A 144,179-nucleotide genomic window follows, 5' to 3' on the forward strand; every position below is an offset into this window, starting at 1 on the left:
TACGTGTAACCTCAATCTGTGTAATGTGAGGCGGTTTCTGGTTCCTCTTGAATGTAAATTGACACGCTTTACCTTCCAAAGTGAAATCGTGGTGTCGGTGATCATTAGCTACGAGAAGCTCCCTTGGGCGAAACTTCCTTGAGGTTCCTTCACATTGTTTACAGCTAAAACTCTTAAGAAGACATCAATTACCCTGAGGACCTGAGGCAAAGCTGTGATGGACACGCTAGTGAAGATATTTTGACAACCTCCTCCGCCTTCAAACCATTCAAAGAGAGGGCAGCTGCCAAAAAAAAATTCTGTTTGAATTCAATTCTTCACTTTGAATATGGCGTGATGGTGTAAAAAACAATAAATCCATTCCTTTTTCTCTGAACGTGAGACAAGAAAATTGAAGTTTTGACATGTTTGTAATTTGTCATCTTTTCTATTATTTTGCTTGTTTGTTTTTCTGTCCACAATTGTTGGTTTATGTGACTTTACAAGAAACTTGTTTTAAGCTTCTAAACTAAGGATGAGCTGATAGTTTGTCTGGTGCCAAGAAGGCCAAATGGATAAGAATATATGTATTCTACATATTCTTGAATGTCACAGAAATCGTTAAAGGGATAGTTCACCAAAAAATTAAGAAGCTGTCAAACCCATAAGACTTTTGTTCATCTTCTGAACACAAATGAAGATCTTTTTGATGAAATCTGAGAGCTTTCTGACATTGACAGTCCACGCAACTACCACTTTGAAGCTTCAAAAAGCGATCGTACAACTAATCTAAATTAATTGAGCGGTTTAGTCAAAATTTTCTGAGACAAAATCGCTTTATATGATGAACAGATTGAATTTTGGCTTTTATTCACATATAAACATTCATCAACTCGCGCATCAGTCAATAGTCAGGGCACTGATCAGGACATAAGTCAATGGGCTGACTCTCTGATCAGTGCCCTGACTACTGAGCTAGGGAGCTGATTGAGACGCAGCCATTCTCAACAGAGCAACGAATCGATGATTCACCATGGAAACAGACGCTACTTCCTCTTCTTCTTTTGTTTAATGGTGCTTTACATAACCTGCTTAGTGCACATCGCCACCTATTTGGTGGTTATGCAATCATCTTTTCGTTTAATCTTTAAAAAATTATATTGTTTGTTGGATGCTAATTAATTGAATGCAGATAAATGTTTGAGATGACAATAAAATAATAAATATATTTTAATAGAATTAACATTTAAACTTATTTTCTAAATAATTTTTATTCTAATTCTTTAGAATTAATATATAACATTGTATATTATATAATTGAAACAAATTTGGTTATATTAATAACTATATTAATTATATTTAAAAAACATCTGAATACCTCTTAAGCAAACTAACCCTGGAACATAACCTGCTCCGGAGGTTATGCAGCACGTTTGAGCTTCAGCAAGAACCAATGAGGTTCATTCTCGTGTGTTACGCAGCAGGTTTGAGCTTCAGCAAGAATCAATGAGGTTAATTCTTGTGTGTTACGCACCACGTTTGAGCTTCAGCAAGAACCAATGAGGTTCATTCTTGTGTGTTACGCAGCACGTTTGAGCTTCAGCAAGAACCAATGAGGTTAATTTTTGTGTGTTACGCAGCACGTTTGAGCTTCAGCAAGAACCAATGAGGTTAATTTTTGTGTGTTACGCAGCAGGTTTGAGCTTCAGCAAGAATCAATGAGGTTCATTCTTGTGTGTTACGCACCACGTTTGAGCTTCAGCAAGAACCAATGAGGTTCATTCTCATGTGTTACGCAGCAGGTTTGAGCTTCAGCAAGAATCAATGAGGTTCATTCTTGTGTGTTACGCACCACGTTTGAGCTTCAGCAAGAACCAATGAGGTTCATTCTCATGTGTTACGCAGCAGGTTTGAGCTTCAGCAAGAATCAATGAGGTTCATTCTTGTGTGTTACGCACCACGTTTGAGCTTCAGCAAGAACCAATGAGGATCATTCTTGTGTGTTACGCAGCACGTTTGAGCTTCAGCAAGAACCAATGAGGTTAATTTTTGTGTGTTACGCAGCACGTTTGAGCTTCAGCAAGAACCAATGAGGTTAATTTTTGTGTGTTACGCAGCACGTTTGTGATGAGGTTCGTTGAGTGTGTGGGTGAGGAAAGGAAGAAGGCGGGGTCGGCGTGACTGGGACTCGCGATTTTATTCTCAAACACTTTAAATACAAACAAAATGGGCGCTCGTGGGTGCATCAACACAGTAATCAGTCTCAGCAGAACATCAGTTAAATCACTCTGTTTCACACATGTTTGCACAGGCAGGCAAACACGCGAAGTCCCAGTCCAAAGCTCTCTCTCCCAACTCTCTCCCCGCTGCAGCTTATATGCAGTCTCTCCATGCCAATTACTGCAATCAGACACAGGTGTTACTCATCTGCACTTGACCTACTTACTCACCACTCGGCTTGGCTCTCTCTCTCCCGCTACAGACCTTGCAAAACCACGCCCCCTCCGCCACATACCCCCACCGCCCAACTCAGGCCGGGGAGCCATCCGGCCTGCAGTAAAAGCCTGCTGGCACCTCTCCGTCCACTGAACCGTATCTGGTACCTCCTTTTTAGTTAGATCAGGTTAGTTAGATCAGTCAGCAGGCTAGCGAGGTCCGAATAGTTAGGCACAAACCTCCTGTAATATCCCGCTAGCCCCAGGAACTGTCTAACCTCCTTTTTGGTCTTGGGTCTCGGACAGGTCGCAACAGCTGCGGTCTTGTTAATTTGGGGACGCACCTGACCATGACCCAAGTGGAAGCCCAGATACTTTACTACCACCTGCCCAATTGCACACTTCTTCTGGTTGGCGGTGAGCCCCGCCCTTCTCAGCGACTTGCAAATGCTGCATATGACGCTGCCAGTCTGCACTGTAGATTATATCATCTAGATAGGAAGCGGCATATGCAGCATGCGGCCGGAGAATTCTGTCCATCAGACGCTGGAAGGTCGCAGGAGCCCCGAACAAGCCGAAAGGAAGGGTGACAAATTGGTGTAATCCAAACGCAGTGGTGAAAGCGGTCTTTTCTTTGGACATAGGAGATAAGGGGATCTGCCAATATCCCTTTGTTAGGTCCAGTGTCGAATAAAAACGAGCGGTCCCTAGCCGATCAAGCAACTCGTCAACCCTCGGCATTGGGTAAGCATCAAACTTCGACACCGCGTTTACTTTACGATAATCCACACAGAACCGGACCGAGCCATCAGGTTTAGGAACTAAAACTATCGGGCTCGCCCAGTCACTGTTGGACTCTTCTATTACCCCCATGTCTAACATAGCCTCTAATTCTGTCTGAACCACCTTTTTCTTGTGTTCAGGCAAGCAATAAGGCCGGCTGCGAACCACAACCCCTGGCTCCGTCTCAACGTGGTACTGAATGAGGTCGGTCCGGCCAGGTAGGGGTGAGAACACGTCAGCAAACTCTGCTTGTAACTGTTGTACGTCAGTGAGCTGCGAGGGTGAGAGGTGGTCTCCCCCAGAGGCCAGAGCGAGAGATTGAGGTTTTTGGACCGCCTCTGACCGATCCTCCTCTCCACTCACTACCGTCGCTAGCATCACTGACTCGGCCTCAAACCATTTCTTTAACAGGTTGAGGTGGTAAATTTGACGTGCCCCATCCCTATCTGACCGTATCACCTCATAGTTGAGATCTCCAACTCGCCGTGTGACCTCAAAGGGCCCTTGCCACTTTGCGAGTAATTTAGAGCTAGACGTAGGGAGTAATACAAGCACACTATCTCCCGGTGAAAATTGACGGAGTCTAGCGCCTCTGTTGTACTGCTGTCTCTGTTTGTCCTGAGCCTGTAACAAATTCTCCATAGACAGCCGCCCCAAAGTGTGGAGTTTTGTTCTCAGGTCCAGGACATACTGAATTTCGTTCTTACTCGCGGAAGGTCCGCCCTCCCAAACCTCTCTAAGGACATCCAGCACCCCCCGAGGCTGACGTCCATAGAGCAGTTCAAAGGGGGAAAACCCTGTGGAGGCTTGGGGGACCTCGCGGACAGTGAACAACAGAGGCTCTAGCCATTTATCCCAATTTTTGGAGTCCTCGTGAACGAACTTACGAATCATGGCTTTTAATGTGCGATTAAAACGCTCGACCAGACCATCCGTTTTTGGGTGATAGACGCTGGTGCGAATCGATTTAATGCCCAACAATTCGTAAAGTTTGCGGATTGTCCGTGACATAAATGCCGTGCCCTGATTGGTGAGAATCTCTTTTGGGATTCCCACCCGGGAGATTAAAGAGAACAGGGCGCTCGCGACACTTTTCGCCGAAATAGTGCGGAGCGGAACTGCCTCAGGATATCGCCTTGCGTAGTCGACGAGGACTAACGCAAAGCGATGCCCTCATGCTGACCATTCTAATGGCCCGATGAGGTCCATACCAATTCGTTCGAAGAGGACCTGCATCAACGGAAGGGGCCACAAAAAGAACCAATGAGGTTCATTCTTGTGTGTTACGCAGCACGTTTGAGCTTCAGCAAGAACCAATGAGGTTAATTTTCGTGTGTTACGCAGCACGTTTGAGCTTCAGCAATAACCAATGAGGTTCATTCTTGTGTGTTACGCAGCACGTTTGAGCTTCTGCAAGAACCAATGAGGTTCATTCTTGTGTTACAAAGCACGTTTGAGCTTCTGCAAGAACCAATGAGGTTTATTCTTGTGTGTTACGCAGCACATTTGAACTTCAGCAAGAACCAATGAGGTTCATACTTGTGTTACACAGCACGTTTGAGCTTCTGCAAGAACCAATGAGGTTTATTCTTGTGTTATGCAGCACGTTTGAGCTTCTGCAAGAACCAATGAGGTTCATACTTGTGTGTTACGCAGCATGTTTGAGCTTCTGCAAGAACCAATGAGGTTCATTTTTGTGTTACGCAGCACATTTGAACTTCAGCAAGAACCAATGAGGTTCATACTTGTGTTACGCAGCACGTTTGAGCTTCTGCAAGAACCAATGAGGTTTATTATTGTGTTATGCAGCACGTTTGAGCTTCAGCAAGAACCAATGAGGTTCATACTTGTGTTACGCAGCACGTTTGAGCTTCTGCAAGAACCAATGAGGTTTAGTCTTGTGTAATGCAGCACGTTTGAGCTTCAGCAAGAACCAATGAGGTTCATTCTTGTGTTACTCAGCACTTTTGAACTTCAGCAAGAACCAATGAGGTTCATACTTGTGTTACGCAGCACGTTTGAGCTTCAGCAAGAACCAATGAGGTTCATTCTCGTGTTATGCAGCACGTTTGGGCTTCAGCAAGAACCAATGAGGTTCATTATCGTGTGTTACGCAGCACGTTTGAGTTTCTGCAAGAACCAATGAGGTTCATTCTCATGTTACACAGCACGTTTGAGGGTTCATTCTCTGAGTTAAATGTGCATAAAGCCTCATATAAAGCGATTGACTCTCTTCAGAACATTTTGGGTGAACCACTCAAATCATATGGATTAGTTTTACAATCTCTTCATTAACTTTTTGAAGGGTCAAAGTGGTAGGTGCATAGCTGTCTATGGAGGGACAGAAAGCTCTCAGATTTCATCAAAAAGGTCTTCATTTGTGTTCCGAAGATAGTCCTATTCCAAAGTCCTACAGGTTTGGAATGACATGAAGGTGAGTAATTAATGACAGAATTTTCATTTTTGGGTGAAATATCCCTTTAAGGTATGTTTACATGCAGCAGTTTTTGTCAGTTCATCGAATTCAGTGTTCAGTTGTTGCCATTAGATTTAGAAACAGAGAAAGTCACAGTTAAATTTTTTCACTGGAGCTACTTTTAGTATAATTGTAATTTTTGCCTTGATGACATTGACATGTATACAAACAATCTGACATACTGTAGCCTACATGTTAGAAGAGCCTTTTTAGCAATCGATTAGTAAATATTCTGTCTTCTCCACCGACCAGTTTGTAAGAGGCTAATAGATTTAGGAATGTTAGTAAGATATAAAACATATGTAAGCATATGCATCACGTCACAGCACAGGTGTGCAAGGTTTTTTTTAATTAAAATTAGAGGATGTTACTGTAGTCTAAAGCAGTGGTTTTCAAACTGGGGTCCTGGGACCCTTACATGAAAATGACCATATTTGGGGGTCCATAACATCTGAAGGATTGAATACTCCTGGTCTAAAGTAATTTTTGGAAACAACTGTCTACTCATTGCCTGACTTTCAAATTTACACAGTTGCTGAAATCTCCAAATATTGTTCCTTTTCCCACCATCCCAGTGACTGAAAGTGAATGCAAACCCTTCATCCCACAACATTAGCACACCAAGTCACAAACATGCAAACATTTCTGCTTTCAGTTCCCCCAAACCCTAACCCATGATGCTTTCAAAGCTAACAACCGAGTCCTGGGTGAGGGACTGCTCACTTCATGTAAATATTGTTATTGTGTCCAGACATCTTTCCAAGGCCATCCAACAGCATGCATGACTCTATCATTTGCTAAAAGTCATGTTTCCAGACACATCGCATCAGTCCGGGGCATAATTGGCCAGTTCTCCAGCTGACTTATCTTGGTTAAAACCAACCATAACATTACAGAAAACAAAAGCCGGAGCATTCCAGACATTGCTTACATAAGCTTCCAGTCAGTTGCTGTCCATTTGAGTAAAACCTTTTTTATTGCACCATCTGGAGACTTTCGCCACTGTCTCATTGTATTAGTGTATGAGGGACAGCATATCGTGTGCACTGAGAACATTCCCAATGTGCTATGATGAGTGATGCGGATATTGTTGTAGAGTTTGGAGCCAGAACTTCTCATCCTACTGGGACAGTGTGGAAATGACCAGGGAGAAGTGATGAGTCAGGGGGTTGAAGCATGGTGGGAAAGTAGCAGGAAAAACAGTCCTGTGACATCACTGTGTTTATTTCCTCTAAATATTATCATCATGTGCATTGGTGTGTCATTGGTGTGTGATTAAAAGATCATTGTCTGCATTATATTATCCCATGTATAATGACGTGGGGACTTAGGCAAACAATTACAGTTTACCGGAATACTTGTCATTAGCAACTAACCCACATGTGGTGTAAAGCTCACAAACTGAGGTTGAATTTAGACTAGGTTTGATGTCACTGATGTCAAACACCATTGTGATTCGTAAACGACATTTGAGAGCTGCAGTGGAGGGGAAGATTTTCATCCTGAGTTTGTTTTCGCTTTACATGTTTTTCTCTCACGGTACTAGTGTGTGGCTCTTAGTTACCATAACAAGCTATTGTGTTCACCTGTCCCTAGTAAATTCACTCATTTATGCTGCCTTCACGTGCTCTCTGAATTATGGGATTAATGGGATGAGCTCGTAATCACGACTTCAGAAGTGGGAATTATCAAATTTCCAATAGCATGTGAAGGCAGCATAAGTCTGTGTATAATAAGCTCCCTGTTTAGTTCAGTTCCGTGTCTGTTTTCATGTCTATTTAAGTTGGTTGTTCCTGTGTCTTGAACTCTCTCCTGAGTGTTTTTTGAGTTATTGTTTATTAAAGTTTTACTGCTCCAACTAGATCCTTCTCAAACTCATCTTTGGTGCAACCTCCATGAGAGAAGAACAGACCAAAAATATGATTCTGGCAGCAGTCCCTTCATCCATCACAACTAAAAACCATATCCTCTCCCTTGCACAAGATGGCTGAGAAGAAGACTATGTGGAGGAGTTCCTCAAACTCAGCCGCCTGGTGTGCTGGAACAACGGCAACTTGAAGACCTTTTTCTGAAGTGGGCTGGATGACCAACCACTGCCAGCGGGAGCAACCACTTACACTCTGGCACAATACATGGACTATGCTATTTGGCTGAGTGGCTCACCTTTCACAGTTAGCTAGATGGAAGAGGAGGACGTTGCTACTCAGCCACATCCTACCCAGCCCACTTCCATCATCCTGTCACCACCCATCCTCGCTCCAGTGACCTCTCCCACCTCAGAACTCATCCCTAGACCTTGCTCACTCCTCCACACGCCCACCCTGAATGCAGAGCCAGTACCAAAGCCTGCCAAGAACCTGAAGCCTGAGCCCACCGCAGACACAGAGCTAGAGCCTGCCTCAAAGCAAGCACCACAACCAAAGCCTGAGCCAAACTTCACCCCGGAGTCCAAGCTTAACAGTGAAGTCTGGCTAGGTGCATGAGCCGGCAACAACGTGAGCCAGGAACAACGAGGAGAGCATTTTAGTGGAGTACAAGGGCATGGAAGGAAACTCCTGCCACTGAGGGTGAGCTTCATCTGGCCTCTGGGAGGATTTGGAAGAGGATTTTCCCCTAAGTCTCCTGCATCTCTGCTACGCCTCCGCTGGCTCCCTTAGGTCCCCTGTCCTCTCCTCTGTTAGCTTCAACCAGCAACTCGGATCTGCCTAGGGTCTTTTAGTCTTCAGCTTGAGCAAGAGGATCCCCTGGCTCCACTTCGGTGCTGCCAAGCCCTTCACTCCACCTCGACCTACTGCCCACTTGGCTCCACCATGGCTCCTCCCTCCCTTCCTTGCGGTTCCATCGGCCTCAGTCGTCGCTCTGCCTATACGCCACAGACTTCTGGGCCTTTGGCTGTGCCTCTTCACTCGACCCCTCCGGCTCTGCCTTGATCCTCGGTCTCACCAGCTCCCCTTCAGTCCTCCCGCACCCTGGCTTCACCTCCGCCACTCGTCACTGTGGCTCCACCTTGGAATCTAGGACCTATGGTGTCGCCCAATCTTCAGATCTCCTCAGCTCCTCCTGGGTCTCCAACTCTCCAGGCTCCACCTCTGGTGATCATGTGACTCCATACTGGCTCCTCACATCCTCGGTTCTTTCATGGGCCTTTATCCTGGCTTTGCTCTGGGTCACTCCCACTCCCACTCTCTTCCCTCCATCATCTTCTCCATGGTCCTTCCGTCTGCTGACTTCCCCATGGTCTCTTCTTTAAATGGACCTTTTTACTGTTGTTTTCCCCCCTCCCACCACTAAGGTGTAGTTTCTGTTTACAGCATGAGGACGCTCCTTTCGGGAGGGGGTAATGTCAGGTTTATGTTCTATTTTGGTTTAGTTTTGTGTGTTCCCAGTTCCTGGCTTTATATTGTCTTTCTTTGTTGACCTAGTTTCCTAGTGTTTCCATAACAACCTATTTTGTCCACGTGTAATTCAGTCTTTGCATATATACTCCCTGTTTAGCTAAGTTCCTTGTCCGTTCTTATGTCTATTAATATGTCTTTATACTTTATAACTTTAGTGGTTGTTTTTCTCCTGCATACTATATTGATCTCCTGCGTGTTTATTTTGATTTATTGTTTATTAAAGTTGAATACTGAATTTCTGAATTGATATCCTACAGTATAGGAAATGAACGAGAACTATAGTATAGTATATAGTCAGACATGACCTCATCATGAACTGTTTCATATTCTCATTGTTTAGTTGCAGGATCTGTTAGAGTGGTTATATTTTTTCATATTCCCCATTTTTCAACATTATGGATACATTTTCATATAACGAGATACTTTAGTGTTGTCACAGATGAAGGTAGACGAAGGCGGATTCATAAATAGAAACAAGGTTTTTAATGAAAAGCAGGCAGAGACGTACCAACATGTAACACACCAACGAACAATCTGTACACGAACAATAACCAGGAAACGGGCAGGAACTTAAATACACAGAATGAGGACAATAACTGGAAACAGCTGAAAAGTCTTAACTAATAATAATGGTTACTATGGTGACAAACAAGATCTAATGCAGACAAGACAGAACTGAATAACATGTGACTAAAGTGTGGCTGTGAATGAAATTACCTGTGGTGATTGTTGAAAAAAAAATCATGTTGTGATAAAGTGTTTTTCCTGTTTTTGATCTGCAGGTTTGCTGCTCTGACGCATTAAAACCCAATCCTGTGAGGTTCATATGACCCTGATAATACTGAGCGTGATGGGCTCAGGTCTCCTGAGATCAGGGTCAATGCCCAGAATCCAGCTGTCTGCTCTTTCATTTAGACACATGTACAGCCCTGCAGACACAAAACTCCATTTCACAACCAACAGCTGAAAAGTGAACAGACTTTGGTGTTTTACCAACTATGTGTTTTGAAAGGCTTACAGAGAATGTCTGGAATCACATCTATTTGAGGAAATTGCTTTTCATGCTTCTGAAATTTATTACAAAGTTCAGAGGGTACAGCTGCTGAATACACATTGTGTATTTTTGATGGCGTGCCAAATAACATGCCAATTTTATCAATGTACCATGAAAAAACTAAATATATTTGATAGGCTTTCAATCACACCATATGATTCTGTTCATTAAATCATTTTAACATAAACTACTAACAGGTTTTAGGCTGTTAAATTGCTGTGCTTAAACTGCTTATTTAAAGGCCCCCAAATTCCAGAAATAATCTTCATTGCCAACACGATCTGGTGCATATGGTGATGGAGATACAGTTTGTAGGTGAAGCCACGCTGAACGAGTGAGACCTGTCCTTAGACCACCAGTCTGTTTTTTTTCCCCATAATGAAAGTTATGCAAAAAATGGGTGCACCTTATCTCCCTTGAAAATATAAAATGCAGACGGAGCCGGAGCAATCAGTACCCAGTGCATTTCCCATGCATCCACACTTCTTCTGAGGAGGTCCCACAGTGCATTTCTACATCCAACGAGCACATTATTACTATCTAGGAAATGTGCTTCATCCTCTAGGGTATGATAAATCCATTCCACCCTAGACTCCATATGCTTTTTACTGATTAGGTGAGAATATGAGGAATGCCAAGCCAGCGACTCTCTTTCTGTCTCTCATTCCATTCAGGAATATTCTGATGTTTGTGAGCTCAAAATGTCTTCAAAGTCAAAAGCCATATTATGGCTGAATTTTCCCACAGAAATCTGATTAATGAAAAACGGCAAGTTTAGAAATATCATGGTCAATTTGAAACACGCATGACAAAGCTAAATGCTGAAACCTCTGGGTTTGTTGTCCTGTTTACTTCTTCATATGTAAACTCAACAAAATGTATATTTAAAATGTATAATTTGCTCAAGGATTTTGTAACCACACTGGCATACATTCAGACAAGAGTCAACACTATATGTTAAAGATATATTTTAACAGAAAGTTTCAAAAGTATTTTTTTTCCATTAATGTCAGATCAGAGAAATATAAAAAATGTTGACAATAGATTAATTACATATTTTGTTGTAAAAAAAAACAATTGTTATATATTTTTGTATGTGGTGCTTGTCAAAAGTTCCATCTTTTTTCCTGGATTCATCTGATTGAATGAGTTTTAATCTAAAGGCTCCTGCATAAATTATTTAAATGAATTTTGTAAACAAGTATAAATTGTTCTTACATATGAATTTCTTTACCAAAAAATTTCCAGAATACATATGAACTCCTTTAAAATGGTTTAAAAGCATCTTAGCATGCACCTAATGAGGGGGGTTGAGAGATGGAATAATAGACAATAGATTATTTATAACGTTTTTTATTTGTTTAATATTTGTAAACATAAACATATTTTCCTTTTTTTTTCACAGTTTTGATGATTTCATGAATGTCCAAGTCCCAGAAAAGAAGCACCATTCTGAATCATCTGCAGCTCATCCAAGGAAAAGGCTCGTGACGTCGCCGTCAGCCAGAGGGAGCCGGATATCCGCCATGACCGGGAATATCCCATATTTGGGCATTCTTAGCAGGAGCAATGGCAGCTTACATTGTATGTGAACGGCTAGCTTGACGCTGAATATTGAGAGTTAATGATCAGTTTTACACATTTTCATCCCATGATCGAAACGGATAAGTGGTGGATTGAAACGTATATATTTTTTAAAATGTCAAAAAGCAAGTGCTAGTGACTGATCCGTCAAACCACTACCAAACCGAAACCTCTTAGCACGGGCTTTAGCATCCTCGAGACCGTTCGTGTATTTTTTCCGCTATTCGTAACCCCCCCCGACGCATACCCGGTCTCAGCCGCTCTCCATGCCCGAGCAAGGCCCGAGAATGAACAGCTTCTCCATCGGTGAGTTGTGCTGGCTCTTCTGCTGCCCACCCTGTCCGAGTCGCATCGCGGCCAAACTGGCTTTCCTGCCGCCCGAGCCCACGTACTCCGTCCACACGGACGCGAGCGGCGCGACCAGCCTGCATCTCACCGAGCGCGCCGACTGGCAGTACTCGCAGCGCGAGCTCGACGCTGTCGAGGTGCTTGTGACCCGAACCAGCCGCGGAAACCGGGTCGGCTGCATGTTCGTCCGGTGCGCCCCCACTAGCCGCTACACGCTGCTATTCTCTCACGGGAACGCCGTGGATCTGGGCCAGATGTGCAGCTTCTACATCGGCCTTGGGTCCAGGATCAACTGCAATGTGTTCTCCTATGATTACTCGGGTTATGGGGTCAGTACCGGGAAACCGTCCGAGAAGAACTTGTATGCTGATATCGAAGCGGCCTGGCAGGTTCTAAGGAACAAGTGAGTGTTTCTGAACAGGTGCTTCTGTGTTTGAGCGCCAACCCCGATTGTTCTGTGATTGTGTGATGTAAACCCTGTCTAATGCTTTGCTGTTTTCCTTATGCATTGATGCAATTTATGAAACGAGTGAATGTAATTTATTGGCCAATGCTGATTTTCTTTTTTTTTTGGTGTGTCTTGTAAAAATCCCCATTGTTGTTGAGCTAGTACTTCACGAAACGCCATTATATTGGGATAAAGACTGGTATATCGATATATTGTACAAACTCGATATACCGCCCAGCCCTAACTTATTTGGAATATAACATTTTTAACCAGATAGTTAATAAAGATAAAATTACTTTAGTCATATTATGTTTTTATGTTGACTAGTTAAGAAAAGAGAAACTGGTGATTGGTTTGTGTGAATATCGGTTAAGAAATGTCATTCTTTGCTGTGGTGCTGTAGTGTATTAAATGTAATAAAGTGCAGAACTGCCTATCGTCTTTGCAACTAAATCAATTAAGCGTTATTATTAATAATAGTCATTTTGTAGTAGTAGTCAAGTTAAAATCTGTGGTTAAGTGCAACATGTGCAGCGCAAGTCTGTCATATAGGCTACACATATAATTGTGCTTGTGACATGGATTTAATGGTGAGAATTTTGTATTTGTAATCAGGCTCTAAAATTATATACAAATTTGGATTCAGATTTATCGGCCAATATATTGGTTATTGGCTTTCAAATAAAGAGTTATCGGCATCGGCCAAAATTGTCATATCGGTGCATCCCTAGCTGCAGTTATTGTTATAATCTTAGCTGTGGTGTGAACTCTTAAATACTTTGAAACATCTTTGAACCAGCCCACTTGAGCTGAGCGATGATGACATAATTAAGTTATTGCATAACTACTCTAAAGCATGTCACATCACTTTCTGTGAGTCTTTAAGTTTTGATAACAACAACAATATTTGAAAGTTAGATGCCAATATAATACTGTATTTAATACTAACAATCAATTGGTTGTAAACTCTCTTGTTAAAGTGAACCGCCATTTACAAAACATTTAGTCAAAATCCACAAACGAACAAACTAAATACTAATTATTTATTGCTTTGTCGAAGCTGTCAATAATTTGGGGAAAGTGGAGAGAAACTGCTTCTGTTGCTTTGGTCGATATAACACCGGAAGTTATAACGGGGAAAAAAATTGTAGCAGTCAATTCACATGTGATATCTGTAAATAAAATAATTTTTTGTTTTAGACGGTCAGCTGTTGTGCAGCATGACCCATTAATGGGATATCTGTCAGTTGAATGATGGCAGTCTGGCTCTTGGTAGAAACGTCTGCTGACTTTATTGATTTTTCGTTGCTGAACATTAATTTAATTTGATCAAATGTTTTAAGTGGCGCTGAAAGCATTGCAGTTTTATTGTTAACTCTAAGTATTATGATATTAGCTAAAGGAACTGGTCAGATTCTCTGTTTTTGCTTAAATCGCTTTTCACAGAATTCTGTGGGCGCAAATTTCATGTGAACTTGTGTATGATCACTATACTCATTAGGTCATAGTTATCTGCTGATTCAGCCCTTTGGTCATGAGAAGTTGAGGACTACAGTTTGGCACACTAACTGCTTCTTTAGTATTATCTCACTACATTGATTGTACCATTGGCTAAACATTTAATCTTGACTATCATTTAATCAGTCTGAACAACAGCTGACCTCATGTTTTAGGCCATGGATGGTATTTTAACCATTGGATTTTCTCCTAACCACACAGAATAGTTAGTTTTCTTCCAGAGGCAAAACAAGACAATGCCTTTAGAGACTAATGATTTATAATCCTCTAACAAACTCATTAGAAAGTTGTGTTTTTGGCAGATTGAAGACCATTTCATAAGGTGCCTTGTCTTTAATAATATATAACTGGGCATGTTTACACTGGAGAGTTTAAACGTCTGTAATTATTTTTGAAGTAGGAACATTATCATTTGTTTGCACATCTGGCAGGGGAGGTTAGTTGAATACAAATTTTCAATGGCTTGGTTTGTTGCTCTGTAGGCGGCATTTTAAGGCATCATATGGATGCTTGTTTTTTGTTTTTTTTAAGCTACATTCTATAAGGTATCATCACATTTATTTTCATGTAGAAAGCAATTCTAGAATGCATTATGCTCGGTGGAAAAATAAAGCCAAGATTTGGGCATTGCCAAAAAACAAAATCCTAAATATTGTTAATGCAGTGCTGAAGTTTAACATGTTTAAAGGGTTAGTTCACCCAAAAATGAAAATTCTGTCATTAATTACTTATCCTCATGTCGTTCGACACCCGTAAGACCTCCGTTCATCTTCAGAACACAAATGAAGATATTTTAGTTGAAATCTGATGGCTCTGAAAGGCCTCCATTGGCACAATGCACGGTTCACTCTCAAGACCCTTAAAAGGTACTAAAGACGTCGTTACAAAGTCCATCTCACTACAGTGGTTCTTAAATAACTTTATGAATCGGCGATATTAGTTTTTGTGCACAAAAAAACCCTAAATAACGACTTGCATAGTGATGACTATTTAAAAACAAGGCATCATGAAGCTTCGAAGCGTTATGAATCAGCGAGTCGAATCAGCGGTTTGAATCGCCAAATTTCAGCAGTTTGGCGGTTTGACACGCAATCCGAATCATGAATCGGCTCACTGATTCATAGCGCTTCGAAGCTTCATGATGCCTTGTTTTGAAATCGTCATCACTATGTAAGTTGTTATTTAGGGTTTTTTTGCGCACAAAAAATATTCTCGCCGATTCATAAAGTTATTGTAGAACCACTGTAGTGAGATGGACTTTGTAACGATGTCTTTAGTACCTTTTAAGGGTCTTGAGAGGGAACCGTGCATTGTGCCAATGGAGGCCTTTCAGAGCCATCAGATTTCAACTAAAATATCTTCATTTGTGTTCTGAAGATGAACGGAGGTCTTACGGGTGTCGAACGACATGAGGGTAAGTAATTAATGACACAATTTTCATTTTTGGGTGAACTAACCCTTTAAAAATGGATTTTACTCCGATATTTTTTGGTGCTATGCTTTATTCGGGGGCATTGTTTTTCCAAGTCTGTTAAGTTGTAAGTCCAGTCTCTCCTGAGAATTGCTATTCGTGTGACACTGTCTCTTAGTTCCCTACTATTTAGAGCTAAGCTATAAAAAAATATTTTTACAGCAACTGTAGATGCTCATTTTTTTCCCCTTCAGTTTTTAATGGCTATCCTGGGCTGAGGTGCTAGTTTGTCAATCAAATTTTCCAGGAAACCATTAGGAAGTTAAGTATTGTCATTATGGCCATAAGGAAGCTAAAATGCTGCTTCATAGCAAAAATCAATTATTTACAGAGTCTGATTCTTAGTATCTTCATCTTACTGTAAATGCCTATGATGAAACCGCATTTGACAGAGAACAGAAGTAGCATTATATTTTTAGGATTCGCTTTGTTGTCCTTCAGGGATGATCATTCTTGTTCCTGTAGTTTCTTTACGTTTCAACCCCTAATCAGCAGCTTGAATATCACTGTCCCAAGTATTATCATGTTGGGCATTTGTTGAGTTTAACCATAGTTGAGTGTTCTTTTTTTTCTGTTAGTATAATCTACTACGCAAATGCATTATGAATTGCAGTATGAAATGTTTGAACAGCTTAAAATGTATATGTGCTTGTTCTTCTTCCCATTTGCCTCCCTTTAATGGCTGCACTTGCTGAACTTCATAATTACTGTACTGTGTGCAGCCCTTCAGTTTGACTCACTTTAACCTTCCACTACGCTGACAGCCCTACCCTGAAATTGATCTGGTGATGTACTGCGTGTTGAAAGCGTCTGATAAAGGCTGGGTGATTCAGAACGGTTGTTTTTAACTAGTCAACATAAAAACGTAATTACAATATAATTCAAGTAATATTCTCTTTATTAACCATCTGGTTAAACATTTTCTCTTCCAAGTGCACCACACCTGAAGTGATCAAATGGAGAAAATGTAAAGCAAAAGCAAGGTAATTCAAAAACGTTTGTTAGAAAAAGTTCAACTCAACCTTGCCTTTTCCCATTCCACTGCCCATGCCATTTTTTTTCAACGCAATAATGCATTCTGTATGAATTGCCGCTTAAAGGGTAACTAAACCCTAAACCAACTTTTTTTAGTTAATGATCTGTAATACTGGGGCTTTATTAATGCTGTTCATTGATTCGAGTAAATGTTTTGACATTTGAGTATAAAGTGTTTTAATTCTATAAAATATGGTGTAAAACCGCCAAAGTGCTGCCCTCTTAAGGTTGAACGGTGGCTACTGCAGTTGATTTTTCCTATTGGACGTTGTGGTACATCGTGGCGTAGGATGACACTTCCAACGCCTCACTATCCGCGCCCCTGGCACGAGCTCACCACGCCCTCAGAAATGTTTTCCCCAATCACACGATGAGAACGGCTTTACTCCAGTATGAACTCTCATATTACACGAAGTAGAAACATTATGAATGAAACTCACTTGACACTTGCTTTAACATTGTATTGAAGAAAATACGGTTAAATAATGCAGTTGCCCGTACACGCCAGGCTTTTTTTGCGATATTATTGCCGCCCGTCATGTGTACAGATAATTTTCATACATGAGACACGCTTTCAAACCCGGAGTCAGAGTCAGACAGCTGTCAATCAATCCGTCACTGCGGGTCTCAGGTGCACCCCCTCCGTTCAGTCCCGCCCTCGGTTCGTCCCATCTGTCTCCGCTGGGCTCTGCCCACTTTTCCAGCATTTTTCAAAAATTGCCAGTGGGTGGAGTTAAGCTCTGAGCTGGGGTTTAGTTACCCTTTAAGACTAGCGTTGTGTAGGGTTGTCGCGATACCATAACAAAAATAGGCCTACTTTTAGATGGGGAAACTAAAGCTGCTAGTAGGTGGCAGCAAGTGTTAATGATTGAGTCACTGGCTGCATCCGAAAACTTCAAAATAATGCCTTTTAGAGAATGCATTCCAAGGTAGGAAGGCATCAAGGCACGACCGAATATGTTAGCTTAATTTCCTGTCTCCTGAGATGCCTTTATCAGATCGAGTTTTGCAGGCAGCATAGATGTATCCTTCGCTGCCTTTGATATCCCACAATCCTGTTCATTCCATTCGGTGACAGTTGAGCTAGAAAAGGAAAGATGGTGTTTGAAACAAGTTGCCGTTGCTGATCAATTTGTGTAAATGTGTGTTTTTGACCAACGTTTTCCACTTCTGATGTCTCTTCTTGGCGAGAAATTACTGCTATAACTGGAAATAATATTTTTGTTCTCACCAAAGCTTGCTCTATTTTGCCGTAGATCATTAAACTTTTAGGCTGCTTCAGAAGTCTGTCTGAAATCAGTTTCGTGAGTTGCCTTCATGCACGAACACTGCCTGCAGAGTCATTGTCTATAAGTAGGGGTGTAATGGTACACGTATTCGTACCGAACCGTTTCGGTACAGGGCTCTCGGTTCGGTGCGCGTGTGTACCGAACGGTTCTGAATGCAATCTTTAATAGTTAACAGTCGGCTTTTTTTAAGCGCGGAACACACTTCAATCCTAGTTCCCATTCGAACATATTAAGTATTCAGTTCATTTTATCAAGAAATTCAAACGATAAATGCAGCTTTGACGCTCTTTAATGTGACGACTGATCACTGTATTGGCGCGTCAATTCAGGCGGCCACGGCGATCGTCTCTTCCAGAAGAATAAACATTAATTAATATCTTAAGGTATGTTGAGGATAACACTTACTGAAACGTATCATATGTCGTGTAATCGCTCAATCAGTGTTTCAATCGTGGAAAGACGTCAAACAGGTTGTAAACAATGTCACGCAGCATCATTTACCTCAGTCAGAAGTCATTCAGTGTCCACAGCTGTTAATTCACTAGAGAAATCAACTCTTTCACTAAATATATGCACTATATTGGCCTATATATATATTAATTCTACTTAACCTGTTAGTGATGTCTTGATTATTTAATGCTATGTTTAGATAAATATGTCATGAAAATGACAGTCACTAAGATTATATTTCAACAACTAATTGGAGAAAAAATAAATAATTTTATAATTGGATTTAGGAGTTAATGCAAAAACTGCCTTTTTTTTGTAAAAAAATGTACATGTTTGCACAGTGTTATTTGAGTGTTGATTATTATATCTAAACATGAATATAGGCTAATAGTTTGGGCTCTGTTGTTAACCTTTAATATTATAGTAATAATGTGCAGGGAAGGGCTCATATATAGTTTAAAGCATTATCTTTAAGAAACGTTTAGTTATAATTTAATTCATTTAAGGACAGACACAATTTTTTCAGTGAACCACTGTTTAATAAAAATAAATAAAAAGCCAATTTTTAAAACTGCTCTACCAAACCCGTACCAAACCGTTACTTCAAAACCGAGGTACGTACCGAACCGTCAGTTTTGTGTACCGTTACACCCCTATCTACAAGGTAGTGAGGCAACAAGTGCGCTGCCTAAGTTTTCGGGCGCAGCCACTGAATCTTTCAACCGATTCTTGAAAACTGCTGATTCATTCAGGAATGAAGCAATTGTTTTTTAAATGGCTTGGTGAATCAGTGATTCACCTTTTATGTTCAAAAATGAATTAATTCAGAAATGATACAAAAACAGTCCTCTTGCTCGTGTCACATTGTCCAACTATCAGAAGTATTTTTGCCCGGATATCTTGAAATTCCCACCCCTGACTGGAAAGCAGTTAATTAATTTATAATGTTAAAATCACATTATTATGATTTATAAGAACCAAGTGCAAAGCCACTATGTTGATGAATGAAATTCCGTTCGTCTGAATCATCTTTGGAAAGATGTTTCTAGAAACAAACTATTACAGTTCCAGAAGTGATCAAATGAGCAACGGAAAAACTGTGAGAATACATTCTTATTAGGGATGTCTATTTACACAAATTTCTATGATCGATCGTCGTTTAAATTAACGATCAATTACTCGATTAATCGTTATATTTAACACTGCATATGTGTCTACAGCAGTGGCTTATAGCCGACCGCAAGACAGGGTGTGCAAACGCTGGCAAAACGCCATGTTCCTCACCAAATCAATGAGAAGGGTTTTTAGTCTAAATAAAGGGCTATAGGATTGTAAAACGAATCGATGTGATTGATAATTTAATTAAATTTCTTATTTAATAATCAAATATGAGTAATACGTGTCACCAACTCCACCTCAGATGTGTGGACGCGCTCTTCCTGAAACAACGCACTGAAAACGACAACTAGACCCAGTAAATTCACACGAATCATTGTCATTATAAGTTGTGCATTGCTGTTGGAGCAGTTGAGCAGCACACATGCGCATGACCCTGATTAATCGATGATCGTTAGGTTTTATCGATTCAATGTATTATAGACAATTAATCGATCATCGATAATCATTAATATCCCTAATTCTTATATAAAAATTATGATTGTGATGCTTGATCTGCTATTTTTTAAAAATAATTTCAGACCCTTTCTCCTGATAAACTGCAGCGCAAACAATGATGAGCAACTTTCTCATTGCAAAATGAGCTGAAGCATCGGGAAACACTCAAGGTGCTATATCTACACATGACACAGCAGAAAGGCAACGGTACTCAAAAAAACTCTCTTGTAATGTTTTTGCATGCATGTTCAAAGTAACGTTTTAAAGGTCCCGTTTTTCGTGTTTTTTTGAAGCTTTGATTGGGTTTACAGTGTGCAATATAACATGTGTTCATGTTTCATGTGTAAAAAAACAGTATTTTTCACACAATTTACTTATCTGTTTACTGCTGTTTTCACTGCCCTCAAAACGGCCTGAGAATTTCCTCGTTCTATGAAGTCCCTCCTTCAGAAATACGTAACGAGTTCTGATTGTGCCAGCGGTTCCCGTGTTGTGATTCGACAGCAGCTTAGCTCACGTTGCCCGGAAAGGTCACGCCTCTTACCATAACGTGGAGATGAACTCGCTCAAACTACAGCCCCTGAAGGCAAAACAAAGGTGATTTGACTCCGGGATGAAAATAACAGCGTCTGAACGACATGGCGACAAACGCAACCGAACCGAACGCAACGGTTCCTCTTCTCCACGAGGGAGCAACAAGACCACGGCCCCTTTTTCGTGTATTCTTGTGGGCGGAGGTTAGTCGACAAACTGTTCTACTGACGTCATTAAAGCAGGATGTACAGAGATGTAGTCCAAACCGGCCGTTCGCTGTAGGCTTTGAAAGGGAACTTCTGTCAAATAAAATATCTCGCTTGGCATTGAACTTTGAGCTTTATAATTTTACAGGTATTATTTATGCTCTAACAGCAACATTACACACTAACTAAAGTTTGAAAAATGGGATCACGAAGAACAGGACCTTTAAATTGTGTACCTGCGGCACATATAACATTCCTTACTAGGGCTGGGTAAAAAATATTGATTTCTCTATTTTAATTGATTCTCATTTTAACGAACCGATATTGATTCTTAAATCCCAAGAATCGATTAGTCATCCTATTTTCAGTTGATGAGTGAACGGGAAATTGTAGCGCGCCTCCAATCCAATAAATCGCAATAATCTTTGTGCTTTGTTACTTTTGATATGAAAAAAAGTCTCAGATTTCAAGTTAGGTCCATTTTATTATGAAATTCAAAAACATAAAAACCGCTTGTAAACAATGTCATGTAACGTCACATTTACCTCAGAAAAACTATATCCAGTTACCATAAACTCGTTAGGCAGCTAGAAAAATTAACTCCAGAAAGGAGCATTTTGATAAATATATGCACCTATTAGGTTACATACTCATTATTTTTAATGTTAAAGTATTAAATGCATATTTGAATAAATCTGGCAAGTTTTTATGACCGCCACCATTTAAATGTTTCATAACTTTATTATAAAAAAAATAAGTGTTTGTATACTAGGGATGAAACAATACAGTTAGTCCACGGTTCAATATATACCTCGGTTTTTAACCACGGTTTTCGGTTTGGTTCGGTTCTGATGGCTTGTCACATCAGTTTTTTGCTATTCTATTCTAACACCAAGAGGTTAAGGAGAAAAAATACTTTTTTTATTGCAATACTCTTTATTTTACTTAAAAGAATTGCATAACCTTACTTAAACTTAAAAATGTACTTAAAAAAAACCCTTGTACACATTCCTAGTGTATTGTATAATATAAAATTTTATAGATTGTATAGAGCTGTACAGCAGCATTTAAGTAGGAAATTGAATGAATGCATGTAAAAATAAAACACTACATAGACTTCACTATAAAATATACATTGATTCTTATTAAAGCTTATTCTTATTAAACTGTATTCAAGTTTTTCAGTCAAGAGCAGTGAGTGATTTTCTGTCTTTTTTTGTTGTATTAACATTAAAGGGATAGTAAATTCTGCCATCGAGAAAAAAATACAGGTTTGGAACGATATTAGAGTGAGTAAATAATGACATAAATTTAGAGGTGAACTGTCCCTTTAAGGACAGCGTGTTCACTAGGCTGCGCTGCTGTCAATTTAAGACCTGCGTGCGTCTAATATACAGACACGCGCTGATTTTACTTTCACTTTAGACATAACTGACTGTGTTTATGTTAACCTTGTGTGTATTTGACAGTATTAGCGCAGTAAGACTACTTAGCCCAGTAATCATGTGTTTGACAGGCTTTTAGTGTGCGCGCTCGGAAAAGCACATGTGCAGAAGCACGCAAATGAAATGTTTAACCGGCAAGGCTGTAAAACGCATGCAAATAATGAACTTTCGTGATTGTGAATAACTAGTGTTCCGTGAGTATAACTCTACCACTAACATGTGATGTGAATGTATGTCGCGTTGTTCAGTATATTGGGATGGAGGCAAATGATAGAATTTGTAGAAAAATAATTAATTAAATGCAAACTAAAAAAAAACGCAATTCACAAGCGCGTATTGAACTAGGGCTGCTCGATTATGGAAAAAATCATAATCACGATTATTTTAGTCTATATTGAAATCACGATTATTTCACATGACTTTGGGAATGTGTTGTATTTATTAAAAATACACCTTTCAACAATTCAATTGAAATTGTAACATTTGTTGTACTTTTTGAACTATTAAAATAAATAATATAACATATATTCAAATCAAAGTATAAAAGTATTCACGTAAAAATGATAACCACAAATAAATAAGATCAACAATATGGTTCGGCTAGATATGCTTTTCAGGTACGTCTAACATTAGTTTTCAGGTACAGAAATGTATCAAATGTAAAATAACATTGCATATTTGAGTACATAAATTAAAGATTAATCCTATTAAACTTACAAAAGCTATTCAATCAAGAGCGGTGAGTGATGTCCTTGTCTTTTGTTGTTTGACATTAACAGACAGCAGTAAAGGCTACTGCCCCTTTAAGACCTAAAGCATGGATATGCGTCGTCTTTATCGACTGTATAAAGTTCACTTAAGGCATATACAGACTATGTCTGCTAGGATACTCGTCAAGATGGACATGTTGACATACGTTTTGTGTGAGTTTGTCCGTTCAAGAGCAAGACTTGAAAGAGAACTCAATATTTGCGCGCTGAGAGACGTGTGAGCGTTCTCGGATGAGCGCACAGAGATACATTTTCTCACAGCGCGCACGGCTTCTCATTCTAAACCTAAACCCTAAAGCACTAAACCCGGGTGATGACGGTGAAAACGACTGGTCATATTCGAAAATATGGCAGCACTCGCAATCTCGCATGCATTGAACAAAGTTTACAAAGAGAGAATTATTTGAAAAATATGAAGGAAAAAAAGGACGTTTACACTGCACCCCTGCTCTCGTCAGTTTTTGTTTCTTTATTAGATTGTCATAGGTCACTCTGTTTAATTTTCAAGTGGTTAAACAAATTCGTGGTGCTCCCTTGCGTTGCAGCCACTGCCATGTAGCAAATCTTGCACATAGCATGTTTCTGCTCGTCGTCTGATTCCTCGAAGCCAAACTGTTCCCAGACAACGGAGTTGGTTTTGCCTTTTTTGCTCACCAAACGCTGCTGTAACTGCCATCTTTACTCGCGCTGAGTTTTTAAATTCCAGCGGATGATATGCACACGAGACTCACGACCTGAGAGAATTTGTGGCTTCGGGAGGGGCGGATGTGCGCGTGCGCGTTTCATTCAGAACGCAAGACAAAATAAGAGTGTTCTCGCAAAACTGAACATGGCAAAATAATCGTTTTTTCTCGATTGTACTATTTTGGTGATCGTTGGGAGGCAAAATCGAAATCGAAATTCGATTAATTGCACAGCCCTATATTGAACCGTGAATGCCGTACCGAACGGTTCAATATTATATTGAGAATTGTGGCATCCCTATTGTATACAAATCAGTTAATTCTTACCTTCAATATTATAGTAGGCTAATGTAGCCTAGTAGGCTTCAACTGACTCCCATAGATTACTAGTTAAGAGATTTGTTTTCCTTGAGAAAATTTGCCTTAAATTGTACCTGAGATATCCATAATAATCAATATTGAATCGAATCAAATTGCATCGAATTGTGAAATTTGTGTCAATACCCAGCCCTATTCCTTACGGTACTACCGCATTGGCGATATACTACAGTTTAAAAAATACAATGGCAGGGTCAGTGTTTTGAAGCTTTAGTACCATATACCGTGCAACCCTAGCGTTGTGTTCCACAGTAATAGAGCTTGTCACAGGTGCACCATCATGTGGTTGGATCATTTTCTTCACTTAACTGTTGTTATTGCCACATTGTCAACATGTCTAATGTCTAACAATGTTGACTAACATTTTTGTAAAAAAAAAAAAAAAGTCAGGAAAAAAATCTCCCAGCCCTATCTGACAGGTAGCTTAAATTAACTGTTGAGTCTCTTGTATGTTTGCTAGCATATCAGTAGGAAGTAATGGCTTTTTTTTTTTTGGTAGATTCCACAGGATGTGCAAACATTTGCTATAGATGTTAATGTCATGTTTATTTGCTGATGCAAAGATCGTAATCGCACTGAACTGTATTTCAGAGTTGACAGAGTAATTTAAAATTCATTGGATTGTGAAATGAGTTTAATATAGGTGAATGCCAGAAACAACAGTCCAAGGTCCCTCAGTGCTTCTGTTCTAGAAAGCCAGCAAAATGTAATTGTATAATCTTGGCCTTAGTGGTAATTGTGACATTTTGAAATTGTTTTATCAGTTCTCCAATGCTATTGGATAGAACTTTTTTCCCCTATTTTTTTTTCTTTCGTTTTTTTTTTTGGGGGGGGGAGAAATGTAATTGGAATGAAAGCCATTAGTCCAATTGCTTGGAGTAATAGTCCACCATCAACAAGCTGTATGATTTGCCATTCAACTGTGCTGTACGAGATGGTTGCTATTTTAAAATATTTTAATATTTTAGCGTTATAGTGATGCTTGGCTTTGAAAATGATCTGCTAACAATTGGCATCCTCCATTACGGATATGAGTTTAAAGTTTAATAATCTGAAGTTGAACTGTTATTTTGTATTCAATGCAAAGGCGGAATCCTTCAAACTCATTTGAATAAATTAAAACTCATTAAACTAAGAACCTAGCTCACAGTACATTTTAATGCAAATCTGTTTTAAGTATTACCATATCAGCACCTGGCACCTTTTTGAGGCCATTTGCTCCATCCAAACATTTGCCGGATTTATCCGGGGTGTTTGCTCAAGTAAGATAATGTACAAAGGATTTGACTTTTTAATGTGTCATTTACCTCCTCTGCGCTTCCTCCGGGGGTTTCTGGCCTGTATTTGGCCCATTGTGCACCAAGTCCTTTTCTGTTTATGGAACGTAATGCATTTCATAAGGCATTTCAAATAGGCAGAATTACTTGGACAGTCCAGAGGAAAATCTTTTTTTTTGTCTTTTTTGAATGCCATGGTCTGTTGGGAGCATTTTCTCCAGCTTTAGTATGGTGAGCAGTTTCTATAACTATAACGGTGCTTTGTTCCATGAATCTGTTGCATTTTTTTTTTTTTTTTATGGTCTAGAAATAAGAACTTGAGATGTCCTATATTCATTCAGTCAGCAGTGTTTCAGTCTTACGACCCTCTTCAGGCGATAATATTGTCTGTATTCTGTGCACCTGCTTGCTACTGTCCAGGTGCGTGCGGGGGTTTATGCAAGTAATAAATTAACTTCAGAGGTTTTCTGAGGGAAAAAGTCCATCAATTAAACTTTCCTAAAGTCATCAGAAAAAGGAAAAAACGTTCCCCATAACGGTTTTAAAACTTAAAGTGTTCATTAAATTCAGCCTGACAGTGCAGGTTTCACTGTAGCACTCCCAGTGTCTTTCCCATTCTCGGTGTGAATTATTTACAGTGCACCTAATGAACCAGACCGAGCTGCTGGGAACTGTTGGATAGCAAATTCTGACACTCGGTCTGTTACCTGCAAGTCCAGGCATACGGTTGAGTCTAATGCTAAACTTGAAATTAAAAGGTAAGAAAAGTTGGTGAACATTGCCACATTTTTCACTTTTGTAGCATATTTAGTTAAGGTTTCTTGCATCAACCATAATTTAGCTTTACCTGATTAGTTTCCACCATATTTCTTTTTAAAAATGACCTCTTATGGTTGGCTAACCTCTGTAATGTATCTGTGTAATATTATTCATCAGGATTGGCCGAGCTGCTGAATTCTGAAGAGTTGTTGTTAGTGCATCAAACTATTATTTAAAAAATCTTTTTCACATGGCCATTTTAATCATTTTAAAGTTGCTTTGTTTTGCATTTCATGCAGTCCTTAGGCAGTGGTTTGTGTATTTGCGGACTTTCTCTAGTTTGTGATGGGACAAATGGCTGCAACTTGGAGGCTTTCAGTGGCTTCAGAGGCTTTCAATGCGACCGTTGCCTTGGAGTTATGGCACTTCCACACGTGTGCACATTTTATTCAGCTTTGCTGCTGTTGTAGCCTCAGAGCTTGGGAGGATGAAACGAGTCTAAAAGGTTTTAGAGGAATGCGCAACTGCACTAATCTGTCACGATTACTTTGTATGCTCCCATCATGTAGTCTGAATTCTGACTAGAAAAGAACATGGTTACGCAGACTCAGTGAGCATATTAGCTAGGCGAGTTTTCTGTTATTGTGGTATGTCCTTGTGTTAAGGACACTAAGTTGTCGATCAAGCTTTTCCTGAAGCCATATGCAAATAAAACAGTATTTTTCCACTTAATGATTTTATGATGCTCGTATTGATCCATTCTGAATGTGTAAAACTACAGCCCAACAATTGTTTCATATCTTCGATTTATTTACCTTCAGCCTTCAAGGTTATTGTTTCTACTGCTTATGTTGAAACTGCATTTATTGTAAGGCACATTGTTTGCGTGTTACGCAGTCCTTAGGCAGTTTCTGTAGTATTTTTTTTATTGCAAAATGTCCCTGTTATTATATTTCAGGAAGTTTAGTCGAAAATCTATTTTTGCCCACTCTTACTTCTAGTCTCTTTAAATTTGCGTGTTACGCAGTCCTTAGGCAGTTTCTGTAGTATTTTTTTATTGCAAAATGTCCCTGTTATTATATTTCAGGAAGTTTAGTCGAAAATCTATTTTTGCCCACTCTTACTTCTAGTCTCTTTAAATTCCCTGTTCCTCTTTCACTAGTCTGTGTCTTCTGTAATTACGGTACTGTGTTCACATGGTCCCTCAGTTTGACTCTTTTAACCTTCCTCTTTGCTGACCGCTCTGCCCTGAAAATGATCTGCATGGCTGATCAATGGTGCACTCTTGGACAGATAGATTTTTACACTTTTCTTGAATTCTGGGATATTTTGGGACCATTTAGCAGTCCGGAATGAACCTTTTTCTGTCCCTGCCTGCATCTGAAGAGGCTTATTGGGGTAGCTGTAATTAAAGTTTACATTAAATTCAGATCATTTTCGAGGTCACTGTGGACCATCTTGAGTATACAAATGATTGTTAAAATTAGGGCTGAACGATTAATTGCATTTGCGATAATATCGCGATATGATAACACGATTTCCTAACCGCAAAGGCTGCGATTACAGTCTGGTCACGTGACACGCGAGAGTAAAGTCGGCAGAAGAAGCAACTTGGCACGTTACACATGCCTGGCCTAAAAGTGGGAAAAAACTGTTTGTGTTTGATCTATCTAATATTGTGTTGTTCATACTATAGGCTACAATAGAGGTGGGAGAAAAGATTCTTCTCCAGTGATTCTGGATCGATTCTGAGCTTAGATTTTAACTGCAGGTGCGTGGTGGCGCTGCGTGTGTTTTAGAAACACCCGTATTCTGATTGCTTCCATTATCTCTCTTTCTCTCTCTCTCACACACATACACACAATCACACACGAACCATAAAATATTTCATAACGTCCGGAACGGTTGACGGCGCGAATCGCAATGACATTCGCAGGCTTCTTTGCACAGGATAAGCGCTGTGAGAAACTTAGCTTTGATGTCATGCTTACAGAGTGTGTTCTCGCCCGCCGGTATTTTCCTTACAAACGCTCAACGAAGGCTTCATTCATGTCGTTAGGAATGCAGTGTGCTTGTATATTAAAAAATAAGTAACTCAGAAGGTTTTCCATTTCAAATGCTCACGCGGCGCTTTGTGAAGAGTGCTTGCGAGCACGCGTCTGTATGAGTCTCAAAATGCTTTTATGACGCAAAATTAATGTAAACACCGTCAGTAATGTCTTAATGAATTAATCAGACAAGGCAAAAACATCTTATATTTCAAAAGAGATCTGTGCATTAGTGTGAATGCAGGTCTCCCGCTGTCTATGATGATGTCATGATTAATAATCAAACAACAGTAAAGCTGAGAAAGAGAGAAATCACTCACAGTTCAGACACTCTTAAATACTGAAAGCACTCTTTGTTCATTGCTTGTAATATGTTTTTTGTTCCTCTTTATGATTTACTAGCTTATGTTTTGCAGCTATATTAGTTTATATATTTAAAATGATTAACATGCAATTGTTTTAATTAAAATGTTATAATGTCCTAGTTATTTTAAAAAGCTTATAATTACATATATCATAATAAAAAACATTTTAAGTTTTTAATAAATTAATAAGATTAATTAATAAGGAAAAAGTTCAAGAATTGTTTTGGAATCGGATCGTGACTCCCAGAATCGGAATCGGATTGTGAGGTACCAATTAAAGATTTCCACCATTACTATACAATGATGTATTGTTGAATAATACAGAAGATAAAGAGTTTAAAAAATAATCGCATATTAAATCGCAATCGCAATATTGGTTAAAAAAAATCGCAATTAGATTTTTTTCCAAAATCGTTCAGCCCTAGTTAAAATGAAAGTCTTAAACATATCGTTGATATTAATATTTATGTTTTTGAAGGAAATGTCTCTCTACTCTGCCACAATGCTAAGATATTGAGTAATATGTTACTTTGTGATTGATAAGGTGTTCTGGGTAGTTGCTTACTGGCAATTCTCTGATGTTCTGGTCTCTAGGTCCCTATTTTCATTGTCAGCAAATAGAAATCATAACCCTGATCACTTAGAACAGTACTAACTGGGCTCAACGCTAAGGATTTTTTTTTTTTGACTGGCCCCACCACAAAGTTATAAATCAATAAAATAAAATGGGCCTAGTTATTGTTTTAGGCCTATAATCTTAAGAAGGTTATGACACCAAAAACTACAAGCCTGACTCATAAAAATGTCTCGCATTGTGAAAGACAAGTAAACGATAAAATAAGAACAAAAATATCATGTGCGCAATGGCACAAAATCAAATACAATAGAATAAACATACAAATTAAACTAACATTGTTTTTAAGTAGAGAAATTGAACAATCAAATGTAAACCACTGCATAGTCTTTACTGTATAAAGTTATTCAGTCGAGTAGTGTGTGGATCCAATGTACTGTTTACACATGTTTTTTTTTCTCTCTGCTGTTTGCATTCACTTAAGACATAACCGACTGTTTACCAGGATCTTCTTGAATATTTTAATTGGCAAGTAACGTGCAACATGCTTAAAAAACGTGCAAATGATAAACTTTCGTGGCGATGCAGCCCGGGCCATTGGGCAGTCCTTATTGTCGAGCCCTGACTAACACGCCTCTTCTCAACAAACCATATGATTTTGAGGTATCATTCATGTCTTAAGTTTCATTTTTGGGGTTTGGGATTTCAGATCCCCAAGTATGAGCAATAGTAATCCTGATTTCAAACTTGTATATCTAGGAGTGAATGATTTAATTGGTTGGCATTTCAGAGTGTTTATTTACTGAAATCAAATCTCTTCTTGTTTGCAATCCATCCTGTCTGCCTTTTCTGTGGAGACTCTGCCCTGTCTATCACTTCAGTCAATGGATCAGCATTTTCCCAGACAGCCGCTCCTCTAATGTCTCTGTAAAGAGTTGGTAGGTGTGTGCCCATTCATTGCGTGCCGTTTTTCCAGGCCTGCCAGTTAATCTCATTTCAGAGCGACATCCTTTCGTAATTCCCATGAGGACTGCAGGAGGATGGACAGCATTTTTTAATCAGAGAACGTTCACAGGTATGATTTATCGGATGAGCTTGAGCCTGAGACTTACATGGTCCATGGCTCCCCATCCCACTTTCCCATTTAAGATTAAGGTTTTTCTCTCTTTGTACACAGGACATGGGGCTTCTACTGGTGCACTGTGTACAGCAAAGCAGTAAATCCCAAATGATAAGAGAGAAGCAGCCGGTCACTAGAGCCTCCCAATAAAACAGCAGTAAACTTACAAGAGTAGTTTCAGTGGTGTGATGGCCTTGGATTGTTTTGCCCCAACCAAATAGAAAAGGAGAAATGTGCTTCTATTAAATTACTTTGAGCTCAAGGCAGCACCCCACTAGCTGACTCCAAACAACTCAATTTTAGTAGGGGATGTCCTACTGACTTTTTTCTGACATCTTGCCCTCATCTGTTGGAGGTCGGTCATGCTCTCAGATTCGAAATGAAATTGAGGTGATGGACTAAACGGTTGTCTTAAATGTTTCTTTGTTTCCTGTCGAAATAAGAACAGGATTAACCACACAAACAGTTGTAGACTGAAATTAGGACGCAGTTTCGTGGAGTTGTTTTATGCTGTTAATTGGATAGTTCACTCAAAAATGAATGCATTATCTAATCATATTTGTGTTCCAAACCTGAATGCAAAATATATTTTGAAGATTTTTGGGTTGCAAAACAAACCATTGACTTTCATTGAATGGACCGATATTGTATTAGGCATTCCTCAAAATGGCATCTTTTGTGTTCCACAAATGAAAGGAAGTCATACAGTTTTGGAATGACACAGATGAGTCAACAACAGAATTTTCAGTGAACTATCCCTATACTCTATAATATGTTTGTCTCTATAGAGTACTGCAGTAATGAGTCGTAAAATCCAGAAACGAGTTTCCGTTTTTGAACTTCCAGTTCATTCATCCCAAACCCATTTTGGTTAAATGTCTTAAATAAGGTCTGTGGTTAACACAAGCTCAAGATATTTTCATTTCTTTTTTCTATGACACATCAGTACTCTACTTGTGATTTTAAGCTTTTATGTGTCTTGAAAAAAGTTTCTAACAAGTGGAACTAGAGCTGTCTGAGACGCCATCACGACAGGTAAACTTGAGCTACTCTGTAGTCTATTGAAGTCATTCAACCTTGGTGTAGTTTTAGTATAGTTTTAGTTTAACTATTGTATTTAGGCTTCAGAATTTAGCAGGTTAGCTGTGGAGCTTAAGTTACTATGACGATGAACACAGCTAAAAGCCAAGCCACTTTCATGGTACCTAAAACCCAGGATTGGCACAATCTAAACTGAAACTTACCTGACTAGCCAGCAAAACTGGCTTCATGGTACAGGCCCCTGACGTCCCCCTCGAAATGGTTCTCATATGTTTACTCTATAAAATCTGGTGAAATACAATAAACTTTTTTTTTTTTTTTTACAATTAGCTTATAGCCTAGCCACTTTTAATAGAATTTTGAATAGGAACCCAATCTCGTTATATTTTTGCTTCTTTTTGGCGTTCCCTACAACAGCGTATCCTCTGTCTAGAGCGCACAACTACATGAGCTTATATGGAAGAAGCTCATGCCTGATCTTGCATTTTGGGTTAAGCTGCGTTCGTTTGACATAGCGGAAAATAGAATAAAAATCTATTAGCCTTTCTACCCGTCAGGGATGTGACTGTAAGAATTTCCCCTCACCGTCACATTACAGTGCGTGCGCATTGTGGGGCTGTCAATGAATGAGAGTGCGGCTGTGCGCATTTTAGTTTAGTTTTCGAATTGGCGCCAATTCGGGAGCGGGTTGCTTGAATGGTGGGTTCATTAGCCTATTATTATTAAATGGAAAAGCACAACAACAAAACAGTACATTGACAAACTCACTTAAATAGGCGCTTTTACATTTCGCATTGACAAAATCTTTAGCCGTCATCTTGTCATTCAGCTCCTCACTCGCGTGATGAATTAAATTCAACTCCTGCTGCTGGTCTGTGCTGCGACTTCGGCAGACACGTTCAGTTTTTATTTGTAGTGTCTGTTCTCTAACTGAACTCAATTATTTTATTACTATAAAAAAATTTAAATGATGGTGGGGGAAGTGCCACGGTGGGCAGGTGACCGGTGTTATACTTGTTAAACCGGCGTTATGCCTATTGCAGCAAGCCTATTACCCATAATTATCAATCTAAATGAATCTACTGCGAAATATAGGTCTGTTACCACCTAGTAAAAAGCTCCTGTGTGTTTTGTATCACTAGTGCAGTGTCCGTTCTCGGAGCATATAAGCCCTGCCCGCGTGAGGCGCGCCGCTTCTTGAGATTCCTGATTTTATTAGAGAGAAGAATATATAATCAACACCGAAGCTTCGAAGCTCAAAAAATGATGTTCGGACCAGCCGTAGCAAAGTCCCTTTCAAGGAAAGCCTGTTCATTCTGTGGCCATATTGCAACGCCTCTGGGCAGCTATTTCGTGCATTCAAGAACAAGTCCTATCTTTTTGAATGGGGGAATCCTGGAATCGCAAACTGCTTGCCGAACTCACAATTAAATAACATATTTCAAATCAGCAACAAAATCTAACATAAACTGTCCCATAATTGTTGTTTCCTATTATCAAATAGCGTTAAAAAAAGCTTCTTGCAGTCACAAGTGTGAGTCTTAGGTTTCATTGGGAACCGGAGCTTCTGTAATTTGGTTGCGCCAAATTACAGCAATGAATAACGCATTTATATGGGAAAAATGCATCTGAAAATAGTCGAGTGGAAACAAAGTGAGCTGCTGCAGGAAAGGTACATGATCCAAGCTGCCCAAAAACATGAGAATTCTTTATTTTAAGCTTCGAGCTAATGCATTAGCGTTTAACATACCCTGTCATACGCTTTGACAGGCGAGTGTGCGTCCTCGGCACACAACGTTTATTTTACAGGTTATATCCACTGATCTATATAGAGAACAGTGGTTATAGCCTCATCCGTAAATGTTACTAATCCACGCAAGATATTTCCATTTAGCATAAAAGCGTGTCAGTCTGACATTATCGCATTCGCAGTCGAGAGGGAGGCAATCAATATTCAGCCCAAAAACATTGATTTAGCTGAAATATCTGCTGTTGGAGACTAAATTTAGTTTTAAAAGTCAACATGTAATTCACGTATTTTATGAGAGTAGTAACTGTAAAGGGATAACAGTGTGTAATTGAATATAAATGTAAGACGATTAAACAGCATAAAGAAATTACCGTAACAGTTACTGTGTCCATATTGAGTGTGTGTGTGTGTGTGTGTGTTCCTGCAGAACATTCCTCTTATCTGGTAACACTGAGTTTGTGTTGTTTTTGTTTTTCTTTAATATAATTTTAATGTAGGGTAGTAAAACCATATTTTTTGGTGTATTGATTAACATTTTTATAACCACACAAATACCATTAGTTAAACTATGGATTGAAGCAAAACTTTGGTTACCATGGAAAAACTAAAATAACCCTGTTTTGTTTTTATTTATTATATTTAATATATATTTTTTTGTTTGTTTTAATTGTTGTAAAACCATGGTTAATTTGTGTAAGGTATATTCACTATGTATGTTTTCATAGTTTTCATTTTTGTTTGTTTGAAGTACAGCATTGGGCAGGATGTGGAATAGTGTGTTTTATCAGTTAAAAAAGGGCTTTTTCATCCAAATAATCGCTTAATCGATTAGTTGGCTGGTAATTTTTTCGATTATCAAAATAATTGTTAGTTGCAGCCCTAAATGATTTTACCAATCAGCGATTGGCTCATTTACTTGGCGGGACTATTCCACCATATTGTGCATTGCCGTTTCACCCATTCATAAGGAATAGGAGTGAACCGTCTTTCTATATCTTTAGTCTTTGGTGAGAGGGATACAATTTATTTTCAGTAAAAAGATTGTTCTGACCTCACTTTCTTATTTTGTAAGCCTTAAGTGTTGTTAAACCCCTCATTTGCTGAGGGAAACATTTAGACCAGATCCAAGAAGGACAGTAGATTATCAGTTCATCAGCGTGAGAAGCAGCTCAGTGGTCTTGAGAGGCCACACAGACTACTTTCAAGCTAGTTGGATGTTGTGTTTTGAGTCAGCAGGGCTATTAACTGCTCACCCGCTGAGATGTGCGGCTGTGTGGCTTATGACTGAGAAATGGCTAGGAAGAAGCTGGCATTACATTAAGAGATGTAGGTTGAGAGCAGAGAAAGGAAGCAAGTGTATTCTGCAGTCAAGCTTGGACAAATTTTTAACTGCAAACAGGGTTTGTGTGACAGACATAGCAACCATAAAACCTGGCTCGTCCTCCTGGGCTTTTCACACCAATGCAGTTTTTACCACAGTTCAACTCTCTTCACCGAACCTTTTATATTTGCTTCACTTCTTGTACACCTTCCCAGTTCTGTGAATACGTTGCTGCATGCTAACTACACCTGCAGGCTCAGGCAGGTGTCTTTTATATACTGTTATCCGGATGCTGGAATAAAACTCTTGAGGACCTGAGGTCAGGAAAACCTTCAGCTTGGATTTGATTCAGCTCTGATTGGGCCTCCTGTGTCGGCTGCACATTTTCAGTTGTGAATCTTGGACAAAACTAGGACAACTTCTATTTATGCTCTTTATTATGTAAGGATTTACACTGAAGTGAATTTCAGTTAGCTTGTGACTGATATTTTGGTGGTTGTATTTACTTTATAGCAGTGGTTTTCACCCTTTTTTACTCAAAGACCCTTTGTTGTCCAACACAATATTCGAATGCCCCCATATAGGCTAATATATTAAGTATTTCTGCTGTTATTATGAGAAACTATATTGATATAAAATAATATATTTAACTAGGATTAATTTTGTGATTCCAGACGTTCCAAGAACTATGTTCTTAAATCAAGTTATTGAGGTGGAAAAAGTAGGGATGCCCACTAATTGTTGACTATCGACTAGTCGAGGCTTGGCTGACCAAAAATTGTATTGGTCGCTTAGTTGCAGCAGAAAAAAAAAAACTGGTGGTGAAGTCACGCAGTCCGTGAGAGGTGGATTGTTAACTGTGGGTCCTTACAGTATGTCGGGCAGGAAATCCAAACGTTCGCCTATCATCCATCTACCTCAAATATGGCTTATCTTTTGAAACATGCAAGTACTAGCAACTTTACATGGCCGCTTTGCTCTAACGTTAACCTAGATGTGTGCACTAGACGCTTATCCAAGTGTTTGTGTGGAGTGTGGAAGCTAAAGTATAGCGCTTAATGCATGACATGGAGGCGCCGCCGCAATCACTTACATTTCACTTAAAATACTCCGTTGTTTTTGGTCTTGTATCAAGAGTAACCCAAAACATCATTCAAAACTGGTTAATTGTAACTGGTTAAAAATAACTGGGTATTTGTTTGCAGACATTAACAACTAAATGTTGTGCGTTTGTAAAATAAAGAAAAAAAAACAGGATGCGCTTTCTGCCGTCTCTGTCTCTGTAAACGTGTGCGCATCATAAAGTGAACTTTCCTCACAGACATGAGAAATACATCTATCGAAAGCTTGAAAGGGCTATTTTTAATTGAACCCCGATTCAAATGGAAAACAAATATTATTAGATTTAAAGGCTCATTAAGTTTTATATGGCTTATTAATATACAATGAATGACAACAAGTCAACCAAAAAAAATTTAGTCAAGGGAAGAAATTAATGGGGGAAAAAATAAATTATTTCAGTTTGCATCTTGATTTTGTGTTTTTTAGCGTTTTAATTTTGATGAGTTAGATTATTTTAATGTGTTAATAATATGATTCATTTTCAACACTTTAAGTCATCTGCCCCCCCCCCCCCCCTTTGGAAAGCTTGAAGACACCTAGCGGCCCCTGGCCTCCTGGTTGAGAAACCCTGGCTGTATACGCTGCATTGAAAATGACTCCATTTACTTGCATTATTCCAATTGTGCACAATTAAATTGTATATATTTTTTCAAAATGTAACTCCTCCTCTCCAACCATTTTCCATCCTGGTAAATAACTCTTATTTTCATGGTCAATTCTCAGTTATTAATATTGATCCCCAATCAACTATTATATGTATCCATCTGATGTAATCACTGTACTGCCATTTTTTTTGGGAAGTTTAAGATAGTTATTGGAAAATAAATAGGCATTTATTAGTAATTAGTTTTTACCAATTGACCTCAAATTGTCTCTGACATTGCTAGCAAGATTGGCACCATTCAGTGATGGACCATAAAATGTTGTAGTGACAATCTTTCTTCAGATTATTTATATGCATTTGTGCTCAACTTATAAGGATAGTCTACCCCAAAATAAAAATTGTCATTCCAAACCTGTTTACATTTCTTTTTAATTTTTACTAATATTGTTTGAACCCCAAAATATCTTCTTTTTTTACTTTTATTGTGTTGACAAAAACCTCTTCAACATATCTTTTGTGTTCCACAGAAAAAATGCATACAAGTCATACAAGTTTAGTACGACATGAGCATGTGTAAATTACCTTTTGGGTGTACTATGTCATTTTGGGTTTTTTTTTAAAAAAAGGAGATGTTTTAAGCAGGAAGGCAAATTCTAATTTGCTGGAGTATTTGCATTTTATTGCATCCGTGTGGTGTTTGACTCCTCCAGTGAAAGAAGTAATCTCATGAACCTGAGGTAAGCTGGTGATGGCAGGTCACTATTGACTGCACAGGAAAGCAGTAAAAGGATTTTAAAGTGCTTTGGGAGCTTGTTTGATGCAATAAATTAAACCTTTCTGTAACATTTACATGTGGAGTGTCTCTTTAAAGAGGCATGTGAGGTCAGAGGACATCCTCTTTAAACAGCCCTTACTGCCGACACAGACAGGTGAAAGCATGTACGTCACACTGTATTACCGAATATTTTCACTGGATGTGTTACATGGGTGCAGTCGCTTTCTTGAGCATACAGATTAACGTGCCCTGACACTGACGTCTTTGGTGTCAATTGTGGGATTGAGGGGATTTTAAAGGTATTATTTGTAATTGGCATGTTGGATAGAATGAAACTCGTGTCAGGCTTTGACTTTGTTACTTAGTATTCAGTAGTTATGTTCCAAAACTGAATGTGCTGCCTTGCTGTCCACTGCCTACATAGGCAGCATCCTAACTGAAATTTCGATTTGATTTGGAATTCAATAGATGGGCAATGCCTATCTGTGCATCATACAAATTGCCCTTCTCACGTGCATTGCATTGGAGAATCGCTATTTTAGGACTGAATGTCTATAATCATCATCTCTCACTTTATCCTTGTTGCACGTATGTAGATGGCTCACTTGGTTTTGGAACCGATCCAGTATCACGCATGATGTGAATAAAGTTTTAAAATCGTTTCCGAACTATTCGGCAGGGACTAAAACAAACGTCCCTGAATTTTAACCTTGCTAGCGTTGAACTGCTTTGGATTCTTCTCACAGTGCACTGGAGCTATAAAGTTTTTGTCTATGCGAGGACAGCTAATGAATTGGCTGAAAATTAGTTATGGATAAAGCTCAAGTTATTATCAGTAATGCTGGCTAATTAAAATGCCCTTTTCACCCATAGCCAGGAACACTGAACCACATCTGTGTGACATTCATTTACTGCAGCAGAGACAAAATGGCATGTGGATGAAGATGCATGAAGTCTTCTAATCCTGCACAGCTGGGAAGCCATGTTAAGAAGGATTTCGCAAGCAAATTAACACCAACTTGTTAACACTTTTTCTTTTCTTGTTGCTTGTAGTTTTCAGTGCATATTCTGAACTTTTGTTCTCATAGTAGCTCACGTCTTTTGCTATTTTCAAGATAGAGGATTGAGGTCCTGAGGTCAGTTTTGAATATGTCGCTCAAGTTCATAAAGTTTGAACTTCAGCTTACTCGGGGCACCTGCTGTTTTCCATATATTGTCATTACTGTCAATGCTCCTTGTCCAATTGCTTTTGCAATGGAATATATATAAATAATTGATATTAGGGCTGTCAAGCATGTCTGCCTTTACATGACCTGTAATGACATCCCATTCTTAATCCGTAGGGTTTAATATGGAGTTAGCCCACCCTTTCCAGCTATAACAGCTTCAACTCTTCTGGTAAGGCTTTCCACAAGGTTTAGGAGTGTGTTTATGGGAACTTTTGGCCATTCTTCTAGAAGCACATTTGTGAGGTCAGGCACTGATGTTGGACGACAAGGCCTGGCTCGCAGTCTCTGCTCTAATTAATTCCAAAGGTGTTCTACTGGGTTGAGGTCAGGACTCTGTGCAGGCCAGTCAAGTTGGAACAGGAAGAGGCCATCGCCATCACCGTTCTCTTGGCAACCGACAAACCCAGACTCGTCCATCGGCCAGACAGAGAAGCATGATTCGTCACTCCAGAAAACACGCCTCCACTGCTCTAGAGTCCAGTGGTGGCGTGCTTTACATACAAAGTTTGGAGGTCTGTAGCTATTGATTCTGCAGAAAGTTGGCAACTTCTGCGCACTGTGCGCCTCTTTGCGATCTTTACATTGCTGTTTTTCCCAATTGCTTCCACTTTATGCCACTAACAGTTGACGGTGGAATATTTAGTAGTGAGGAAATTTCACAAATGGACTCCTTGCACAGGTGGCAACCCATCACAGTACCACGCTTGAATTCACTGAGCTCCTGAGAGCGACCCATTCATTCCCAAATGTTTGTAGAGGCAGTCTGCATGTCTAGTGGCTTGATTTTTATACACCTGTGGCATTGGAAGTTATTGGAATATCTCACTTAAGCTGAATTTTCCTAACAAAACAAGAGCTGCATTAAAGCATTTAAAGGTGCTATACGCAAAACAACAAAATATAATTTGACCGACATCACTGACTTTAAATTAGATGGCACACCTGTGTCTGTGAAAGCCATACACTCTATAAACTTTTAAGGAAAAGTGACCACAGGTTGTGGTCAAATTCTTTGTCCAGCCAGTTAGAAGACTCAACATTACCAAATTAGATTTAAAGCAAAAAAGTATTTGAAAATCAAGTTAAAGTTGTACAAGTTAAAAGTCTTTTCCCCTATGGAGAAAATGAATGGAATTTTTACTTCCCGAACTCAACCTTTACTCTCTGTTCAGTCTAATTCAGTCTGGTGAAAGATACAGCTAACATTTCTTACAGTATCGTTACTGTTGCATTTTATTTCTAGCAGGAAGTACTTTGCTTGTCCAAACAAAAAGCGGAAACTCCTTTTCGATTAGTGCATTTCATGCCAAGAGTCCTCTAAAAAAAGTTGTTTACGAACAGTTTTTGTCAGAATGCAAGGCAACTTTTGTATAGCCATCAATAGGTTTTGCGCATTTCTATAGGATAACATTAGACGACTCCTGCAAGTAATCTCTGAAATAAACAGCACTTCTACTCCATTACACACATCAGTGCTCACTTGAATCATCATTTGCATATCCATAATTCATATGCATATGGATTACTTAAGAATTTGTAAGGCACAGACATGCATCTGTTTCCACTGAGAACCCAGCAGGGCATTCAGAGCGAGCGAGAAGAGGAGCCTTATTTTCGGGGTAAACCTTTTGGGTTGGCAACAGCATGCAGATTTCAGCCCAAAATCCATGTGCAAATGTTTGCTTTGGCGGAAGGATGGTTTCGCGAAACAGACTACTGTGTGTGCGCCATATGTCCTGTGCAGAGAATCACAGAGCTCTTTTTTTTTTCTTTTTTTTTCTCAGATAAACATATGCACACAAACACACATCTCTTTCCCACCCTCTCAGGTTTTTGTATTGTTTCAACTCGGGAAAACATGAGTGAATCACTTGCAAGTCTAGCTGTTTGTGCGCTTCGGCTATAAACACATAAATTTGCTTTTCGTTCCAGTTGTTCCATGGAATCGGACCCTGGTGCTTGTTTGGACAAGCCATTTCTCATTGCCTTAATTCAGGCTAAGGAAACACAGCATTTGCATTGACTTGTGTGTTTTCGCTTGTGTGCACATGCTTGTGTTTTCAGTAGTTTTCCACATAGGAAAAAAAAGGGGATGCTTGTGCTAGACGCAGCGTGTTTGTCCTGGCTCGAAGAGTTTCCCCTCTTTTCAGTGTTTGATTTCTGATCGATTTCTGTTTTCTCAGTGTGTGGAAATGGATTTGTTTTGGCAGATCCTTCAGGTATTATCACACCCTTGTTCTCGCTATCTCACCATTTAACGTTTGGATCTTTCCTGAAATGTGATTTTGATATCATGTATAAGAATAATTCCCTTTCCCTGCATGTTGGAAGCAAAGGTTTTTTTTCCCCTCATTTACACTACTTAAAGACTCTAAGTATAATGCTGAGGTTTTCATAATGTTTGTTTTAATGCAACTTTCCATTTATAATTACAGATTCCTTGGTACATCTGACATTTTGTTGTGTCTTAATGCATTATACTTTCTAAAGGGGTGTTCAATGAATAAAGTATTATAATGTGGTTACAATTATTAGCCCATAGAAGGCATTAAAGAGCACCTATCATGGAATTTTGAAATTTACCTTTCATGTAGTGTGTAACATAGATCTAAGTGAACAAAAACATCCTGTGATAGCTTGAAATATGACAGTGCACTGTATATATAGTTATTTTCTTTCAAAAGTAAGAGTCGACTCTGAGTCATTTTTAAGAATCGTTAGAAGACCGAAGCTTTTTCTCTGATTAGATGACGTCAACTTGTCAAGTTATTTGAATACGATACGCCCACTTATTGCGCTCCAAGACGCCAGTGAAAACTAGAAAACATCATGGCCACGAGACGCTGTGTTCTGAAGTGCGACTCAAAAGCAAACTTTTTTCATCTGCCCAAGGATGAGCATTTGAAGACTAAGTGGCTTGAAGACAAACCATACATCGTCGCGATTGAGTGTTTATTATTAGTCGTCAAATGTATGTTTCGCGATCTCCGGAAGCTTTTATTATGGACTTTTATTATGGCACATGGTATCTTCTTCGTCTGTCTGTACCATATATGGACTACATGTGCACAGAGCGCCCTCCGGCTGCCAGTATGAATTGAAAACAACACATAAGAGACTCAATCGCTCATGATTAGGCTATTTCTGCCCATTTTGAGGAAGTATTGAATAAAAAATACTCCTGTTTAGAAATTTGACACAGACATATGAGAATCTATCAATATGTCTCCTCATCTGCACACTTTTGAACTAAAAGCCCTGAGGGATGTTGATTTGTCGCGAGTCTTCGTGAGGAGTTTTTTTATGAATGAGATCAGCTGAGGCTCATATTACAATCAAACAGTACCGACGCGGTTTTCATATTCATAACTCCTGACACATATTAACAAATTACTGTCATTATAAGACTTTGATGGGCGTTCCGTTTCCGAGAATATCTGCACAGACTATACCAATCACAACTGACTGGGTCATCGGACCAATCACCGCAGATTAGCGTCACGTAAATGCGGGGTTTTGAAAAGTGAATCACTAAAGGAATCATTTGAGAATCGCTGTCAAAACAGGTAAAAATAAATGCATATTATAAGAAAACTAAAGTCTTTTTTGTCATTGCATGCATGCAAAACTGTTGTTGGGGACTTCTAAAACAATATTTGGAACATTTTAAATGCCATGATAGGTGCTCTTTAAGGTGCATTACAAGATATCAATTAATACATAATACTGCATTCTGTATTTTTATCCTGATATCCAGCTATGTTCCATTATTCTCCAAAAGATTTTCACCTGGGCCTTCAGAAAATTCAAGTTTCTTGTTTCCATGGTGAAGTTGTTGCTTAAAAGCCTGTTAACACTAAGGAAGATAACTATATTCTTTATAAAGATAACAGATATATTTCTAAAAAATCATACAGCACAGAGAAACTATATCGTTGGAATCGTTTTCACAACTATTTTACCCAGCTGATGAACGCTAAAAACATTGACAACCAATCAGAACCCACCCTGCTGTAAGGAGCTTGAGCATTTAAAGTGACAGACAAGCACAATCTTAGAAAAAACGTTATCTCAGAATGTCTGCTGTGGACGCTAATAGTTATATTTATAGTTCTCGTTCTTGGTGTGAACGGGACTTAACCTTGTGTTTTGGTCATTATGTTGCATTACTGATGATTGTTTGAGTTTTTCCAGCTTGACATCCTTCTGTTGAGTTTTGCGGTATGTGCTGTTTTTCTCTAAACATAACAGCTTGTACTTTTTCACCAGAATGTTCAACTTTTGTCCTCTCCGTTTGCACAGCACTGCTGCAGTGGTGTTGTTACATGTCTTGGTGGTCTTCTTCTGTCCAAGTTGTAAGATTGACCGCAGTATGTTGTTCTTGTCTTCTGTAACCTGTGAGCAACTTCCTGTGCAGTGTTTTTCTTGGGTCTTGGTAGATCAGTGAATTATCAAGAGATAAGAGATCCTGCAGGTCTTTTGAGAGATGCCTGAACACACTCTCTCTGATCCTCAAACATAAATGAAACGTATGACTAGAAGATACTCTAGTGGGACACCAGTCTCAGCTGTCATCCAAGGATGTTTGTAACTTCTCTGAAGACTCCATGACATGCCCTTGCATTCATCTTTATAGGACAGTTACTTAGTGAGTAGCAAGTGTGCTGACTTCCTGCTAACGTTTTTGAACTTTTATTTTTTAGTTCTAAATGTATAGTTCCATTTTTAGAAAGTTCTTGTCCAGAGATTGTCAATTTTTTTACATTTTATTTGATTGAAATCGTAATAAAATAGTGCTGTGAGCATGCACGATTTCTAAACTGCCCCCTCAAGGTGCAATCTGAATGCAGCGCACCTAAATCTAGTGCAAGAACCAAACCGAGCGGGTTTATCGTACTGATATATGTATGAGATCTCTGAAATGGGGAAGATGAATTCAGGGCAGGATAAGAACTTGGCCAAAGAAATCAACACCCACGGTTTGGGAATATTTTGCTTACAGGAGAGATGATGTTTCATAGAGCCAAGTAATTAGCAAGAACTGTCAAACTATTGTTGCGGCACAACATTCACAGAGGCGTTTTTGAAGATGTTGAACTTTTATCTTAAGTGCTGCGTAGAAAATCCGTATCCAGCATGAGATGCTGCTAAAGACACAAGTGCAACTGTTAAAGTCCGTCTAGCGCATGTTTACATAGAAAAACAATGGCACACTCAGAACCAGAGGCCGGATTCATGAATGTCTTAAGAAAGAGGTTAAGAAAATTCTTAAGATAAATTCTAAGTAGTTCATAAGTGCAATGTTTGCAAAATTCTCAAATATTTTTGAAAATTAAAGGTGTCATTTAGTCTTATTTGATTGAATGCTGGGTATTGCTGAAGACTCGCTGAATGAAAAGCACCCCAAAGCCGGACTTTTTGCACTACCTGCAGATATAAGCGCGCAGACCATTTTCGTCGCAACTGGCTTGACTGGAATTAATCACTCAGCGTCGGGTTTTTAATGCGCCGGGTCAAGCTAAAATCATTATTTTTAAAGAGCCTGTCTGAAGATGCAGTGGTCTATCCCATTTATTTGCATTCCGTCTTCTGTTTCTGTGCTCTCTCTCTAGAGTGAATGCTTCCTGTATCTGTGCGTGTAGTTCTAGCTTGAGTGAGCACATCATATACGTGCAAATGATTGATCGGTGTGTCAGTACTACTACTCGTCCACATTCATGGTTGTACTAGTAGTAATATGTATTAACACTATCAAGCTACACAAGTTGTAATGCTTAATATTTGAAACAACCCAATGCATTCATTAAACATATTACAATTGGGTATTTAAGAGGTTGGAGTTTATAATGATTTTGGAACTTCTTTTCAGGAATACAAATACTTAAAATTTTATCTTAAACAAGCTTAAGAAAATAAGAAGAAATTGGCTGTTATGAAGAATTTTATTAAGAATGTTTCATTAATCTGGCCCCAGGTGAACAAAAATTGGTAACATGGGCATTTGCGAACTGGTTTGTTCCCTCATGGCTATGGAAGATTGTGGTAATTATTTATTTTCTTATTTTATCTTTTATGGTTTACCTCAATGGCACAATATATAAGATTATTGACTAAAATATCCAAACACCTCTAGAAACAATGTTATATATGTTGTTGACTTGTGTACTTGCATTATCCCAAATGTTTCCAAGAATGTTTAAATCCAGAGAAATAAGCAGTTCTTGATTTACTGCGAGTACCATGTTTTACCATGCCTAATATCGATCTAGCTTACTGCAGTGTGCAACAAGTGTCTCATAGTTGCTGCTGAGCGAACGCAGAGAGTAACATTTATAACAACTTTCAACACACTCAAATAATGTTTCTAATAAGATAAAACAATGCTGCGTTACCCCACATACACATGACCAGAAGAAGTGGAAACGGCCGTCTGAGGTATAATAAAAGCTCTGTGAAATCAAGGCATACAATCAGAGTTATATTAAAGCCCTGGCTAATCCAAGCTATATAATAGCAGTAATTGTTGCTCTGTTTTTGAAGTCCATAAAAAATGCATCTGTCCATCAAATAACATGCTCTACACGGCTCTAGGGGGTCAATAAAGGCCTTCTGAAGTGAATCAGTGCTTTTGTGTAAGGAAAACATCCATATTTATAGCTTCATAAAGTAAAGTTCCGGCTGATCGCCTTCCGTGGAAAAAGTGTTGAAAGTGCCTCTGCAGTTCAAAATGCTTATGCTACGTCTGACGAGCGTAACTGGTAGCGCAAGCATTTTGAACTGCAGAGGCACTTTCAACACTTTTTCCACGGAAGGCGAATGTCATATACACTTAGGATGACTTGAGGGTTAGTAAATCATGGGCTGATTTTCATTTTTGGGTGAACTATCCCTTTAAATGTTTATCAGCAATGCGTATATAAACAAGTCCAGTTTGTTCAAAACGGTTCACAAACACATTTTCCCAAATGTAAGCTGACTCACGATGTGGACTGTTCTTGATGGAGATGAATTACCTCGTTGATGTGTTTTCTCTCTGCTCTCATCTCATCTCCAGAAACTTGATTTTCAAGCCGGAATTTCACACTGTCTATCAGCTCGGTCACATGGGTGGTGGTTTATTTACAGGAGCGGTTTCTGCCTCTTTTCACCCTGTAATATCTGTCTGTGTGGGAGACCGAGATGGAGACCTCATGTTCTGTTACCTGATAAAATCTCGCCAAAGCTCTCGCTGGGGTAGTCTAGTTCAGAGGCTTGTGTAGCCAGCGGTCTCCACGGTACACTTTGTACCACTGTGTGTGGATGCATGACTTGCAACTCACGGCTGCTTTGTTTCTCTACCTTGTCTCACCCGGCCCTGGGCAAGCCTATGGTAAATTTGATCTGAGGTCAGACATCAAACACATTTTCTTTCTGTCGGTGACCCCGGTGCACACCTCACAGCCACGGCTGCTGATCAGGTGTCAGGCCCTACTGCAAAACAGGCCAGGAAAGTTAGAGAACAAAACCCTAAAGTGTGTTTTTCCTTTCTCCATCCAAGCCTTGACTTCTCGCTCACCGCCTATAGCATTTCATTTGAGCACATCTTAAAGTGTCAAATAAAGCTAACATCCTGTGTTCACAGGCTCAGGGACTCGTTTAGTTGTTTTGCGGCGTCTGAATCCATGCTTTAGGTTTATTTCTTGTTTCTATTTTTAATGATCTCTCCTCTGTTCTTGGCCTAGCATGCCATTGTTGTCCAATTGGATTGTCTAATATGCCTTGATGGAAATTTATTTAGCCACAAATGATGTAGTTGCTATAGACACGTGTGATTCAAAGTAAACCGCACCAGCTGTTTGTGTTGTGACGTAATTTCTGCTGAGTTCACCCACATAGATGAGTGGATGCCAGACTTGTACCACGCTTGGAAGTGTTGATGTGAAACGTGATGATTTACAGCTGTTTTTTCTTTCTTTTTCCTTCTGAAGGTATGGAGTGACCCCAGAAAACATCATCCTGTACGGTCAGAGTATAGGGACGGTGCCGACAGTAGACTTGGCGTCCCGGTACGAGTGCGCAGCAGTGATCCTTCACTCTCCCCTCATGTCCGGCTTGCGTGTGGCCTTCCCTGACACCCGCAAAACGTACTGCTTTGATGCCTTCCCAAGGTAAGATACAAGGCACGTTGGAGTTTTTACCTCTTTTGCTCCTCGCTTTACACATGAGCGTTAAGCTCAACTTCCACAGGAATGAACTGAAAACGCTCACTTTGCTCCGCACCAGTGGACACGCACTGTTATGAATGCCCGTGTGGCTGTGTGCATTTCACTGTCAAATTGGCAGCAATTTGACGGTGGCAACTGCTTGAATGGGGTGTTCATTATTCTTAATGAAAAACACCACTGACCATTTGTAGGTTCCCTATTAGCATTAGGTTTGGATCAAAGATATTGCCTAATAGACGCTTTTACATTTCACTTTGAAACCAAGACTTCCGCCATCTTGTCAGTTAGCTAGTGAGTCGTTCAGCTCACTACATTGAGCAGACACATTCTTTTTTTTGTTTGTTTTTTGTTTTAGTGTCTGTTCTCTAACTGAACTAAATGATTTTTATTAATATAAAAAATCCAAACGATGGGGACGGTGCCGCGTTGGGGAAGTGAAGTAACCGGTGTTGCGGCTGAACACTGTGTAACAAACTATCGCAGCAAGTCTAATAGGTTCCATTTTATTAGTTAACCTTAGTTAACTACTTTACTTAACATTAACTATCAATGAAACCTACTTCTGAATCATTTAGTCATCTTGCATAATGTAAATTAGGTTAATGTTAAAGTTGGATCTGTTTATATTATGTAATGGACCTGAGCTAACATGAATTAACAATGCAGTTTTTTATTTTTGTTAACAAACATTAACCAAGATGAATATAATGTACAAATGTATTGCTCATCTTTACTTAAGTTAATTAAGTCCATTAGCCGAGACCTTATTGTAAGTAACACATTTTGAATGTTGCAAGAGAATTCCATTTCAAATCATTGCTGTACTTTTGAACTTTCTATTCAAGGATACTGAATAAATGTATTTTGTTTTCCACAAAAATATTAAGCAACACAACTGTTTTCAACATTGATGATAAAATGTTTCTTGAGCAGAAAATCATCATCAGAATGATTTCTGAAGGATCATGTGACACTGAAGACTGGGATAATGATGCTGAACATCGCAGGAATAAATTCTTTTTAAAATTCAAATAGAAGTGTTATTTTAAATTGTAATGTTTTTACTTTTATTTTTGATTAAATAAACTCAGCCTTGATGAGCATAAGACTTTCAAAAACTCGACCTAGACCTCTTTTGAACGGTAGTGTACTTAAACTTTTTTGTTTGAAATATGCTTTAGATGATCCATGAATGGACTTGGGGCGGTATGTTGGCATCTATGATTAAACCAGTAACTGGTAACAGCCTGAAGCTGTGCATACACAGTACATCCGTACCCACACAGATGGTATCTGGAGCATCAGGAAGCTGAGGATGGCCTCATCACTCATATAGGAATCTGAACGAAACGTTTTGAATCGGAGTCAGCACGGCAAACTTTCCTTGACACAGAGATCCACTGTTACATCCTCTGAACCAGCTTTCATGCCATCTTCTCTCAAGCTTTGTTCCCTTACTTCCTCTTTTCCATTTGTACAGTTTAGTTTTGTTTCTACACTCTTTTAGAACTTCTATGAGAGTTTTTATAACTCTGTAAGTGGCTTACATTTCTACCACACTGAGCTAGAAAGTGCTAAAAGTTTCCATTTTTCCTTCCTTTCAGCAGTTCAATTGATAGCTTTCAAGTGTCTCTCAGCTGTAGCTGTGTTCTTCTTTTCTTAAACGTGAAAGTGGTTGCAGGTGCTGAGTTATGAAATGAACTGGCTGCCAGCTATTTGAGATTTTTCATTTATTAAAAAAAGATTAAATTTAAGATTTAAATTCCATTACATTTATCAAAGTTACAATAAAGACTTTTAAATTGTTAAAAAATATACATTTCAAATAAATGCTGTTATATTCAACTTTCTATTTATCAAAGAATCCAAAAAACAAAAAAATACATCACTGTTTCAAAAAAATATTATTTATAACTGTTTTCAACATTGATAAGAGATTTTTCTTGAGCAGAAAATCCGCATAGATTTCTGAATGATCATGTGACACTGAAGACTGAAATGTATTCAAATATTATAAATTCTTGTAATTCACAATATTACTTTTTTGTACTTTGGATCAAATATTCTGCATTGGTCAGCTTAAGCAGTGTTGGTGAAAGTTACTTTGAAAAGTAATGCATTATAATATTGGGTTACTCCCTTAAAAACTAATAAGTAACTTAACTGATTGCGTTACTCTGTTCCTTTTTAAGAAAAGTAATGTTGCGTTACTTTAGCGTTACTTTTTCTCACCTGGGCTGGGCTTGTTTTTTTTTTTTTTTTTTTTTTTTTTGGGCAAATGCAAAGCCCATTTCACATCAACTGAACTAATAAGGCTAAAGATGTACAGTAGAGGGCGCAGTTCAAACAAACCTTTCAGCTGTGCTCCCATTCTGTTTTGCAGAAGGTTAACACTTCACCAATAAAAACAAAAATCTAAAGTAATTTTTACTCATGGTTTAATTGAATCATCGAAGGCCAGCAGCAAGTACATTGGTCAATAAAGCGAGATTAAATGCAAAAAAAAAAAAAAATTTTTTACATTTAACTATTGGAGGTTTGCGTAGTATTCTGATTTTGCATTTCACTGATTTTATTCATTTTAAGGAATACAAAATCTTTTTGTTTGCGAGTGAGATTAGTAAATGCAATCTCGCATTTAGTCTAGAACTACAATAACCGTCATGTTCACACACAACGCCTCTGCACTTGCTCCTGATTTCACTCAACATGGGGACAAGAGAGCTGTTTTGTTGTAAATTTAAAAGTAATGTTACTTTTACTAGTTACTTGAAAAAAGTAATCTGATTATGTAACTCAACTAACTTTTAATGCGTTACGGCAACACTGAGAATAAGAGACTTTCAAAAATCTTACCGACCCCAAGCTTCTGAACTCTGGTGTTTTCTGTCATTTGTCATCATGATGTGGATCAAGGAATATAACACTACAGCATAAGAGAGAAAGAAATGAATGGCTGAATTGAATTGTGTTGCTATTCTAAGATCTGAGTGAGGGAACTTAATTGCAGACCTGTCATATTAGGCATGGCATTAAACACTCATACGTGACTTATACAGTATAAGTGCACAAATTCTCTCACACAGAGTTTGAATTTTATTCAGCAAGGAGATCAACTTTTGTCCCGTGTTGTCAAATGGAAATCTCCCGCTAAGGCCTCTCAAACCCGAGAACTGCAGGATGTCTACTCTGACAGAAGGTGTTTTTGCTTGTGCATGTTGTTGTGAACTTCTATATGTATATTTTCTCTTAACAGCCACCCTTGTAACCGGTCACAAACCCTTGAACAACAGTGTGAAACTCCATTTTCTCTTGTACTGTAATATTACACCGCTTGAGACATGTTAGATTACACAGATTATCTTCAAGTACTCCTGGTAAAATCAAAGCAGTTCTTTTGAAACCCCCAGTGATAGTTGACACCATTGACTGTTTCTGTGAGCGCGCATCTCTTTTCCCTGAAAGTGTCAGGCGGCGCATGCGTTGTTTCCGATTCTCATTCCCTTCATCTCGGGCTGTACCTACTGTGTCTGGCTGCTGAGATAAAGCTGGTGAAAAACAGCCGATGCGTGTACAGCTCACCTGTGCAGCGGAGGACACCTATCTTTATTCCGCACTCACTTATATCAGTCATGATATACCCTCATCATGACCCGCCATGCAACTTGGCACGTATACCCTTTCTCTTCAGCTTCCTGCATGTTCTAGTTTATTATAATGTCTATTTATGGCAGTCAGATTCTCCTGCTGCAGTATTCATAGGTAGCTTCATGTTTCATGCAGCTGAAACATTCATATTCAGACAATTAAAAATATCAAAATCATGATAGCAGGTGGTTGCCGCACAAGCAGCAAGCGTCGTTACATGTCGCGAGACATTTTTATGGTGACTTCCTGCTTTTTTTTTTTTTTTTACTAAATGTTTCAGCAGGGACTTTGTCAGGTGGAGACAAACCACAAGTCGATGAGAGAAATTGTCAATCTCAATATGTTGTAAAGGAAGTAGGAAAGAACTGTAGCACAGGTAGTCTCTAATTTCAGGCACTTCATCGTCCGAGTGCGTTAACTGGACCAAGCAGAATGTTTTTGTAGCTTAATTTTTTTTTTTTTTATTGCTAAAACTGAAACCCAGCAATGTGACCTATTGGGCCGGGAAAAAAACTTTTAAATTATATTTTGATTAGAATAACTATCCGTTTTCTTGATACACATATATAAGTGAGCACACCAAACTTTTCAATGCATGTTCACATTGATTTGAAAAAGTTAGTGTCAGTAACACTTTTTTTCAATACTTGGACAGAAGTCTCATGAAGGCTGAATTTACTTAATATTTCACAATATTACTGTTTTTACTGGATTTTTGATTTATTAGTTTAAAATAATTTACTTTTTGAATGCATTTAAAATATATTTTATTCCTGTGACGCAAAGTAGAATTTTCAGTATTGTTACTTGTTACATGATCCTTCAGAAATTGCACATACTTTTTTGTAACATTACAAATGTCTTTACTGCCATTTTTGCTGAATAAAAGTATTTTCAGAAAGAAAAATCTTACTGACTACAAATCATGTTCCTGGATCAATAATTAAAAAGCTCAACTTATATTAAAATGTGTAGTTTTATTGACTTTATTGCCTTTTTTTATTCACATTCTAATGGTGCAAAAAAAAAAAAACGCAAAGTGTGCCTGAAAATAACTATCGAATTGTAGGACAAACAAATCTGCATCTGAATTACAACATATTGTGCGTGCACATTTAGGAAAAGCAAATGTAAACTGAATTTGCAATCAGTGAGATTGAGTGCTCGTTGTCCATCTTGATTTCTCAGCGTGCATTTTAGAACACATCAGAGCAGGCGTGCCCTTCACATCATCAGTTGTAAATATGAGCTCTTTCCGACGAGATCGTCATCAGCTGCATTTACAGTTAAATATGATTAAACTGACGGATAAAGGGCAACATGCACATGATTCCGAAGACATGAATATTAATATTTTTTGCCCCTTTTTTTCAGGTGAAAGGCTTCAATGCATGCCAAGTGAACTGACTTGCCTTAAAAAGACGTTTTTTTTTTGTTGTCATTAGCTTTAGTCTCAGAATTCTACCTATCGGCTAAGATCAAGTTTCGCCCTTAAGAGCCATCACAAAAGGTCTGTGGGTAACACCTCTAAGGAGCTCACATGACTGCTCATTTGGATGTTGACCCGATACTCATGGGTTTATTCTTCAAGGCCTTTTTGAGATGTTGGCGGAGGTCAAAGGTCTTCAATCCGTGTTTAAACTCAGCAAGTGACTGTTCATGAAAGATTTTCTTGATCTCTTTCTGCAGTACTTGAAGGGACGAAGGAACAGAAGGAGGTCAAAAATAATAAAACGTCCGAGTCATTCTTTATAAGTCAAGCCTCGGTTAAGCTGGGTCTGAATCGGAAAGCAGAATGTGGATTTCTGGATTAAACACGATTAGACGGTAGCGACCAGTCTGAAACGTCTCTTAATCGCTGATCCTGTTTTATCCAACCTCATATTTAAATCCTAATTAAATTGCGACAAGATCAAATTGCTAGATTAAGGGCTGTAATGGGAAGATTATAGCCGTAGCTCTCAGACAGAATGTTGTTGAGGCTTAAAAAACGTGTCGACAAAACGGGAATGACGGGAACCTCCTCTGTCTCGTTGGCTCACTCTCTACTCCAGTCTGGGTGAAATTAGCGATGGCCGGGCATGCGCTTCATTGTAATCAAAGTGATTCTCTCTCAAAGGCAGATGCTCTTTTTCTCGCTCTCTTTTGGGTGATGAATGGGAGGTTGAGAGGCCTGATTCTCTCCTATCCCGTCAGCACTGTCAGCGTTTCATAATGAGAGGCTACAGTTGTGTGAGATTGAACCGTCTCAGTGTTCTAATAGCTCGCCAGCCGGCCCCGTCAAAGACCTGTAATGAACACGAAGCCAGCTGACGGGAGGTGTTAATGAGCTAGCTGTCTTGACGCCGGCTTGCAATTTGTCAAAAGCATTATGGTTTAACACGTTGTCTGTTTCCCTTAATAAAATGTGAAATCTTGGAGTAGTTTCAAAATATGCAGATTCAAAATTCAGACGTGTTTAAAAAAAAAAAAAAAACTTTTAAGATGCAGAGTTGAGTTATGAGGACCGAGTGAAGGTGATTTAGGTGTGATAAAGTAAATAGTTTTTGCTTTAGATTGACTTTTACAGAAGTCAGGTAAGGGTAGTGATAGTGCTAAAAGTCTGAGGCTTAATTTGGCACCGTAAACTTGACTCATGCGCAACCTTGTTTTTTTTTTTTTTTCATAGAGCACCAAAGGAGAATGTGAATAATCTTCATGCAGCTCTTTCCATACAATAACAGTTCATAATGACCACATCTGCTGCAAGCACCAACAAATCTACATAAGCACCTTAAAATGTTTTTTGCAGTCAAGTCATATGATACAAAATGTACAACATGTTCCTGGATCAACTTCTACCTGGATCAACATTCCAATAAACCAATCAGATTTGAGGGACAAGTTTACAGTTTGTCAAGTTTAGGCTTACAACCAGGGTTAGGTGCTTCTACATCAGTGTTATCCACCTATCAACAGATGACTTTCTGCACTAGTTATCGCATTGCATTATTGAACTTTACTCAACTTTGTCCAAAAGTTGCTAATGCTCAGTGGAAATTAGGGGTGTAACGGTAACGGTGTAACTTTTCGAGTTCCGAACCGAATGCAATCTTTAACAGTAGGCTTGTTTTACGCACGGAACATACTTCAATCTGTGTTCCCACACGAACATATTAAGCATTCTGTCCATATTATAACGGAATTCAAACCATAAATGCTGGTTTGAAGCTCTTTAATGTGACGACACGGCAGCGCGGCACGCGATCATCTCTTCCTAGTCAAAGAATAAAGATGAATAACATCTTAAGGTATGTTGAGGATACATTAACTTGTATCATATGTCGTGTAATCGCTCAATCAGTGTTTCAACAGCAGAAAGACGTATATAAAACAGCTTGTAAACAATATCATGTAGTATTTACCTCAGGCAGTCATCTACAGCTGGTTAGTTCACTAGAGAAATGAACTACTTTGCTAAATATATGCACTATATTAGCCTATATAAATTCATTATATTCTACTTAGCCTACCTTCTACTTAATGTATGTTTAAATAAATCTGTCATGAAAATGACAGCCACTAAATTATAATTATATTTCAACAACGAATTGGAGTAAAACCACAATTGTATAATTAGGGGCCAAGCACCGAAGGTGCGGGCACCTATTGAAATCGTTAGATTTCTTCTTATTATTATTCCGCCATTGAAGTCTATGGCAGCCCATAGAACCGCTTACGGGAAAGTCGTGAAATTTGGCACATTGATAGAGGACAGGCCCAGCATTAAACACACCAATTTTGGAATCTCTAAATCAATCCCTCTAGCGCCACCACCTGTCCAAAGTTTGACTCATATTTGTGCTAATAACTTTTGAACCATAAGGGCTAGAAACAAAATTCTTCCTCTGATTCCTTGGCTCAAACCAATTCGATTGCACCCTATGACGTCATTTTCCGTCATAATAATTTTCCCGCCATTTTTAATTAACCGAAAAACCTACTTTTGCGAACTCCTCCTAGGCCGTTGCTCCAATTTGCACGAAAATTGAACCAGATCATCTTCAGACTCAGCTGACAAAACCGTATTAGACTCGAGATGATTAGTCAAACTATTATTGAATAACGCTCAAATGAAATCGACAAAGTGCCCACAAAAATGAAAGTCAGGCTTTATCTCCGCAACGCTTTAGCATATTCTAACCAAACGTGGTGTGTGTTATGCCAACCATGACCTGAGGCTGCCTGCAGCCTTTCGGCGCAGTGCCACCTAGTGGTCCAGAGATACAAAAATTTGATATTTTTGATTATAACTTAAGAACACTTTAGCCAAATATCACAAAACTGGTCTCTTTAGAGTCGGGGCATCACGCCGAGCCATGCCATACCCAATTTTCCCATATCAACCATTTTGGGCGTCGGCCATTTTGAATTTTGTCACAAAGTGCTATGTTTTACAAACGCATTGGCGTATCGCTACGAAACTCGGTGTGTGTCTTCATCACCAAGCCCTGAAAGTACTCAAAAAGGTTCAAGGCAGCGCCACCTTGTGGACAAAAGTTATAGTGAATTTTCCAATAATGCTAATAACTTTTGATTAAATTTGACTATTGTCATAAAAATTGTTTCAATATATTCCTTGGGTCATGCCAAGAACATAGATCCCATTTTTGCCATATTTGGCCAAACATTCTGTTCGCCATTTTGATTTCCTTCAGAAACCTACTTTTTCGAACTCCTCCTACACTATTTGACTGATTTTCACCAAACTCGAATCGTAACATCTTCAGACCATGACAGCAAAAAGTTGTTAATTTCATGTCAACAGACAAAACCGTTTTCATATACTGCAGCGACAAAGTTGAGCCATGATGCCAAAATGACTCTTGAGGCTGTATCTCTGCTATGCCTTGACATACTGACACCAAACTTTGCCTTTGTCATCTCACTCTGACCACACCACATCAATTTCGTTACTGCGCCACCTATTGGTCAAAAGTGACAAACCGTTAAATCATATTATTAGTGAGTGTATATGTGATTTCAGCCATTTTTGTCTAAAATCATCTTAAAATGCCTTTATTCGCTCATTGTTGCAGTTGGTCTAACCCTCCCAGCCATGTTGGCATGTCTTGTCTTGTTCTTTGCGCTTGGCCCCGTTAATGGCTGCTCGCAGCTATATTTAGATTTATAATTTAATGCAAAAAAAAATGCCTTGTGAGGTTTACATGTTTGCATACAATGTTTTATTTGAGTGTTGATTATCTAAAAATAAATTAGCAACTGAATTTAGGCTAGTAGTTTGGACTCCGTTGTTAACCTTTTAATATTATAGTAATGTGCAAGTAAGGGCTCCCTATATAGTTTACAGCATTATCTTTAAGAAACTTTTGGTTATAATTGATTTCATTTAAGGACAGAAACAATTTGTTCAGTAAACCACTGTTGAATAAAAATAAATAAAAAGCAATTTTATATTTAGTTTTCTCTCCTGCTGTACCGAACCGTGACTTCAAAACCGAGGTACGTACCGAACCATCAGTTTTGTGTATCGTTACACCCCTAGTGGAAATCGCCCGCTCTCGCTGAAAATGACCTCTGGTCTCTTCAAGACGCTGACTTACAACCAGGGTTAGGTCCTTCTACATCTGTGTTATTTACCTATCATTTCCCTCTGATTTTAGGGATAAGTTATGGGTAGAATTAGTTTTAGAGGTGTGGATCCAGGAACATGTCTGCCTTGCCAAAATCACATGAAAGATTTTTTTTATTTTAATTATTAGACCAACACTGTCATTATTCACAAAAAAATCAATTTCTGTTCCTCATGCAAAGCTTTCGTATGGCTTCAGAAGAATTTAAAAACTGTGCATTCACAAATCTAAAAACTTTCATGCTGCATTTTTTGTCCTTTGTCCTCCTTGAGCTTGACATTTGTGGTCATGAGGGCTGCGCGATGTGGGGGGAAATATAATAGCAAATTTGCATTAAAAAAAAAAGTATTAAAAAAAAAAAAGCTCCATGATTGCAGTGCTTGTTTGTAGGGCAACAGATTTTGGCTATATCTAATAATAATAAAATACTACTTACTAAATAAAAAAAGCCTTTGGTTTGACTTAAACAACTAATAATGTGTTGCTAATGTTACACAAACCATGTTCCCATTTGCTGCCTCACAGTCGGGCAGCTGACTTCAAAATATTAGCATCCTTAGAAACATGTTAGTGTAATTTAGAACGGCAGTGGAGAGACAATCGTTCATCATAGCATCGTAATATATATCATTCACACCTTGTATCGCTTAACAAATTGTTGTTGAGACTTGTCTTAACAACTTTAGATTTTTAAGGAGAAAATAATCAGCAATGGTGTTGACTTAAAACATAATAATAACACCACATAGACACATTAACAAAATTAAAAACTTGATTTTAACCACAAGGTCTTTTAAAGAAATGGTGAATTTGGGGGTCGATCGGGTTTCATAATTAATTTGGACACCATCTGTTATTTGAATATCATAGTGCAGTACAGATGTTCCTCAACTGCCTTGCAGCGCAACAGCTGTTTCCCCCCCCCCCACACAACCCCTTATGCCAACTCAACCAGTGGTGAGAGACATGCAACAGAAGCCACTCTGCCATGTACCTGGCTGAAGGTACAAACAAAACACCTTGAACAATCCTCAGATTACAAGTCTGGAAGCAAATCCGTGATCTCAATTCTGCAAACCACCACTGCCAAGTCCAGGATTTCTCTTCCAGTTACTGATTCCAGATCCAGTGGACTCTTGGATCTTAGGAGAGGGAGTGTATGCTTGTGGATGTGTTGGTTGGTGGATGCTCGCAAAGCCTGTGAATGGACAGTCAGGCTGAATGAAAGTTTAATAACTCGCCTGTCTCTGTAGATTTGCTGGCTGCAGTGTGGCATGGTTTGAATATTAAAATACGGTGAGGGAGAGCCAGTGAGGGTTGACTCCTAGAGTCAAGGTCTCTTAGAGACCGACAAAGGGTAAAGACGAACAGAGAGATGCTGTGAGTGATGGAGTGTCATCTTGAATTGGTGCTTGTGGTATTGCTTTTATTCTTTATTCTTTATTCAGATCCCCATTAGCTTTCACAAAGTGGTTGCTAATCTTCCTGGGGACCATACAGCCGTACAAGACAAAAAAAACATACAAATAAAATTAAAATAAAACCAAAAATACAATTGCACTAATCAAATCATCAAACTATACATCTTGGCAGTATAGCAGCACATCAAAGATACAGCATACATCTACATATAAGCATATCTTTTCATAGTCTTCTGAATACATATGTGCTTTTACTCTTTTGTATGTTTATTGGAACCATATACCAATTAACAGAACCTCGATAAAGCAGTTTTTTCATGAAATTTGTGTGGGGACAAGCTAAAGAAAGTTGAACCTAACTCATGGTTCTATAGCCATGTCTAAAACCCTCATATACAAGTTTTTAGAGAAGAAACCGGGTGTGTGATACTTGATTACCTTATAGAAATATACCAGCAGTTGTTAATGTAGTATCCAACACTAACAGCCATGATAATTTTCTATGCATAGCAATAACATCGGCCTGAAATGGATGATTAAGCACTTACCTAGCTGCTCTGTTCTGAGCCATCTGAAGGGGGTTTTTTTTAACGTTTTTCTCAGATGCGCTTGACCATATCATTGGGCAGTACTCAAGATGTGATGAAACTAACGATTGCACCGCATCTTTTAAAACTAGAGATGGAATAGAAACGGAACATTTCCTGGCCACAGCAATAATGTGGGTCATGTTGATAATAATAATAATTTGTTACATTTATTTAGTGCTTTTCTAGGCACTCAAAGCGCTTTACATAGAAGGGCGGAATCTCATCACCCACCACCAATGTGCAGCATCCACCTGGATGATGTGACGGCAGCCATATTGCGCCAGAACACTCACCACACACCAGCTGATTGGTGGAGAGGAGACAGAGTGATTGAAGCCAATTGTATATGGGGATGATTAGGAGGCCATGATGGACAGAGGCCAATGGGCAAATTTGGCCAGGATGCCGGGGTTACACCCCTACTCTTTTACTCTTTTTATGGGATTTTTAAAGGGGTGGTAAACCACGATTTCACTATTCTAACTTTAGCTAACGTGTAATGTTGCTGCTTGAGCATAAACAACATCTGCAAAGTTACAACGTTCAAAGTTTAAAGCAAAGGGAGATATTTGCTTTTAAAGAAATCAGTTTCTAAGAACTACAGCAAACGGCCAGTAGGCGACTACACACATTCCTCCAGGGTTGGTGACATCAACAGGCTCAATATTTACATAAACCCCTCCTCCGAGAATATTAAATAAGGGGGGGTGAGGCCATTTTGTATCGCGGCGCTGTTGTGGTATAGTTAGGCTGGAGTGTTGTTGCCGCGATGCCGAGGAAACGCTGTTATTTTCATCCGGATTGCAGGTCTGGGGTACTTGCTCTGTTCAGCCTTCATAGGGACGGGGGTGCGTTGCAGAGCGTTTAACATACAACATGTTATATGCACGTGTGTTTGAGTCAGCGGGGAATCAGGCGCGCGCAGGGCTCCCTGCAGCACATCCACGGAGGAGAACATCCACCGTCTTCGCGATTTCAATGCCAGATTTGCACAACGTCAGCTGCGTGAAAAAAACACTGCCAGTGCGTGGATGCACGACGCGCGCGCTGCACATTTCACGGAGGACAACACAAACTTCCACAAACTTCGCGAGTTCAATACAGGATATGCACAACGGCTTGTCCTGAAAGCTGGATTTACAAACAGATGCTGTTCACGGGCCACAACCTGTAAGTCTGATTTATTTTTCATCGATGTGTTTTCCTGTAATAGGTTGTAGCAAGGAAGTAAACAGATGACAGCGCTGTTCTGTAAACCAGTCTGTTAAATGCTCATTCATACTTAACGTTATCCGACGAACACCTAACGTTACAAACACTAACGTTAAAATCTCAACAGCGAACCTGGCATTAGTGTAAATGATTCTTTGATTAGAGCTTTTATGTTTTGTTTATCTACAGGCATGCTAAACATGGTTCTGTGTGTGATTTGGCTAACTTACTAGTTAAAGCCAGTGCTTAGTGTTTGTTTTGGGTTAGTTCTTGTGACAGATATTTGGCTATAATCGTTCTAAAAATACAAAAGTTAAAGTGCCATTCAGTAGCGATCACTATAGACCCGCAGTCTTTACTCTTGAGGACTGAACAGGTTCTGCTCGATCATCTTCACTCAAATGTTCTGGATCTGACTCGGGCTCAGATTGGTATGGTTTTATTGACGCCGTTGTTTCTAACACTGACCAAAGCACAGCCTCCGATAAAGGTAAGGGGCGTGACGTTTCCGACATACGTGCACTAGGCGTTTAGCGAATCACAACACACTGGGCCAGCTAACCAATCAGAGCCCATCGCGTATTTTTGAGGGACTGGCTTCATACAACCCGGAAAGCATCAGACCGTTTTACAAGGAGGGACAGAGCAGTGTAGAATAAAGGTCAAATATATGAAAAATAAGGCAATTTTTTTTTAAACGAAGCATGAACATGTTACAGTGCACCCCACAAACACAGTCAAGCCTTCAAAAGAATGTGTTTTACCACCCCTTTAATGACCACAGAGAGTCAGGACCTCGATTTAATGTCCCATCCGAAGGACGGTGCTTGTTACAGTATAGTGTCCCCATCACTATACTGGGGCGTTAGGACCCACACGGACCACAGGGTGAGCACCCCCTGCTGGCCTCACTAACACCTCTACCAGCAGCAACCTAGTTTTTCCCAGTTGTTCTCCCATCCAGGTACTGACCAGGCTCAGCCCTGCTTAGCTTCAGTGGGAAACCAGTCTTGGTCTACAGGGTGATATGGCTGCTGGCCATAGCAGGATGTTGTTTGGCTTTTTTCAAATTAACTCTTCAACTTCGTTGAAACATGGGCATCTTTTTAGCCAGTCTTCCAGTCAGTAGTCTGGACCAAAATATAAATTGATTCATGTCGATTCTGAATATAGTTTCTATACTCCTTTTCTGCAGTATTGATACACCAATACCAGCTTTGCTCTGTCACGTTCTCATAATTTTCTATATTTTTGTGGAGAGGATTATAGCATTTCACACTTTCACGCATTTCACTAGATTTATAATGAAACATTTGCATTTTTTTTTTTAAATAAACACTAAGGTCTCACTGCAGTTTTACACCAAAATAAAGTGAAGAAATTAAGACTTGTGTATTGGAATTTTACTACTGTAAAGTAAATTTAAAATTGCTATTTCTGAAACATTGATATAGTTGTTACAATGGTTATGCATTTTTTATTATTATTATTATTATTATTATTATTATTATTATTATTAATTATTATTTTGAAATCCACTCAACTACACAAGCTCAGAATACCTGATCCACAGACAACTTAACTGTAGTAAACACTGCACAATGGCAAGTGGAAATACTGGTTTTGTTCAGCCATATCGGTTTGAACCAGAAATTGATTCAGAAAAAGAAGTGGAAGAATGAATTATACAGGCTCGTAAACAAGTTTTTGTATCAGAATGGTATGCATGTATTTTATGTATCGCTCTCTACCGCTTTCTACAACTACACAAAACGGTAATCAATATGATTAGCCTTTGGTTTGACTACGGTACGTTGTCGAACGTTAATAATGTGCTGCTAATGTTACATAAAACATGTTCCCATTCACCACCTCAGAGACAGACAGCTGACTTCTAAATATCAGCATCCTTAGAAACGCTTTGAACATCATAGAACGTCAGTGTTAAAAGGCATATAGTTCATCATAACCGTAATATACATCATATACATAGTTCAATGAACCCGTTTTTCATATCAACAGAAAAATATTCTGGGATTAACTGGCTTCTCTTGAGATTCCCCAGCTTCACAGCATGGTAATGATATGCTAAAGCCCACCCACACATTGACTGGGTTGGTTTCAACATATTTGTGAAGTAGAGAACAATGACGCTTTCAAACCGCGTCTTTGATTCACTGCAGTTTTAAGGAGAAAATACTCTGCAATGATGTTGACTTTGCGCATGGTTTGTTTTAAAACATATTAAAAACACCACATATACTACATTTAAAAACTTGATTTCCACCATAGGGGGGTGTTCATTGGACTGAAAACTTTCTCTGAGTTTAGAGGCTTAAAATGATCTAATCGCAAACAGAGACGTGAGATCGGGTTGATGGGTTATAATAGAAATTTCTGCCTAGCAGGGTTACAGGTGCTTGTGCCTGAAAAATCTTAGTTTTGACTATAACTGTGGCCGGAAGTTAATTAACTTGGATACTGTACAATTTGATACCATTTGGAAAAATTGCCATTTGAATTTCAATATTTTTCAAGGTATTGTAAGTTATAACGTTCAGTATCATAACAACACTACCAGCTTGCGTGGAATCTTTCTTAGTTGCAAGAGCGAAATGTCAGGTGCAAAGCCAGGAATGGATGGAAAGTCCAAAGCTAGACAAGAGTGAATCATTCAGAGTGGAAAAAGAAAGAAAAAAACATTTGGATTAAGTGTGCTGAGGTGGTACTGTTTTTAATATGAAAAAGATGAGGCAGGTGAAGTCAGCCAGAGCCTCAAATCAATTCTGCTCCCTTACAGACTTCATGAAATCAAAATGCAGTTTTGTGGCGTTTAGTCTGTTTGTTAGCTTTGAGGATATCTATTTGCTAGTATAGCAGATATGCCTATTTAACATTTGCAATTGTTCTCTTCACAGAGTGAAAATATCGATGATATGTTTACAGTTGTTTTCACATTTTTGTTCAATAAAATATTACACTGAATGTAAATGTTCCACCTGCCTCTGACAAGCAGTATCAAGTAGCAAATCCTAGTTCACTGTAGTGACATGACTAAAGATTATTGACACAAAAGGGTCAAATTCCTTTGGCTTGTCCCAACCAAACTTTCAGTAGGAAATGTGTCAAGTTAGCATGGTCAAATGAACTCCAGTTATGCCATTACTATACTATTTGGGGCTACAAAAGAAACATGCCAAAAGTAAAGGTGGCAGATTTCACATCATGTACTGTGCGCGTGTGAAGATTTTCAACCTTCTTTCTAACCCTCTCTCTGAAATGATCTGGTTTTAAGGGGTGGCTCCTTTAAAGGCACTATGTAAGATTTTTTTAATTCAAATATCCTAAAACCACTAGAACAGTGTTATATATTTTGTTGACTTATTTGTCTGGATTTAAACATTCTTGGACATAAGCGATTTTAACCAGGAAGAACTGTTTGAATACATTTAGAGACAGAAAATGAATTATTGTACAGTAATACCGCATTTTCTCCATCATGCAATGTTTTAAAATGAATTGCATGCCATTTAGCAACACAAGCCATCCAGCATTTATTAATGATATTCTAATATTGATCTAGCTTGCGTTATAGAGTAACGTTATAACATCATTTTCATCACACTCACTCAAATGTGTCTAATATGATAAAACAGCGCTGCGTTACCCCACATACGCTTGACTGAAGCAGAAGCGGCGACTGTGGCATAATAAACGTTCCATTGCTGTCGAATAGTGTTGCGTTCGTCTCTCATTAACAATCGCTCCAGTGGCCTCGTTCAGCTCCCACAGCACTTGGCCCTGCTCTACTTCATACTACAGTAACGTTAATAACATAAGTATAAGTAAAAGTATCAACGCCCACTCACTATTGCACTTGAGTAAGTGTTTTGAAAACATCCATATAAAAGTCATTTACAGACACCGCATTATGAAATAATTTACTTAAGGTTTGTACACTGTGCCTTGTGTATAGAACAAAATGCTCTGAGCAAACATATAATCCTCCGGCATGATCCAGGACACCATTAAACACATTAGACACATATGAGCTGTTTAAACTGGACGTGTCGATGCGAACGTTCAAGTTTTCCATTTGTCCTGTTGTCGACAGACTCAAGTGCGTGGAGCATGTCAGAATCGGGTCCGTTCTTTGTACCTCACTTAATACATCTGAGATTTGACAGATGCCAGATCTTCTAATTGTGATAATTGATCTCTGACTAATTTGGTTCTTCAAATGAATTTGTGAATTTGGTTAAAATATCTGGATTAAGTTGTCTGAGATTACTTGCGCATTCTTGTTCTTTGGAAAGGGCATATATATATATATTGATGCTCGAAATCATGATCAGCAATGCAGCGATTGGCTGGCAGCAAGACAGCAATGTAATGAAATCATATTAAAAAAAGAATATCACACACCTGATGAAGAACTTGACTAATCTCTTGACCTTTATAAGGAAACAACCAAGCAACCAAAACGACAGTTCAAGTTTATTTCTAAGCACTTTTAAAAACGAGCAACGTTTAAAGTGTGCTGTACAATTAGGAAAATATGTACAGTAAAAAAGATACATAAAATGTGTACTGTTTGTTACATGATTCCCAATTATTTCCATTATTTATTAATTTCTTGTACAGGTTTTGCATTTTTATTTCGATGTTATAATTAACAATTCATTTAATTTTAACTGTGAAGCATATTTGTTACGGGATGAGTCAAGAAACTTTTTCTGATTTAAAAAAAAAAAAGAATGTATTTTAGAAAAAGGCAGACAGCATTTTTGCATCGTTTTCTACATCTGCACTGCATCAAGCCACTCCCATTATAGCTGTCACCATTCAAAGTAATGCACGACACAGACTAACTGTGTGTAAGACTCAAATAAAATGTATTCCCTCACAAATAAATCTCTCATTGAGTAAACCTGGCTGTGTCTAGACTATGATAGACTACACGACATTGTAATATTATTTTCAAATGTATTATTATAGTCCCTGGTTCAATAGGTTACTCTTGTAAGAAAGAAGTGGCTGGGACATACTTTAAAAGTTGCAATCTAATCTGGTTTGCATTGAATAAGCCTGCTCCCAGAGCAGGTTTGAGCTTATGGACCCATTGCTCTGACAGCAACTCAAAGTTTTGAATGTTCTTCAAAGAACCTAACAATCCCGGACCATGTCAAATCGTCAACCGTAAAATCCATATAACGGAGTAATACAGGTATGAAGAACGCACCCCTGAATGCACATCTGTATAGTGTAGACAGCCCAGTGATTATAATGGGTTCTATTGGCTTTCGACTTAACATCACAGATCCCTCAATATCAAAACGAGCTGTTTTTGGAGCTAGATGAAATGAATGCTTTGTTTATAATAATGAGGATGTTTTAAGCTATGACACTTGCAGGATGTTTTGATGGCACAAAGACCTCTTATGGCAAAAGATCAAGGCAAATTTGAGCGCTATAAAAATAAGGATGACTTGACACAGGCGAACGCTTTTTCGCTGTGTAGTATAGACGTCCTACACAAGAAGGGAAAACTCTGCTCTTTCATTGGGTCTTTAAGCTTCGTTATCAAAGGCCACCAAATGCAATATTTGGTAGTATGCTTTGCATCCTCCTATTGGAATTAAAGAGGGAAAATTAGAGTAAATAAGCTAAAGACCAGAAAATGCTCCTTTTAATGAGTGTTCCCGCCTACCAGTTTAGCAAAACGCGCTCTGTTTGTTGCATGATAAAAATACAGTATTTACACTGTTGTCAGTCATCCTTTGGAATGTGCTCGATTGAAATTAATGCTGCCTGTTTATTTGGTTGGTGTTTGGATAACGACGTTATTCTTCATAGGCGGTGTAATTATTCCATCAGCCAGTGTCATGCTTTAATCTCTTCGCTTACTCAAATTTGATTGCCTGTGCACCAATGAGGAAAATAAGCAACAATTAAGCATGTTGAGCGACAAATTAATTAGTATCCCTGTTTGACTCCTGGACTGAGGATCACAAGTGAGTTAGCAGTTCTGCACTAGCCATGGTGAAGCTGGTGGGGATATTAACCTGTGATCACCATAAACGGTGTTTACTGCAATTATATGAATATTTGACAATATACAGTAAGATATTCCAGTGTGAGTGGCATTTTGTGATGTTTGGAGTGTTAAGAATCAACACACGGGCAGTCCTCTGTTGCCAGACAGACTTATTTATTCATCATCTATTTGCATAAAAAATGGCCTGTAGCCATTTCAATTATTTATTTGTAATTATTTACACTACTGTTGAAAATTTGGGGTTGGTAATATTTTTTGAATGTTTTGAATTCACACCAAGGCTGCATTTATTTGATCAAAATGAGTAAAAACAGCAATATTGTTAAACCTTATTATTGTTTTTGAATATATTTTAAAATGCAATTTATTCCTGTGATGACAACTGAATTTTCAGCATTATTTCTCCAGTCTTAAATGTCAAATGATCCTTCAGAAATCATTCTAATATGCTGATTTGCTGCTGAAGAAACATTTCTTATTATCAATGAGTATTATGAATTTACATGCACACACTCATAATTGCATTTTGGCAATATTGCAATTAAACTTTACCTCAAGTAAACGCAGTAAACATCTCAATGAACACAATACGATTAAACTAATGCGATTAACAAAAGCTTGCATTAAACTGTGGTGTACTCTGAATTTTAATCTCAATAAACCGACATGTAAACCCTTTAAACGCATTATTACCGTTCTGGCCAAAGTGCGCATGTGCTCGGACGTACACCGATGCTGTGTGTTGTTCACACAACTTTATGAATGAATGTGAACATTAACCTAAAGTTGTTTCCTTTACTCTGAATCATTAAAACAGTGGCCAGTAACATGCCTACTGTATGTGATTTCATCATTTGTGCTTTTAAAAATAACCACACTTCTCAGCATAATCAGAATTATGAACATTCCATGTAAATGGGAGTGAAGAGGTTTGCTCGGGTCTTGTAAACATCTTACTTCCTTAGTCCTTTACTCTGACTAATAATGGCAATTATTTCTAATAATCAATGTTGAACAGTTGTGCTGTTTAATATTTTTGTGGAAACGGTGATACACTTTTTCAGGATTCTTTGTTGAATAGAAAGTTCAAAAGAACAGCGTTTGAAATGGAAATCTTTTGCACCATTACAAATGTCTACTGTCACTGTTGACCACCGCTAAATAAAATGTAACTTCTTTAAAAAAAAATCTCTTACTGAACTTTTGAAAGGTAGTGTACATAACATTTTTGGAATAGTTAACACTTAAAAGCAGTGTGTTCTTCAGCATATTAGCTGTGGTATTGAAATTAGGAATCATTAAATTTCACACTTAGTTCCAACAAACAAGATTTCTGAGGTATCACAACAACACTATCTACACACTGCACAGTGGTTGCAAATGCAATCATGCATTTTTCCTTTTGGGGTATAATGTATTTTCATATTTTAAAAAGAAAACAGTTGTTGATCTCTTTAAATGTTGCTTTACATGCCAGACGGTCGCTCATGCCAGTGCCTTGACCAGAATAAGTTGTATAGTGGATTAGATGTTGTTGCCGCAATTAAAACAAAATCTATAAATTCACGAGCTTGCAAAGCACTTGACAGGAAAAATACCAGTCACTTGCATTGATTTACTTATTTGACTGATTTCAACTTCTATCTTTCTTCATATGTTTCAGCATCGACAAAGTCTCGAAGGTGGCATCTCCAGTGCTGGTCATCCACGGCACAGAAGACGAAGTGATCGATTTCTCCCACGGCTTGGCCATCTACGAGCGATGTCCACGTGCCGTGGAGCCTCTGTGGGTGGAAGGCGCCGGGCACAACGACATCGAGCTTTACGCTCAGTACCTCGAGAGACTCAAACAGTTCATTACGTTTGAGCTGGCTACCTCCTGAAGACACGGCGCGCACGGCAGGCCGAGGCGCACACACTCACACGTGTCGTGTAGGGTTCCCCTTTACCCAGGGCTGAGGACGCCATCAGTACTTGCACTTGCTGAAGAAAAAAGCTGAAGTCTCTCTCTTGATCTTTAGGAGTGGGGCGGTTTCAACCCTACAAGGGGAAACGTGTTTTGATAATTTCGAACCACTTTCTATTCTTTTATACTTGATGAAGAAACTCTGAAGTTTTGCACCGCATTCAGTATGTTGCGTTTTGATTTAAACATTTCCTTTTTTTCTCTTTTTTTTTTTTTTAAATGCTCCTCAAGGGTTAATTAAACTGATGCACTTTTATTGTGCGGATAATTTCAGGTTGATTTATATTATGTTTTCAATGATGATCTTTTTTTTTGTGTGGGGCTGGGAATTATGTCATAGCATTCCGTTTTATTACGTTTTAAGTAGATTAGTACAGGATAAACCAGTTAGTGACTTTTTACATGGCCAGTGTGAATGTGTGTGTGTTTAGGCGTGTTCATACGCACATGCGTTCGTGTGGTAAAGGCCACTGACTCTTCGGTCGGAATAATTGTAGCTTGGGCTAATTAAAACAGGAAGACCTGTGAAAAAGACTTGACCCGTAAATAATGAAGATGTACTGTCTGTGACTTTGAATACAGTGGGATGGGGGGGGTCGTATTGTCTTTTCAGCTGCGAAACATGGTGCTTTGTTGCAACACAGCATTCAGGGCATTGTTTCTGCATAAACACTACATCGTTTTAACCGTGGGTTGTATAAAAAATGTGAAATGTCATGCTTTCTCTGTTGCTTTTAGAATTGGCGTTACAATAAGCCTTATGTTCTCAGACATTTCGCTCCGACATTCCTGTCAATGATTTCTCGGAAATGGGATTTTTTGAAGATTTTCTCTGGGCTCCCGCTCGCTGCTACTCTAATGGGAAAATCACTGTGAAAACTGAACCTTCACTAGATATAAATAAGGTACCACACCTCCTCACCATTTTTGAGTTTATCGCCTTTTCCAGGCATTGGACAAATCACTAAACCCCAGTCCCTCATACTGCAAATGAAGGACTGTTTGTAGACATTTCACCATAACTCTACACAACAGAATGTTTGGAAATGTTTTCCTTGCTAATGAAGGACGTCGATTGCTACCAAACTGGAGCGATCGTCTGATTGTTTGTTGGTTAACTTGACTCGTTTTTTTGCTGTAAGGTTATGCAGTGGCGGTTCATGTATACTGTTGTTCGGAGATGAAACTCTTCCGTGCTTGACCTCAGTGGACTTGAGACTCTTTTTAAGGAATGGCTGAAACTGATCACACCTGAGCCCGTCATTGCTTTTGATACTGACATTTTTACGATGTTTTTTTTTTTTTTAGTAATTATTAATATTTACACCTCTTTTAATGCTGGTTTGTAAAATAACTGTACTGTACACCCTCTCTCTAGATATATATATATATAGGTATGTAAAATATGAAGTAAATGGTATTTAGCTTTGATTTTTATTGACACTGGAATCACAGTATGCAAATATAATGCAGAAAAAAGTCTAGTTGGTACAGACATTTTTGGTTGTAGGTTTTTTTTTTAATAATCTTTAAAGCCTTAAATGTGCTGCGAGACAGATTATTGTTCTTTCTGTTGGTTGTTGCTTCATTGCAACACAGTGGATATTGTACTGCTTATAAAGGAATAAAGGATGCATGGAAACCCAAACCAGTCTTTTAATTGCTCAGGCTGCTGCTTTTTCTTTTAGGTTTGAAAAAGTTTACCTGCCGGCAGCTCTGCATGTTTTAGTTCAGATGTGCGCAATTGTTCAGCTCGAGTCGTAACCGTTGTCCACTACGACTCCAAAAGGTAGACGTTTATAATGCCTAATGTGTCTATCACCTTCTGGATTATTAAACTGGCTTAACCAGTGATCATTTTATATTGGAAGCTGCAAATTTAAATAGGTATAACTATTTAGCTTGATGGCTAACCTAAAACAAATTGAGGTGTTTCATTCCATTCAGAGCATAAGTTATATAATGCATGTCATTTTTAGGATTAAATGAATAATTTTATTCAGAAAGAATGCATTAAATTAAGTTGTTTCAAGCTGTTGTTCTGATCTTTGTTCATGTAAGGAATTCTGAAAAAGAAAATCACAGATTCCACTAAAATATTAAGCAGCACAACTGTTACATTGATGATGATGATGATAATAATAATAATGTTTCTTGAGCAGAAAATCAGCATATTAGAATGATTTTTGAAGGATCATGTGACACTGAAGACTGCAGTAATGAAGCTGAAAATTCAGCTTTGCATCTCAGGGATAAATTACATTTGAAAATATATTAAAGTAGAAAATGGTCATTTAAAATGGCAATGTTTTTACTGTATTTTTAAATAAATGCTCATTTAAAACAAAAGTCATACCAACCCTAAACTTTTGAATTGTAGTGTAATTAATACAGATGTAATAAGAGATAAACCCATCTAGGTATGATTTTATGATCATAAAACTTATAGAAAAGATGTGACATCACAACAAGTTTGTGTCTGACTTGGAGAAAATAAGGTCTTTCTGCAGTGCATCAAAAATAGAAACTGCCAACTGCAGGTGTCCATCAACTAAATGAGTGGCGTGACACAACAGATGCTTTCAGTGCAGACGGTGCTATTGATTTTAATGGTGCTGATCTAGTTTTGATGGGCCACACGTCTTCGTTTCCAGCTAATTGATTTCAGACTTGAATGGAATTATTTTTTACAGGTAGTCATTTTTCATTTTGAACCTTTTGCCAGATTAGTCTTTTTTACTCCTAAAGCCATGAATACAAGTTTGTGATTTTTAATACGTTTGTGCTTTTTACCTTATTCTATAATAGTCAACAGTATGTGAGACTCATCTGTCTGAACTTGTCCTCAATGCAGTTATAATGGGAATTATACATAAAACATTTTACCTGCTTTGATCCTTCAAACATCATCTTAAATTTAACAGTGAATTGAATCAGCGTCATGTCAAGAGTTAAAGATCAGGTGTTCCTGATAACAGGAGTATGTTGTAAATTTTCCATAGCCCATTTTCTGTTTAATACCCATAAATTCATACAACATTTGCTGAAATGTGTTGTATATAATAGACTGTAACCTGCAATGCATTTAACCTTTTGTTTTCAGTTTCCATTAATGAAAATCATTTTTATTGAATTTCATATTGAATGTTTTTAAACTAAATTATATTTAGAATGCAAAATGTCACCTCACCTACTGCCTTCGTTAGCCTTCTGTTTCACTTACAAAAACATAGTATACACTGATCAGGCATACCATTATGATCACCTTCCTAATATTGTGTTGGTCCCCCTTTTGCTGCCAAAACACCCCTGACCCGTCCAGGCATGGACTCCACTAGACCCCTGAAGGTGTGCTGTGGTATCTGGCAACAAGATGTTAACAACAGATCCTTTAAGTGCTGTAAGTTGCGAGGTGGGGCCTCCATGGATCGGACTTGTTTGTTCAGCACATCCCACAGATGCTCGATTGGATTTAGATCTGGAAATTTAGAGGCCAAAACCTCAAAACCCGTTGTTGTGCTCCTCAAACCATTCCTCAACCATTTTTGCTTTGTGACAGGGCACATTGTCCGGCTGAAAGAGGCCACAGCCACCAGGGAATTTCCATGAAAGGGTGTACATGGTCTGCAACAATACTTAGGTAGGTGGTACGTGTCAAAGTAACATCCACATGGATGGCAGGACCCAAGGTTTCCCAGCAGGACATTGCCCAAAGCATCACACTGGCTCAGCCGGCTTGCCTTCTTCCCATAGTGCATCCTGGTGCCATGTGTTCCCCAGGTAAACGATGTACACGCACCCGGCAATCCACGTGATGTAAAAGAAAATGGGATTCATCAGACCAGACCAACTTCTTCCATTGCTCCATGATCCAGTTCTGATGCTCACGTGCCCACTGTTGGCGCTTTCTGCGGTGGATGACAACATGACAACAATGTACTTAAAACAAAAATCTGTGTTTTTCACCTAGAAGACAATATCAAAAAATGTCAATGTAAAAAAAATGACAATGTCAAAAAACCCGTTTTCGGGCACCCAAAACGCTGTTGGCGTGTACATGAACGGAACCTTGGGGTTTCCAGACACGACTGCCACAAGAAATTTTCTATGTAATGAGAAATGTCTTAAATAATTGCATACTTTCATTTTTAACAGTTTATTTAAAAATGTTTCTAGTGATAAACCGTTTACGAGCTGTTTAATTTATAAAATGTAATTTAAAAAAATGATTAAAACTTAATCCATAATATGATGCCATGATGCCATGAACCCCAAAAAGTTTCTATATATGAAGTGCCTGACAGAACCCTTTAAGGAATGTAGCCTTTTTTTGTATTATCTATAAATAAATTTCCCAGCTGGTTTTCTCTCTGCAGTTTCCATTGTTCCCTTGCTCTATCTCTCTCCCTCCATCCATAAAAGCCATTTTCATAGAGGAAGGCTGTAAAGTTAAGTTATGTAGATGTCACCCGCTGACCGTGCACGCTCTTCACATGCTGAAACGCGACAAGCAGGTGGAACTGGAGGCGACCATTAAGCCTCATCTGTTGGAGCCAGTAACAGTTTACATTGGCCAGGGACCAGATGTCCTGCGAGGGTGAGGAATTGGCTTAAGGTTGAACTGCTGATCCAAACGGGTGGGAGCGCCAGTGTGGAAGTCCAAGAAGCAGTTTTCACTGGGTCAGGGGTGTGGATACATACATGGTGATCTGATTTCTGTGGACTTTAGGTGTGTATAGGTGTTTTAAGGTAAACATGAAACTATGTAATATGATGTATGTGAAATGGGATATTTAGTGAGGGGAAATGTAGGGCGTAAGACCAGAAACATAAAATGAGAAGGTAAATAGGGGTCATTTGGTTTTCATTTTTTACTACTTTTTAAGTTCTTCCTGAAGTCTGAACACTGGACGAACAACATACCACATGCAAAAACTGCTACAAGGAAACAAAATGATACAAAAAGGGACACTGATGCAACAAACTACACTCTCAGAAAAAAAGGTACAGTGCTGTCACTGGGACGGTATCCTAAGGTACAAAAGTGAAAAGGTACATCTTTGTCACCTAACACCCCTAAAAGGTACATATTAGTACCTCAAAAGGTACATATCAGTACTTTAAGAGTGTGTATAAGTACCTTAAAGGTACAAATTAATACCTTAAAGGTACATATTAGTACCTTTTTTATTTTATACCTTAGGGTACCGCCCCAGTGACAGCAATGTACCTTTTTTTCTGACAGTGTACAACAACACAACAAAATGATACAGTAAATCAACTGAACACTGATGTAACAAAATGCTCAAATGAAACAATATAACAAAAGCAGACAGTGACCAGGGGCTGCAGTCAAGAAAAAAAAAAACATTAAAGAATCATAACAGTACTCTTTATTCCAAGGCTTATGAAATCAAATTATAGTTTTGTGTGAGAAACAGACCAATATTTAACATATTATTTGCTGAAATTTCCCCCTCATTCAGCATCTCCAAAATATAATTTGTGCTTTTGTACATTCAAACATGTGACATTAAATCAAGAGACCTGTGAGAACCAACAATGTTTGACCACTGACGTCCCACCTGGTTCCAAAGGCATATTTGAAAATGCTAATGAACAGAAGCAGAACATCTTATTTAGTAATGGGTGGTGTAGACCATGGTCTGATCCTCTGTTATCCACTGTCCCACATTCCCAGGAGGACTGCAGGAGTTCCCACACTTCACTGGGAAGAAATCCACCCCAGATACCCAGACAAGAGGCATCTCAGTCCGCCTTGAGTAATCCACACAGGAAGTTTACCTTTCCGGAGAGCATATGCAGGCCGTTCTTCCATGCTTGGATATGTGACAGATTAATTGGGAATGGGAACCACCAGGCTCACACTGCCTGCTCTGCATTTGCCAGACTTTTTATTGGGGAATTAAAACATATTTAACCAGGGCCGAGTGCCGGCTTTCCAAATGAAAACCTCAATCATCAAGACAGAGATTGATTCAGTTTCATATGCCACACCATCATGATTTAAAGGTTGTATCATACTTTTTTTTCTCCCTGGGATTGTATTTATATACAATCTATATAGGGTTCCTTCCATGAAGCACTTTTGATAGATACTGACCACTGCAGACCGGGAACACCCCACAAGAGCTGCAGTTTAGGAGATGTCGTCCAGCCATCACAATTTGACCCTTGTCAAACTCGCTCAAATCCTTACGCTTGCCCATTCTTTCTGCTTCTAACACATCAACTTTGAGGACAAAATGTTCACTTGCAGAATTTTGAGACCGCAGTAGACTTGATGGAGTATAATGCGTTAAGAGCTCCCTCAAGTACTGGGGAGCTAAGCCATTAAGTGCTTTGAAGGAAATAAGCAAAATTTTAAAAATGTATTCGATGTTTAATAGAGAGCCAGTGCAGTGTTGACAGAACCGGGCTAATATGGTCAGACTTCCTGGTTCTAGTAAGAACTCGAGCTGCTGCGTTTTTAACCAGCTGCAGTTTATTTATTAAGCTAGCAGGGCAACCACCCAGTAGAGCATTACAATAATCTAGCCTTGAGGTCATGAATGCCTGAACTAACTGTTCAGCATTTTGAATTGAAAGCATGTGCCTTAATTTAGATATATTTATAAGATGGAAAAATGCAGTTTTACAGATGCTAGAAACGTGGCTTTCAAAAGAAAGATTGGTATCAAAGAGCACACCCAGGTTCCTAACTGACGATGAGAACTTGACAGAGCAGCCATCAAGTGTTATGTAGTATTCTAGGTTACTACGTGCAGAGGTATTTTGTTTCTGTTTTTTCAGAATTAAGTTGTAGGAAAATTACTAGTCATCCAATTTTTTATATCAGCTATGAATTCTGTCAATCTTGTAAATTGGTAAGTTTCGTCAGGGCGCAAAGAAATATCATCAGTATAACAATGAAAACTAACACCATGCTTTGTAATGATATCTCCCAAGGGTAGCATGTACAGGGTGAAAAGCAGCGGTACTAGCACTGAGCCTTGCGGTACATACTGAACTTGTGATTGGTATGACATCTCTTCATTTACTGCTACAAACTGATAGCGGTCAGATAAGTATGATTTAAACCATGCCAATGACATTCCACTAATGCCAACATCATTTTTCGAATGTTGTGGTCGATAGTATTGAAGGCAACGCAAAGATCGAGTAACACTAATAGCGAGATACAACCACGATCGGATGATAAGAGCAAATCATTTGTAACTCTAATGAGAGCAGTCTCAGTACTATGATACGGTCTAAATCCTGACTGGAAATCCTGATCCTCACAGATATAATTTTTTTCAAAAAGGAGCATAGTTGTGAGGACACTGCCTTTTCTTTGACAGAAAGGGTAGATTTGAGATTGGCCTGTAATTGACTAATTTTGTAGGATCAAGTTGCGTTTTTTTAATAAGTGGTTTAATAATAGCCAGCTTAAAAGTTTTCGATACATATCCTAATGACAAAGAAATATCCCGATGACAAATTAATGATATTAAAAAGTGGATCTATGACCTCTGGCAGCATCTCTTTCAGTAGCTTAGTTGGAATAGGGTCGAGCATACATGTTGTTGATTTAGATGATTTAATGAGACAATTCTTCCTCTCCCATAGCAGTGATCGAGTGGAATTTGTCTGATGCAATACTGTAGTAGATGGTTGTATAGTTATAATTTTCTTCCCAATATTATCTTGCACGTAAAGAAGTTCATAGTCATTACAGCTGTGCTGTTTGCAAACGTCAGAAGTTGAAGCTTTATTTGTTTTTAATATAACCACTGTATCAAATAAATACCTAGGGTTGTGTTTGTTTTATTCTTAGAGAGTCAAAAAATAAGCAGATCTAGCAGTTTGTATGGCCTTGTATGCGATCATGCTCTTTGCAAAAAAACTCCAGTTTGGTCTGACTGCTGTTTTAAGGGCCTGAGTGTGCTCGTTGTACCACACGGTTGGACTATTTTCTTTATCTTCTATCTTCTCTAAGCGCAGAGGAGCAACTGTGTCTAAAGTGCTGGAAAAGAGAGAGTTAATAGTTTCTGTTGCAACATCCAGTTCCTCTAGGCTATTTGGGATGCTGAGGAGATGGAACTGATGAGGAAGATTATTAACAAAGCAATCTTTAGTGGTAGTTGTGATTGTCCTACCATATTTGTAACGAGGGGACGGCTTTGCAGCCTGGGCTAAATTAAGTATACACAATACTAGATAATGATCTGAGATGTCATCGCCCTGCTGCAGAATTTCAACGGCATCAACATTGATTCCATGTGACAATATTAGGTCTAAAGTATGATTATGACAATGAGTGGGTCCTGACATGTGTTGCCTAACTCCAATAGAGTTTAGAATGTCTCTAAATGCCAATCCCAATGCGTCTTTTTCATTGTCTACATGGATATTAAAATCACCAACAATTAGGACTACAGTTTACTGTAATCTGCAGCCAGTACTAACTCTGATAGAAAATCAGGATTTATCATTTACACTATAATGTTACCTAAAGCACCAAAACTTCAAATGATGAAGAGTTCAAGGTCAAATTCCCCAGATCTCAATCCAATTGAGAATCCGTGGGATGTGCTGGACCAACAAGTGTGAAGTTGCATATATATTTTAACATGCAGTATATCTTACTTCCTCTTTATCATTATTGACATGTAAATACTAATGTATTAAAATGTTTGTATGTGACATATATATATACACATGTAAATAGGTTAATATTTTAATGCTTCTGGTCAAATATGTCAGAAATCCAAGGAATCTACTGTAGCCATGGGCTGGGGAAGAAATCACAGTAATGAATTATTTTTTCTCAAAAGATTTGTTAAACTTTTTTCTGTCTGTCCCTTATCCAGAGTAAGAAAATTGCATGCAGAGCACCAGAGATGGCAGTCAGACTGACTTGCATTCAACCTCAGGGGCCATTAAACTTCACCTTTTTCAGTAGCTGGGAGGTTTGCAAAGTGAACTCAGATGTCCTTACGCTTGAATTCAAAGGAGGACAAGGTATTTACCTATCTCAGCAAGCCATTGCAAGACAGCGTCAGCATCTCTGCTGGGATAATCTCTTTCCAGGAAAAACAATGTGCATTCCAATTTTCATCACTCCATTTAATGAGCCCCGGGGTTGCATTTCTGTCTGTTTTTGAGTCCTTAGAGAGTCTTTGCTAATTCAAATAGAAATGCTGCTGTAGTGTTCTCATATTTGTTTGCAGAATACCAAATAAATATTCTCAGCCTGCATGCATGTGTGCGTATTTGGTTGCCTGTGTCCTACAGGCAATAACACAGGGATTTTGAAGTCGATGTATGGGTGAAATTTAAATCCAGAGAGATTTATTTTAGATGTCTACAAATATTAATGCATCATTCATGGATATGATACCATCAAGCCTCCAAAATTAAATGTGGCCATATCACAGCCCTCCGGAATTTGCAAAAGCAAAACCACTGAAAATGAATCATTTTCAGCAGTACTGCTCTCGGAATGTCATTTTTTACATTTTAACATGCATGCTATTCCTTGTATTTTATATCCTTGTTGTTCCCTGTATAGTAACCAGATCTTTACTACCGCTGATCAGAAATATAAAACAACTTCCCTTAATTAACTAGGCCAACAGTCCATCTGTTATTCAAAAACCTCCTGAAAAGAATGACGCCCATTTCGTACTACATTTTTTATTATCAGTAAATGATTACAATTTTATTCATCATGCTTCTCAAAGCAGTTTTCATTTTACAAGAGTGTAAAAAAAAAAGATATAAAGCTTAATGCATCTACATGAGTCATTTAGGAACACCTGTTTATTTGGAAATTCCGTTTGAATGCTCAAGTCAACATGAATCACAACAGGATGTCACTTTATTAAGTTGTATGTGTCTTGGAACAATGATAATAGCGACCTCTATGGATTAAAACTGATAACTGTTATATTCATGCAGTATGAGTCAATGTTCTCTCTCTCTCACTCTCTCGGGTCATAATTCATAATCATTATTATTCTATAGCAGTGCTGCTTTCCACAAATGTAGACAAAACTACCCGCACATTTTTCCATCAGTGAATAGAATGGCTTCTATTGTGTTCCTCATTTGAAAGTCACTTTGGATGAAAGCATCTGCTAAATTAACATAAGTAAATTAAATAGAATCACTTTGGTTGTTGTTTTGAATAAAACCCCATGTTGAAATGTGGGTAGAATAGAATTGAAGTCTCATAATCAACTGTTACTTCGTAGTATTCTGCATGAGGCACAAACATAAGTGCTGTTTTCAGTCTATTAATTTTTGGCCATGACCTTTTATATATCCCTAATGACTTGTATCACCCCTATTCGTTTGTATGTAGCTACTTTTGTTTCTGCACTGGAAGCTCCTGACACCAAGACAAATTCCTTGTGTGTGTACTTGACATTTAAAAATAATTGTGGTTCTGATTAATCATCTCATTTACAGTCAGAAGGTTGTCGAACGCATGTGAAGTGTTCAGTTGGAACGGTAGATACTGTACATTGAGTTCTTAAATCGCACAGGGATCCAGTGAACCAATCAGAATTAGGTATGCGTGCCTTCGGATAAATTTGGCCAATCGTCGCGTGGAGGGCGCGGCTTCGCACCGGCGTTGTAAACAGTGTAAAGCAGGACTGGAGGTGTGTATAAATATCAGTGTGTCGCCCGTGCTGTCTTATGAACTCATGCCGCGCATCAGCTGCTTGTAGTCCGCACTGTTTCCGTGGAGCTGATCGGCAATCTGCTCATTCTACAGGTTGGTCTGCACTTCTGGACCTTTATCTTTGTGGATTTTGAAACTCATGAATGATGTCACTGTAACATATAGGCTACTTTCAAGGGTACAAATCGACATGTGTACTTGAGTGAGGCAAGTGCGCTTTGATTTCTGCGGATTTTATCTCACTAGTGGCGGTGAGAAGCTCGTGCGTAAAGGTGCGTCTTTTCTCATTTCATGCCATCCATTACGCGCTCTTGCCTTTTATCCAGTGCCATTTTTGTATAATGTCAACAAACCGGCGCGTTTTTGCAGGTTAGACAAGTCAGACATGGAGAATCCTCTTCCAGTTTTGTGAGTTTGCGAGTGTTTGTGGCAACATGTTTCACCGGTGCAAGTTCAGACATAAAGAGCATTAACAGCTCGCGATTATGCGCGCATCATTTCACCTGAGCGTCAGCGCGCCATCAGCACCTGATCGATTTGACAGTTTCATCTGATTTTGTTACATTATACAGCGGAGATAAGTGACTAAAACTTTTAGACTGCATTTTTACAATCTGTGACATATAATGTGTTATGAGACTGTGCGTAATATTGTACGTATAGTAAGGAATAGTCTAATGTGCAATAGTGTAATAGTGTGGCAGGATATTGTAGTAATGTATATCGGGTTGTTTAGTAAAGCACAGTGTAATATACTTCACCTAGTGTTCTATATAGTATGCAATATTGTGTAGTACAGTATGATGTGGAACAGCATTGTATTGTGGTTGATAGTATAGTGCTAAATACTTCAAATATATGCATGCACCTTTACGTTTCCCATGACACCTGGAAAGTAGGACCCTGTAAAGGACAACAGTTTCCACCCATTTCGTCATCATCTTGGAAATCAAGGTAAGCTTTATTACTCTCTATTGTGCATGTGAAAATATTAAAATGCATACTTCCGCTGAAAATGGTGTAATAGTGCTCAGTATGCTGTGCATGTGAATAAGCACCTGATGTTAGTTGAGAGAATTACATCCACATTCCCCCAAAAAAGCCTTTAAGTTGTTTTCCATGTGATGCTTAGCAGTATCCAGTAGCAGTCGGGTATCAACGAAGATGAGTTCAATGCTGCAAATAATGTGAAAAAGGTCCTTGTTATAGCATCTCCGCCTTTCTGACCACCAGGCGAATGGGCATGGTACCAAAGCCACAAGTTCATGTGTGGAATGAATCCATTGCATCCTTAGAGGCATTCAGGCTCTTCGATGTCTAAACAATGCAGACAGACAGCAAGTTCTTTTCATGCATCTGTGAAATGATGGTCAGCAAGTGGGCAGTAGTTTTTTTCGAACCCCATTCATCAGCCACTAAATGGTGTGTGAAATTGTAAAGGGCAGATATTTCTCTCTTAAACTAAGCTGTGTGAGAGGGTAGGAGTTTATTTTGGAGCACTTGTTAGAGGAAACACAAAGTATAAAACCTTTGTGCATAATTCATACCTTTTCTGCATTAGGAGTGTTATTGCTTTTTTATAGAGAGATCTATGGTTTATGGTTTTGCCTGTATGAAACTGGAAAAAACGACCAAACATAAACCCATACACTGTAAAAAGAGTGTTTTCTCTGTGTTGATGGAGACCAGAATATCGTAGATACTTACCTTGTAAACAGTGTTGTGATAAAAGCTGTGCACATGACGTTACAGTGTCCAGATTTTCATGCCGATCTGTATGATGGCAGCTACCCATGCTTGAACTTGAAACGGTGGCATGCACTTTTGAACACAGTCCAGCATTACAGCTCTGCGCAGTTGGATGTTTTATTGAGAGCTTTCAGCGAGTCGTAACTTGTGCATTGTGGGCAGGGGTCTTGTGCAAGTGCCAGTTATTTTAGGCTGTTCATCAAACACCTATGAGATGCAATGGCTGGCTTCAGGCTGACCTAGTTGAAGACAGGTGGAGGCGGACAGATGTCCTGTTGCAGTGTGTGTGCATATATTCACGTGAGTTTAGGACCAAGTGTTCGAATTTGGCCAATACCTTCCTTTTGCAACAGCCTATGCATCAGGTGTGCGTCTGTCATGTATTGAAATGAGCTTACTAGGGTGTAGAGCATTCCATTTCGATCAGTTTTGAGGTTCTATTTCGGTTAGTATGCTGCCTTGGAAGGCAGATGCCTATTTAGACAGCAAGGCAGCTTACTAGGCTATGGAACAGAGCCCCAATGTATTCCCTGTTGCCTGTCTCTTATTCTCTCTCTTTCATCCTTTCTCTTGCCTCTGGGCGAAATCTAGGTCTGAGTTATAAAACAGCTTGTAACCACAATCCATGCCTTCTGACCACAACAGATAAAATCCTTGAAATATCACTAAAGACTTATGAAAGAGTATGTTGTAGCACCTTATCACCAATGACTCACGTTTCAATCTGCAGCAGTTTCATAAATGGCGTATCTAAAGCATTTTGAACCTTTAGTTCGTGACTAATGTATGATGTAATTTTTTAAACTACACATTAAACCCACCTGTAGTTATGAAAGGAATAATAAATAACATTCTGCCGTTAGTTACTCATTCTCATGGTGATCCGAACTTGTTTGCAGATTTTTTTAGTGGAATACAAAAAGAAGAATATTTGAAAAATCTTCATGCAATCCTTTTCCACTCGATGACAGTTCATAGTGAGCATGACTGCCAAGAAGTGTTATTTTAGTATACTATTATTAATATTTTGAATTTCATTTTAGTAATCTTGTTTTGTGCAGTTTTCATTTTTAATAGTTTTCTTTTAATATTTCTATTTATCTTTAATTTATATTCATTTTAGTTTTAGTTTTACTTAAGCTTAAACCTATTATATTTCAATATACCAACATTTTCAAAAAATAAAATTCATCTAATATTTATATTTTACTTTATTTCAGCTTTATTTTAATGAACAAAAGCAATATTTAATAATTTCAGCTTTTGTTAACAATAACAGCACTGCTGTTAAGCTCCAAAAAGAATAAAAATTATAATAAAAAACAGCATGAGGAGCCTTTCACATATGTTAAGGATGTGTTCTTGTGTTAGAAACCATCTAGACGCAGCCTAGCAGAAGGGAATAGACTGTAGGGGTCTAACTATTTTTAACGTGGCGTCTTAAAAATGTGGCGCACATGGTGCCAGATTTTGAAAAAAAAGATGCTTCAGATGTTGAAAGATGTTGTCTAGCGCATGCTTACATAGACCAAAATCAAAATATAGCACTGTGGAATGCAAAAAATATATATAATAGCTTTGTGTGAAGAACAAATTTGATCAAAACTTGCTCATTATGTGTCAAGACGGCACTTTGAATCTAAATTTTGATTCCACAATAGGGAAGATTATCAGTGAATAACCGCATATATTTCTGTCTATTCCGCACACAAACCTATTGTATGACTTGGAATATAGTGCAAAAGTCGCGTGGACTTTTATTTTATTTCTGAACCTTTTTGGAGCTTGACATCAATAGACAAAAAGATACAAAAACAAACAAGAAAGATTCTTCCAAATGTGTCTTTTTGTGTTACATGAGAAAAATAACAACATACAGGTTTGGAATGAACCTAATAAATAAATAAACCTTGCACACACTGTCTGGCACACAGTGCACCTGTCGTGTTTTGTATGTATAGTGCATACGTGAATGTGTGTGATATTTCCAGTGCAGTCTGAGCTTTGGCTTTGGCCTTCTGCAGTCAGGGGGATTGCGGCGTTCATCCACATAATGTCATGACACTTGCCTCAGCTCATTTCCATGTAAATGAATAACTACACGCGATTTGGAATATTGACATGAATATTGAAAACAGGTAGAAGATGGCAAGTGAATAAACTGATTTATATCTACAAGACGCCCATCTCTATTTATCACCGAGCTGGAGTCAATTGAAACGTTTAAACGAATTTGATCTTTTTTTCATGTGCGTGAAATTTGATAGATGGGTTAATTTGTGTTTGAGGTGTAAATGGAGGGTCCATTAAGATCTGCTAATTAATTCTAGGTTCTGGTTGAAAGCCGTACCTGTGCGCTGTCAAGGGTTCATGGATGCATTTCACTGTCAAATTGTACTGTGTAAGAGTGCTGATTGAGCTATAAGTCTTGAGAGGCTGTGAATGATTGACAGTTGTTGCTTTATAAAATGGTGTAAGTAGTGAAATGATGTGTTGATCAAAAAGGAGTGGCTTAACAGCAAGTCGAATTGTAATACTAGGTATACATTTTATTGGCTTAGTAGGTTCTAGAGCTGGAATTTGTTGTATTAAAGAATTTGTATCCTAATTTAGTTTTGGAGGTCTCCTACAATAGGTTTACATGCATCCAAGGTCAAAACACATTCATTTTCTCATAATATACATTGCACCTCACCTCATAGTCCTTTCTCAAAGAGTCTGAAATCGCCCCCTAAACCCTCATTCCCTCACCATTCCCTACTTTAGTCCACTAATACAGTTCACTTGAAGGAGTGAATGAAAACGAGTGAGTGAATTCGGACAGGCGCTGTGTGTATATCGGTTGTACACTCGTTATTGCGGTGCAATGTGGGATAAAATGAGTGCACTCAATAACGTCCACTATGGTTTCGGACACCACTACAAATGGCTGTCCCCTCAAATAGTGCACTATTTAAGGGTATAGGGGGCGATTTCGGATTCAGCCGCAGTCTCTCTAAACCAGGGTTCCGTAAATCTTGCCCTGGAGGGCCAATGCGCTGCAGAGTTTAGCTGCAACCCTGATCAAACTCACCTACCTGTGATTTTCTAATGATCCTGAAGACATTGATTAGCATGTTCAGGTGTATTTGATTAGGGTTAGCTAAACTCTGCAGGAAAGTGGATCTCGTGGGCCAGATTTGAGTATCCCTAGGCCTGTCGCAATAATCAATATATCGATATATCTCACAATATATGTGCATGACCTCAATCATTTTTTGTGATGCAATATATCGCCCATTATGTTTACATGATTATGAATGTCACCAACATTTTACTCGATTGTGCTATCATCTTGTATGTTTTCCATGACGGAGGCGAAAGTGGTTCTCGGGCAGTTCCTTCATACACAGAGTGGTTATCGACAGGTGAAAAAAAGGCAGCGGCGGCATTTGAGGTGTTGTAGTGTTTTCCTGACAACTACTGACAGTTTGGAAGAATGAGCCCAAATGGACTCGATTTCAAAGCCGCAATGCCCTGTCCCAGGGCACATATAAATGTCAACGCAGAATGACGAGTGTTAAAGCCGTTTCACAAGGGTAAATGTTTATTTACTATTTATTTTTATTTTTAGATTTTATTTAGGAGAATGTATTTTTTACCCTTAATTTCCATGATCTAAAAAATTAAAAGGTTGTCATTTGTAGGTCTACTTGCATTATTGTGCTGTTATATTAGGATGATATATTCAGTGGCATAAAATAGTCTTAAAATGACAATAATATCGTTTAGCGCAATTATTTCTGGGACGATATATCGCAAAACAAAAAGTAGTTATCGTGACAGGCCTAATGCCGCGTTCCAGGCAAACCGTAACCTGGGTTTTTCCAACCTTCTACCCGTGAAAGTGGACTGGAACGGCAGCCAAACCTGTGACTTCCCACCTGTGAACTCGTACTAGATCGATGTACTCCCAGTTACGAGTTTTGACGTCACATAGCCCGCGAAGCAACAATGGCAGCCCCCTACGGATGCAGTGTTTATGAAACAAATATACAAATAACATAAAATAAAAGGTATAACAGCTTTTCTTGCCGTCTGCGCTGTTTTTCTCCTTCGTTTCCCTCAAATAAGCAAGGAGTAAGCACCTTTGGCGATAGAAATGATTGTAAATGAGCATACACCCCGTACGGTCCGCCATGCTTTGTTTACATCTAACTACCACACAATTCCTTGCGCTCAGGCAGTTTGGCGTGACTTTGCCTGGAACACTACAAAGTCGTGAGTCGTGGTTTGAAGTTGTAATTTACGGGCTCAAAAACCTGCAGCATTAGGATCCCTGCTCTAAACCCCTCCTTTCCGTGAGCCTACTCTGCTCTGATTGGTCATATGGCACAGTCTGTTGTGATTGGTCTACCACTTACAGCATGTCAGAAACAAAAACGCCTATTACCATACCTGATTTTCAGCTCTGGAGTCTTAAATCTTAACAATTTGGGTTGATTTTGCTAGCGATATTAAATTCACAATAATTGTAACACTTTTTATTTGGCCATTAACACAAACAAAAAAATCTCTTACAGGTTAGAGTTGATAAGTTTGATTAACTTCCATGTATACTTTACATTCAAACGGTTTCAGTGCATTAATGAAAAACAAAATGATAGATAGTGTCTGTGTAGCATCAGGTAAATATTGCTATTTTGATATATTGGTGCATGTAAATGAAAATGTCACTCTGTAAATGTATGTAAAACGCATGTCTTAAATAGTTTTAAAACTTGCATGTTGAGTCTTCTTGGCAATGACTGTTTGAAATTATAGTTTTGAAAAAATCTGAAAAGAACATGATTTTATGCCAATTTATGACAAATGTTTACTGAGTTACAGAATCTCTTCAAAAGGCTGTGTTTTCATTTGTTATATCTCCAAGGCCTATTTATAACGTGACATGAGTTCCTCCATAACAAGGCAGATCAGTGATTTAAATAACCTGGCATATCTAGATTAATCCTGAAGATGAATGGGTTCTTTGGTTGCTGTGTATAAACAATTTGATTTTGGCCATATGTGCATTACAAAGCGTGCTGGTGTGTACACGCATCTGCGCGTTTACAAGATCGATGAGAATCACCGATCTGAATTTTTTCACCTTGATCATAAACGTGCAGCATGAGGGAGCCGCACGTGTGCATTCATTAATTATGACCAAAAAGCGCTCGAATCCATCCCGAGGAGCCTCAAGGTTATGAATTTGCAGGTGCACACTGACAGCGCCATATCTCTCGGACTCTGTATAATCTCCCGGTCAACGATTGAACAGCAGGTTTGTCAGGCCTGACACCTGTCAGAAGCTAGAGTAATTCATTGGGTGTCAGGAGACGCAACAGCCTCGTTTTCAGTGCAGGCGGTCAGATGTTACCAACAACAAGGTAGATTGAAGAGGCTTGAGGAATACCAACAGCTCTCTGGAAAATAAATAAAATAAAAATGCAGTTGCTTTCCGTTCAGCAACGCATTTGTAGCACTGAAGACATTTGATGAGTCTTGTAGTTATGTAGTGTCATTTCGCAACAGATCGTAAAACTAACCACCAATTTGTAGTAAAGCAGGTAAAAAGGAATGCAATGTAGACTTGACTGCTGTCAGGAAAATGACTGGTGACTGTGAACAAGTGTATACCTGACTGGAGCAAACACCTGTTCCAGGTGGCTAATGTATGGGCTTCTTGGAAATACAGCGAGATTGCTGCATGAACCTGTAATAATGCAGACACTAGTATTCCCGCAGGACGCATGTCAACAGAAGTGTCGCATGCACAAGGGCTGCTCGCTTTCTCTAAGACTGGCCCGTAGCCCCTCGAGGGATCTTGGTTCCCCTGGATGGGGCATTTTGGAGAAGGCATCAGGCCTCTTATCGCCATCTTCATCTGTGGTTGGGGTTGGAGCTCCGCCATCTGCTGACAGACAGAAATGGAGCCATATGTCTGAGGACACACTGACCCTCCTCAACATGCGTGAGTGACTGATACGGCTGTCCGTTGTCCTGGCATACTGGCAGTGTTTGTGTTTTCTGTAGATCCTCACTTGCACAGTTGCAGGGTTAAATTATAAATAACGATGACATATAGACAAGAATGTGCAACAAAAGATGATTTATGGTATGAGGGATGCTTTGTAGGGATGCTGCTTATTGATTCTGAAGGGGGTTTATTTTAGGGGGGAAAGCGGATGATCTGTAATTCAGCTGTATCCTGATAAACAACAGCAGCAGGGGGGTTGTTGATAAGGAACTGTAGTTGAAACAGATCTGGGAAAATGGAAATCAGAATTGATTGTTGAATTTTTAACTGAATGAAATGGTTCCAGTGATGCCTGCAAAGTAATCCCAGACTTGTCTATGTGGAGTTCAAATGGTCCATTTTTGAATTCATCTCTTCACACATGAATTGAGAAACTGTGAGTGTTTTTATATAATTTCTTTTTTTTTTGCCCATCTGTTTGGTTTAAGTGGCTGTCTGAATTCAGATGAATACTCTAAGGTGCCAGGGTATAAGCTGATACTGGTTATACTCAAAGTAAGTGACAAACGGACAATGGGTCGTGATCCAAACTTCTAAAAGTCGAGATGTAACGGAAGTAGCAACAAATCTTTTTTGTGATTTACATCCGAGTGAAACAGACTTCAAAAAGAAGAAAAATGTAGGGTGGTGTCTTGGTTCTGCGCATCAGTTGTTGATTGGATGGAGGCAGATCTGAATGCGAGTTTGCTGTTGATTGTAAGAAAGTTTAAGGCCTGATTTAAGTGGACGAAATGATTGGAGTTCAAGATATGTCGTTTTAAAAAATAACAACATGCATGGATAAATTCACAATAACATCTATAACATGCATTTAGAAAATAGAACTTTCATTTCATACTGACTTGTAAAATGTTAATACAGTGCACCAAACAACATGAAGGTATCAATCTAGCTGCATTTAGAAGCCAAGACCAATTGGTGTTGGTTGAGGTGTGATGAACATTGCACAATTTTAACTGATTGAGCGTTATTCTATTTTCTTTTTACTTTTTTATTTTAAAGAAAGAAAGAAATGTAAATTCAACTGAAATCAAACTGCCCTGCATGATTGTGTAGGCTATTGCGCAACAAAAAATTACCCTATATTACACATCTAGAAGTGCCCATCTAGCAGTATTAAAGCCTGTTCACACCAAGAACGATACCTATAAAGATAACTATAGCGATGACTATATTAGCATCCACACCAACAGATGAGTGCACGTTGCAGTTGGGTGCATGATTGGCTGTCAGTATTTTTAGCATTAACCAGCTGGAAAAAAGTCGTTCTGAAAGTGATTCCAATGATGTTGTTCCTTTGTGTCATTTTTGTTAGAGTTGTGGTGTGGACTTCACAATTTTCATAGAATTGGAATGATTAGGAAAAATGTAACTTTAATCTTTAAAACCAGCTAACAAGTTCACCTGAAAAGTTGGTGTGGGCGTCACATTTATTATAACATAATGCATTTCTCATTGTTTTTGCTCTGTTTAAATTGCCTTTGGAGAGCCGCTTGTGCTCTTCACATCTGTTGCGTGCATTTTGTTGGTTAATCCAAAGGGACAAATATTTCAATAACACAGTGAAATAGCATCTTCTCTTCTCATTGTTACCTAGCTACAGTAGTAAACAGCTGCCGCTGTTGATGATGCTAACGTATCGTACGGACCCAGAAAATTCCAGGTACATCGCACCGTCAGACTCCACTAACTGAAACCATCTTGTTTGCCTTATGTTTTCTTTGAGTTCCTAAAAAAGCACCTGCTGCGGAAGATGCATTACTTGTATAAAGCACTCACTCTAAAACTCAAAGCTAAAGCTGCTTCCCCAGGGCAAACACAGCATCTGCTTGTTCCACTTAGCTGGATGCTAAAATGTGCTTCATATTTTAGTTTGTGACCCCTAACCCTTCAGGGCATGTTTAAGGTCTTGTAATATATTGCAGCTTGCCTGAGACAGAGAGCTAAATATAGTCATTCAGCCTTCTTATTGTGTTAGCAGGGTGGCTAGTTGCTTGTGTAACATTCTTTAACAACAATAGTTGCATTTAGCCTACATATTATTCTGATACAGATGCCCTTGTTGTAGGGCTGTGCAATTAATCGAATTTCGATTTCGATTTCGATTTTGCCTCCCAACGATCACCAAAATAGTACAATCGAGAAAAAACGATTATTTTGCCTTGCGTTCTGAATGAAACGCGCACGCGCTCATCCGCCCCTCCCGAACCCACAAATCTCTCTCAGGTCGTGAGTCTCGTGACTCGTGTGCATATCATCCGCTGGAATTTAAAAACCCGGCGCGAGTAAAGATGGCAGAAGGAGGGCAGTTACAGCAGCGTTTGGTGAGCAAAAAAGGCAAAACCAACTCCGTTGTCTGGGAACAGTTTGGCTCCGAGGAATCAGACGACGAGCAGAAACATGCTACGTGCAAGATTTGCTACATGGTAGTGGCTGCAACTCAAGGAACACCACGAATTTGCTTAACCACTTGAAAATTAAACAGAGTGACCTATGACAATCTAATGAAGAAACAAAAACTGACGAGAGCAGGGGTGCCACGTAAACGTCCTTTTTTTCCTTCATATTTTTCAAATAATTCTCTCTTTGTAAACTTTGTTCAATGCATGCGAGATTGCGAGTGCTGCCATATTTTCGAATATGACCAGTCGTTTTCACCGTCATCACCCGGGTTTAGTGCTTTAGGGTTTAGGTTTAGAATGAGAAGCCGCGCGCGCTGTGAGAAAATGTGTCTCTGTGCGTTCATCCGAGAGCGCGCACACGTCTCTCAGCGCGCAAATACTGAGTTCTCTTTCAAGTCTTGCTCTTGAACGGACAAACTCACACAAAACGTATGTCAACATGTCCATCTTGATGAGTATCTTAGCAGACATAGTCTGTATATGCCTTAAGTGAACTTAATGCAGTCGAGAAAGAAGACGCGAGGTCTTAAAGGGGCAGTAGCCTTTACTGCTGTCTGTTTAATGTCAAACAACAAAAGACAAGGACATCACTCACCGCTCTTGATTGAATAGCTTTTGTAAGTTTAATAGGATTAATCTTTAATTTATGCACTCAAATATGCAATGTTATTTTACATTTGATACATTTCTGTACCTGAAAACTAATGTTAGACGTACCTGAAAAGCATAGCCGAACCATATTGTTGATCTTATTTGTGGTTATCATTTTTACGTGAATACTTTTATACTTTGATTCGAATATATGTTATATTATTTATTTTAATAGTTCAAAAAGTACAACAAATGTTACAATTTCAATTGAATTGTTGAAAGGTGTATTTTTAATAAATACAACACATTCCCAAAGTCATGTGAAATAATCGTGTTACATAATCGTGATTTCAATATTGACCAAAATAATCGTGATTATGATTTTTTCCATAATCGAGCAGCCCTACCTTGTTGTGAAAAACCTACATAAAATACTTTTTTAAAATTACTTGCTGTATTGTAACAACTTTTGATAAGTTGAGCATTGTGGCTAATTGCTAACCTGTAATCATAGAGGGCGGCATGCTAACTTTAGTCATTCAATGTATAAGATACAGCACATTGTAATATGCCCACTACTCATTGACCTAGCTGTCAAACAGTCCAATCACTATTAGGAAGTGGCTGCTTCATGTGTCTGATCATGTGATTAGGTATAATAGTTTATGAGGGAATTTCTGCTAATCTGCTAATCTTTATAATTTACCGTTAACATAGTTGTAATGTAACCTCTGGAATACATGCAGCGCTGAGAGTTAATTGTCTCTCTGTGGTGACAACTGGTTTATTTCCCATTAGTGGATGATCGAATCATGGGGACATATTTGGCACGCTTGTTTTCCCTTCAGATTTCCCCCAGCATGTTGAAGACCCCTTGATGGGCGCTAAAAGTGTGTTGTGGTGACATGAATGGCAAATAAGCTCCGTTCTTTCGGTGTACGTCGACCGTGTGTTTGCCCACTGCAGTGACACACCCATTTATCAAGTCCTTCAAATGCAATCTAGCTTGTATTGTGTGCAACTGAGTACATTCCTTACTAGAGGCCACCGACTGCCTTTTTTCCTCAGGGAAATTATTACAGACAAGGTCAAAGTTGATTCATGCCTTGCTTCAGATCATGTTCTACTTACTGTCTGGCTAATATTGTTCAGGAACAAAGAACACTGGGCAAAGAAAGCGATGGTACTATAAAAGACGACATGCACATTTTTTGTCTGAGAGTCACAACAACCAGAATTGTTACTCAAAAAGTATCGATAAGGTTGGGGACCGGCTCTGAATATTTTTTTTCAAATAAAAAACACTGAATGGTTTTAATGGTGTTTGGTTCTGTTGATGTCTGTATTGTTCTGAATGATGCAGACAGAACATTGTGTCACAATTCTCTTTCCTGCACCACTACTGAATCTAGAGCATGTAAAATATTGGTCAGTTATTATTATTATTTTAACTATACACCTAGCAAACTGTAGTATCTGTATTCTTATAGCGATAAATATGATTTGTCAATTAACTGTGCAATTTTATTTTTGTGTTTAAAGGCATTTAGATATTAGAAAACAAGACTTGGTTAGAAAAAGATGCAGTGAAAACTGAATTGGCCAATATTTATTGTCTATTAATGTTTTAATCTTGTATCACACAATATTTCGTGCTCATCATTTAACTACAAGCTCACAACTGCAGTAAAGCATTCTGTCATTTTTTTGTTTTGTTTTTTTTAGATTTGGTGGCACAAGAAACACTGTCAGAGTACTTTAGTACAGTTTTCAGATGTTCAAAAACTGTTAACAACATAAAAATAATAATTCATTTTCAGTATTTTCGAAAGAAAAAAAAGGTTCATCAGGTTTTGAAAAAGAAGAGATTGATTGATTAAGAGATTATCGGAGATTGATTATCATTGACAGCTATATGTCAATGAATCATAACAAGAATGACTAAAATGCTCTGTTTTTCAACAGTATTTCTGTTCACAGATTTGAAGGCTGAGATCAATAAAGTTAAAGTTAAAGACCTACTAGTTAGCGACTAACTAGTTGAAGTGTGAATTTTACATCCAATTTACATTCATAACAAAACAATCAATCAAAAAGTTTGTTGGCAAGTACTTGAGAGGATTTTTTTTTAATGGGGAGTATAAAATCAAGCGATTGACGGATGTAGAAACGTGGCAAAACTCAGGGCAAATGGAGCGATGAGTTGATCTACGGCCTTAATTTCCACCATATGGCCTTGAGTGTAAAAGTTATTGCTTTATTTCAAACACATGCTTTCTAAGGCCAGTAAACCTACAGGATTGTGGGATGTCAGTCAAGTCTGCTTCCAGTGAAATGGAATCAGCTATTAGGCAGCGTGCTATGTTGTGTAACTCCGTCTTTCGGCTGGAATTTCGCCCAAGCGTTGAAGCCAAGACTGAAGCCCTGGAGCTCCACCATGAGATTTCGTTTCAGATAAATGTTTAATCCATTGTCTGATATGCACAGCTTTATCATTGACTCCATTGTCATAATTTCAGGCACTTCACTAGCACAACCTTCATTAAAAACCAATGCCAGACCTGTTTGTCTGGTGACCACCTCAGGCGACTTAAGCGGATTTGCAATTAGAGTAATGCACAATCATCCATGAAATCTCATAAAACAACATTGAATTAAAGAGAGCTACAAGAGACTGAGCAATTTAAGTGGGAAAGGTGGTAAAAAACGAGTACAAAGAAGGTCTGAAAGCGATACTTAAACCAGGCCTATAACCTGATTTAAGGGGTCGCACACGGTCTGCGGGGACAAGAGAAAGATTTGCAAATCATTAGTGGCTCTTAATTGAATATTTTCCACCTTTTGTTAGGAGCTGTTTCATTTACAAGCCGCAATCGTTCTACCGTTCGTGCTTCCAGTGTTTTTAATAAGATTAGCGCTGCGGTTAAAGGTGTATTCCCTACAGATACACTTTGGTCACTGGATAGTTTGAAAGTATGAGATGCTATTGTGTTTTGAAGTCAAATGGCAATACTGTGCAAACATATAGCGTCATAATGAGGTATTTACACTCATGAATAGATGTTCAGTTTTGTAGTATCCATGAGAATAAATGAAATCTGAAAATCATTGTTTTGTCTGTCTTGGCTACTAACATTTTTGAAATACCCTTGGGTAAAGGACAACTTTTGTCCGTATTTATGAACGCTCAACTAACACCGGTGGCATTTTTTAGAACTTTTTTTTTTTTATTGTTTGTGTTTTGTTTCAGAAGCATTCCCCCCCCCTGTGACCTTCAGCCTCATGCATTGAACAGATTTAGCCGTTTATTTGTACAGTGAGTCACACTACTGCTGACGTGTTGGCTTTGTGCATATGCGAGTTTCTGTTTGAGATAACCTGGCAACTGTCACTCTCTCTGCTCGGATTTATCCGTTTTCTTCGTCTCTCTGGCACCCTCCCATCATTCTTTAATTTAAAAAGGCATCTAAAGCCAACTTTCTCCCCTTTATAGCTTTACCTTCTCTTATGGTGGCCTTAAACAGTATTTGAACAATTGAAAATGTCATTGCATTAGATAACTAAAATATCAAACCAAGTAGTAAGTTTTTTTCTTGTTTTGGTCATTTTTAGTAGATGTATGAAGTCAGGTCTCTTCAAGTTCAACCTCAAACTCAAACAATGCCCAAATAAAAGCATATTCAATATATTTCAGATTATGTAGTGAAAATAGGCAACAGTATTTAAAGTCATACACAACACTGTTTTCAACAAAAAACTGACAACAACTTTGTATGCGTTTTGGCCGTTCATTTACACAACATTGGTGTTTGGGGGCCAGAAAAAGCAAGCTTTTAAAAACGGGTTTCAAACAACGCTATCTCACGACCAATTCGTACGTATTTGAATTCGTATGACCTCACTCGTATGAATTTGTACGATTTGTCTATTCTGCAGTGATGCGTATGTTTTTGGGGTTCGGGTTCGGGGTAGGTCGTTCGTACAAAATCATACGAATTGTCCAACTCGTCTAATATATACGAATTGCCGTGAGATCGGGTTGGTTTCAAAATGCACATTTTTGAAAACAATGCTGTTATCGTCTCCATGCGAACGACAAAATCGCACATTTGTGAATACAGCACTTTGTAGGCCAACCGTCAGTTATCATCACACTGGTTCCCTCGATTAAAAACCCAAAAGGATTTTCCTATAGGTTTTTGGATTATCACAAAAAACAAGCTCTGTGATCAACAAAAGTTTATGATACTTACAAGTTTTGTCCATCAAGATAATTATCACAGGTGAACACCGCTTGTATGAATTGTGATGCCTAAATGCAGTCGCCAGAAGTAAAAAGTTAAAGGCTATAAACGGACTACACCACGTTCCCACAAATTCAGTGTCACCATCACTACGCTACCGACAACTCTTTCAGTTTTATCTCAAAACATTTTCCCAGAACGTTTGAGTTATACTAGTTTATAAGAGCTCAATTATGAGCATAATGAGGCTGTAAAAGTGGACTGAGCTTAACGTTACCTTTTCGGCGTGATGACGTCTAATCTCCTCGACAGCCTCTGTAGTCCCATTTAGCCACTTGTTAGCGACCGCCTTATTCAAGACACGTAACAGCTTCAAAAAATCACGAGTGGGGTAATACTGATGTATTTAATGTTTTAGGATATGTCTTGAGCTTGTGTTCACCACAGACCTTATTTCAGCCATTTAAACAAAGCCCCATTCAAAAAACCCATTGACTTTGGGACAATGGAACCGGAAGTGCTAAAATTCTAACTCACGTCCATGTTTTGGCCTACAAAGTGATGTCATACCTGCATCACTCTATTACACGTTCGGTCTATAGGTGCGTACTTTCTATACAAAGTGACATCGGCAACTACTGGCCTGGCAGCATAATACAGCCTTTTTAGTTGTTTTCGCAGATCTGTGTGAACTGGGATCGTTTTGACAACGTTATCGTCTATATGCTGAAAAAAGCAAAGGAAACATTTTTCCGTTTTTAGTACATCATTGTTGTGTAAACGTACCCTTAGACTACCTCCCACTCCTTCAATAACATGCTTTCTTTTCAAAACTCCACTCCCAATGGCGTCAGCAAACCTGCATGTGCAAAATAATTGACAGGCATAAGTTGGTTCTGATTGGCTAAAAAGTGCAGGCCACTCCCTTGACTAGCTTATAAGGTGTGTTGTCTTTCTTTAAAAAAATGCCATTTGGTTTGACATTTTGCTATCTAACGCGGTAACATTTACACATTTGTAAGTGTAACTTGTCAAAATACATCTGTAGATTCAACTCACCCGCAAGACCCCAAGAAAACTCCTGGCATCGGGAGTTTTGTGGCTCATGTAATCAGCTGGTTGCTTCGACTGACCCCCGGGTCAAGTCAATAGTCTCTCTGAAATCATCACACATAGCTCACAGCAGCAGGTGCCGCTGGCAATTCAAAAGGCCCAGCCACGTCGCAGCTGCAGTGCATCAGCAAAAAACACATCACCACGCTCATCTGGTGGTGTAAATCTCAGCTGAAGTCTGCCAAGATACTCAGTGCCTATCTTCCAGGAGGCTGTATCAGGCAGTTTACTTGCCCTTGAGGGTGAGTGATCTGTTTTGGACAGTTACATGCTCTAATAACACCTTAACACCTGAGGAAAAGAATAAAAGTCTTAATGATTATATACAACTTTTTAATCGTTTTAGTAGCATTAATAAAGGCTGTTCGCAACTCATTTCACTCATGTAAATAGGAGATTCATTGAAAATAATTGAATTGATTGGACTGTAAAAAAATTATCCTTGTTGTGGTGCAATTTATTATTTTTATTTAAATATAGTTTCAAAGGTAAACATATTATTCATTAGAATAGCATACACTGATTATTTGTGCAATAAAAAAACAGCATATGCTTAGGTTTTGAAACATGGCAGCTGGTTTAAGCTGGTCCTTAGCTGGCCATGAGCTGGTTTAAGCTGGTAAAGTGCTGGCCCTAAGAAACTAGCTCCAGCTCAGGACCAGATTATAACCAGCTCAAACCAGCTGCCATGCCTCAAAACATACCTAACCAGCATATGCTGTTTTTTTGAATCAGTAGTGCATATTTAAATAGTTGTCATAAAAATGTCATTAAATGTCATAGAAAATAGAGAGAGAGAGATGTGGGAGTAGTATCGTTAAATTGAGTGATTGAGATTTGAACGGTTCATTCATTTTTGATTCATATACTTTCAAATGTATGGTCTGAATGTACATTAACCTATTAAGCTTTAAGTCTGTTAAGCTTTGGTTAATCAAAGTGTTACTGTCAAACTGTGCAAGCAGTTTGTATTCACCACCAGTCAAAAGTTTGGGGATGGTAAGAGATTTAATGTTAGCCTCTCATGCTCACCAAGGCTGCATTTATTTGATCAAAAATACAATAAGAACAGTAATTATTGTGAAATATTATTGCAATTTTAAATAACTGTTTTCTATTTGAATATATGCAAAGCTGAATTTCCAGCATCATTACTCCAGTCTTCAGTCACATGATCCTTCAGAAATCATTCTAATATGCTGATTTGCTGCTCAAGAAACATTTCTTATTAACAATGTTTTATGATTCTTTGATGAATAGAGTTTAAAACAACAGCGTTAGTTTGAAACTTAAATCTTATAAATGTATTTACTCTCACTTTTGATCAATTGAATGCATCCTTGCTGAATATATAAGTATTCATTTATTTCAAAAAAAGGCCCCATACTTGTAAACGGTGGTGTATGAAAAAACAACTGAAATAAAGATGGATATGTGCAATCTCAGAATTGTGGTACACATTCGTGTGTCCCCTGCGTAATGCAGGTCAGTGTTGGAGGCTGGACGGGGCTCCTGCCGGAGGAGGTTGAATGCCTCCAGCGGTGCATTCAGAGAGCACTGTGGGGAGCTCGGGTTAGTTACGCTTCTATGTTTTACAGTATGTGAGCCTCATGTATGGAGAAACTGACCGTTGCAGAAATAACTCAATTAAGTCTGTTTTCTACCCAACCACGCGCTTTTTTTTCTTATTATTATGAAACATATCTTGTGCATTTGACATGTTTTTTCGAATGATTTTTCCACCAGCATTTTCTGGTTAAACACACAGTTTTGATCCCAGAGCTGTGGAAGAATGTAAAAATTGCAGGGTAAAGGGTATTTATGGGTTTGATGAGTTCTGATCCTTTCACCGTACCAGTTTAAAGCCAACACACTCTCAACCTGAGGACAGCAGACTGTCTGAGATTCTGTTAAATTACTCAATATCAAATTGCAGCTCAGTGTTGCAGTGTACTCTGCATTTGATCAGAATGCATGTTCCCTGGGAATCAACCCATGACTATTAAAAAGAGTGGAGAGACTCTTTTCACAATATTTGATGACATATCTCCAATTTCATTTAGGAGAGCAAGGCGACAATTCTCCTGCAATAGAGTTCATGGCGTTATTACACAACCTTCCACATGGATTTAGTGACAGTTTTTTGAGAGATGAAATCCCTCAGGCTTGTTGTGGCTATATACATATAAACTGCCATGAAGGATAGCACATTTGATACAGAACAATGCAGAAGATTTACTTTTATTCATTAAGGATGCAATAAACTGGTCAGTAACAACATTTATAATGTCAAAAAAGATTTGTATTTCAAATAAATGCTGTTATTTTGAACATCCTACTCATCAAAGAATCCTAAATGTATCACAGTTTCCACAAAGATTAATTCAGTAGCACACCTGTTTTCAACATTGATAATAATAAGAAATGTTTCTTGTTCAACAAATTAGAATGATTTCTGAAGGGTCATGTGACTGAAGACTGAAGTAATGATGCTGATAAAGTCAGCTTTGCAATAAATTACATTTTAAAATGTGTTCAAATGGAAAACAGTTATTTTAAATTGTAACGATATTTCACAATATTACTGTTTTTACTGTAATTTAGAACAGCCTTGTTGAGCATATGTTTTTTCAAAAACATAAAAAAGCTTACTAACACCAGACTTTTGAACGTTAGTGTAATTTCTGCACCACAAAAAGTACCAAACAAAAATAATGACCGTTTTCAAACACTCCCCCTCCCATGTCTTCTATTGGTTGCAAGTCCATGGCTGAGCCCCATACAGCTGAACGTCACAAAGCACATAATATTACAATAATAATGAATGTAAACAACTTACAGAGCTCTGAATTACAGAATGCGCTGACGATTTGTGATGTCTGTGCGAGGAGGGTGCGCAGAGGTATGGAAATACATATGTTGTTATGTTGTTGCATCGAATCATTATATTCGGACCGAATGCATTGATTGGACAAACAGTTTTTGGTCCTGAGACTTCTACAGAAGATATATGCAAAGTTCTGTAATGATACTCTAGATGGCGCAGATGCCTATTAGGTCTTTACTCAAACGCTTGCAATCATATCATTCCCTATAGGGCCAGGCTGATTAGTTCCTGCTGTATCAGTAGTCAATGAGCTTGCATGCTCAACCTTTAAATACTTGGTTAGCATTTGCCTTAGCAGTGCAGTATGCTTTCAGAAACCCTCCACCTTTCCCAGCTCCACCTGTATAGATCTGCTACGAGTATATATTGTACAGCAGCAGCATGTCTTACTTGCTCACAGCAGTGTGCTATGTATGTATTGGCAGTAGCAAATCCTGTACTATTTAGACCACTTCTATTATTGATTTCTGTCAGGATGTGAAGAGAGTTTCAACCAGTGTAACAAAAAGTGTTTATGAAAAACATTGCCCTAGCTTTATCCCAAGCCATTTCATGTTTTTCACATGATGCTTTTCATCATCTCTTTTCCAAAAGGGTAATTTTATCTGCTATTCACCAACGTTCAACTTTGACTGAAACTTTCTAAAATGAGCCTCTCCTAGTCCACGGGATAATTAGCAGTTTTGGAGATTTGAGCGCAGTCATCCATGGAGCGTGTGATTGTGAGGCTCTGGTTGCTTTGCAATATTGCCTTTCAGCTGCAGCTCTGGAGCTCGTGCGGTCGCGGTAATTACCGGAAATGATTTGACTTGATCATGCCATCTTTTCTGTGGGCCGCACATCTCGCTGCTGCTCTACCTCTGTGTTTTTTTTTGTTCGTTTCTCAGCGGTGGAGGTGGCTGTAGCTCCGCTGGTCTTCCAGCACGTAATTAGGAGTCTACAGGTGCAACAATAGCCCCAGTGGAGGGCTGGAAGAATGATTGACGCTAATGAATTTGGTACAATGGTGTAATCAGTGCTGAACATGGTCATGTGGGTCTCTCTCTCTCTCTCTCTCTCTCTCTCTCTCTCTCTGTGTGTTGCTTTCTGAGCTCTTTTGTTCCGTGTGAATTCTGTCCAGGTCCGCAGGGACACTCACTGCACCGCGCCTGTCCAACATCTCCACCTTACCTTCACACAAATGCATTTCTTTCTCTCCTATTCTCTCATTTGTCTTTCGTCCTTGCCATCTCTTTTACATGAGATTTTTCACGTTCAGATTTCTGTCCTTCATTTCACAGCCCTTATCTGCTCTCTGAAAGCTGTATTGTAAAGTGCTAAAATATGTGTCTGTTACGGATGATGTGTGTGTGCTGGATGTCTCTGTGGTAAAACGATAACGATCTCCTCCACAAAAATGGCAGTCTTTCTCCTCATCACAAATCTGTCTTTTTTATAGTCATACTCGGCCATTAAAGGAGTAGTTCATCCAAAACAGAACAATTACTATACAATCACTATTCTCTTATTCCCATGTCATTTTCTTTATTCTGTGAGTTTGAGAGCAACGGCAACTTAAATGTAATTCTTTTCCTCACATGAAGATATCACATGTCTATATAGTCAAATGAGGTACTTTTATGATGCTTTTTCGGAGCTTGTTAGTAACCCTCCAAGTTCATTGTATAGAAAACAGAAGCTGTTTCCATCTCATTGTGTGTTCCACAGCAAAAATAAAGTATGTTTGGAATGAAATGAGGGTGAGTAAATGATGACTAGATGTTTTTTGGTGAATTATTCCCTAATACCCATAAGTAAATGTTTCATCTCCACCTTTTTAATGTTATTCAGGGGAAATCATTTCACATCCACTTAGAAAACCATTTGAACTTGACTGTATATTTATTCAACATGACGCTCAGTAGTAAAAATACACTTGTGATAGTCAAGCAGCTCTTGTAGCACTTTTTTTCTCCATTTGTCGCCATGTAGCCAGACACTGACCCACATATCTAACCTTTTTCTCCAGGGCTGGTTAGGTTTGAGTAGCTGTTAAAAAGCACCAACCCTGCACTTTGTGGCTGCTTTAGGATCTAATTTTGAATCCACGGCTATATGCTTCAAACCCTCAATAACTGAATACTTCAGAGACCACACACATTTCAAACATACCCTCCGGTATTAAAAATATACTTGTTCCATTCACAAATATGAATAGGACTGTGAAAATAGCTCACAACCTGTGTTTGTGGTGCAAATCTTGTATTATTTTAAGTCCCTTTATGTCTGAATCTTTGGAGCTCTTTAATCACAGATTCTGTGTTCCTCACCTACAATCACGAGGAGATGCTCCCTGTAATCAAGGTCAGTCCACATGACAATCATAAGATACACTGTGGCCTCGAGTAAATAAAAAAATGCCACAGTTTGTCTTGTTTATGTTTGAGTGTCTTCCACAGCTATGCGGGCCAACGTGAAAACAAATCTGAACCTATTTACCCACATTTCTTACAGAATTCGGGTTTGGAATGTATATGTATATGTATGTGTTGCATGTGTTTATGCTATTCATGTGCCTATGTACAGATGTGGACAACATTGTTGGTACCCTTGGTAAATATGAACAAAAAAAAGCCTGTGAAAATAAATAGTGACTAGGAACATTATATTTGTCCAGCCATAACTTCCTGTTTCACATGAGAATAAATATAAGGAAACACAAAGGCCAAATTCCCTTAATCGTCCATCACAATGAGTAAAACCAAAGAATATAGTTCTGATGTGCAGCAAAAGTTTGTTGAGCTTCACAAAATAGAAAGGCAGTAGGAAAATAACTAAAACATTGAAAATTCCCATTTCCACCATCAGGGCAATAATTAATAAGCTCTAATCAGCTAAAGATGTTACGAATCTGCCTAGAAGAGGACATGCGTCTGTGGCCCTGTCCCAAATGGCACACTTCATGTGCACTTTCGGTCTTGTGGACTTACAATGGCGCTGCGTGCGCATGTCCGTTAAGTCCATGAGACCGCAGGGTGTCCCATTTGTCATTTTAGTTCTCAGGAGGGTGCTCGCTATGCGCCCTCGATGCACACTTCTGCCGAGCCCGCACTGGTGCGGGTTACACAGCGGACTTCTTCCCGGCAGTCAAAGCGGCATTATGTTGTGAAAGTGCTGACTCAGAGGAAGACCGTAAGGGTTTAGGGTGCCATTTGGGACAGGGTCTATATCGCCCTAATGCAAGGTGAGGAGGAGAGTTTGAGTGGCCAAAGACTCTCCAAGGATCACAGCTGGAGAATTGCAGAGATTAGTTGAGTCTTGGAGTCAAAAAGCCTAAAAAATAAATAAAAAAAACAACACCCCAATATCACCACATGTTGTTAGGGAGGGTTTTTAAAGGTCCCCTTCTTCGCGATTCCATTGTTCAAACTTTAGTTAGTGTGTAATGTTGCTGTTAGAGCATAAATAATACCTGTAAAATTATAAAGCTCAAAGTTCAATGCCAAGCGAGATATTTTATTTAACAGAAGTTCCCTTTCAAAGCCTACAGCGAACGGCTGGCTTGGACTACATCCTGGTACTTCCTTCTTCCTTCAACGCAAAAACTGTTGCGTTGAGTGTGTTTATCGCCATGTCATCGAGACGCTGTTATTTTCATCCAGGAGTCAAATCACCTTTGTTTGGCTTTCCCAGGGACGCTGTAGAGATTATTGAACGCATACATCTCTCCGTTAAGAGGCGTGACCTTTCCAACGTGCGCTAAGCTGCTGTCAAATTACAACACAGGAACCGCTTTCACGTGCGCTAAGCTGTGGTCGAATCACAGCACAGGAACCGCTTGCACAATCAGAACTCGTTACGTGTTTCTGAAGGAGGGACTTTATAGAACAAGGAAATCACCAGCCGTTTTTAGGACAGTGGAAACAGCGGTATACAGATAAGTAAATAGTGTGAAAAATACTGTTTTTTTACACGCGAAACATCAACACATGTTATATTGCACACTGTAAACACAATCAAAGCTTCAAAAAAACACGAAGAACGGGACCTTTAAAGAAAAATCCTCAACCAAAAACAAACACGACTTGAACTTCAAACAGGTTCTGTGGTCAGATGAAAAAAAAAAAAAAGAGCTTTTTGGCAGTAAACCCACCAGATGGTACCCCATGTTCATGGTTAAATATACTGCTGGATCTTTAATTGTGGGCCTATTTTTTTTTTTTTTTTTTGCTGGAGGTCCTGGACATCTTGTTCAGATTCTATCAAATATAAAAAAAAAAAAACGGACAGTCTCTGCTAGAAATCTTATAATGGGCTGTGGTTTCTGGTTGTATCTTCCAACAGGACAATGATCGAAAAACAAACATCAAAATCAACATAAAAATGTGTCACTGAGCACAAAATGAAGCTTCTGCCATGGCCATCCCAGTCCCCTGACCTAAACCCTAGAAAATGAGTGTGGTGAACTGAAGAGAAGAAGCACCATGCTGGGAATCTGGAGAATTTTGTATGGAGTAATGGTCTCAGATCTCCAAACACTTCAGGCATTTTAGGAAAAATCTCAGAGCTGTTATCTTGGCAAAAGGAGGTTGCAAAAAGTATTTAATAAAAGGATACCATTAATTGTGTCCAACGTGTATTATTGAAAAAAAAAAAAAAATTCATAATGTGGTTTACCCCACATTTTAAATTCTTATATTTAAATGAAAGGTTAAAATTTTATGATTTATTTTTTAAAATAGAAGATCTATAGGATTAACAATGCAGATTTATTTTCACAGGATTTTTTTTGTTCATATTTTCCAGGGGTACCTACATTTTGTCCTGTTTTAAGACTAAGCTGACAGTAATTCTTTTAATTCAGTGAGTCAGATGTTCTTTCAGTGAAGGATTCGTCAGACTAATTCAAACTGGAAACTCTAATTCTTTCAATGTTTTCGGGATTATGAGTCATTTGTTAATGAATCGGACTCCGCTGCTCATGCTGTATTTTTGTTTTTGTGTGCAGTTCGTTCAGCTTAATACATTTACATTTTACATTTAGTCATTTAGCAGACGCTTCTATCCAAAGCGACTTACAAATGAGAGCAATAGAAGCAACTACAACAGTCAGAGGCTACAGTATGCAAGTGCTGTAACAAGTCTCAGTTAATCTAACACAGAACACACAGGAATTTTTTTTTTTTTTTTTTTAAATAAATTAGACAGACAGAAAAATGAATAGAATGTTAAGTGCTATTCTTGATTGGTCAGGTGCTGCTGGAAGAGATGCGTCTTTAGATGTTTTTTGAAAATGGCTACAGACTCGGCTGCTCGAATTGAGATAGGCAGGTCATTCCACCAGGTGGGGGCAGTCCAGGAAAAGGTCCGTGACAGTGATTTCATGCCTCTCTGGTATGGCACCACAAGGCGTCGTTCACTGGTAGAACGCAAACTCCTGGAGGGTGTGTATGTCTGAACAAGCGAGTTAAGGTAAATTGGTGCAGAGCCAGTGGTTGCTTTGAAGGCGAGTACCAGTGCCTTGAATTTGATGCGAGCGGCTATTGGTAGATTGGTAAAATAGAATAGAAAGATAACTTCTATTAAAGTTATTCCGCTGGCGAGCAGAAGCATTGCATCTCCAAAACTGCTTCTTTTCTGGAAGCAGTTTTGTTCCTGTGTTCCTGGTCTGCAGTGGTCAGTATCAAAAGTGGTCCAAGGAAGGAACAGTGGTGAACCGGCGACAGGGTCATGGCTCATTTATGCACGTGGGGAGTTAAGGCTGGCCCAAGTGGTCCGATCAAACATACAAGCTACTGTAGCTCGAATTACTCAAGAAGTTTATGCTGGTTCTGATAGAAAGGTGTCGGAATACACAGTGCTTTGCAGTTTGTTGCGTAATGTTTTCTTATAAAGATATGTTTTTTCATTTAGACTTCTTTTGCAGAGGCGCTCCTTTTTTGCAGGATTCATCTATGCATGTTATAGAAGTAGACTAAACATTTTTGAGACTAGCATTTCACGTTGACAAAGACAACACATTTAAATCTACCATGTTTCTAGTTGCAATAGAATATTCAGCAGTAACTTATATAGAATAATGATTTTATTATTACAAAGGCAAAGAGTTTTTACAAATTTTCACTTATCACTGATCAGTCCTGCTCAAAAAGCCTAGGAGCATTTGTTTAGCATGGAGATAGTCTAAGTTTTGATTTCATTGTCTTTTAGAGTACATTCGCATATGCATCCACATTGTCCCACACATTCTTGTTCTGGCTTGATTTTCTCTTTAAATGTGTTTAGAGGCAGCGCAGGCAGCAGGAGTTTGGTTTTGTTTTTTGGTCTTGTGGGACTTGTGTGTTGTTTTACAGTTCCTCGGCTTTGAGCTTTCGGGTGCTCTGTGGGATAAGCAGAGCTTGAAAGGAGTGCGTGTGGCATTTTCTCCAAGGAATGAGGAAGGCAGTGCCTTCCCACAAAATTTGAATGAGAAAATAATCAACAGAACAAAAATAAAACATAACAAATATTATGTAATATAAGATCAAATAATGTATAAAGCACTAAGTTCTATAAAGTTTAAGAGCGGAAGGAAATTTCAAAAGGAAGCAACATCTGTTTTGAGCTCATTTGGTCCCATAAGACATGCGTACAGCCTAATAATCCGATTGTAATCCGAGCTAAAGCTCAATTGGAGAGAAAAAAAAATCATGTAAGCACCTCAGTGTAAAAAAAATTATCCACTTGAAAAAATTAAATGAAATTTCTTTCCAACTGAGAGAGATGGTGTACATCTTAAATAATCTGTTAAATAGAATAATTATCTCAGAAACCTCGAAAACGACTATTTTTACAGTCAGATGCAACAAATCTCTTGCAGAGACGCTGTACTAATATTGCAGCCGGATTGATTTTTATTTACCAAATGACCACCACGTGAGTGGATATTAATGAAATACTACAGATGAAAAGTTACCACAATGATTGGCTCTTTACCCTAATAACATAAGAATTATTACAACCGGTCTGCAAATCACCCTGTATGGAAAAAGATGTTAATGGATGCAAATTAATTGGAAGATACATGAAATAGCCTACTCTTTTTCTTTGTAGTTAATTTTATTTTTAAAACGGTACAAAATGTTTAAAATGCATAAACTTTGAGACTTTTAATGAATAATACACTTACTGAGATCAGTAAAAAAAAAAAAACACACACACACACACACACACACACACAGATGGAGTAGATCGAGCCCATCAACACCCCTAAAGCTTCACAGTCCTATAGTTCATCCTGGATCGACATTTCATTCAGAAACGTTAGGCATATAATTACATGTGATATTGCTTGTTTCTAGATCTTCTTTGCATGTGTTTGAATCAGGAGATTCAGTACTCTTTCAGAGGATGTGTCATGCGCCCCCTACCGTATTACAGTGAAAACAGAGAAAGTTAATACTTTAATTCAGCAAGAATACATTAAAGTTATCATAAGTGACAGTAAAGACATTTATAATGTTATGAAAACATATTTTAAATGCATTCTGTTCTTTTTAACTGTCTATTCATCAAAGAATCCTGAAAAAATCATGTTCTCCACAAAATTCTGAAACGGTACAGCTGTTTTAAACATTGATAATAAGAAATCTCTTATAAGCAGCATATTAGAAGGATTTCTGAAGGATTTTACACACACACACACACACACACACACACACACACACACACACACACACACACACACACACACACACACACACACACACACACACACACACACACACACACACACATGTTAAAATTCATAAAAGTCATGTTTAACTCTTTTCCCGCCATTGACTGAATTTTCTGGCTTTCCATGTTTTCACTGTTATTTGGTAGGGGGCACTTTTGCACAACTTCAGGGGCCTATACCATGAAGCCGGTTTAGCTGGCTAGCCAGATATGTTTAAGCTTAGTTTGTGCCAATCCTGGGTTTAAGGTACCATTAAAGTGGTTTGGCTTTTAGCCGTGTTCATCTCCATAGTAACTTACTCTCCACGGCTAACCTGCTCCAGGGCAGGTTATGTTCTGGATAAGACATCTCAAACTGAAATTGGACCAATCAGCTGTGAGCAAAGTGACACACCTCTGATGCAATAAAGTCACTCCCTCTGTTTCTACTCCAAATTAAAGGTCACTATAGCAAATGGTTTTTAAAGACTAACGCATCTGGCTTTTAACAATGCTTATTTATAATAATAATGATTTTGAATTATTTAAAAATAATTTATGTAATTATTATACCCTTAATCAATTACACATGTATAATTTTAGTAAATCAATCATTAATATGCATTTTGTTAATATTAAAATAAATAGCCTATATAAAGGTCATACAAATAAGCTTTAAATTCAATAACTAAATCTATAAAAAATTACATGTGAGCATAAATGTTCAATTCTCTCTATATATCAACTAAACTAACTTCATAACTTTTACTTGCATTGACGTATAATATTTTTCTTAAAGTTGTCCTCGACAGCTCTTTTCTTCTGTGTAAATTTGTTTAAATTCTTAATATTTTTCAATCATGTATATTCTGCAGAAGAGTGAAGTGAATCACACTGCTTCTCTCGTGAGAAGTGAATCTCAGTTTTACTGATCCACAGCATGTGATTGGCTGTTCACTGCTGATGTCACAGCTAAACTCCTAAACTCAAGATCAAAGCCTGAGTTGACAGAGAAAGTTGATGATCAGCATCATGGGACCAACAAATCCTGAATAGATTGGTTTGGTTTTGTCAACTCGAAACTAATCCTGTAACCCTGAGTTTGTTAAACTACCATCATGGTACAGGCCCCTGAAAGAGTAGAGAATTTCTGGTTCAAAACAAAAGCATTAAAGAAGAAGAAACCATCGATAAAAGCATTACATATGCACGTTGTAGTCTTTGAAAAAAATGTGATTTTTCTCAGCTTTTTGTTCAAAATGTTGTTTTTTTTATGAAACTTACCCACATTCAAGTGTTGATTAAAAAAGAATGCATGAAGCTAGAATAAAACAGTTTTTTGTTTAAAAGCTGAATTTGTTCTTTCTTTGAATGATCAGATATCATACAACAAAATATTCTTGGGGCCATGAAAGTTTTCTGAAAATTATCAAAAATACTGGCAGTAGCTCGCAATTAAAAAAATTAAATGCTGGCTGGTTAAAAAACATGTTCTTGATATATACTATTTACTCGCTCAGAAATAATATTTTTGAGATATATATTATGTAGGACTTGTTACCGTCAGTGATCTTGGTATAGCTAGTCAGATCTGCTCTGATATGATCACAGGCAACCATCGGTTTACAGTACATCACAACTGGCTAAAAAAAACAACTTCACAAGTAACTTGAAGTTTTATGTTTCAGCCACAGATGGTGATAGAGAGGGATAAGTGCTGTAGTGCAGATTTAACATACAATAATATCAGCAGGTTGCTAATGGCATAAGATAAATAGTTTCCTATATGACATTAATCCTTATAATAAACTTCAAATGAAGTGAAACAACTTGAACCAAAAGTGGAGACTTTTTTTCTCTTCATTTCAAAAATTCACTGTGTGTGTGTGTGTAGTAAAAAAAAAGAAGAGAGAAATCGATGTTACAGGCTGGCATCTGAGTGGTGTCAAGAAGGAGAGGGGGCAGAGCTGGCAGAGATAAAGAATGACACATACTGAAAAATTAGAGATATGGGAGGAGTGTGAGATGAAGAGAAGACAAACGACAAAGTTAGGAAAGAGATCGGTGGCACCAATGCATAGACAAGACGGACAGATGGATGGATGGGAGGAAGGAACATTGTGTGTGTCTTGATAGGCATATTGTTTTCTCAAGTTACTTCCTTATGTACAGCGGACTGAAATGTGAAATAGAAGACGGACAGACTGCTGCCTAATAATAATAACCGATGCGTTGTTGAAACATTATATGCCGAGCTGAGTAAGGGACGGGAACAAACCAATCAGTCTTCATGAAAGTCTAATGCTGATGCAGTGGCCATGATACTTTCATAATCGATATTTCCTGCCTGCTGGAGCTGAGTTTAGTGTATGGATGGGATAGACAAGGGATAATAACCAAGACAAAGGGAGGTATCTTTAAGAGAAGGAGTCGAAGAGACATATGCACAATCAATCACAGTTTCTCTATTACAAAACACACCTATTGATTTGCTTCCAGCTTGTTTTTTCGTATTTATTGCATGGTAGTGATTGTTTACACGTTGCATGGAAGTCATAAATCTGACCTTTATATTGTTGTAGAGCCATTATTGGTATTTGGCACTGCTTGAACCTACTTTACCGTTTCTGGCATTAGCGTGTCTTTGAACGGCTGCCAGTGTGGTATTGACTTGGATTTCGTTGTCAAGCGGTGCCGTAATTACCAAAGACACAAAGGCATGACCCCCTCAATATTCAGATTAGTGGGTGATAGATTTTCTCTTTTTATGTTTTTTGTCAATGGCAGCTTGTTAAACTTTCACGTTTGGTCTTTCAGATTTGGTTTGCAAAGCTTTCCTTCTCGTTTATGGTTTGTCTACTACTTCTTGTGAATAATCCACAAATCAGAGTAAAAAAAAAAGTGTGCTACAAACATGCAAAACATGCATTTTGTCTCAACTATTGATCACTTTTTTGCACAATATTTAATTATGGATGCTAATTTCCCTCGTTTTTGCATTTAGATTTCCTTTGTTGTCAACGCTCACTTGTAGTTAATCTTTACAAACACTACAGTAATAATTTAAAAAGGCGGTTAAGTGAAATGGTTATACAATCTCATGTCTTGATCGTAAAATCTAACATCCTGTTCTGTTCTGTTTAGTTTCATTGGGTTACCACTATAAATTACTGTCATCTCAAATAGTGCCCTATTTAAGTGTAGAGGGGGCGATTTCTGACACAGCCTTAGTTTCCTAATGTGTGCCAGTTTATTACGTTCACCTGTGGTTAATCTAGTTTTCTCAATTTACCTACTTGTACTATGCCCTATAAGTATGTATATTTCTGTAAAGAAAAAGTGCATACTTTTGAGTGTGTAGCAGAAGAGTAGGCAAGCTTTGGGACATAGCACTTCGTCATAACTTGAGTCTTTAATGGACAGCATATGCTGCCTTCACGTGCCATTGGAAATTTCCTACTTCCCACTTCTGAAGTCGTGATTACGAGCTCATCTCATTCAAATTTTGACTTGAGAGGGTGTTCATGTCCAATTTTTTTCACTAGGAAACTAGTATTTATAATTCTGCATGTGAAGGCAGCATTAGTTACACGCATCCTGTCATCGTTTAAACTGCTCTGTCAATAATCTTGTCACAGTTAAAATCCTCCACATTCAATTTAATTTTAATTTCCTCCCATATCAGAGAGAAATGTAGTAGCACGTTGATCTGCCAGTCGTGGGTCTTTCATGCGGAGAAGTCTCCTCATGTGTTTACAATTTGCATAATGATTCATTTAAAAGTTAATGACCAAATGTATCTTCACAAAAGTTCACAATGCTGTTGCAGATGAAATATAATGCTGATAACAATGAATAAATATATTTTTGTCAGGTTAGATACGGATTATATGAATCACTCAATCCCTTTTATCTAAACCTCTCTACTTAAACCGTCGGTCTCAGACATCCGCCATGTTTGTAGTTTTTTTACATGTTTTATTTGTGTTTGTAGTTCTAATCGAATTTTCGTCCAACATGCAATGGGTTGTGGGCAATATTAGCCTTTTGAGTGTGCACGGATCTGCACTTTGGATTCTAACTGGGAAAAAGTAGACCATCCGTGTATCTTTGGAATACTCATTTCAACATAATACGATTTGGGACAAATTCTAATTTCGAATACTATTTTGGACGGAAAGCATATGGTTTAGGACGCAGCACCCTTAGTTCTCCTCAGTGTTTTGTCTTGCATTAATGTTGTATGTTTGGTTAGTGTTTCTCATTCCTATTCCTGTATTCTCCTGAGTGTCAGTTTATTAAAGTCTTTATATTGTATTCTCCGTCGTCGTGTTTACTGACAAGCAGATTGTCACACGTCCATATCCAGAAAATAATTATTATCTTAATGGATCTGTGAAAGTTTTAATATGCATCCCTAGTTTGCACATGCCATTGCATAGAAATCGTAACTTTGACATTCACAATGAATCCTGGTGTTTGGTAATGTTTGGCAGATGTGCATGTAACTTATTTTATTTGACTCTAGTGTGTATTTTGAGTGGCTGCCAATGTGGTATTGACTTGGGTTGTATTGTCACATCTAAATGACAGTCTACTACTTCATGCTAACAATGGATTGTTTTAATGGAGCACTAGGAAAATCCCTCTTTATACAGAACCAGGTGTCAAAAAATTGTCCACTAGTAAAAAAAATGCATTGCTAAAATACAACTATTGATCACTTAAACATATTTCTTTACATATATTGTATTGCACTGATTGTTTACACCTAGAGATATGTCTGTACCATATTGAGGCTGAATATTAATTGTGCATTATTTTTGTTTTTCAGTTTTTTTACTTTTAATTTATTTAGATAAAATATAATTCTAATGTTGTCCATGTATTCCTTAATTATCAGCTTTTTATCGTATCTACAAGAGTTTATGTATCCCTAGTTTACGCATGAAATTGCATTACATTTACAATGTACTGTATAATTGTTGCTTGGCACTGCTTGGATGTGGCAGGATATTTAACTCTAGCTGCCGATGTGGCATTGACTATAATTGTCGTGTTTTTATTTCTTTTTTTAATTCTGTCAGATCAATTGCGGTCTAATATGTCCTTCTTGTTAACAATGCATTGTACTTATTTAGAGCAAACCAGAATAAGATTCAGTGGAACATCCATAAACAACATGCTACTGTTGATTACCTGAGCGTGTTTCTTTCCGCTTGAAAATCACAATTTTGATCTTCAGAGTAGAAGCCTTCATTGGTGTTTTCCACTTCACAGACCTAACCATATTTGGCTCTAGCACTAAATTGTTGTCTTTATTGCCTTAAATCTCATTAACAGTTTGTCTACCGCTTCATTTGAATGCATTGTCATTTGTTTTCTCTGCCACCAGACAAGTTCCTATTTAGAGCCCAAAAACCTTTCAGTGGAATGCCCACATGTGTGTTTTGACATTTGCTGCTGCTGTCAGTTGAAAATGCAGAGGGCAATTAGTTTGGTTTTCTAGAGACGTTCGAAAGCAATGGGTCAAGTTGAGTCTTGCTGCTCTCCTCACTGGTGATTACGACTTATGTAATGTTTTCTGTGTAGATGTGGAGTGGACTGAGAGCGCCTGTATACATGAAACGACTGCGTGTGAGAACTTTCCAGAAGAACACAGTGGCGCAGCCAGTAAAAATGACAGCAATGCAAAGCTGGGTCCAAGAAGCCTGGCCTGCAGTTTCTCATGGCTTGTGTTATGACTGCTTTCCAATGCTCTGGAATCCCTAATAAGGGACACAGGGTACTTTGCTAAGCTTGCTTTTTAAAAAAATCGTTATGCATGAACATCAAAGATGCGATTTTGCTCCCGCCCCTCGAAACAACAAATATGCATTTGCGCACACATGCACGCTCCCAAACTTCACAGCTTTGAGTTTCACCCCCACTACCTCATTACCTACATTTTATAATTAGTGTTGGCTCTTAATTGGCCTCGGAGCGGTGGGTTGCATGTTAAGATCCGTAACAAAATATTCCACCTGCTTTGAGTTGCTGCCCTGCCATGACCTAATTATCAAGAGCTCATACAATAGCTTCTCAAAGTTCAAAAAAAGTGTAACGTGCAGTGCCGCGCTTCACTTAGAAAAATGTTGCTCATTACGAATTTACTGCAGTCTAATTTGGAAAACCATTGGCGGGGAGACAGAGACAAATTGTGGATTGATGAGTTTGTTTTCGTGTGAGTGTGCAAAGGTGTTTGCCGCGTGTTTGTGTGCATCGCGCTCATTTGTTTTGACCCCAGGTCCCACTGACCAGACTATTACTGGTGCATGTAGCGGTTTGCGTGCCGCGCAGCGGGACAGTGCGTATAAATCAAAGTGAGCAATTGAACCTTTAAACAGCAGATGGGGAAAGAGGGATGCTGTGATGCTCAAGTTTTCCCCAAATTATTTGGGTCAGATCGCTGGCTGTCTTTGTTCCTGTCTCCATAGACCTCTGGAAGGTCATGAAACGCTTCTCAAATACACTTGGAACTCCTCGCCTTTAGCTTGCATTGCATGCGCGCGAGTGCACGGTGGCTTTGTTGCGTACACGTGTACAACAGTAAATCGTACTGATGCTGTCAGAAAGTCCAATCCGTGTCTAGTCACTAGGTTTGACACTACTAGAATACTAATTACCATAACATGTTTTAGTATTGCATATTATGTTGACATATTAATACTTTTCTTGGCGGCTGAGCCACTGAATGGAAGATTTTAGCAGACATTTCAGCAGAAAGCATACAGCGGCTTTTTCAAAACTTTCCACATTTGTCCTGATTTATACAGCATGACAGAAATGAAAAGAACATAGACGGGACTTTTTTCTCTCTGTAAAGATCTTCTAAACATCCAAATCCACCATTTAGAGAGAGGGAGAAGAAAGACAAGAAAACTGCAAAACTTTGGCCCATTTTTTTGGCCTTTCCACTTCTGTCGCTCTCCAATTGAAAGTGCTTCCCCTGTAGCCGGTGCAGTTAATAACAAGGCGTCAGGCTGCACAAATAAGCAATTATATGTATGAGCCTCAATGTGAAAGGGACACAAATAGCCCTGTCAAAAATGTCCGCATCAGAGAATGAATATGCTATGCAAATAGCTTCTGTCGGTAGTGGCAACAGCATGCAGACTCATTTATCGCCAGCGCATGTGGCAGCGCTTTTTTTCAGCGTCTAATAAATAGATCAACAATAACCAGAGTAAGCATAACGCGCTAATTCTTTTGTAATTGGGATGACTTACAAAACTCGGATTTAATGAGCTTTTTAAATAAACATTTTATATTCACAATGGATAGCCAATAACTTTGCATAAAGTTATAAGTTAGTAGTGGTAGACAGTAATGAAAATTAGTTTGTTGACAAGAAATTATGGAGCTAAAATAAGACTGGGAACAGAGTTTTTTTCCTGGAAATTAATTAAATTGTTTGTATGTATTAATATATTAATTTAATGCGTAACAGGGGTATAACGAGATAAAGTGAGCTCTTTGGTCATGTGATCTCAACATTATAACCTTTAGTCATGTGGTAATGCTTTTTTATTTTTGGGATAATCCAAATTTATATATATACAACAGTTCGTTCTGGTTCTCGAATCTGATTGGCTGAAAGCCTTTTCCAGCCGTGCAATATTCTAGTGACAAAAGCACTATAACCGTTTTACAGTTTGTAGGCCTACCACTCCGCTTGCGGCGACTGTCATGGTGGTCGAGTAAATCCACAATAAGTTTTAAAAATACTGCTGTTGTTGTGTCACAAAGTCGTTTTAACAGTTTTTTAGGCGAGAATGTAATTATTTGGACCTCAAATATGTGACTCCTATATAAACATAACGCCTATTTTACAGTTTGTTCAGACACTTTCACATGATGCGATCTCCAGGCCTCTGCAGCCGTTCAGCACTCGTGTACCCGCTGAGAACAGCTTCATCTCGGCCAGTCCTTCGGGAATTTGCCACTGTCTCTTATGTAGATAGTGGTTAAACATGAGATATAATTCATTTGGGGTATATCAAATTATTAAAACATTAGATGGTCTTTATGAGTGACTGGTTCTAAACAAGGAAGTTGTTTCAGCACTGTCAATCTTTTAAAAGGACAAAGATATCGCTTTCCTCAGCGGACATTCAAACTGATTTTTTTAATGGATATAATATTATGGATATCAACCTGAATAATGAATGCTATATCAGATGCAGGTAATACACTCGTTTAGTCGATATTTCTCTCTTAATAATACTCTACATAATACAATAAGCTTCAATGAAGTGACTCAACGTTCCTTTTAGAATTAGTAACAGAGGCTTGGGCTCAACTGTCAAACTGTCGACTTGAGATTTGAATCCTTGGCGGAAGGAAGTAGTTCTGCACAAAAGAGATTTTAAAGACACACTATTGTTATTTCTGATTTATTTACACCTTCGATCTGTTGTATAAACGTAATATCACACTCAAAGCCGTGCAATACGGCTGTATATCAGTACACTGTGATTACCTACGGCGGAGACACAGTCATGCTGATATATAGCCATACATATATATACTGCATATATTAAATAATGTATATATTCAATTATATTTATTATATTATCCTTATATCATTTATTTACATGTTTGTTACAGGTTCTTCTTTATTTCTGCATTCTTATATAATCAATGTAAACCACTTCTGCCTATTGATAGCTCATGTAATGTGGTGTAAACTGTATAGCAAAATGTCTTGTTGACACATTTCCAAAGTACATATACTGTCTTACCACCCGGCCCTAACTGTTATAAATTGTGATTTTATCCTTAACCACACAATTTTGCTGACATTGTCTGAGGTCCTAGATTATCACAAAAATAAGTTTCCGCGTCCATGGGAATTTAGGTTGTGATTTAGGAATTGCAATGTGTTCTCCAGGCCCTGCGGGTTTCAGGGAATCAGGGGCCACAAATACTTCTAATGAGTGTCTCTGTCTGTCTGATACACGTTTCTCCCCAGTGGCCACCATGACTGCAAGAACAAATCTCAGAAAGAGAACGACAGAAACCGAGGGAAGTGAGAGACTCTCAGGAAGTGATGCATTGTTTGTGTTTTTCTTCTGTCTTGGCACTTAGGAGGAATTGACCGTCTCTTCCAGGCAATTAGAGTGGTGTGGTAAAGCTCTTGAGAGCAGTCAATAACAGATAGCGTGAATAACTGAGGGTCTTACGGGCACCGCACAGCACTCCTTAATCAATTAGACTCCACAAAGGCCCTTTGAAGCAACGGCACAGACATGATACTTGGCTTTTCCCCTTTGCTAACGAAGAACAATGTGACTGAATAGAAAATCATTGAAGGGCAGAGACGTTTGATCGCTGCGGGTTTACTTACATACTGCCACTTTGTGGGTTCACTTGCTTTTTACGCTATTTACAAACTGCTGCTTTAATTGAATTAAAATAATAGTAATAATTTAAAGTGATGTTCGACCTAGGAAAATTATGTTTAAAAAGTAAGCATATTTTGCATAGTTGTGCTTGGAGTCAATTGTTTTATTTGTTTTATTTTGCCCAATTCTGCGGACATCTTTTTTTTTTTTGGCATAGTAAAATAAAACATGTAACTGTAGTTTGCCTTTTATTGCAGATAAATACCGTAACCAAGTTTAGTGTTTGGTCTTTCCTCATGTTTAAAGTATCACAATAAAATAGAATAAAATATTTTTTAATATTTTAATATTATATATGTACTTTATGAGTGCTAGAAAAGTATTTTCTAAATAGAATGAATGTAATCCAAACATACTACATTCACAATGTTGTCCTTATCATGTGACCTACCAGTATCAGTTGTGTCGCTTCACTGTCATTCACAAATCCTCTCCCGTGGCCTCATGGGAGAGTAAAGTATCCATCGTATGCACACTTCAGAATCTCGCCGTAAGTTGTACAGTTGGTCATCCGGGTACTTTTTGCTTACTCTTTAATGAGTACTGTGAATTTGGATATACTTCTTTTGTCACATACTGTTTTTCGCATACTACATAGTAGGAAAGTTTGGATTTGTGAACAAATCTTTTGTATTTATGAGTACATCATTAAATCATTCTTTCAGTCACTTATGGCCACCTACTGTTGCATTGATGTAGCCTGCAGAGGCATTGCAAAGCAAAAATACATCTTTGTAAGGTCATTTTAAATCACTCTAATTGATTGTTTACATGACAACATAGTTAAAGATAAATAGGAGTTTCATAGTTTTAGTCTAAAAAAACATATTAAGTAGGATAAATAGTATTGTTTTTGTTGAGTTGTTAAACTGTAAGGCTTTTTAACACTTAAGTTAAGATTTTTGTATGGGGGTTCAGTGTCTGTCATTGCAAAAACAAAACCTTGCTGAAACCCTGATATGGTCTATTCCAGAAATGGCACATTTTTGGCTAGATAAAAACAGAGAGAAAATGTATTACATTCTGTAATCAAATTCCATGGACAGTTCTCTCGGTCCAGCATGCCTGCCCTCTTTTCATAAACTGACCTTTCAGGTCACAGTGGGACAAAAATAATTATTCTAGGCCTGGCATGAAAGATTTAGACCTCTACACTCTACGGGAAAAAATTGTATAAAAGCTGTGGGGTGATGGTCAATGGGGCGGTACACTTTTGTACATATTAGTACCTAAAAAGAACAAAAGTGTACTTTTTGAAAAGGTACCACCCCAGTGACAGTTTTTGTACCTTTTTTTTTGTGAGAGTGTATAACAATTCAATGCCGTGTTTTTCTTGTTCAGCTTACCTCACAAAATGCTCTGTCCTTGAGCGTGTTGAAAAATCCTTTGATTTTTGAATATTATTTTCAGGTCAGGCAATGGAGGATTATTGCAATTAAATCTGCAGCGCTTGCAGCTGGCATGAATGGATATTCCAGTGTGCTTACTAAGCACCCCAGAAGTCCATTTATTTGCTTTTGTGTGAACATGATGGACAATTAAAGGGCTTTAATACTGAACTGATTCGGACCTGAAAAGGCCTGATTGGTGGTGAAAAGTGGTACCTGATTATTTGAGTTGAATGGGTTTTTTTCCTGGGAATAGTGCTGGCAGAGCTGCAGCGGTCTGGCCATGGTTACAGCGTTAGACACAAAATCTCCTGTATGTGGCTTTGGTTCGCTTTGTTGTCTTTGACTAACATTTAGAACCTCACGTGGCTGCAAAACACTTTAACTGTGCATTGCTCAAGCAGATCTGTTGCATACTTAAGTAATAATATCTCATTATTTTAGAACTTGACTTGTAGAGGCAAAGTCAATTTTTTTTTATAATATTTAATTTAGTATTTAATATCTACATAGTGGTTTATGCATGTCTTCAAATATAGAAAAATATATACAATTGTATAAATATATACTATTTAGAGCATTTTTTTTGCAGAAAATGACAATAGGGAAATATAACAAAAAGATGGCATGTTTTTTAGACGTCGAATAATGCAAAGAAAAAACGGTACTAATGTTTTAACTTAGAAGAGTTCAGAAATAAATGTTTGATGGAATAACCCTGATTTCCAATCACAGTTTTCATGCATCTTGACATGCTCCCTACCAGTCCTTCACTTTGTGGGTGACTTTATGCCACTCCTGCTGCAAAGATTCAAGCAGAATGGCTTTGTTTGATGGCATGTAAATGTGTGTCCTTCCTCTTTATCACAATCCAGAGGTTTAGGTCTGGTGTTTGGGCTGGCCATGACAGGGTCTTGATCTGTTGGTCCTCTGTCCACACCTTGATTGGCCTGGTTGTGTGGCATGGGGCATTGTCCTACGGGAGAAAAAAATCTAACAATGAGGAACATTGTCACAGCAGAATGAAGCAATTTTTCTTCCAGTATAACATTCTACGTGGCTTGAATCAAGCATTCTTCACAAAGACAGATCTGCCTGATTCTGATCTTCTCTGATGAGTCCAGTTGTCAGCTTTATTCACACACACACATGCACTCACACACTCACCTGGTTTCCATGCTTTATGGGGACTTTCCACATACATAATGATTTGTATATTGTACAAACTGTATATTCTACCCCTAACCCTACCCCTACCCCTAAACCTACCCATCACACAAAACTTTCTGCATTTTTACGTTTTCAAAAACCATCACAGTATGATTTATAAGATATTTTCCTCATGGGGACCAAAAAATGTCCCCACAAGGATTTTGAATATTGCCATCTTTGTGGCGACATTTTGTCTCCATTTTGTCCCCTTTTATACTGAACAAACTGTATTTTATATCCCCCTACACTTACCCTACCCATCACACAAAAATAAAAATAAAAAAAACACACAGTTTAGCATGTTTTTTAAGCCATTTGGATTACGAATCGAGGACACTGGATGTGTTGTAATACCCATGTCATTATAAAAAGTTGTATTATTGCAAGGTAACATGGTTTGAGTGCTACAGAACTTTAACTAAAGTGTTTTTCTGTCATACTCATCATCAAGAGCATTAGCTTGAAATGCTATTAGCTTCTATTCTCACAGTTGACGTCGCAAACTGCTTGTGCACTAAGTGGCCTCAAGAGAACTAATAGTCTGTCAGACACAATCATCTCTATCAAGCTATTAAGTTGTGCACACCTTTGTGCTGTCAATGGGAAAAAAATGTGAACAGTTTTGCTGCCGCCTCTGGTCATAAACACGAATGCTTGATTTCGCCAGGAAACAACTAAGTGTGGGAAGCCGAACACTGTTTAAAGCATTAACCTTCGATCTTGTCACTGGAGAGTTTTTAGAGCTTTTAAGTGACTCTGCCGTCTGCAGATCCACCAAGAGCGCATGAATGCGGATGCGAAGAGCCAGCGCTGAAAAGCACTGTCGAAATACAAGGCTGCTGCATCTGCAGAGTAAAATCTCTTTCACGAAGAAACTGATTTTCTGTTTCATGTAGAACATATCTATATTTTAAAGCAGATGAAAATGACCTAAGGACAAAGCCCAGTTGAGTCTGCAGAAATGCTGCAAAGATGCATGTAGTTTCAAGCTAAAAAGCCATGCTGAATGACTGAACCCTTTTTGTGGACAGGACACTAATATATTTATTAATGGTATCATCTTCATTCAAATGTTTTTGTGGTAAGCTTGCAGTGGCATCCAATAGCCTTTTTTTCCCTCCTTGGTGTCATGTTCACTATGATTCTAGTTTTTAATTGTTGTGGCCTGAAAGAAATGTAATCACAGCACTTTTAGCATCTGTTTTCTCAGCAGCAGTGGGCGATAACTGCTGTCACTCAGTTGAGATGTTCAAGGCTGGTGAAGAATCTGCTTCAAAAGAAGACGCTTAAAATAAACGATAAGACATTTTGGTCTTTGCAGATTTTTTTTCTCTCTCCTCAAATCATCCTCCCACTCTAGTAAAAAAAACACCCCTAATCAGCAACCAAGTCAGAATGTTGAAAAGAAAGACAAGCGACAGCTTAATTTTTGCCCATGTCTTTCTTCATTTTGTGGCCTTAAATTAATTTCAGCATTTAATCCTGTCCTCCTTACCATCATTTATTTGGCAGAAAGATGTATAATCATGCATCTTTGGCAAATATACTAGCATTATTATAGTTGTATATGTATATATACTGATCAGGTATAACATGGTCCAGTTCTGATGCTCACGTGCCCACTGTTGGCGCTTTCAGTGGTGTACAGGGGTCAGCATGGACACCCTGACTTTGAGCATCAATGAGCCTTGGCCACCCATGACCCTGTCGCCGGTTCACCACTGTTCCTTCCTTGGACCACTTTTGATAGATACTGACCACTGCAGACCGGGAACACCCCACAAGAGCTGCAGTTTTGGAGAAGCTCTGACCCAGTTGTCTAGCCATCACAGTTTGGCCCTTGTCAAACTCGCTCAAATCCTTAGGCTTGCCCATTTTTCCTGCTTCTAATACATCAACTTTGAGGACAAAATGTTCACTTGCTGCCTAATATATCCCACCCACTAACAGGTCCCTTGATGAAGAGATTATCAGTGTTATTCATTTTACCTGTCATAATGTTATGCCTGATCGGTGTATATAACTATTAATATAACTATATATATACATCTTCAGTCAATTGTCTATTTTTACACTTTAAAATAATATATTTAAATATAAATATAATGTATGATTTCATTGTTAAATGTGAAGTGTTTTAAAATCGTACAACTTCTTATTTCCACTTTTAAATGAAATTTTCAATCTCAGATCTTTTAATGTTGTCAGAGACTTTTGGAGCCCACCGTACATACATATGAAATAGCTGACACATTTTCAATAGAAGGAAGAGTTTTAGATTCAAGTGTGACAGCTGAAATGACAGCAGAGGAAAGAGTCCAGCTAAGAACAGATGAAAAAGTAAGATAAAGTTTGAAGAGCAAGAAAGCGAGTGTGCATTTAGAGGAGCATGCCTCTCTAAGATTCACCCCAGGGAAGCACACAAGTGCTAGTATGCGACCAGTGGACAAAACACAGCATGATAATGGCTTCAATCAGAATGCAGATTTGGGTTTTTGCTCACTCTGAGCTCTCAACCTTTCTCGGCTCCGCTGCCCCCCGTCGTTACCGTAGCCTGTCGGCGCTGTCACTTGTCTTCACGTCTGATGGGCGGTGTTTACCTGTCCAAACCATTCGCTCTCTGTAAGGTGCATCAGTTCTGACAGTGGCACGACATCCTTCTATAGCTGCTACACAATCATTGGAGGAGATTGTGGGAGAAAGAGGAAGAGAATGGGATCTTTATTTGTCAGCAGGGTCAGGGCCAGTGGAAAAGGTTTCCACAAACTTCAAGTACCATAATGTTGAGTGAAAGATCACCTAGATAAACCAGAGATTAATGGGATGGTTCACCCAAAGTTTAAAAATCTGCCATTGTTTACACACCCATATGAGTTTCTTTTTTCAATGGAACAAAACAATGGAACATTTTGAATAATATTCATTTAAGATTTTTTACAGTTTATTGTGACCATGAGTGAGAAGCTCCAAAAAGGTTATGGCTGACAATGATAAATGGGCAGTATTATGAATCTATATTCGTTTGTTAAAGAAAATTGAAACACTAAAAATTTATTATTTTGTATGTGATTTTTAAGTATGTGATGTAAGATGTATGTGATTTTTAAAAGTAGTGCCATTCAAAAGTTTGTGGTGGGTAAATTTTTTTAAAGAAATTAATACATTAATTCAGCAATGATGCTAGCCTGACAAGCCAGACCCACATTAAGATGTTGGGTCTGGGAACTCACCATTTGCAGGGCTCAATCCGAGGGGCGGGATAAACGGTTGTCTTTCAAATTCCCTCTGCACGCAATAGGATAGCGCTACAACCAACCAGAGCAACAAAGAAGGTGAAGCGGAGCTAGTTGATAGATTAAACTTTCGCCGTATCCGGTCGGCAAAACATCTTCCTTTAAGAATGACCTCAGTGCCGTTCTTTGTTCTTTTCTTCCAGAAAAGTCTTCCAGAGTCGCGGCTAAAGCCAATTGTTCGCCAGCTTCTTTGTTTACACGTAGCACACGGAACCGCAGCAACTCTGCCGTCATTATGTTAAGCCCGCCCACCGACTTTATACACAATGTGATTGGCCTGACCAGAGTTTGGTTTTTACAGCTCGCAAGCCAACGGAGAGTTGCAAGACGACCCTGGCTGCAAAATTAGATTTGCTGCCGCTAGGGTGCGTGTAGATTTCTAGGCTACAATGAAATTGTATTGAAAGAATGAAAGAATCTTAGAATGATTTCTGAAGGATCATCTGAAGACTCGAGTAATGATGCAGAAAATTCAGCTATTATCACAGCCATAAATTACTTTTTAAAATACATTAAAATAAATTTTAAAATGTAATAATATTTCAAAATATTACTATTTTATTGTGTTTTTGAATAAATAAATAATTTGTGATCAAAAGAGAATTATTTTAAAAACAATACAAAAAATGTTAAACCCAAACCTTTGAATAGTAAGTGAATTTAGACCTTGCAGTATTATGAAAAATGAAAAAATAGTCAGCTATAGAAAACAAGTCTATACTATTTTTCAGGAAATTAACTAAAATCATTTTACACTTAAATGCACAAATTTAAGACGACTTGTTTTTTACTGATGTGGCAGGTGTGCACTGTAGTTTTATGGAAAAGAGCAGGGTTTGGAACGAGCGAGTACCGTAATTAGTGACATAATTTTCTTTTTTTTGTTCTTTGAATTGTCTTTGTTGGACACAGCACGTCATCATTATTCAGTTTGTTTACTAAAAAAGTGTCAATTTGAAAAACATTACTCTGATTCATCAGTGCTCCCTCCAACAAGGAATCTCAAGCCAAGTCCTCGGCGCATCACTTCCACCTGGCACCTGTGCGGGATGGGTAATGTATTCTGTTCGCCCAGCCTTCAAGCCCCGCTGCATTACAAACTTAAAAATGATGGGAGTCGAGATTAATGGGAAACGCGGTGAGTTTCCATCATCTGTGGCGTGTCAGGACAGCGTGCTAACCAACTGTTTAATACGATGCATCGGGCTTGGAAATGCACTTGGCTTGAAAACGCCTGCGCCTCGCCATGCGTCTGGCACATGGAAATGAGGTGAGCTTGTTAAGAGAGCAAAGCTCGGCTGAAAAGTTATCAGCGGCACACATCACTTCTGTGACGGGCAATTCATCAAATGTTTAGCTAGGTTATTTGCCAGCTTGTCATGTCAACTTTGATGCAAGGCAGATTCGCAACCTTGCGAATGACGAGGCCTTTAAAACAAATCATTTGTACTCTCCTTTGAACACACTACGAATTTTTATCACTTTGTCAGCTAGGTCTACCTACGTTTCTGGGCGATTTAAGTATGCTCGGCGACGTCTTAGAAGACACAATAGAAGACAATCTGTATGATTGCGCTTTACTGTGACTGTGACCATCACCCGCAAGTTAATTTGATTGCAGTCGCAAGTGGCAGAGGTAGCAGTGCTCTGATTTGGATAGATTTGATTTTTGTATGCGTGCTGTGTGTGTGTTTAAGAAAGTGTGACTGCTTTCTCTTGTCTTCAATGCATGCAATCCATTCTTTGAATTCCTAAATGCAGGTGGCAGAGAAAGGGGAAAAAAGTGTGAACGTACGTCCTGAATGCAAATAAAGACCTCTCCCCGCAGGATGGCTGCGTTCTTATCTCTTATCATGCTAACTATGTCAAATGATTAGTGACTGCCTACATTAACACAATAGCGCAGAGTAAGAATCTATCAGCACATGTTGAGCAAACTCTCAAAGGCGTCTCACCTCTATCCATACCTGTCAAGTATCCCGTTTTGGCCGGGAAAGTCCCGTATTTTACCCTTCTTTCCCGCCGTCCTCCCGTATTAGTATTTTCCTGTAAATCTCCCGTATTTTAACCTGCGTTATTAAAAAACAATAATACCGGAGTAAAAAAAACAAAAACATTTCCAACCTGAGCACTGTAACTAGCCTCGCGATAACTGCCATCTGCAGTAGCCTACAGTAAAGGTGTCAGTTTTCGCGAGGTTAGTGTGTGAGGTCAGATGACGAGTGACAACGCGGGAAAAAAACAAAACAGAGACGGATGATGGACGTAACGATAGAGACGGATTAAGGCACTCCTGCCAAAAAAAAAAAAAAACCTCGTGTAAATACCGTGATCAATGGGACAGCGAATTTAATTATAAAATGTAAGTGACTTAATGTTAATTAATTGTTTATGGAACTGGTGTATGAAATCGGTGTAATTTCCAGTCGTGATGGTATTCAGGAAAACAGCACTCTTGTTAGTGTGATGTTGCTTAACTGTATCATAATAACTACACAATTTTAACCATGCATGTTAACTGAGTTTCTTTGTATGAGCGGCGCTCATTTGTTTTCGATTTTCTCCAGCTCAACCTTGTTAATGTCAGTTCGTTTGATAGTATTATCCACTATCGATCTCCACTTACACTAACTATTCCCTAGTGATTCCCTAGTTATTTTTTGTTTTGACATTTTACTCAGGATACTTGTCCGTTGGGGCAAGTTCAGAGAGGGTATTTAGCATGGTACGAAAGATTGTTACAGAGAATAGGATGACATTAGACAACAGAACTGTTTGTGCTCTATTCTCATGTAAAATTAACCACTCTGGCCCAGCCCACAAATACACTCCTTCCAAAACAGTCTTAAAGAATGCAAAGTCTGCAACAAATTTGTACAATAACTCACTAAAAGAGTAAAGAAAAGTTATGTGAAATGAAAAGAAAAACTGTAAAAGAAAAGCAATATGAAATGAAAAGAATGTGTGGAATGAAAATAAAATGTAAAGACAAGCAATGTTAAATGAACAGAAAATATGCAAATAAGCCTTTAAATAAATGCTCATCATATATACCCTTTTGTGTTTTCATTTGGGCTATAACACCTGTCTTAAAATGTAAGGGATACTGGAGCTTGGTTGGGGTGGTGGGACTGCGGTGGGCGCCGAAAAATTTCCCTTATTTTCAAATCCAAAACTTGACAGGTATGCCTCTATCCCAGAATTCACGGGCACCTGAGTCTTAAGCGTCATCTCTTGTGAATGTTTATGATGTGCACATTGACGAAGCAGACATGGTAAATAATAAAGTACTGCCTGTAGGGATGATGCATGTTTGTAGGCCAAAATCCAGCAACCAGTTACTTTTTAGCACTTCCAATGTTTTCTTTTTTGGTTTTCTTTTTTTGGTTAAATGCCTGAAATAATGTCAGTGCCCAATTTTTAACGCTTAAATGCATGAATGTTTTGCCATTACTATTACATATTCAGGTCTTTAGTGATCTATATCTAACATGGATCTTTACCTGTCACAATAATGTAAAACTCTTCTGATATTAGACTAATAATTGCAGAAGAATAAAATCAAGCATATTTTGTTACCTTTTAGAGATTGGAAGGGTTCAGTTTGAGCAGATGTTTTATACCATCATCACTGCCTTCGTCAAAGCTCATTTCCCTGAATATTCAGCATCTTATATTCGTGATCTCAAACACATTCTCAAAACTATCAATATTTTGATCGCTGACAGCTTCTTCAGCAGATCCACCGTCAAGTGACACTAATATTTGATTGTGTTCAGTACTTGCTCTGAAGTAAATCGCTGAGCCATTTCAAGTTTTGCTGATGATACTTCCTATTCTGTTGTTTTCTGCCTGCAGTGACTATGAGTGAAACATCACTTCATCATTGTGTATTAGAAATTGCCACCTTGTAGCCTGACTATTCAATTCTAGTCAGAATATGAGTCTGATACTGCTCCGTTGGGTTGTGATTATGTGGCTTTTTTTCAACCGAACCAGGAAAGACCTCTATTGGATAGACCTACAACCAATCAGAGCAATGGAGCGATGCATAACGTTAGTTGTCAAATGTCAACAGAACTTAAGTGTTGCCACCCAAACGCCATTTTTTCCGGAGATGCATATATGAACAAGTTCTCCGTTTAGGATTAGAACAAATTCAACCCAAGCGCTCTTTGGTGACGTGGATGATTACGTTACTGTCAATCATTTGTCCATCATCGTATAAAGCCCACCCTGACAATTTCATCGGTCCGAACAGCTCCTGTCCGGGCATAGTTGCTCCACAACGGATCAATTCCAGACCGAACTGCCCGACCACAAATGTTGTGGCCAGGGCTAAGTTCGGCTGGCATCCAGGCTAGCCAACTTGTGGAAAAGGGTGAATTGCACTTATTCAGTCATCAAAGGTTCAATTATTGTTGTGCAGAATAAATATACTTACACTGTTACAACACCACGGGTTTGTTAACAACTGTATACAATTTTTTACAAAAAATTAATGGGATAACAGACATTCTTTTATATTTTTTTTTTTTTCATTTTTTTTCTTGTTATATTGTTTATAATGAATTGATTGAGGAATACTAAGATGGTTGAGAAGGAGGGCGAATGACGTCCCAGAGTCACTAAAGACCCATGGTAGGTGTTTAAGAGTTAAAAAAGCTTTTACTTCCATTGAAAAAAGCAGTTGTTAACTGGTTAAATGGGACTACAGATCGCACCAAAAAGGTAAACTCGTCTACTCACTAGTGTGTTTATAATCGCAGTCTTGCAAACTATTCCAACTCAAACTAGTTTGTAAGCTTAGCGATGGTGACTTTGTAGTCATGCAACCATAGTGTAGTTCATTTATAGCATACATTTAGCTATTTGTTTATGACGATTGTATTTACTGTAGGCCTCAAAATTCATAATAGTTGTGCTTGTAAAGATTATCTTCATATATTAACAAAATGTGTAAGAATCATACACTTTTGTTGGTCACAGAGCTTATTTTCTGCAGTAATCCAAAAGCCAGTGGAAAAATTATATTGGCTTTTTGTTGTGGGAACCAGGGTGATGCAAACTTCTGGCTTGACCTTCAAAAATATGTTGTCACTCCAGCACTCTATGACAAGCATGAGATATTCCCTTTTTCTGTAGAAGAATCTTCAAGTAGCTCTTTTCCCAACCTAGGCGTATTGGAAAAATGTGCCTGTGGTGCCCAGTTTTGCACTGATATTGCAGTGCTTCTTACTTAAATGTACGATCAGTGGTGCTAAATGGCACATTTTAAAAAAAAACTTCTAACCGATATTGTCAACAAAAGCAAATGTTAGATAAACTAATTTGCTGAAGCTGTTCAAAACCAAGCAAGTGTACTTCATCAGAAAAGCCATACATTTAGCTGGTTATGTGATGCAAATGTATTAGTTTACTAATCATGTACTATAGTAAGAGTGTTTTGAGGTCATAACATAGAACATTGTGCAAGGAACCGCAAGAAAAGAAGTGTTTATTGAGCACTGCCCCTGTATTCAGATTTTGTGTGAAAATAAATCAAAGTTGTTGGTGTTTTACTGCCACTAGTGGTCATTTCAGCTGGAAACTGCAGTGATTTGTAGGTCAGTTTTGGAATTTATTAAAAATGTAGTTAGAGGCACATTTTTCCAATCAGCTAAAGTTGTCTTTTTACAATAAAACAACAGTTCATTGTAATATCTGTCAAGCTCCAAAAACGAGCTTCCACAGAAAAAAAAAATCGCATAGGCATATGGCTTTGAAATGAGGGTGCATAAATTGTGACAGAATTATCTTTTTGTTGTTGTTGTTTAAAAAAAAAATAATTCAATTGCCCTTTAAATCCAGCTATAAAGCTGCTTTATGTTGCTGTATCTGAGTGCTGAAAAGCTGTTGTGATTGGGTTTGTCATTGGTATACAAGGCAGGATTTTCACTTATCTGAAGCCAATACTCAGTCTCTCACTCCTTTTTCTTTCTGTCTTTTTTAATTAAGCTTGGGCGATGCTTGTAGCATACTGGCAGATCTGTGATGTGCTTTGTGGGTTTGTGTTCCCGTGATGTGTGTCAGAGGTGTTTACCATGCACATTCTATTTATCATGCATTAACGTGTTTGGTATTTTTTGCTTAATCTTAACGACGATTTAAATCTTTCTAATGTGAGAATAATTAGCCTGCGTGTCTTCCTCCCAGGAGGATTTGCAACTTCCCTGGAATTATTTTGTCATTAACTCAAGCATTTTTACTGAACCTAAACCTGAAATTTTCTGACCCCTCATGCTTAATTTTTCAATGATGAGATTCTAGAATAAGCATCCGGTGACAGATCAAGCTGAGGTGATATGGAAAAGAATGTGTTTAACCAAAGGCTTAATATACAAGACGGTGCACTCTGATTACTTATGAATGGGAGAAAGTGCAATGCCCAATATGGTGAATATGTCATCGTGTCACTGCCATTGGAAGCTCCAGTTGCTATAGTAACAGGCAGTGTTTCGTTTAGGATTGCACATGCGCATTAGTTTAAAAAATAACGTTTTTTGTCATGATTCAAGCATTTAGAAACAAAATTTATGATTTAAAATTTGACATTTAATCATAAGCTGGGCAAACAGCTTTGGAGAATTTGATGTTTCCCCATTCATAGAGATAGGAGCTGTACTTGCATAGAGACAGAGCGACACACGTTATAATCTGAAAACCACGCCCACCAGGCGGGACAATCCAACTGTCTCCATTGACTTTGTATTGCTTGGAGCGGTCTCCTTGTCATTTCTGACTATTAACAAAACAGAGAACAATGTCTAAAGCTGAAAAGGTGTACAGAAAACAAGCTAAAAAAACCCAGAACCAAAAACCAGGACGTTTTTATAAGCTGTCGACCCAAAAAACGAGCGTTTAAGGACACAAAAGTAGATAGGCCTACAAGCAATTGAGACAGAGCGCCACATGTTATATTACACTGAGAACTGCGCCCACTGGATGGGAACGTAATCAGCGACAGGAAATATCATATATAACTGACATTAGGATATTTTACTTAACAGTGACAAAATGTTTACTGCACACATAGGTATACTGAGACATTCTGAGTGTCAGGATCCCAAAATTGACCCATTCTTCCTGCTTTTACGGTTCGGTAGCTTATTAAAACTTTATAAAAAACTTGTTTGCTGTACACCTTGTCACATAGCAAGTTTTAGTCATTGTTCTGTTTTTTGAAATAAGTCAGAAATGACAAGGAGACCGCCTCACGCAATACAAAGTCAATGGAGAGCGTTGGATTGTTTTCCCACCCGGTGTGGGCGTGGCGTAAATGCGCTCTGTCTCTACGCCCGGCATTTCAAAGATGGCCGCAGAGTGAAATGACTTCATATAACCCTCAATAGACTATCTATCTGTCGTTCTATCTATCGTTCTATGTTCTACCTATCTATCGTTCTGTTGTTCTATCTATCATTCTACTGAGTTGGAATTTAAAAGTCATTCTCAAATCTCAATTCAGTTATGGATGTTGCTATGTTGGTCGCTCAATAGGTTTTGGAACACAGCCCGTGTCTCCCAGTACCTCTGAAATTATACTAAGTGATTTTAATGCACCATGGCCATAGCACTAAAAGCCATTCGTTTCTAATGAGATCCTGCATACTTGGTTATTAATTATGGTCTACTTCCTGGTGCTTATAAGTAAATGTCTCAGCCGCATGTTGGATCAGCACACAACAATCTGATCCAGCTGACGCCTGTTTACACACCAGTGCTAAAGAGATTAGAGATGAAGATCATCAAAATATGGATTGCGTCCAGCACTGAAGCGCTGCATGCTTTGGCTGCAAAAAGACTGTTTGCAGTGAAAAGGCATGTGATGGTTTAGAGGTCATGATTCATTACTGCTCATTGAACTCGTCTGAAAGCTGATCTGGCCTCTGACACGGAGGTGTTTAGACATCTTCACAGGCTTTTCAGAGAGACTGAAAATAAAAGATGAATATTTTTCGATCCACCAGTAATGTCACAAGTTCACAACACACAAGTGTGAGTTACAATGTTTTTACCAAGTGTGACTATTGCTTTGTCTGTTGCAGTTTGTTTGATATGTACTTAGTATTTATACTGTAGCGCCGCTGTCATACTGTGATAGTTGCGATTTGCTCTTTCCTTTGCTTCTGCATTTATGGGGTTAATGTGGGGGATTCCCGGATACCGAAGAAAGCACGTAGAGAACGCGGTTTTGTCATCGCAACACGTTTCGGTTACACTTTGTTTTAAGGTGTCCGTGTTACAGTGTAATTAGGCATTTAAATACTATGTAATATAATTAACTACAGGTACTTACTATGGTTTAGGGTTAGGATTGGTATTTGGTTTAGGGTTAGTTGCATGTAATGGTGCATAATTTATAGTTATTACTACAGTGTAACGTGTAACAAGGACACTGTAAAATAAAGTGTTACCCACGTTTCATAATTTTAACTAATTTTAAGTGTTTAAACTTTATTTGCCAAAACCAAGACTTATAAAGCATAAGTATTACGCATAAATGTTTCACATCGCTGGCAAATGTAGCAACTATGTAGCAAGACATTTTTCAACATCGGAAGTCAACAATTCCACGCGTTTAATAGAAGTGACGTTGAAAATTATTGTAATATGCAAAACTGATAGCAAATCATAGCAGTGGCGGGGCGTTTACCTCCAAGTCTTGAATGTGGCAAGCCCATCAAAACGAGGTGTTAGAAAGAGAAGGTCAAAAACAGGATAGCCTATTACTTCTAAATGATGATGTTTTTGATGTACACATCTTGATAACATGATAAGTGCACCTCAGAGAACATTGCAGTCAAGAAATGCAGTTCATGGCCCCTTTAACATCATGTATCACATGCTCGTATGTTCATTATTGCATGTGCATTGATTGACATGACAGACTGGGAATTTAAAAGGCACTGTAGGAGTCTCTGCCAGTCAAACTCCTTTACTGTGAAGTGAAGTCTTATGTTATTCTAGAATAACGGAATCACGTCCCTCTCATTTATGTGACTGATTGATTAAAAATGTAATATCTTTTACACTTTAATAGACATTGAATATTTAGAATATTTAAAATATTTAGAAGATTTGAGACAGAATAATTATAGAAAATTTAAGGTTTTATGCTCAGAAAAGGCTGTATTTATTTATTTGATTTATTTGGTTAAAACAGTAATATTGTGAAATATTATTACAATTGAAATATATGTTTTCTATTTGAATATATTTTAAAATCATTAATCCAGTCTTCAGTGTCACATGATCCTTCAGTTGATGCTAAATAAACATTTCTTATTATGAATGTTGAAAACCGTTGCGCTGCTTAATAGTTTTGTGGAAACTGTGATACGTTTTTTGTGACATTATGTTTCTGCTGTCACATTTGAGCAATCGAATGTGCTTGCTGAATCCTGCAAAAATAATTGCCTTCAAATAGGTTTTCTAAACATTGCTACTACCCTATTTTGCCTAATTCTTCTGCCATGGTTTAGACAAGCAGTCCAGTCCTCAAACTAACGCCATCAGCTGACCCAAAAGTTGGCATGTTTAACTGCCATTTTTATTTATGTACTTTTTCATTTATCTGCAATTTAGACATTTGCAAATGGGAAAAACTCTGCCAGTCTGTCAGTCCAGAGAAGAATTTATGTTTGTTGTTTGTGTATCATATATTGTCTTTATCCTTGTCACTGAAGCTTTGTGTATTGTGTTTTAATACTTGTATCATATCATGTTGTCTTGAGTGATAATGGTTCACAGGTTCACAACGCTTGCCCTTTTCTTGACAAACCACCACTGACATCCTGACATAACAACTCATTCGCTGAGAGCACCTAATTAAACAAAAACATAGTCACTGCACTTTTATGTTCTTTAAATGGGTTGGAAACAAGCGACGTTAAAAATAGAGTCCCAAGTGCTGTTTTAAAACATAACCGTAACCGAGTATTTTCCTTTTTGTTGGTTTGAGAGATTTGTGACATGTCAAAACAGATTAATCACAACCTCTTAGGCTGATCTGAATCTCCATATACATCCATTAGAGCCTGTTCTCCACTCCACCCATGCAGCCTTTGAGTTTGGATTCATTTCCGTTATTCTAGAATCTTCGGTAACACTTTCTATGAAGCCTGTATTAAGTGTTATTTAGTATTTATTGATATTTTAAAATAACTTTTATTGTATTTTTATGTTTTTATCATTTTAATTTTAGTTTTAATAATGTTAGCACTTCAACTTATTTTATTTCAGCTAACTGAAGAGGCAACATTTTAAATTGTATTAAGTTTTAGCTTTTTGTAAATATAAGATTTTTAAAAAAATATTTTTTATTATGTAGGTCTGTCAATCAATTTAAAATATTTAGTAATATCTCTTAATTTTGTAGTAATATTTAATGCGGATGGCAGTTGTTGCGGATTATATGTGCTTTATAAGATAAGATAACTGCGTATTTTCACTTGTCCTATTTTTCTAAGGCCAAAACTTTCTAAAGCATTTGAATGGGGCAGTTTTTTTTGTTGTAATGTGTAATTTGTGCTTTTGGATTTCGTCATTTTTTCATTTAGCGCCATTCATTCCCTCAGACCTAAATATTAAACTAGCTTTGGGGCCCTGAAGTTTTTCTTCTGTGTTTCTCAGTCTCTATATTGCATATGGGGTGTTTTTAGAAAGGTTTCATCATTGACGGAGATAAAAAAAAAGAGAGAAAAGTCTGTGTTCCCTCTCACTGCTGATAAAATGATAGCTTTACACTTTGTCTTATCTACAAACAGAAAAGAGGCTTTTGGTTCATTGTCAGCAGTGGCAGGAATAAAAGAATCTGCCTTCAGTTGAATTTGACAGGTATTTCGCACATCGGAGCTTATACGCCCTCTCTCCCACGAATACGCCAGAATAAATGACTTTGTTTGGAAGAGAGAAGAATTTTAGTTTGATTCTGCTTATTTACTGCTTGTATGGAGAATTTTAATTTAATTGAATTTTTGCACATTCAAAAATACTGTATTTCAACTTAACTTAAGTTAATTTGCTGCCTTAAATGAAGTATAATCCACTTAAATGATATTAAACTGACTTAAAGAGTCTAGTTGAATCTTGCATAACTTGTTGAAAGTTGAAATTGCTTAATTTATTTGGATGGTTTAAAGTTATGTAAAAACATATGTCGTCATGACTTATCGAGTAGTCAAAAGTTCCCACACATGGTTGTGTATCACGACAGGAATTTCAGCAGCTACATCTCATATAGTTAATCTCTCCTCAGGTCGTATCCACGAGCATGTGTTGTTTTTTTGTGTTTTAATGACGGATCTTTTAAATGTTCCTTGGGTTGTGGATGTTGCAGTGGGTGTTCCCTCCCTCCCTTCCTTCCTTCCCTACACAGTCGTGACCCTTCAAATATGCTTGACCTTTGAGATTTGAGAAAACATTTTTCCACCAGCTTCTGCTTATGCTGTTCAGTCCCAGATGAAAATTGTATTTTCCTTTCCTATTGGCATCACATTTACATTTGTATAAAATCTTCCTTGAGTTTGTGCAATCATGAAAACGGTTCCCACACCCCAGATGCTACAAAAAGCAGGTTTTGACAACGTTTTGTAGTTAAAATAAGTCAATTTAATGTTTGTGGGAGATGTATCATAATGAGGGATAACTATCTCAGTGCAATGAGCCTGCTTCATCTCCGCATTACACCTGCACGGCCCTGAACACCTGTATCCCATTGGATCTTCATGAACACATGGCTGCTTTGACACTCATTGGGGATGATGTACTGGATATACTGACAATATGTTATAATGTATGTGTGCGTGTGCGTGTGCGTGTGCGTGTGCGTGTGTGTGTGTGTGTGTGTGTGTGTGTATATGTACACTTTATAACTTTAATATTGTAATAATATTTCACAAAATTACTGTTACTGTATGTATATAGCATTTATTTGATCATAAATACAGTAACAGTAATTGACGTAACTGAATTGAAATTATTATTATTATTATTATTACAATTTTAAAGTTATAATGATTGATATGGCCTGGCGCACATTCATACTGTCATTCATTTTAGCAAACTGAGAATGAGCATGAAAAGACAAATTCAAAGTTAAATGTCTCTTTTATCCAAAAAATGAATGGCTGAAATGCAGTTCGCCACCTGTTGGGTTTGGAAAAAGTATGAAAAGGAAAGCAATGGATTTCCTGGCAGTTGTCCTGCTGAGCACTGGGTTAGCAGATGAGATGACATGAGGAATTAAAAACACTTTTGTCACAGGTTTACCGCAGCGCTGATGGCTTTCTGCTCACCAGTCAACCGTATCCGTGTCTGCTTTTATCTTATCTCCCATCACGACCTCAGATTTGGTACCAGCTGAGTCTATCAGAGGAAGAATCTAAAACATTCTGCTGCCCATGCATGTCAGAGATTTACCCCATGCTGGATCCGTTTGTATACAAGTTGTTGATCCTGAGGGTCCTCACACACAAAAAACATGATATTCTCCATTTAACCAATCAGAAAATGTATTTAATTAAAGTGTAACTTCGCCAATTTTCAACCCGCACTGTTACAATATCTGTAATTTATGTAAATGACCAATGTTTACTCGTCTCCTTTTTAACTGGGCAGAGAAATTCACATTTATTAGTCAGCAAAATGCATCATCCGGCACTTTTGACAGCTCCAGGGATTTCGTGAAAACTACAGATTATACTTCCGCATTTTTGTATCCCCGCCCATGGACAGTTGGATAGGCAAAGGAGCGTGACACATTGAAAATGCTGCGAGGCATGGGGCAACTGTCAAAGATGATCATTTAGCATATATTTACATAAAAAAACTATTAAAAACCTTACTGTAAACAGCACGGAGTAATCATGTCATCTCCATAAGAACTTATGATTGGACCAAAGTAGACTTCTTACGTCAGCTCGTTCTGACTTCATACGTATATATATACCGGTAATCTTCATTCCGCGTTCACACAAAGCACATACCGGTAATTTACTGGTAATGTTACAATTTCCCTTTCTGGTAAATTGCCAGAACTGATTTACCGGTATTTTTGAAAAGGTCATGTTCACACATGATTACCGGTAATTTACCAGTAAAGACTGTATGTGAAATGGGCTTTTGCTAACCTAGTAACCAACAGTAAATAAAACCCCATCAACATAAACAGCCGATTAGTCACAAGGGTTTAATGTTCGCTACGTCAGAATTTATTCGGCAAATGCCCAAATGTTTCCATTTCCGATTATTCGATTATAACTCTTTTCTCAAACGATTTTTTTTGATGGGTGATGGAAACATAGCTATTGAAAATTGTATCGTACTGTCTACTCTTTAAACAGCACTATGGTAAAAATGGAACACTATGGCAACAGCTTTCTAGGCTGTACGTGACAAGCGTTTTGCTTCAGAGGTTTGGTGGAACAGACAGAATCTGAGTTTCTTTCATTTTTCCCATTCGTTTGGGCCTAAAACACTGTATTTGTGGTCATCCGGTTTGAAATGTTGACTACAAACACAGAGGTTTTCCGTTGCTGGGTTTTCTCCATATTTACCATTCTTGGCAGCCTTTAGCCGTTGCCTACAATGCGCTGGATCCTTCACTGCTAAACCAAAAGCAACGCTTTCTTGCTAAACGTTCACTCTTTGAATTCTTGCGCCCGGGAACAAATCAAGTCAACACCATTATGACTGAAAGTTTTCTAAGAAATATTTCCTACTAAAGCATTTGACTCTGGGCAAGCGTATCCATAGCAGCCTGGTGGGAGTGGTTATGGGTGTTGAAGTTATATATCCATTTGGCAAAAGTTTTCTCTTGTCAGGTAGCATCAATTTCCTTGGTCTTTCTACTGTATAGGCAGCCGTGTTTTATTGAAACATGGTTGGTAATGTATTTGCAGTTCATGTGTTTCTCTTGGCAAGACACAAATAACTTTTTTTTTCAAATGAATTCAAGTGCACCATCGCACTAGAGAAAAAATGTAGTGTGGGCACCCACTTCCAGCAGCAAAAATTGGCGCCTATGCGCAGTGTGCACAATTGCTCAATTAACTTCAAAATCAGCTGCATCATGCTGGTTAAATCAATGATCCTGCAGGTGTGTAAATGGGAAACTGTTAAGCAAAGCTCTTTACTTTACGGTGTTGAGTAGAAACTAACTAAAAGTAATGCTACTTACCTTATAAAGTCCATCTTCTCTCATGTGTAGCAAAGTTTGATTCACTGTATCGAAGTGGTTTGTTCAGAGAGTAGCGTTTTTATTTTTAATTTTTATACCATAAAAAATAACAGTGTTATTTACATACTATTATAATATTTATTAATGTTTTGAATGAATGTGCTTTTTATAACTTTTTTATTTCTATTTAGCTTTAACTTATATTTACTTATGTTTTAGCAATGTTAGTGCGTCACTTTAAACTTTATTTCATAAATTTAGTTTTTAAACTTTTAATGTTTATTAATTTAATAGCCTATTCATATTTTTATTTTATTTTATTTTTATTTCAGATTTATAAAAGTTAACGAAAGTTAATTTTTATATGTTTTGTTTTAGTTAACAATAACGAAACAGGTCATATTCAAAATATTTATGCAGGATTAGTCTCATAATTTGGTAGTTCATAAATGTACACATTAATTTCCTCATGCGGATGACACTTTTTGCAGAATTTATAAAGACGCCTGGTAGGTTTATGCAACTGTGTTTTTTCACTCATCTCACAGCAATAACTGAAACGATGTGTAATAGTTTTAGTTAACAGCAGTGATGCACAAATGATATGTGAACATTGTCCAAAGTTTGCAGTCAATGGAAAAGCAGGTCATATCAGTGTAATTTCTGGCAAAAAATAATGACTGTTTTCAAACAGGTTGCAATTAATGGCACATTTCACTTTTAAGTTGGTCAAACTGGCATTGCTAGATGGTAACTGGTTTGTTGCTGGTCCAAGGTGGTCTACAAGCTCTAAGCAGCTTCACCGTCTAGGTGTACATGAGCCCCACCAGTTGATGATACCCATCTTGGCCCAAACCTCATTAGTAGTACCTGGTTCAATAAGCCTTTGAGGATGACCTCCACCTCACGCTGCTTTTCCAAAGTAAAGTGCTCAGTCCATCAGTGACCTCCATGAGTTTCGGAGGAGTCTCCGGTCAGAGGTGCAGTGCTGTGTTGGCAGTAAAGACTCTCTTGTACTTGTCACCGACTGCCTCCGTCAGCACAGCGGCACGCCTCAGTCTCAGCTGGATTACAGCGTCCTGGAGAGAGCAGGCTGTAAAAATAGCTGTTTCAACACCAGCTCTTTCTGAAGTCTCAGATTCCCCCTGGCCTCCGGAGAGCGGCTATAACCTTCACCATCTTCCGTTCTCTTCCCGTTAGCACACACACACTGCTCTCATTGTATTAATCATCACTGCTCATCACCCTAGAGGCCGTCGCACCTTTAGCCCAGCAGTGTAACCCGTGTTCTCTGAGAAAAATTAAGACTTTTTTTTTTTTTTCACTGGCCTATGCGTGGGTCTTGCAAACCAAGTTAAAAGGGCATATATGCTGATCTTGGCAAGATATTAATGTAAACAGCCATTTATGTCTGAAGTGAATGTAAACAGATGGGCCGAAAACGTCTAATATGCCGTAATTGATCTGTGCATCAGGTGTAAATGCTCCCTAATAGATCTGATGCTCACTGTAATGTGATTAAAAAAAACAGGAAAAAGAGATCGCTCACTGCTCTTGTGTGGATAACTTTAAAAGCTTTAATCAGCTTCTACAGTTGCACGCTGAAAAAAACATCAAGAGCTCTCTTTGTTCTTTTGTTTGTCCTTTTTTGCTTTGTTCTTCATTTTTGATACTGACTGACTGCAGATGCAGTTTTATTCAAAAGCGACTTACATTGCGAGTAAACCTTCTTTTAGGTGTCTGATTCCTAGTTTATGCATTAGCATATGTGAACGCAAAATAATTAAAGGATTAGTTCACCTTAAATTGAAAATTACCCCATGATTTACTCAACCTCAAGACATCCTAGATGTATATGACTTTCTCCTTTCTGATGAACACAATTGGAGTTATATATAAATATCCTGATGTTTCCAAGCTTTATAATGGCAGTGAATGGGAGCTCACGAGTTTGAAGCTCAAAAAAGTGCATCCATCCATCCATCCATCATAAATATACTCCACACGGTTCCGGGGGGTTAAAAGCAAATGATGGGTTTTTGTAAGAAAAATATCCATATTTAAAACTTTATCAAGTAAAATATCTAGCTTCTGCCAGACTGCCTTCTGTATTCAACTTACCAAAAAAGCGTAGCAGAAGCTAGATATTTTACTTTATAAAGTTTTAAATATGGATTTTTTTTTCCATGTGGAGTATGCGATGGATGGATGCATTTTTTTGAGCTTCAAACTCGTGAGCCCCGTTCACTGCTATTATAAATCTTGGAAACATCAGGATGTTTATTAATATAACTCTTATTGTGTTTATCAGAAAGAAGAATTTGCTTTTATTCAAACCCACTGACACTGCATTCAAAGTACAGGTCATGCATTCACTGGGAATCGAACCCATGACTTATTGCAGTCCTATGTTGTTTGAGCTGCAGGAACGTATGATAAATAAATACTTTAAAAAATGTTTTTGCTGTGGTATTGAATTTGAGAATCGTGAAATTTCATTGGTATCGTTACACTACTTCAGCGTCAAACTCACCTCCATCAGTCAGGTGACATCTTTTATGTCAAAAATGCACATCTGCAGCATACTGAATATATTCAAATGCGAATCATACTTAAAATGCTGTCTCGTTGATATATCTTGGTCCATTTCTGTCTGTTTCGAGTTCATATGGACTACTTTTATGATGTGTCTTTTGCAGTTTAGAGCTTGACAGCCCCTAGTCACTGTAAAAAAAAAATGCTTTAACATTCTGTTAAACGCTGAGAAAATCAAACAGCCCTGGAGTGACATGAGGGTAGGTAAATCATGAGAGAATTGTCACTTTTGTGTGAATTATTCCTTGAAGATGTCACGTCAGCAACTTTCTCTGCCTTGCAACCTTCCTGAAGAGACTCATTTTTATGTGCGTGAGAGCCTCTGTTTGACCCAGTAGGCTGATGGAAATGACTTTTAATCTGCTCCACAGTAGTCAGTAGTCCCAAGACTTTTATAGGCTACGGTAATTGCATTTATATATTAAAAGCTTGTGGTTCAGGTTTCCAGTGTGCATGTTTCTTACATCATTACAGCAACTGCGCTCAAAAAAGCTTCGGATTATAAAACCGAACGTTGCAATTAAATAAATGAAGAGTTTTCCTATCAGACGCTCTTGCTGAAATGTTCCTCTACAGTGTTTTCTTGGAGTGCAAGTGGAGCGCGGAGGCCCGCCGAACTCATAAAGTTTCCTTTAACTGCTGCTCTGGGTCAATCCTGTTTGCTCCCGTAAAAGTCAGCCAGTATGTTTGAGACATATTTCAGGGTAATGAAAGGGAAAGGAAAAACCTCCCATCTTCTTTTGCGCATTCCCTGATCAGCAGAACTCCCGTTAGTGATGGGTGGTATAGCGTATATATCGTGCAGCTAGACATGTAACAGCTAGTTAATCATTTATCTAAGGTATTTGTGAAGATTACATTATTTACATGAGTCCTTAAGAAAATGGAATAATGGGAAAATAGTTCAGGCTAGTTCCCCCAAAATTGAAATTGTCATCATTTACTAACCATTCTGTGTGTGTGTGTGTGTGTGTGTGTGTGTGTGTGTGTGTGTGTGTGTGTGTGTGTGTGTGTGTGTGTGTGTGTGTGTGTGTGTGTGTGTGTGTGTGTGTGTGTGTGTGTGTGTGTGTGTGTGTGTGTGTGTGTGTGTGTGTGTGTGTGTGTGTGTGTGTGTGTGTGTGTGTGTGTGTGTGTGTGTGTGTGTGTGTGTGTGTGTGTGTGTGTGTGTGTGTGTGTGTGTGTGTGTGTGTGTGTGTGAGAGAGAGAGAGAGAGAGAGAGAGAGAGGTCCTACGAATCCTATGTTATTGGGACAGAATGTCCCCACAAGGATGGCAATATCCGAAATCCCTGTCGTTTTGAGGCCATTTTTTGGTCCCCATGAGGAAAACAGGTTATAAATCAAGTGATGTTTTTAGTGGATAGAATATACAATTTGTACAGTATAAAAATCATTATGTTTATGGAAAGTCCCCATAAAACATGAAAACGCAACATGTCAATGGAATGAGCCCATGCTGATAGGAATACCTCTGTGTTTTTGCGTGTGTGTACTGTATTAAGTTTAGGGATATTGTTTTTTACGTTTTTGAAAGTCTATTTTACTCACCAATGCTGCATTTATTTGATACAGTAAAAAAAATACAATAAAAATGCAATATTGTGAAATATTACTGCAATTTAAAATATGTTTTCTTTAAAAAAAAAGTGTTAAATGTAATTTATTCCTTATGATAATAAAGGAATAATTAGGAATTATTTTTTGTGGAACCCATGATACATTTTTTCAGGATTCTTTGAAAGTTCAAAAGAACAGTATTCATTTTTAACATTACAAACGTCTCTGTCACTTTTGATCAATTTAATGCATCCTTACTGAATAAAGCTATTCATTTGTTGTTTTAAATCTTACTGTCCCGAAACTTTTAAACAGTAATGTATTGATGTACAGTATGTTATCTTAAAGGTTGAGTATAGGCCATTTTTGTTTATAAACACTTTTTGTTATACTAGTTGAAACTCTCTTCACATCCTAATAGCAATGAATAATAGAAGTGAATGCAATGATGCTATGTCCTACCTGCCTGTCAACATATGTATTTCCATCGTTCACGCAGACATCACACGCTGTGCAGAGTTGTAGACAGTCAGTCATTCATTGAGCACCACAAACAAACAGCAACTACCTTTTACAGTTCCTCCTGAACCAAAACAATGAGCTTATGCTGCGTTCACACCATATCATAACCGCAACTGCGAGATGGCAACCTGTAATGTTCTACCCAGAGCTGTTCACGTCATCAGACTTTCTATGTCAACATTATCAACGCCAAAATGAATCTGCAGCAGTCAGGTGATACAAGTAGAGCTCTTTAAGTTGTTTACGTTCATTATTATTGTAATGTCATGTGCTTTGAACGCCATCTCTCATCTTGCGGCGCTTTGCAGTCTTTGCTTTGTGCGTTCATGTGTTTTTGAGGAGGCGTGGCTTTAGAGATGCTCTGAAGGGAGGGTGGGATCTCATGCTTTCAAATCCAGTTTGCTATTGCTAGCCTCTATGAAAATGCCTACCCTACTTTTAATAGTTTGACAAACTTGACTGCAAAATGTCCAGTAGACTTCAGACTACATTGTTCAATGGTATATAACTAAAGCCATTTCTATTAATCTGCGATATTGTCTTATTGTCTTCTTGTCACATTGATATATGCCACTAATTACTTTTAATTTGATTAATTAATCTTCATACGTTGCAATTAATTCATTTAATTCAATTTTTAATTGATTTACAGGCCTAGTACCAACCATTTGTCCTCACTGAATTTTTTCAGCAGCATTCCAGCTATATCATGACTGTTACCGCAATAGAAAACTGCTCATGTCACGAAAAGGGCTTTTGCTCGTCTTGTCCGCTTACGTAAGCAGCTGAGACCGCAGACTTTGTTCCATGTGAGTTCTGCTTGTGCTCTTTTGCTCTGTGCTGATAGCACAGGGCCAGCATGAAGGACAGGGGTGGAAGTGTGTTATCTGCGAGGTCCACGGAGGGCAACAGTCTCTGTAGGAAGATAGACAGCCCAGGAAGAGATATTTGAGAGGCAAGGTCTGGATCTAAGCAAAGCTTGTCTTCACAATGGTGATGTAATATTTTGGAATAGACTTTCTCAGTGTTGGAGATTTGTGAAGAGGTCTGAAAGGTGTGGGTCATTCCTAAGGTTTTTGGGTGGTTGCTAGTTGAGCACACCTCCAAGACTACTATGAAATCTGCTCTCTGGATAGGGCTTGGGTTCCTCCCATTGGTTGTTTTTGCTTGCTTTTTTCTCCACCAAATAAATAATTTACATTTATTTTTATGCATTCGGCAGATACTTTTATCCAAATAAGTCTAAATGCTACAGGTGAATAAGGTAAAAAATAACTAATAGATATTTTGACTAATATATTATCACCATATTTTCCCCAGTGGATTCATCACAGTTAAGACAATTCGGTTTCTGAAATGTTATGTTATAAATATGCAAATTAGGCTCTTTCTAATTAAATATGCACTAATTTGCATACATTTCCAGAACAGAAATTTGACAAATTTGTACAGAGGAGATTTTGGATAGAAAAAGTCAGAAAAAAAAAGTTTAAAGCAATAAAATGTTATGTAAATCAGGTAAAAACCTTCAGAATATAGGTAGATATAGATATTAATAAAATGGGGAAGTTTAATGTATGTAGCTGCTTAAGTCGAGATTTCTGGCTCAGTGAATGAGAAAAAACTCATTTTGAGAAAAAGACCTTTAAAGAAATGTGACCCTGGACCATTAGTCATAAGTCGCACGGGTATATTTGTGGCAATAGCCAATAATACATTGTATGCGGGTTTTTTTGCATCTTTTATGCCAAAAATCATTAGGATATTAAGTAAAGATCATGTTCCATGAAGATATTTTGTAAATGTCCTACCAAAAATGTATTATTATTAGTAATATGCGTTTCTAAGGACTTAATTTGGACTAATTTAAAGGCGATTTTCTCAATATTTAGACTTTTTTGCACCCTCAGATTCCAGATTTTCAAATAGTTGTATCTCAGCCAAATATTGTCCTGTTGTCTTAACAAACCAAACATCAATGGAAAAAGCTTGTTTATTCAGCTTTCAGATGATGTATAAATCTCAGTTTAAAAAAATGGACCCTTATGACTGGTTTTATGGTCCAGGGTCACGTATGTTAGGTAATACTTACTTATTATGTATTTTGGATGTTTTCTTTCCACTATAGTCTTAAAGAGGCAAGTTACAGAAGCAAAATAGACTAAAATCTCAAAACTGACCTTCGAAAACTATGGATTTGCATGTAGTGTCCTGATTTAGAAAAGTAACTGTACACTTGTTTTCAACAAGATGCGTCATTTGAGGTTAGGTGTCATTCACATATGTATAGCACAAATGGTGATGGAAGACTTACATCCCAAATTTAAATAAGTGATTTGTTTAGATCACTAACTGGTATGAGCAACACTAATCATGATGCTTGATTTAGCAACGTCGCTAATTATTTGTGCAATATTATCTTCAGATGGTCATTCTGTACGCATTACATCATGGGCCAGCTGGCTAAAACTAAAGATAGATATGCGTGTTTGCATGCAACGTTCAGACAACCAGTCCACTGAAAACACGCATAGGCAGAAGGTTAAAATGTGCTTAAATAAAGATACGTTTTGATGGTTAATAATGCACTTTTTGTTTTAAAAATGCATGCAGAACTGTGATGAAAGATGCATGTCACATTTGAACGGCTCAGCGTCAGCCTTGAAGATCTTGTGGTATTTAGCTCGGGGTAATCTATGTGCATTAGAAAACCCAATAAGGGGATTTTTTTTCCCTGTCGATTTTTGCAGAAATCAGGTACAAAGTCAGTGTGCTGAAAGTAAGGGAGCAGTCCGCTGTCTGCTGACTTTTACACTTTAACTGCAGGGAAAGAGACGGAGGTGCTATTTTTGTCGATCTACACCATGACATCCATTTACCTGCAAAAAGTATTTTCTCTCGGTGTGCTGCATATCTAAATGTGATTTTGAAATGGCAAATTGCGCAGTGTGACAACTCTAAAATGCAAATTCAGGTGTTTTTAAACAGTTTAAGTAACAAATAATGTCATTCACATACACTACTGTTCAAAGGTTTAGTAAGATTTTTGAAAGATCAAAAATATAATATATAATAATTTGATGGATGGATGGAGAGTTTAAAAGAACAGCATTTATTTGAAATATAAATCTTTTTTAATGTTATAAATGTCTGAATAAAAGTGTAATTTAAAAAAATAATAATTTAAGTTGTATTGTTTTGTTTGTGTTTTTTCCATAATGACCTCTGTTCCCTCTTGCAGGTCTCGTGCGAAGTGTCTCGCATATCTCGGATCTAAAGGAAAAGGCTATGTGTATGACCCATCGATATGGCACCTGTTGCTGCAGGTCGACATCTGATAGTAGGATAAATGACCTTGTGGATCATACTGAAGATCAAATAAACTTCCACTACATCCACCACAGGCTTGTGTTTTCATTTTTCACCCTGTTATTGCCAGTGTCGTCGCTCGCAGGCATTGCTGCGAGGTGCGAGCCACATTATATTTCCTGTTGTGCTATCAGACGCGCTCTAATCTTAAAGGAATAGTGCATCCAAAAATGAAATTTCTTTCATCATCCACTCACCCTCTTGTTGCTGAAAACACATATTTTTTTCCTTTTCAGTGCAACACAAAAGGAATAAAGTGTCTGTTCTTTTCCATACAATGGAAGGATGGTCTGTCAAGCTCAAAAAACGACAAAAAAGCACCATAAAAGCATCATTAAAATAGTCCATACTTCTGAAATCATATGATAGCTTTGTGCGAGGAACAGACTGAAATTTAAGTCGTTGTCCATCTGCATGTAAGGAAAAAACGACATTGGGGCGGTAAATGAAATATATGGCTGTTTATCAAGTTAAACTGATTGTCGTTTTGCTGTTTTATTCACTCTTACACGTCTGTAACATACTGTCACGTCACATGCTGACATGCATTACAATTTAAACTAGATTAAAAAAAATCAGTCAAGACAAACTTTGAAGTGGACTTGAGAAAGCCTGACCAGAAAGTTTGAAACAGTTTGAAACGCTTGAAGTTTAAAGGTTTTAGCATTATTTAACATCTTGCTAGCATGCTTTACAATGTTGCTAACATGATTCAACACATTGCTAGCATGATTTAGCACATTGCTAACATGTTTATCATGTCGCTAACATGATTAGCATGTTGGTAACATGATTAACATGTTGCTAGCATGACTTAACATGTTAGCATGGTTTAGTACATTAACATGTTTGCTAACATGATTTAACATGAGCATGTTCCTAGTATGATTTAACATGTTGCTAATATGATTTAACGTTGCTAATATGATTTACCATATAGCTAGCGTAATTTAACATGTTGCTAGTATACTTTAACATGTTGCTAATATGTTGCAGCATGATTTGACGCATTACTAGCATGATTAGCACTTTGCTAGTATGATGTAACATGTTGCTACCATGATTACCATGTTGGTAACATGATTTAACATGTTGTTAGCATGTTTTAACATGTTGCTAGCATGATTTAACACATTGATAGCATGATTCACATTTTGCCAGCGTGGTTTAACATTTTGCTTGCATGGTTAGCATTTTGATAGCATTATTTAACAAGTTTGCTAACATGTTGCAGCATGATTTGACACATTGCTTGCATGATTTAACATGTTGCTTGCTATCATGATTCGACATATTGCTAGCATGATTTAGCACGTGTGGCTAACATGGTTTAACGTTGCTAATATGATTTACCATATAGCTAGCGTAATTTAACATGTTGCTAGTATACTTTTAACATGTTGCTAATATGTTGCAGCATGATTTGACGCATTACTAGCATGATTAGCACTTTGCTAGTATGATGTAACATGTTGCTAGCATGATTACCATGTTGGTAACATGATTTAACATGTTGTTAGCATGTTTTAACATGTTGCTAGCATGATTTAACACATTGATAGCATGATTCACAATTGCCAGCGTGGTTGAACATTTTGCTTGCATGGTTAGCATTTTGATAGCATTATTTAACATGTTGCTAACATGTTGCAGCATGATTTGACACATTGCTTGCATGATTTAACATGTTGCTTGCTATCATGATTCGACATATTGCTAGCATGATTTAGCACGTGTGACTAACATGGTTTAACACATTGTTAATGTGATTAACATTTTGATAGATTAGCATGTTGGTAGCGTGAGTTCACATGTTTCTAGCATGGTTTAATACATTGCTAACATGATTTAACCCGCTGCTCGCATGATTTACCGCATGTTGCAGACAAACAATCTTTGGAATATTCCCACAATCCTTTGCACAGTCCCCAATGGGAAAGGATTGTGATGTTAATATGATGAGAAGTTGCCAATTGCAGACCATTATCCCTCAAAATAACTAAGACAGCAATAAATTCTCAAGTTACACAGAGCAGATGCCAAACAGCGCAGGCTTGACACGCTGGACAGGTCATGATGCAACTGTTACTTTGGGACAACGAAGCTATCACGCCTCAGGCAGATTGGCAGTGCTAATAAACACCACGACATGATAATTCCAGTGCAGGATATCAAATGCAGAAGAGATGAAAACAGTTCATTTAGACTGATTTTGCAGCCATAGAAACAGCTTTTACGTTCAGGAAAACATTTTACCTTTTCGAAATTGACATGGTTTAGTCAAAGGAAGCATTGTCATGTCTCCTTCCTTGTCATATAATTGGTCTGTCAAGCATAGCTGAAGTCTGCAATACCGAAACCAGGATACAGGATCCTGTGTATGTCTATATCGGTTATGTAACTTTTTATGTAACTGCATTTAAACAAGCATACTATTATTAGCGAGTCAGTAGCTGAGCCCTCGGCCCCTTGGAGCCTTTGATCCTTTATGGAGGTTCAAGTCATATTGCTGGTGCTCTTGTAATCTCTTTGAAGATAACCACGT

General features: G+C 38.2%; 1 protein-coding gene across 1 annotated transcript; it reads left to right on the top strand.

Moving 5' to 3' along the window:
• The first annotated feature begins 11,663 nt into the window (after positions 1-11,663).
• abhd17c (abhydrolase domain containing 17C, depalmitoylase) lies at positions 11,664-68,260 on the top strand. The gene is made up of 3 exons (XM_079811100.1): positions 11,664-12,460; positions 45,851-46,030; positions 66,313-68,260. Exons 1-3 carry the CDS (start codon positions 11,976-11,978, stop codon positions 66,530-66,532), a joined length of 885 nt encoding a protein of 294 aa, XP_079667226.1. The 5' UTR covers positions 11,664-11,975; the 3' UTR covers positions 66,533-68,260.
• The last annotated feature ends 75,919 nt before the right edge of the window (positions 68,261-144,179 follow it).

The sequence above is a fragment of the Gobio gobio genome, assembly GCF_949357685.1.
Source record: "Gobio gobio genome assembly, chromosome: 2".
Classification (NCBI taxonomy): domain Eukaryota; kingdom Metazoa; phylum Chordata; class Actinopteri; order Cypriniformes; family Gobionidae; genus Gobio; species Gobio gobio.

Excerpts from the sequence above, each read along its gene's own strand:
- abhd17c (XM_079811100.1), top strand. The coding sequence starts at position 11,976 with ATGCCCGAGCAAGGCCCGAGAATGAACAGCTTCTCCATCGGTGAGTTG. Across the intron at positions 12,461-45,850 it reads TGGCAGGTTCTAAGGAACAA|GTATGGAGTGACCCCAGAAA; the intron begins GTGAGTGTTTCT and ends TTCCTTCTGAAG. Across the intron at positions 46,031-66,312 it reads TGCTTTGATGCCTTCCCAAG|CATCGACAAAGTCTCGAAGG; the intron begins GTAAGATACAAG and ends CATATGTTTCAG.